The 144,179-nt window shown below is 42.0% G+C and overlaps 2 protein-coding genes across 3 annotated transcripts; one reads left to right on the top strand and one right to left on the bottom strand.

The window, feature by feature from the left end:
* Positions 1-12,177: 12,177 nt before the first annotated feature.
* Positions 12,178-12,846, bottom strand: LOC134486429 (developmental pluripotency-associated protein 3). The gene has a single exon (XM_087655163.1). It carries the CDS (start codon positions 12,745-12,747, stop codon positions 12,271-12,273), a length of 477 nt encoding a protein of 158 aa, XP_087511289.1. The 5' UTR covers positions 12,748-12,846; the 3' UTR covers positions 12,178-12,270.
* A 20,435-nt stretch (positions 12,847-33,281) lies between these two features.
* On the top strand, positions 33,282-129,072 carry Ino80 (INO80 complex ATPase subunit). Of its 2 annotated transcripts, NM_001261404.2 has the most exon segments (36): positions 33,453-33,589; positions 50,792-50,977; positions 51,486-51,655; positions 51,789-51,856; positions 53,882-54,043; positions 56,613-56,733; positions 57,841-58,055; positions 59,795-59,848; positions 61,170-61,373; positions 62,466-62,661; positions 63,864-63,931; positions 65,707-65,916; positions 66,609-66,689; positions 67,516-67,611; positions 71,875-71,934; positions 73,051-73,193; positions 74,436-74,520; positions 75,369-75,486; positions 78,042-78,127; positions 79,182-79,349; positions 79,529-79,662; positions 80,548-80,615; positions 80,918-81,011; positions 82,078-82,249; positions 87,052-87,192; positions 92,746-92,971; positions 98,356-98,483; positions 102,593-102,687; positions 111,233-111,305; positions 118,738-118,896; positions 119,309-119,411; positions 120,013-120,101; positions 122,242-122,397; positions 122,665-122,824; positions 124,708-124,923; positions 127,518-129,072. In NM_001261404.2, coding segments are annotated over 35 exon segments (4,680 nt in total). In that variant the 5' UTR covers positions 33,453-33,589; positions 50,792-50,834; the 3' UTR covers positions 127,736-129,072.
* Positions 129,073-144,179: the final 15,107 nt, after the last annotated feature.

The following is a 144,179-nucleotide window of genomic DNA, read 5'->3' as shown; positions in this document are numbered from 1 at the left end:
CACCCCCTTCTCACCCTCCGCCACAATGTTTCTTCTTCACAGATCTTATTCTGCCATTTCTTCTCAGAAGCTCTATTATTTCTGTCTGTTCCTCTGTCCCAACTGTTGTTCATCACTGAAGGAAGCCAGGATAGGAACTCAAACAGGGGAGGAACCTGAAGTCCGGAGCTGATGCAGAGGCCACGGAGGAGTGGTGCTTACTGGTTTACTCTTTGTGTTTTCTTAATAAGATTATGTTAACTCTAGGCAGGCATGCTGGTGCCACCTGGAGTCCCAGTACTTTGGAGAATAAGACAGAAGGATCAGGATTTGAGGCCAGCCTCTGCTACTTAGCAAGTTTGACTCCAGTGTGGTCTACACAAGATGTCCTAATAAAACAAAAATCCATGGACAGGAAAAAACCAAATGAAAATGATTATAATAGCTTTATAAAGTATACGGTAGAAACTTGTGAGCCAGGATTTAAGAGAGTGGAGGATCAAGATTTCAACACAACCTGGGTTAGAGAGTAAACCTTGTATGGAAAAAGCTATGGGGTAGGACCAGGGAGATGTGCAGTGAGGGCCTGAGTTTAGGATCCCAGAACTCACATAAAAGCCATGTGTGGGGACACATGTCTGACACCTTAGCATTAGAGGGACAGAGAGAGGAGGAGCCCAGGGCTCATTGGTCACCCTGGTTAGCCAAAAGGGTGAGCTTCGTCTCAGTGAGAGTCTATCTCAAAATAAAGGGGCGAGCAATCGTCACACCTGGCCTGACGTGCAACGTGTAATGTTATATGAATTCAAAGGACATTGAATCTTAAAATGTATATATTGCTTTTTTTAAACTATGTTAAATGCAAATGAGAGGGTAGGACTGTAGTTTTGCTAACAGTATGCTTGCCTAGTATTCTGAAGCCTGAACTGGGATTCCTAACACCACATAAATTTAGGTGTGGTGGCAACGTGCAAGGGTCTCAGAAGTTTAAGGTCATCCTCAGCCACATAGGAAGTTCAAGGCCAGGGTGAATGTGGTGTGGCATGATTGGAACCCTAGTGCTTTACAGACAGGATATTGAGTTTGAGGTCAATTAGCGTTTCACTTGAGACCCTTTGTTAATAACAAACAAACAAAAGGGAAAGAGAAAGAGTTGGTGTTAACAGCATCATAGAAAAATGTGGTCAGGACTCTGTAAGGAGCCATACTTTCACTGAGGCAGAGTGCAATCTTAAAAGAAGACAAGAATGAATCCAGGAACCCGGGCTGACTGACCCATGCACACTGTAAGGATAAACAGGAAGACAGTGTGGTGTGTATTCAGACTGTCAAGAGAGTCACATGGCTAAGGCAAAATAGTATAGCCACGTTAGAGGAAAAGGTGTAGAAATGGTGCCAGGTGGGGTCCTCATCGGTATGAAATCCTGTGGGCACCAGGCAACTGGTGCTTACAACTGTGGGGCCACAGAGCAAACAGGAAGCATTTCATAACAGAATGTAACTTTTGCAAAGGAAAGATGCAGGACCAGATGGCTCAACTTAGCAAGAGAAGGGAGTCAGGCCAGAGTCCAGAGTGGGAATTGGAAAAGAGTTTTCACAATCAGTGCTGCAAAAGGAAAACGAAACTGACTTGTCTGACTTATCAAGGTCACTTCTGGAAATATTCTTGTGATTAGAAATTACTTAAGAATTTCTCAAAATGTTGTTGCCCAGTGGCAGAATTAAGCATTTTCATATCTATATGTAGTCAAAACTTTAAAAAATCTTGAGGGGTTGGGGATTTAGCTCAGTGGTAGAGCACTTGCCTAGCAAGCGCAAGGCCCTGGGTTCAGTCCCCAGCTCCGAAAAAAAGAACCAAAAAAAAAAAAAAAAATCTTGAATACATGCCATTAATTTCAATAAAATTTCCAATTTCTTTTTCTTTAATTAACAGATTCATTTTAAGAGGGGGGGGGGTCTCATGCTGTAGATTTTAGCCTAGAACTTGATATGTAAACCAGCCTAGCCTCTAACTCACAGAGATCTACTTCCTGCTGATCTAAGTGCTTCCAGAGATCTAAGTGCTGCTATTAATGGTGAGAGCTACCACACCTGGACCTTTTTTTTTTTTAATTATTATTATTATTGTTTAAGAAAATGTCTCACTATGTTTCATGTGACCCACAATTGTGATCCCAGCACTCAGAACGTAGAGGCAGGAGAATCACAAGTTCCAGGCCAGCAAGATCCTCTCAGAGGAAAGGGGCTAGAGAGATGGCTCTGTGGTTAAGAGCACTTGCTATTTTTGCAGAAGGATTGAGTTTGTTTCCCAGCACCCACATGGCAATCCACAATAGGCTGTAACTTAGCCCAGCTTTAAACAACATAGAAAGCAAGTACTGACTCCTAAAAGTTGTCCTCTGATCTCCATGTGCATGTTATAGCTCATGTGACAACACACACACACACACACACACACACACACACACACACAATCCCTAATGGCTTATAATGATCAACTGTAGCTTATAGAAGTTTCTAGAGGGCATCCCAGGCACATAACCAGACATAGAAGTCATTCATAAAGTAAATCAATATAATGGGAAGTACCGTGTAACAACAGAGATGTCTGATAAGCTCTTGCAATGTGCATAGGTAATGAAAGCTGAGAACACAGCACCTTTATATGGGAGAGCAAACAATGTAAATTTGTGAGACTATTTAAATACTTCAAAGATAGCAGCTTCAATGCTATCTTCCCAGATTCATTAGGCAAATTATGACTTTAATTCTGTCATGTGTAGATCATATAACAACAAGTGATAAAATAGGAAGAGAAAGAAACAATGAATAGAAGTTAGAAAAGATGGCTCAGGCAGTAAAGCCAGGCAAAGATGGGGAACTGAGTTTGTATCATCGGCTCCCAGGTAAAAAGCAGATATGGTCACAAACATCGATAACCCCAGCACTGAGGATGGATAGACTACATTAGTTAGGTTCTCAAGAGGGATGGAATTTATAAAGTGAACATATATTAAGAGGGGATTTATTAGATTGTTTTACACAATATGGATTAGCTAGTCCGACAACGGCCATCCTGTACACTGCAGAGGCTAAGACCTGTAACTGCTCAGTCCATGAGGTCGGATGCCTTAGTCTCAGGCTGGGGCAGAAGAATCAGACAATTCCTGGAAAGCCTTTGGTACACGCTGAAAGGTTGAAGAAACAGATGCCAGTGAAGGATGCCAGTAGCAGCAACAGGCTAGATAAAACCCGTGAGCAAGGAAGATGCGCTAGCCAGCGAGGTGAGCAGGAGTGAGCGAGCAAAGGCTTCTCCTTTGGTCCTCTCCGGGAGCTGCCAGAAGGTGTTACATGCATTCCGGGTAGACAGAAGGTGTTAAATGCATTCCGGGTAGACCTTCCCACTTCGGTTAATGTAATCGGGAACATTCTGGGCTGGTGAGGCGGGTCAGTGGGTAGTTGCATTTCAGAAACAAACCCCTCCACCTGAGTTCCATCTGACCCCACAAGAAGGCAGAAGGAAAGAACTGACTCCACCAAGTTGTCCTCTGACCTCCTCAGGTTCACCATGGCTCATGTGCCCCTGCCCCACCCCAACTGTGCACACACACACACCCAGTAATCAGCAAGAAAAACCTTAGCCAGGCAGCAGCAGCACACGCCTTTCATCCCAGCGCTAAGGACACAGAGGCAGATGGATCTCTGAGTTTAAGACCAGCCTGGTCTACACAGCAAGTTCCAGAGCAGCCAAGGCTGGCTACACAGAGAAACCTTGTCTCAACAACGACAACACAAAACAAACAAAATAAAAGGAAGAAAATAAAATCAAACTTATAGGCATGTTCAAATTAGCCTAATCTATCCAACCCCAGAGGCTTGTCTCGTGGGTAATCCCAGATCCTGTCAAGTTGACAAGCAATATTGCCCGTCACATGGGCAGTTCCTTGAAGTTCAATGGCTAGCTAGTCTAGAAAATTGTCCAGCTCTGGGTTCACTAGAGACCCTGTCTTAAGGGGGAACCGGTGGTGTGGGTGAACACTCTGACCCCCAGCCCTTGGGAGACTCTCTGTGAGTTTGAGGCCATCCTGATCTCCATGGTGATAAGGGTTTCATAAGAGACCCTGTCTTCAAAACAAGACATAAAAGATAAGATGGGAAGTGAGAGTGGAAAATGCTGTGTCAACCTCTGGCTTCTACATGCATATGCACACATGTGCATATGCTCACACATATAAAACTACTTACACTGTGCACACATAAAAATAAAACCAAATAGAAGAATTTAGAAACAAGAGTTGGACAGTTAGCAAGGGAAAACCAACAGGAACAGAAAGACAACGCCACTCGTAAATGTTGTAGGGTGTTAAACATTCATAAGATGGCAGGCAGGACCGTGACAGACAGAATTATGGCAATAGGGACACCTGCACTGAAACACAAAGCACAAAGACTAATGGGGCAATCTGAGTATTGGAGACAACACATACCACATTTAAACATCACACTAAGGTCTGTATGTACGGTTTCAGGGCCACAGGACTTCATATGAGCAGAGCAGGAGCAGGCACCACAGATGATAAAAGATTATGTCGGGGACTGGAGTGATGGCTCAGTGGTTAAGAGCACTGGCTGCTCTTCCAGAGGTCCTGAGTTCAAATCCCAGCAACCACATGGTGGCTCACAACCATCTGTAATGAAACCTGATGCCCTCTTCTGGTGTGTCTGAAGCTACAGTGTACTCACATACATAAAATAAATAAATATATTTAAAAAAAAATTATGTCTATACTGGTTAAAAGCACGTAACTGCTCTTTCAGAGGACCCAGTTTCATGGTCTAGCACCCACAGAACAGCTCACAACTGTCTATAACTCCAGCTCTGCAGAGCTGGCTCAGTGGTTAAGATCATTGACTGCTCTTCCAGAGGTCCTGAGTTCGAATCTTAGCAACCAAGTCTATAGAATTTGATGTCTTCTTTTTAGCGTTCTTGGGCACCAGCATGCACACAGTGCACACTCAAAAGCAAGCATAAACGTTCACAGACTATGTATATACCTTCCAAAATCTGTCATCCAATACCTAATCCATGGTTAAAACTGGAAACTGATGGCTCAGGATCATTGGTCACTGTGAACTGAGGCTCATACAACACAATTTCGTTCCAACAGGACTATGGATAACTTAATTCTCATATGCATCCAATAAATACTTTTGGAAAAGCATACTTGGCTAACTTATGAAGTCTGAATGGGCCTCTGGTAGCCCAAGAAAGAAGATAAATAATTGACCAATGGGATCTCTTAAAACCAAAAAGCTGGGGCTAGAGAAATAGCTCAGTGGTTAAGAACACTGATTGTTCTTCCAGAGGTCCTGAGTTCAATTCCTAGCAACCACATGGTGGCTCATAACCATCTGCAATGTGATCCGATGCCCTCTTCTGGTGTGTCCGAAGACAGGGACAGTGTACTCAAATACATAAAATAAATAAATCTTTTTAAAAAACCTGAAAAGCTTCTTTTCTTAAAAAATATTATTCATCTATTATATATAAGTACACTGTAGCTGTCTTCAGACACACCAGAAGAGGCCATCAGACCTCATTATAGATGGTTGTGAGCCACCATGTGGTTGCTAAGATTCAAACTCAGGACCTCTGGAAGAGCAGTCAATGATCTTAACCACTGAGCCATCTCTGCAGAGCTTCTTTTTTTTTTTTTTTTCTTTTTCTTTTTTTTTTTCCGGAGCTGGGGACCGAACCCAGGGCCTTGCGCTTGCTAGGCAAGCGCTCTACCACTGAGCTAAATCCCCAACCCCACTGCAGAGCTTCTTTTTTTTTTTTTTTTTTTTTTGGTTCTTTTTTTTTCGGAGCTGGGGATCGAACCCAGGGCCTTGCGCTTCCTAGGTAAGCGCTCTACCACTGAGCTAAATCCCCAGCCCCTCCACTGCAGAGCTTCTTAATAACAAAGGGAACTGTCATACAAGTGGAAAAGAAGGGTCATACACATCAGAAAAATGATTTGGAAACAACTAAATATAATAACATTAGATGCACTAATAAAAATTATAGAAAAGGTCAGAAAGTCCAAATTGCTACATGTGCTGGTAGCCTTGGGGGTTTGCAGGAAGCTAATGTGTGGTTGGATATGATGCTGCCTGCATATCACATAGGCATGCACATAATCCCAGCACTTGGCATACAGATCTTTTTGAGTTCCAGGTCATCTCAGACTACATGCAAGACCTTGTCCCAAAAACAAAACAAAACAAAACAAAACAAAACAAAACAACAACAAAAAACAAAGCAATTGCTCTTCGGAATCTAGAGGTGGTCATCAGGTTGTGTTCTACATTACTCCATAGTGTGTAGAACAGTGGTTTTTCAGACTCTGCCTTGTCCTGAGACACTCCATTTTACAAACAGCTTTGAACCCTATTTTGAATACAAACACAGAGACAGATGACTGTACCTTGTTGGTCATGTAAACACCAGCTTTTGTTTGCTATCATCCACAAGGCAGATACATAAGTTGTCCCTAAAACTGAGACAAATGCAACCCGACGAATTTATCCGAATCAATCAGGAGTGTATCAGTACACTGGTGTATTAAAATCATATAAGGGGCTGGAGAGATGGCTCAGCGGTTAAGAGCACCCGACTGCTCTTCCAGAGGTCATGAGTTCAAATCCCAGCAACCACATGGTGGCTCACAACCATCTGTAAAGAGATCTGATGCCTTCTTCTGGTGTATCTGAAGACAGCTACAGTGTACTTATATATAATAAATGAATAAATAAATAAATAAAAACATTTAAAAAAAATAAAATCATATAAGAACAGCTAGAAGGGGGTTGGGGATTTAGCTCAGTGGTAGAGCACTTACCTAGGAAGCGCAAGGCCCTGGGTTCGGTCCCCAGCTCCGAAAAAAAAGAACCAAAAAAAAAAAAAACAAAACAAAAAAAAAAACAAAAAAAAAAAACAGCTAGAAGTGGGGCTGGAAAGAAAGGTCAGTCAGCAAAGTACTTGCAAAGCAAGCAGGAGGAGGACCTGAATCCTCCTAGAATCCAAGTGACAGGAGCTGGGTATGGGTACGGCCCAGGAGCTTGTCATCCCAGAAGAGAGCAGGGACAGGCAGATCCCCGGTGCTTACTGGGAAGTCAGTGTAGACTGCTTGGTGAATTTCAAGCCCACAAGAGATCCTGCCTTAAATATAAAGGTAGTAGATGTCTGCAGTTGTCCTCCACCCATGCAAGCACATGTACCTGCATACATATGTACCTTGCACCCACAAACATGCAAAAACAGGTCTGAGGGTTTACTGAAAACACTTGACTGAGAAAAGCATGGCACACCCTCACCTGGACCCTACAAAGAGGAAGGCACCTAATCCTGCAATCTGTCATCTGATCACTCGTGTGTCAGGAGGATTGACAGGCAGAGAACTCCTGACTTTCTTAGGGATCTCAGCTTGGCTCTGTCTCCCCAATGCTGACCCAGCCTACTCAGTCACCAAATATCTTCACCTGATAGTCTAGCTGGGATTGCTGTCTATTCATTCTTCTGGCCCAGCCCTATCTTTTGCCTCTTCAGCCTCTATAGTCCCACACCTTGCTTGTGTGACTAACTTGACCCTGAGGCTAACCTCAAATCTGACCTCCCAGGCTTGAGTCTGGGGTGGGACCTCCAGAAGATATCCAACTTTCATTATCAAACCCCCCATGGAGATTCCTTTACAGTCCATCAGCCTTCTGCTGGCCTTCAATTGGTTCTCTTTGAAACATCCTATTGCAGCCTCCTTAACCATTGTGGTGTGTGTGTGTGTGTGTGTGTGTGTGTGTGTGTGTGTGTGTGTGTGTGTGTGTGTGATATGTGTAATGTGTGGTCTGAAATACTTAAGATTGAGGTAAAAGAAAACATGTTGACCATGGCCAGAGTTTAAGATATATTTAAAAATGTGAAAGTCACCCTGGGCAGTGGTGGTGTACGCCTTTATCTCAGCATTAGAGACGCAAAGGCAAGGGGATCTCTGTTGTCACTTCAAGGCCAGACTGGTCTACAGCGTTCCAGGTCAGCTAGATTCACATAGAGAAACACTGTCCCAAAAAACCAAACAAACAACAAAAATGTCAAAGTCTTAGCTCAGTGCTTGTTGACTCATTAAGCTCCCTCACCACCCTCTCCCTCAACCCCCTCATCCCTTTGACTGAGCTTAGGACCTCTCGGTTTAGGTTGTTTTGTTTTAAATGGAGTCTCACTACTTATCCCTTTCTCACCTCAGATTCACAGGTATCTGACTAGCCGTGCTTCCTGAGGGCTGAGAGTAGAAGGATGAGCCACCATACGCCTTCTGTCCTAGAAGGCCACTTCACAGACTGTACACAAAAACTGAAACCACAGCTGGGAAGTGGAGGTACACACTTGATCTCGGCACTCCAGAGGCAGAGGCAGGCAGATCTCGGAGTTTGAGACTAACCTGTCCACAGAGCTGGTTCCAGGACAGCCAAAGCTACACAGAGAAACCCTATCTTAATAAGTAAATAAACACAATAATAAAGCATAATTAATGTAATTTCATTGTCAAGCATGGTGGCATGTTGAGGTGAAGTATATGGTAGCAACCTGGGACTCCATTTCTCTTAGACTAGGGGTCTCTTTTGTTAATACATTTCACAGACTGAAACTCTGACCTGTACGTATGTAATATGCACACACATACCCTTCTGGTTTTGAGCGAATGTGCAGCATAGCAAACTGTTCTCTGAATGAGCTTTTAGGGAGAACCTCCTACTTATCTACTTCTGCCTATGTATAACTGAGTAATCATGCAGTCAAGCATGAGCAGCAGAAAAGTGGTTACATAACTAAATTTGTCAATCAAAATAAAGAACCACTCAAACAATACCCTTTAGTGACCATCCCTCCCTTCCTTTTGACTCCAAAAGTAGTCTCAGAGCATGTGGTCTGTATGGGACCTATGCTTACAGCTTCCCTTTGAATAAAGTTACTTGGTTGTGTTTACAAACTGCACATTTACTCTTTCCTGACTAGACACTAAGAACCTGGAAACTCAATGCGGGACAATGTGACTGTCCTCTCAGCTACCCGGGGACTAGAGCCTACAGGTCTGAGCAATACTATTAGACACTTTCTCAAGACAAATAAGACCAAATCACATCATGGACACAAGAAGTCAGACCTGTAAAATATTTTCAAACTTTTGTACATTCGCTCTTCACTCACGACAAATTCATTACATGCTTTGTCTTGCCTCCTTTCCGACTCTAATGTCATCCTAAAACTGTGTGTTGCTTTTACTGATAAAGGTATCTAATTTATTTCTTGTGATTTGACTACTTATTTTTTCCTCTTTCACAATCCACTGTTCTCAAACTCTAGTGTGTCTTAAGGAGTTTAAAATCCTCTTCCAGATGTGGAATCAGAACAGGAGCCACCTTGTTAAGGGGCTACATGTTATACATTGATATTAAGTCTCCATGCCTTTCAATTATAGCCTAATTATCCTGCAAACACCTGTTTTTCACCCTATGCTGAACTTGTAACTGATGATGTATACTCACCCCTTTGCCTTGCTAACTCCCTGAACATCTGTGGTAGGTGACTCCCCTTGCACATGATGTATTCTTTTTTTTTTTTTTTTTTTTTTTGGTTCTTTTTTTCGGAGCTGGGGACCGAACCCAGGGCCTTGCGCTTCCTAGGTAAGCGCTCTACCACTGAGCTAAATCCCCAGCCCCGCACATGATGTATTCTTATGCTTATCTACTCCACAGACGGCCTTGAGCCCGAGTCCCCCATTCCTCTGTCCAGGCGCTACTATCACGCTTATGTACCCTACAGATGGCCTTGAGCCTGCGTCCCTACTCTATCTGTCCAGGTGCTAACAGCCAATTATCTCAGCAGTTGTTTTCTATCAACCCTAACCCGTCTCCTTAAAAGGGCCCTCAAAAGACATCGAGGGTCTGGCTGCTCTTTGAAACCTCGACTTCGGGATAGGAATTCCTCTCGTCAGTCCCTTCTACACTTCTAAATACAGCTTGCTTTAATAAGACTTTCTTGGAAATGTTCCCCCAACCCACCCCACCCCTGACCCAGGTCTAACACAGCCTCCTTGGGCACCACACACACACATGGTGCATTAACATACATGTAAGTTAAACATCCATACACATAAAATGAAAATTAGAAATCCACCAAGCAAATCAGTAAACAGCAGCAACAACAACAAAAAAACCAACAAAACCCACCATTTTTCAGAGACCTTCCCCAGGATTCTCTAATATTTTTTTGTTTTGTTTTTCAGGTATTATGATAGACTGCACATTCTGGAATACCCTAAATTTGATTATAAGTTCTGAAGAATGGAGAGGAAGAAATAATGAAGAATTTAATAGAAGACTTTGGATACTCCTGATTGTTTATTCAAACTGACTTAAAGTCACAGGCAGTTGAATCAGGAGCCATTTGATTCTAGGAGTGAACTTCCACTATTTAATCAGCCCTACTAACAAGGAAGAAACATTTTTTTTTCTAGAAGGAATGAACTTTTACTACTATTAGCCATCTGAATAAGGAAGAGACCACTACAATATAAACACACGCACACGCACGTGCACACACACACACACGCACACGCACATGCACAAGTATCTATATAATATTTTTTTCTAGAAAGAGTGAACTTTCATTACTGTCAGCTCTACAGACAAGGAAGAGACTGAATATATATATTTCTTGTTGTTGTTTTTGCTGTTTTCTGAGGCAGGGTTTCTCTGTGTAGCCCTGATTGTCCTGAAACTCACTCTGTACACCAGACTATCCTCGAACTCACAGAGATCTGCCCACCTCTGTTGGAATTAAAGCATGCACTATCGGGCTGGGGATTTAGCTCAGTGGTAGAGCGCTTACCTAGGAAGCGCAAGGCCCTGGGTTCGGTCCCCAGCTCCGAAAAAAAGAACCAAAAAAAAAAAAGACTACAGCAGTCAAAGTCCCTAAAGCATGCACTATCATCACCGGCTGAGACCAGTACATCTTAGACTGTTGTCTGAGCCCCACAGTTCACCTATCAAGTTTCAGGCAGTGAACTAGGAGGTTACCAAGGGATTAAAAATTTTAGTTACACAAGAGGGAGTAAGTTCAAGGCAATTGGGTGCGTGTAAAATCCCTGATTTTTTTGTCTTTTTTTTTTTTTTTTTTTTTTTTTTTTTTTTTTTGGAGCTGGGGACCGAACCCAGGGCCTTGCGTTTGCTAGGCAAGCGGTCTACCACTGAGCTAAATCCCCAACCCTTTTTTTTTTTCTTTTTGAGACAAGGTCTCACAGTGTAGCCCTAGCTGAACTAGAACTTTGGAGACCAAGGTGGCCTCAGACCCACAGAGGTCCACCTGCCTCTACCTCCTGTGTATTAAATGTGTGCACTACCACCCCCCTTTTTTTTCTTTTTCTTTTTTTCGGAGCTGGGGACCGAACCCAGGGCCTTGCGTTTGCTAGGCAAGCGCTCTACCACTGAGCTAAATCCCCAACCCCCCTCCCCCCTTTTTAAAAGTACTGGAGATTGAACGTAGGGTTCTACATATGCTAGGTTCTGCCACTGAGGTGTAGCCTCAACCCCCTGTGTTTTTTCATGTCATTTCAAACAGAGTGCCATCCATGCTAGCCTATATAATATACTAATGCATTTAAGAAATGCTTCATTTTGGCTGAGTGTGGTGGCCCATCCCTTTAATCCCAGCAATCAGCAGGTATAGTTGGGTGGATCTCCAGGATAGTGAAGGTGAAGGCTACAGAAAGACCCTGTCCAAAAGAAGAAAAAGGAGGAGGAGGAGGAGGAAGAGGAGGAGGAGAAGAAGAAGAGGGAGAGGAAGAGGAAGAAGAAAGAAAGAGAGAGAAAGAGAGGGAGGGAGGAAGGAAGGAAGGAAGGAAGGAAGAAAGAAACAAAGAAGATTTAACTTTTTTTTCATTCTAATCTGTTCTGTATTTATTAAAGATAACAAATTTGCCTTTATTACAAATTTCTCTGCAAACTAGAAAATCTAAAATAAAAAGATTTATTCCAATTACCTTCTAAATCAAACTACCAGGCTTTGACTCATGCTCAATTCTTGGGTAAATCTGTCATTCCCATGAATCCAAATGTCACACATCCTATATAATTTAAAGGTTAGCAATTAGAAGAGATTTCCCCAGCACCAAGAAAAGTTTAATCTTAAACAAAAAAACAGCTTTCACATCTGCTGCATGACACCGTTAACGGCAAGGACGGTGTACAATTCAAACTGCCCTAATTCTTCTGGTTCTGCCCGATTTTAGCATTCTCAGAAGGATCCCATCTCTGATAATGGCAGAAAGTGCAGAGACATCTGAATGGCTCATCTCGTCTCTCATTTCCTTCAAGCTGTCTTTGTCTCTGCTCAATCCGAACAAATCTTCTCATCCTTGCTATGGGGTCTTTCAGCACGGACAACAGTGTGCGGACCCTTCTCCTGGGAAAGGCGCTTTGAACTTCCCTCATGATTCTTTCACTTCTGTTCTCCACAGGCTGGCTCTTAACCTGGAGACGAACCCTTTGACGACGATGATATTTTGTCGGCTTGGCACTGGGGTTCAGGGTTAGCTTTTTCATGACCTTTACTAGTGTTTCTGGTTGTAGGATTTCTGAATCATCCGGTGAGTCCCCTTCATCTTCCCTCTGAGATCCATCATACATCTGAGTTTCTGGGTTCACAACTGGGTCGACTTTCTCGGATGGCTCGTCCATGGCGGTGGGCAGAAACCTCCAAAGCTAGCTCCGAACAAAATTGCTAGCTAATCTTTAGAAAGACCTAAACTCTGGCCCAACACAGCAGAAACTGAAGCCAAGAAGATTTAACTTTAAAGCCAGACAAACCTGGTGGTGTACGCCGTCATCCTAGTGTGGGAGGCAGAGGCAAGCTGGTGGTTAGTTCCAGACCAGTGTATGCTGAGTACAGAGACAGCTGTATAGAGCTGTGAGTGTAACTCAGTGGTGGAATGCATGTTGACTATGCTTGAGCCTTTGGGTTCAATTCCCAGCTCCTCAAAGCCATAAAAAACACAGTCCAGTGAATTTAAAACAAGAAGTCTATGGATCACCTTGAGCAAGTGCTTTTCTGCTACAGTGCTGAAGGCTGCACTGTAAGGGAGGAAAGAACATCTGTAACTTCAGGGAGGTCTAACCCTCTTCTACCCTGCCCCCTCTGTACTATGCTGAGTAAGTGACCACTGAGCTGCTTTTTCTTTCTTTCTTTCTTTTTTCTTTTCTTTTCTTTCTTTTTTTTTTTTTTTTTTTTGGTTCTTTTTTTTTTCGGAGCTGGGGATCGAACCCAGGGCCTTGCGCTTCCTAGGCAAGCGCTCTACTGCTGAGCTAAATCCCCAACCCCTGTAGGGCAGTTTCTTAATTAGTGATTGATGTGGGAGGGGCCCAGCCCACTGTGGGTGATGTCACCTCTGGGCTGATAGTCCTGGTTCTCTAAGGAAGCAAGCTAAGTAAGCCATGAGGAGCAAGCCAGTAAGTAGCATTTCTCCATAGTTTCTGTGGCAGCTCCTGTCCTGTTTGAGTTTCTGTCCTGACTTCCTTCAGGATGAACAGTGATGTAGAATTGTAAGCCAAATAAACCCTTTCCTCCCCAAGTGGCTTTGGTCATGGTGTAACCCTGATTAAGATAGCCACCTATCAAGTGAATTATACCTTTCAGTAACTCACTGTGCTGGTGTGAACAAGGTTCCATTTCGTAGAACCCTGCGATGCTAAAGCCCACACACAGCCTTCTTAGCTAGCTATGCCGCCTCACATAACCTGTGGTGTTCTGGTTTCTTGAGACTAATGGGGAGCCCTAGACTAATTATTATGTGGGAGTAACATTATACAGTGGGTATTTTCTTAACAATGTATAACCTGCCTACAGGTTATACTATCCATACACACAGGTACTTGCTATCCATAATTAAAGGAATTTGGATGGGGAAGTGTAGTCAAGGTGTGGCTAGTTTGAACACAGGAAGAACGAGTTTTGTTTGGGATGTTAACTTTTCTTGGTAGGAGATTGCTTACCTAAAACATTAGCATTAGGTAGGCCAAGTTCCATTCCCAGAACTAAAAATAAAAACGGAAACGAGAATCAACTTTAGAGTGGAAAAGATTCAAAACTCTTAGAAAACAGCTTTATTAATATATATATATATATACATAATTTATATAATATTCAGTGTTTGGTTTGGGACCCCTGGACAAGGGACTGAGGTACATACTTCACATATTCCTACCTGAATCAGGTCATTCTGATGACCTCTTGAGTACTAGGATTAAAGACATTCTCCAGAACGCCCTGACTGCTTGATTCCGTTTCCTCTCTGTCAAGCTCGGTGTGCTCACAGCTCACCCAGCACCAAATCTGATTTAGGAGTTTGGTAAAAATAAGATTACAAGAAAAGAAGAATGGTTCTGAACCAATATTCCATCTTCTACCATGGGCTCCCTAAGGATAACATGCCAAACAAAACACATTCTTCCATATTCACAGGTACATTTATTGTCGGCGCCAGCACCGACCTGGTACCGAGAATCGGGCGAAAGCCTACGGGATGAAAGAAACACACATACACACACACAGGTTATCGTGTCAAGCCAGGAGAGGAAGAGAGGGAGAGAGAGAGAGAGGAAGAGCGGAAGGAAGAGTGAGAGTGAGAGGAATAGTGAGAGTGAGAGGAATAGTGAGAGTCTCCTGTAGCTTTATTCACCACTTATATACCCAAGTCTCCAGGTAGAAAATAACTGGGAAGCACAGTGGGAAACCCTGGCTCATGACTACCTGGCTCGTGACTTCGGTAACAAAAGACCAACTACGAGACCTGAATTAATTAGGGAGAAATCCCAGAAGACCAGCCTAAATCTCAAGGATAAAGGCTGAGGAAGTAAAAGGCAGAAGTAAATTGACCACCACCCAGGTGTGGTCCAGGTGTGTCAGTTCCACATGCATCAGCTGGGCTCAGCAGAGGTCATGCAGTGAAGATATCGGGTGTTTACTACTTGGTCTTTTCTTCCTGTGCCGTAAATACATGGGAGAGGCCTCTGTCCAACAATCCCATGACTTCTTAACTGTGGCCATGCAGTTACAAAGCAGCCAGGCCCAAATCCAATATGGCACTACATCTCCCCCGTTATTCTTTTATAAAAAACCATTAGGTGGAAGTAGTGGTCTGAGAGAGATCAGACATGCCTCACAGAGTGCCCAGCTCGGCCATGGCGAGCCACTCTTGCAGTTAGGACTGCACCCCAATGGCCAGAAATGAACTTATGCTGTAACACACTGTTCTGGGCTATACGTGTGTGTTTATTGGGGGAGAAACTGGGCAGAGGAGCATTTGACCGACCCGTACGTTTAAACGGGGTGTAGCCACCTCTGTCTTAGGATCGACCTCTCAAACCCCAGCCTTATCTGTCATAGGATCACCTTGTCGCCCCCAAGGTTCCTGCCTTAGATTGGTCAAGGGTCAGAGGAAGTTGCCCGTCCCTGAGGATAGCTACATTGGATCATCTTGTCATTCCTCTTACTTGAGCCCAGGGGCGAAGGAGCAGAGGCCAGATGGTGTTAATTTAAGAGATTGTGGAAGTTGAGCCTCTCCCGATAAGTAGTGGGCACCTCATCTGGTTCTCCTCAGCTGTTACCACCAAGGGCCGTAGTCAAGCCGCTCCTATAATAAAATTTAGAATTCCCAATTGTTAGCAACTACTCCAGAAAGTTCACCCACTGTGCTTGCCTAACAATAGATTGGGGGAGGGTAACTCCAGACACTGCAGACACAATGGCTGCAGCAGTAATGGCTGCCACAATAGCAGCGAAAATGCCTAGGTCTTTCCCAGGACAGTTCAGGATAGGTCATTCTTCTCTGGAGCAACCAGCAGGCAATGGAACCTTGTCTGAGATCTGCAGAACCAGGGCAGAGTTCCCCAGTCCACAGCAGCTTCCAGCAAGCAGCAGTGCACAGAGGGTCGGAGGGCAGGCTGAGATGGGACAGGACACAATTACTGCAGCAACGCCAGAATTTCTGTGATGACAAAAGATGAGGGGGAATCCTCCGTCTTCCTCTAAGGGCACAGGAATGACTCCAGGAACCAGAACCACAAGAGCTGAATCTTCATGCTCGCAGGATCAGCATGTCTCACCAGACACTCAGGCAGTTGGCACACTCCTGCAGCATCCTGTAGAAAAAACACAAAGATTCCCTCTTCCCCATATAAAATACCTGGACAGGATCATGCCAATATGTGGGTCTTTCTATTTCACCTAGGCAGAAGTATGCCTAGTTGTAGGGTGCCATAAACCTTGGCATCCAAATTTTAAAATTGAAATAAAAGGAGCATTATTAGCATTCAGGGATAGTTCCCCCTTTTATTTATTAAAATTGTTAAAATATTATTTATTAAGATAAGTCCTCGAGGATTAAATTGAGGACACTGAGCACTTGTATTTATAAATTGACTTGTATACCAAATTATTGTTTCCAGCATTATTGTTTTGATGATATAAAGAATGAGACTTTTTGACTAATTGTTTCTATGTAAGGCCTATAATCTGCCTGGTATTATTGTCCTCCCTTGCTAAGGGGTCCAGGCAATACAGTTTGAGTTTTTAAATGGCCTATAAAGGAACAGTACTTAGTGCTCTTAACCACTAAGCCATCTCTCCAGCCCCTCACCAGCTTTATTTACCTAAACATAAGCATTAATTAGAAATGTCAAATCCTGTAAACAAGGTCCAGATTTAGCCTTATTTAGAAATCCCTGAGTTGGCAGGGTGAGGCTGGGCGTTGAAAGTAAGCAAATGGAGTCTTCCTCTTTTTGTGAGGGTGTGTTATCAACTCCATTACCATTTTCAAAGAGCTGGGTCTATGGTTTTGTTTAGTTGTCTGAGCCAGAGCACTGAAAGGACAGTGAGTTGTCAGACAATTTACACTGAAATCATCACTCACTGATTTTATGTAGAAAACCTGCCTCTAATAAAGCATTAAGTAATTGTAAAATTTGAGGGCTAGTAGTATCTAAAAAAAAAGGAAAACCTTTTAATCAATTGTAAAACCACAAGCCACACATTGGCTATCAGTATATGAATTGAAAGCTTGATTTTTAACATTTAAAAACAGTGGCTACAGCACGTAATTTAATAGTCTGTATTGAAGCAGGGGAAACTCAAGAGAATAAACAAGTGATCCAATCATACATGTAGCCTTTTCATTAGATGAACCACCTATAAATACACTAAGCGCATTTTCTATGGGTTGCATGCACAAATTTACAGGAAATACAAAAGCATGTAAAGAGTAAAATTATCAATTTTGCCTGAAATTTGTATATGTAATAGGCCAAATATCAGTATTTTGTAATAACCAATTAACTGTTGTTTGGAATAAGATATGTTTTACCAGGTTTCTATTTAAAATACTTTTATGACTCCAGTCCACAACTCTGTACTAACACAGCTGAAGCTTTATCTCCAATGTGCATAACAAAGACCTAAGTCCTCTGGTAGGGTGAGGTACTTAGCCAATTAACATATCCTTAGAAGCTTAAAATTAGCTTCAAATATTCTTTTCTGGAGTAGTGTAACAGCTACTCCCCAAATATTAAAGCTCATTTTGAGAGCAAAGGTTTGTAGTAAAAATTTCCATATACATTGAAAGATTTAAGGTTCTAACTTCTTACATCGAAGAAGCAACAAAATTACATAATACAAGGCTGTTAGCAATCCTCTAAATCTATCTTGAATGGCGGTTGAAGTAAGCAAACAGGCTATAATGCTCTCACAAGTTCTAAAACCTCATCAATCCTTCGTAAATCTTGTAACAATCTCTACCTGTTTGATTTTTTTTTTCTCAATTATAAATAAGTTTGAGTTACTCAATGTAACACTGGCAATCCTTAATCACAATCCTTACGTTCTCCTTGTAACACCAGAGCACAACCACAAGGTCACCTGAGTTCTGAGTAGTGACTAGGCAGCTGTCCTTGGGGCAGTGGAATTAGCATTAAAATACAGATAACTTCAGGGCAAACCAGAACTATGGAAAGCAAAACTTAACCTCTAACAATCTAGTCTCCAAAATCCAGTCTCCAAAACACCGAGTCTATCCTTCATGCTACAAAGTTTGACTGCCAATTCCTACATATGAATGCACGATGGTGCGGTCTCCAATACCTCAACAAAGAGACATTGCCCTAAATTCTTTTAGAAGCCTGGTTTCTAGAATAAGAGTTCCATAAAAATATTATCTCAATTTAGACCTGTTTCCCTAGGTTGGCTCATGCCACATGTTGTCTAGAATGACTCCATCTAAATTACCAGCTTTATGTCAACTTTCTGTTACCAATATTATACTTTTTTAACCATATCCAATAACCTAAAAGCCAATAGTCCATAACCAAGGCATGTAGAGCATATTTATACATTTAAAACCAATCAGAAACAAAATTGAAGTGGCTACACCTATCTTTAATATTTAGACCAAGCACCATTTTTACTTTTCTAGCTATGATTTTAAAAGCACCTTGTCACCTGTTGAGTCAAATAATAAGTCAGGGATTTTTCTAAGAGAAACAGCCATCCGCTCCCTTAACATAGAAGCTGAGGAGCTGCTGGCTCCTTTAAGATTGGCTAGTGTAAACATTTAGCCAGCCCCCTGGGGAGCTTGCCCAGCAGATTTAGGCTTCTAGCTACAGATGTAGGCTCCAAAAGCCAATTGAAACTTTTTATTTATTTGTACCTTTTTTGAAAGGAGTTAAAACTACATCAATGGGTGAATCAACCAGCATTTAAAATTTTAACCTTTTCTTTTAAACATGAAACACAAAACATTTAAACAACGAGAAACAAAAACCACAGACATAAACTGACAGACATGGACAGCTTGGTGCACCAAGGACAAACAATAGACATAGAAGGAAAAAACTAGATGGTGTCCCACCGAGGGGACCCACATATCCTACCTATGGAACCCAGAACCAGAAATAAGCATTTCTCCAATAGGAGCCAGCAGAGAGGCAGGACGTCTCCTGCTTTCCCTCTGTTCCTAGGAGAGCTCTGAAAAGGTTTTTCTTTCTCCAAAGCAACCGCGGAGAGTCCGGGAGGACTGTTTTTCCCCAACCCGTTCTCTCTCATGTCTAGGGTGTAAACTATCTCTAGCCAGGGTCCAAAGACTAAAATATAACTCTAACAGAACGCATATGCAAAAACACTTTACCGTTACCTTGTCCCTTTTTTATGACAAGTTTTACTCAGGCTAGCCCAAATCATCCAGGCCTTTCCTGACCCATCTTACGTCCAATCCGTCCCTTCTCCTCCTATGCCGGCCGGGCTCCAGGGACGTCCCGTAGGTGGTACCCCCTTTCTTCAACGATCTCGGTGGGACCTCCATTTGTCGGCGCCAGCACCGACCTGGTACCGAGAATCGGGCGAAAGCCTACGGGATGAAAGAAACACACATACACACACACAGGTTATCGTGTCAAGCCAGGAGAGGAAGAGAGGGAGAGAGAGAGAGAGGAAGAGCGGAAGGAAGAGTGAGAGTGAGAGGAATAGTGAGAGTGAGAGGAATAGTGAGAGTCTCCTGTAGCTTTATTCACCACTTATATACCCAAGTCTCCAGGTAGAAAATAACTGGGAAGCACAGTGGGAAACCCTGGCTCATGACTACCTGGCTCGTGACTTCGGTAACAAAAGACCAACTACGAGACCTGAATTAATTAGGGAGAAATCCCAGAAGACCAGCCTAAATCTCAAGGATAAAGGCTGAGGAAGTAAAAGGCAGAAGTAAATTGACCACCACCCAGGTGTGGTCCAGGTGTGTCAGTTCCACATGCATCAGCTGGGCTCAGCAGAGGTCATGCAGTGAAGATATCGGGTGTTTACTACTTGGTCTTTTCTTCCTGTGCCGTAAATACATGGGAGAGGCCTCTGTCCAACAATCCCATGACTTCTTAACTGTGGCCATGCAGTTACAAAGCAGCCAGGCCCAAATCCAATATGGCACTACAATTTATGAGGTGCACATCTTACATATCCCTCCCAGAATCAGAAGGGGGTTTCACAGAGCTCAGGCTAAGCTTCAACCTGCTATCTAGCTGAAGATGCTCTTGCTTTGAGAGTCAAAGTTGTTTTAAGTTTTAATTATTGTGCCTGAGAAACTCGTGGAAGAGAAGTGCCTCTAACCTGTAAGCCCCCTGCCCAATGACAGACACTTCCCGAAATGCTGGTGGCAATTCTTTATGAGAGAGAGCAACCAACACACTTTTGCTCCTCCAAACAAAATTGTTTGACTCAGCTGCACTCAATGTGCTTGGTCACATATAGGCAGGAAATATGTCAGGATGTTGTTCACTTGCCTGATTGAATGTAGACAGAGGAACATAGGCAGTAAGTATGTTAGAATGTAAGCTTGCCCCTGCCAGGGTTGCTTTTTATGCCTCTAGAAAATGTGACTCTTCAACATTTTTGGGAACCCAGGAATGGACCTGGCCAGAGTCCATCTTCCTGGCAGATATTTAATAAAGTTTGCTTTAAATCTGGCTTAACCTTGTGGTAGCGGTCTTGTTCTCTCCAGTGGGGTTAACAGTTCCTGCATCTCTCAAGTGCTGGGTTACGAGGATCTGCCGCCAGGTCTTAGTGTTTAGTTCATTATGGAGCCCAGTTACAAACCCCAATCCATTTCCAATTCTTCAGTCTTGAAGGATGAGGGACAACGACCGATAGGCCGCCTTCTTCTGGGATGGTGCAATGGTTTGGATGAGAATGTCACCCATAGGCTCAGACATAATATTCAGTCTCCAGTTGGTGGTGCTGTTAGTCTGGGTTTAGGGAGTGTGTCCTTTCTGGAAGAAAATTGTTCCTGGAGGCAACTTTTGAGACTTAAAAGTCACACACCATTACCAGTTCACTCTCCAATTCCTGCTTTTGGTTCAAAATGTGAGTTCTAAGCTTGCTACTCCAGCCACAATGTTTACCACTTCACCACCATGAAGGACTCATCTCCCTCAGGAACCGTAAGCCTACACAAAACCCTCTCTTTCTTTTAAGTTGCTTTGGTCATGATATTTTAATCACAGCAACAGAAGTAGCTGATAAATGTGAGGTGGTTGTGCACTTGTAGTGGAGGAATGAAACTATTTCACATGAATTTGATGTGCTCAATATTTCTTGCAGAAAAATTAAAGGTTTTGTGGAATCACTGCTTAGTTTCTTTAGTCATTGTTTTCCTGAACATTTTGAAGCACATTTAATTATAACGGAAGTCACAAATAAGGTCAGTAAAATTAACATTTCAACTTAAGTAGCCAAGAATAGATAGACTCAGTGCCCTGAAAATTCCAGAAAACAACCGTGAGGAAGTCATTTTTGCCTAGGTCTTTTTTTTTTTTTTTCTTTTTTCTTTTTTTCGGAGCTGGGGACCGAACACAGGGCCTTGCACTTGCTAGGCAAGTGCTCTACCACTGAGCTAAATCCTCAATCCCTGTTGCCTAGTTCTTATAGTCGCTCAGGCTAGCCTTAAACTTGATTTGTAGGTGGGCATGACCTTGAGCTCTCCATTCCTCTATCTCCCAAGTTTTGGAATTACTGGTGTTTGTCATCATGCCTAGTCCTCCTGGGGGATGTTTGATAAAGCCAGGAAACATGTTTTCAGATATTCCCCAGGTTAGTTTGAACCTTAAAACACGATTATTGTGATATTAGCCCAAATGCTTGAATTACCCTAGATGAACAGAACACATGAAACTCAAGAAGGATGACCAAAATGCGAATGCTTCACTCCTTCTTTAAAAGGGGAACAAGAATACCCTTGGGAGGGAATAGGGAGGCAAAGTTTAGAACAGAGGTAGAAGGAACACCCATTCAGAGCCTGCCCCACATGTGGCCCATACATATACAGCCACCCAATTAGACAAGATGGATGAAGCAAAGAAGTGCAGGCTGACAGGAACCGGATGTAGATCTCTCCCGAGAGACACAGCCAGAATAAGCAAATACATAGGCGAATGCCATCAGCAAACCACTGAACTGAGAACGGGACCCCCGTTGAAGGAAACTTAGAAAGGACTGAAAGAGCTTGAAGGGGCTCGAGACCCCATATGAACAATAATGCCAACCAACCAGAGCTTCCAGGGACTAAGTTACTACCCAAAGACTATATACATGGACTGACCCTGGGCTCCAACCTCATAGGTAGCAATAAATAGCCTAGTAAGAACACCAGTGGAAGGGGAAGCCCTTGGTCCTGCCAAGACTGAACCCCCAGTGAATGTGATTGTTGGGGGGAGGGCAGTAATGGGAGGCGGGGAGAGGATGGGGAGGGGAACACCCATAGAAAAGGGAAGGGGCAGGGGTTAGGGGGATGTTGGCCCAGAAACCGGGAAGGGGAATAACAATCGAAATGTAAATAAGAAATATTCAAGTTAATAAAGATGAAAAAAAACCATGAATATTGTAATTACAACAAGAACTATTTGCTATAGCACAACTCTCTATTTAAAAAAAAGTTGGGGTTGGGGCTTTAGCTCAGTGGTAGAGCACTTGCCTAGCAAGCGCAAGGCCCTGGGTTCGGTTCCCAGCTCCGAAAAAAAGAAAAAAGAAAAAAAAAATAAAAATAAAAAAAAGTTTTTAAGTATGTGTTTGTGTGTATGTGTTTGTGTACATACTAGAAAGTACCTGTGGAGGCCAGAAGAGGCTGTCAGATCCCCTGCAGCTGGAATTACAGGTGGTTGTGAGCCACCTGATGTGGACTCAAGGGCCTCTGGAAGAGTAGGAAATGCTTCTAACCACTGAGCCATTTCTCGTCCTCAAAGCCTTCCTGGAGTATTTGGAAGACTGAGGCAAGAGTATCAAAAGTTTGAGGCTAGCCTAGGCGAGAAAACAGCTGTCTCAAAAAAGAAAACAAAACAAAACAAAACAAAACAAAAAAACAAACAAAAAAAAAGCCTTCCTGGCTTGGCCAAGCTATGGTCTAGACCTTAGCAATCTGGCTGTTGAAGGTTTCTTTAGCTAAACATTCTATTCTCTGCCTGCCCTGCACCCCACCTGAGTTGTCTCAGGCAGTTTCACTAGCCATAATTTCAAAGGTGACAGATTTGAAACTCTTTGTGTTTCTACTACTCCTTAAGGCAAGGTTCTACAGGAGAGTAGGTGGAAGAGTACACCTAGATCTACCTTCCTGGTGTATAAGTACCTAGGTTTGGTTTTGGGATTTTGGTGCTGGTGTTCAGACACAGAGGATTATACATGTTAGATAAGACCTCTACCTCTGGACTACATCTTCAGCCTCAGTTCTTGAGAAGCTTTGGTGTTGGCGGAGTACTTATGTCTTAGAGAGGACAGATTGACAGCAGCTGGCCGGAGAGCCCATTGGCATGCCCTCCTTCTTCTGCAGCTATTCACAGACACTTACATATACACAGACACTCACACAGATACTCAGAGACTCACACAGATACTCACAAGGTTCTTCAACACCTTTCCAGCTTATCAGATAACTTGTTAGAACACAGAGATAAAGCCAAGAGGTCAGTGCGATCATGAATCAACAAGTTTTGAAAGATACTATCACTTACATATCTTGTTTTAGGCAGGGTTTGGGAGATAACCCTTGGAGTTATCTATGTATACACAGGCTCAAGCAACAAGGTAAATGTAAACAGAAACCATTAAGGTTAGTTTTCAAGGGAAAGAGAAACATGTAGCTAAACACAATTATGCTACTCCCAAAGGGTCAAGTCAGCTGTTTTTTGCCTTTTAAAGATTTTAAGTTTATTTTTATTTATGTATATATAAGTTTATGCCATGTGTTGGTGCCCTTGGAGGCCACTGGAGTTACAGACAGTGGTGGGCTTCCTGGACATGGGTGATAATAACCCAACTCCAGTTCTCTGGAAGCTCTTCTCACCTCTGAACTATCTCTCCAGCATTTATATGTTAACATGTATATGAGACAAGTTCTCTCTATGCTATGTTCCTCTAGCTATCCTAGATCTCAATAAATAGACAAGGCAGGTCTCAAACTTCCAGAGATCCTCCTGCCGCTAAGATCTGGGGTTAAAGACATGTATCACCACACCTACCTGGCTATTGACTTTGAAAAAATTTTTTTTTTTAAAGATAGATTCTCATATAAAACTCACAATGGTGCTGAATTTAAGATTCTCCTGTCTCAGTCCTGAGTGGTGGGATGACCTTTTTTTCTTTTTGTGAGTGTGTGCGGGGGTTGGGTATTATGTAGCCAAGGCTAACCTTGAGTTGATTATGTAGCTGAAGACGATTTTGCATTTCCTATCCTCCTGCCTTTACCTCTCCAGTAATGGAATTGCAAGTGTGTACTGCCATGCCTAGTTTTGAGAGGTGTTAAGATATTAAAGTTGCAGGGTATGGTGGTGCACACCTTTAATCCCAGTACTCGGGAGGCAAAGGCAGGTAGATCTCTGAGACTGAGGTCAGTCTGGTTTACAAATTTAGTTCCAGGACAGCCAGGGCTATACAGAGAAACCCTGCCTAGAAAAACCAAAACAAACAAACAAACAAACAAACAAACAAACAACAAAAACTCAGGGACTAGTGCATGCAGGAATGGTACCTACTGGGCTATATCCTCAGCTCTATTGCCTTTTTTTTTTCTTTTCTTTTCTTTTTTTCGGAGCTGGGGACCGAACCCAGGGCCTTGCGCTTGCTAGGCAAGCGCTCTACCACTGAGCTAAATCCCCAACCCCTCTATTGCCTTTTTAAAGAGAAAATTTCAATCTCTATTTGGGTCACACATCTTCTAGTCTTTGGTTACTTCAGAGACTTGTGAGGTGTATTTGTTCTAGAATTAATATTAATATGCCTTCCCAGTGAGAAATCACTATGAACACTTAAGAGATTAGTAAAGGAAAAGGGGCTGCTTTATATAGAATGTGATGGGTTCCTACTAGGGCTTAGAAAGGAGCCAGCCACGGCCAGAAGAGTTTACTAACTTTATCCACACACCGTACTTAGGCTTGTACACGCCATAGATGCTCTCTTCCCTTTCAGGTCCTGGCTCCACTTTGAAAAATTTAAACAGACAGGAATCTGCAAGTCTGGCCACATGGGCAGATGGGAGATTTACACAGTAAAAATACTGCCAGAATCTCTCTCTCTGTTTTTTTCCCAAGCTTGGCTAAAGTGTTTAAGTACACCACTGTTGGGTTTTTCTTTACTTTTGTTTGCTTGTTTGAATAATTGTTACCCAAGTTCATTTTTTCCCATGAGGCAGAATTATGTTCCTCCTGATAAAAGCACAGGGGATTTAGCAGTAGACCAGGACTTAACAATTGCTGACCCTCTGTGCTGCCTCTTTTGGGCGGCATCCTTTGGGAGTGAGCCTAATGGCCAGCTGTTAAGCAGGGTAGTATCCCTTTGTTGTGGGAATGGAGCCCAATTGGAAGTCAGTCTTGCTGAACAGACATTAGCATCCATCCATCCTAGTGCTCTCAATTTCACTAATCTCTAACAGGCCTAGTTGGCGTGTTACTATCTACTCTATGCAGCTTCCTTAACTGGATTCTAACTTTGTGCAGCAAATTTATTAACAAATTATTTATAGTACCAACCCTGTCACTTTGAGTTCCTTCTATATCATGTCCATTAAAGTTTTTTTTTGTTTGTTTTGTTTTGTTTTGTTTTGAGACAGGGTCTTACTATATTGCTCTGTCTGCCTGGAACTGTAGACTAGGCTGATCTTGAACTTGCTGAGATCTGCCTGCCACCCGGAGGGTTGTGTTAAAGGCCTTGGCCATCACATCACATCCAGCTGTATTTAAGTTGTAATTATTGCAAGGGTAAAGGATGAGTGGAAGTCAGCAGAATGTCACTGGGTCCGTTCATCTGTTGCTCTATATGTCCTTGTTCTTTCTAGTATTTGAGAAGGATTCAGTCCAAGTCAGATTAAACCACAGAGAACGACATCCGTGCAATTCAACCATGTGTTGGGTACAGTCTGAGAAGTGAGGGCTCCCATGCTCATCAGGAATACATGGAGGTGGTCCAGATGTAGAGATGATCTTTTAATGTCAACGTAGGTATTTCAGGATTTTAAAAGGATATTTTATTTAATATATGTGAGCATACTGTTTTTGTCCTCAGACACACCAAAAGAGAGCATCTGGTACTCTTACGCATAAAATAAATAAATCTTTAAAAAAAAAAAAAAAAAGAGAGAGCATCTGATCCCATTACAGATGGTTGTGAGCCACCATGTAGCTGCTGGGAATTGAACTCAGAATCTCTGGAAAAGCAGTCAGTGCTCTTAACCACTGAGCCATCTCTCCAGCCATAGGATTTTTTTTTTTTTTAAAGTGAAGTGTCCACATCCAGTAAAGCTAAATAAAAAACTCACATATCTTAAGCCTTAAGGAGTGTAATGGGAATGATACTGAAATAACTTGCAAAGTTAAAAAAGAGACTCAGGGGTTATGGTTCCCAGGCAGGCAGCCTGGTCAGCCATTTTATTTCTTTTTGTTGTTTTCCTTTGGTGTCCTAGGCAATGAACTACAGCTTTCTTATTGTCAATGTCTTCTCAAATGCCCATAGCAACCGGAAATTGTTGGAGTTCTTGGAGTTGGAGCGAGAGGAGTTGTGAGCTGTCTGAGTGGAAACCTGACTCTAGTCATCTGCAAGAACAGCAAGTGCTGTGGCCTGTTGAGCCACCTCTCCAGCCCTACAGTTTCTTTGTTTCATCAATGTCTTGTAAATCAGACAAAATTTCAGGAGTATATTTAATATTCATATTCCCTGAGGCGAGTAGCTTCTTGTTAAAGCCATTGAGTGTGAACACTGGGAATTCACACCCGCAGTCAGTCTTATCTACTCAACTGCTTTGTTTTTAATCAACTTCAAGAGCTCTAGAGGAGACCACAAATTCAGCATTCTGTGCTTAGGTGCTTGCAGGATGGGCAAAAGGGAGGGGGAGTCCTTCAAATGGTATCTTACAAACTTGACAGCAGCTTGTCTGGCACCACATTGTCCTTGATCCATTAAACTGATAGTGAACAGTTCCATGTCTTGTTTCCTCAATGGTTGTGGGGTCAGTCCCAGTCTACTGGAACACTTAATCAGGTATTAATTCAAAGTGCTTTACTGAAATTAATGGGCATTGCATAGAGTTATATAGAGCTTTTGCAGGAAGAAAGCATGTGCAATAATAAAAAGGGAGGAGGGAATACTAAAGAGCTGCCAGCATTTAAAAACATTGGCTGTTCTTTCAGAGGACCAGGGTTCGATTCCCAGCACCTATGCTGTGTCTCACAACTGTAACTCCAATCCCAAGGGATCTTGACTCCTATTCTGACCTCTGAAGATACTGCATGTGCATTGTGCACAAACATATAGGCAAACATCCAGACACATTAAAGTCAGTTGGGCGGTGATGCCTTACATCTTTAATCCTAGTACCCTGGAGACAGATCTCTGTGATAGTGGGGCCAGCCTGGTCTATAGAGAAAGTTCCAGGGCAGCCAGAGCTACACAGAGAAACCCTGTTCTGAAAAATCAAAAAGAAAAAGAAAGCCTAATAGGATAGAGGGATGGTCTGGTATCCTCTCAATTCCCTTGAAGTCAGACAAGAACCTGTTTCACTGTTTCATTTCTTCTTCTCCTTCTTCTCTCCCCCCTACTCCTCCTCGTCCTCCTCCTTTGGAGATAGGGTTTCTCTATGTAGCTCTGAATGTCCTGGAACTCCCTATGTAGACCAGGCTGGCCTTGAACTCAGAGATTCTCCTGAATCTGCCTCTGCAGGGATTAAAGGCATGCACCACCACATGACATTCTTTTTCCTCATTTTTGGACACTGTGTATGCACTGTCCCATAGTGAGCTTTTCTGCTTTCTGGAGAACATTATATAGATCTGTGAGGCAAGGTATTGCTATCCCTTTTTTGTTTGACTTAAATGTGTTGAGAAACCACACAATAACAAAAGTGGTGGATAATACTAAAAAAAGTACTTCCCTCTTTCCATGTACAAAAGGACCAAAACTTATTAGAAATTTGTTTTTAAAATTAAAGAGAAAAAAAAAAGCCAGATAGTGGTGGCCTGTGGCAAAGGTAGGCAGATCTCTTGAGTTAGTGGCTTTTCCTTTGACTGACAGCAGGCATTTCTTAGTCCATTGTAGGTCTCTGCCCTTTACATGTTCAGAAAAAAAAATTCCATGGCAACCTCTGGCTAGCCCCAGAACGTCACCCAACTGTTGTCATAGGGGTGACACATAGTGAACTTCTCAAGTGAACTTGTGTGCCCCTGGAGAATCCGAATCCTAAGTGCTTACCAGACTTTTTGACAGATTTGCACTTGTTTCTCACAGCAATTATGTTCCCTAAAGCCAAGAAATTTAAACTCTGAAGAGTATTTTCACTGGCAGCGTCCTTGGTCCTTTAACACATACACACTCTGTAGGAGACCTTTGGTTAATAGTCCCTTAGGTCTCCCTTAGGCCCTCCCAAAGACTGTAGTTGGATGGCTAGACTCTTATGCATGCATAGTCCAAGAAAAGCCTTTGGCTTGAGTTTTGGGGTTCTGCCACTCAAGAGCAATAATCCCTCCCCAAGAGGCTTTTTTTTTTTCTTTTAAAGGGATGCGTTATATCTCATGTAATATACTAACGTGTTCTGAAAGGGTGGTTAAGGGAATGTAAGGCACAAGAACAATGGGCAGGAATCCTTCAGTATTTTCCTAGAGTCCTGATGCAAACCATTTTAGATAATTTAGTATTTGCAGTAGAAAGAAGAGGATGGTATCTCAAGAACTGCTTGATCTTCTAACTTTTAAATTAAGAGATCTGCCGGAAATGATTACATTCTTTTACCAGTATCCTGAGGTTAGGTATTTCACAGCCTTCCTTTAGAATTACCCAAGCAGTCACTGTAGTGTGTGTACTGCCTTGTGGCTGCTTTATGACCTCTCTTACCTGGTCTAGGTTTTCTCCTAGTCCTCTAAAAGACTGGAGCTTTTCTGTAGCAGGGAACATCTGTAGGGCACAGGCAGGTTCAGGTCAAACTCCTACCCCTAGTCAGCCTGGTAAAAAAGTTACCTACTACTGTCTTATGAGCATGTCAAGTAGAGGAACTGGGTATTCAGGCATATAAAAACAGCTATGCTTAAAGTGTGTATCACCAAGGCTGCATCTCAAACACTAGAGAAGGCCAGGGTAAGGTGTTTTCCAAATCCCTTATAGTTTTATTACTAACATGTTTGAATGCATATGTGTACATGTCACAGTACATATGGGGAGGTCAGAGGACAACTTCCAGGAGTTTGTTCTCTTCTTCCACCACACATCCTGGGGATTCACCTTAGGTTGTCAGGCTTGCATGACAAGAATTTTTTCCACTGAAACATCTCTCACTTTTTGTTTTTTTAACATCAGTAGATGGGTGTTTAGGAAAGTTCACATATTCATGAGAAAAGTAATTTGTTCCTTACTGTTATTTGTACCATAAACCAATGTGGGGGATATGGAGGTCATTTAAAAGATATATACTTTTTTTTTTTTTAATCCAGGCTCTCACTATATAGCCCTAACTGGTCTGGAACACTGAAAGTCTGCTTCTGCCTTCTGAGTGCTAGAATTAAATGCATGCTACATGTATTTGCATGTATACGAATGTCTAAAACGGTGTTAAATACCCTGGAGCTGGTTTGTTTTGAGTTGCCCAATACTGGTGCTAAGAACCAATACTGGTGCTAGGAACCAAGTTCCAGTCCTAAAAGCAACAAGCAGTCCTGACCACTGAGTCATCTTACTAGCCCCAACTTAACAATTTCAAATTGTTGTTTTATAGAAGGAGGAGCTTGTGAATTTCCAGCATAAAAGAAAACCAGATAGCCCATACTTTTATTTGGAGGTAGAGGCAAGAGGATTGTGTGACCATATGTGATCTGTCCATTGTGAGGGTGTGCCTCAGTGGGAGAGCACATGCTCAGGGCCTTGGATTTGATCCCTAGCATTACCCTGCCAAAATATAATAATAATATGGCAAAATAACATAGGCTTCTTGGAGGTCTTCTTTCTTCTTGTCTTCTCTCTTGATGGGCACGTGAGATCTAAGAGAACTGTTGGGTTTTTTCATTCTTCATTAGAAATTCCACCTTGTGAGTCTGATTCGAACAGTAGAGTTTTAACCTTGTTTTTCCAATTCTTTTATTAGATCCTTCAGCTTGACGTTTTGTTTGTATAGTGTGTGTTGTGTACACACAGACATGCTAGCCGGTGTGAATCATGTGGAGTCTATCAGCCTGCACTTTATCAGAATGAGATAGGGCTTCTTACTGAATGAATGGGAAGCTTTTGGCTCACTGGCTGACCAGTGAGCTCCTGGGATGTGCCTGTCTGTCCCCCAGTGCTAGGATTATAGACATGTACAGCTGACCAGTGAGCTCCTGAGGTGTGCCTGTGTCCCCAGTGCTAGGATTACAGACATGTACAGCTGTATGGGGCTTTATTTTTTCATGTGGGTGCTAGGGATTTGAATGTATGGCCTCCTGTGTGCAGAGCAAGTGCTCTTACCCATGGAGCAGTCTCCCCTACCCTTGGCAATCTAACTCAGTAACCTTCTCCCTTACAGTACTGCACTGACTTCTTAAAGGGGGCTGATCACTGCCTCCATCCTTTGGGTTCTTCTAATCCTTTGTTTCCACTCTAGGCTTTTAGGAATGCTCTTGTAAGCTGGGCCCATCACTTTATTTACCTCAGCTGTTTGGAATCCTGTGCTTGATTTCCGTCACAGTAAACTTGTTTTGTTAAAAGTCATTTCTACTAAGCACCATGAAAACAATGTTTAAAAATTGTATCACTGTTTGCATGTATATGTACATACATGTATGCCTAATCTCGGGATGCCAGAAAATTCCCCAGAACAGGAATTATTAGAGGACTGTGACCCACCACGTGGGTGCTATGAACCAAAGCCAGGTCCTCTTCAAGACCAGCAAATGCTCTTTTACTGATGAGCCATCTCCTTATCCCATAAAATATTCTTAAAATACCAACCACCATTTGTAGTTTTCTGTTTACAATTAGGAACACATTGACTGATAAAACTTGTTTATTGTCTTATGTGTGTGTAAGATTCTCACCATTGGGATCTAGATACCACCAGTACATCTGATAATTTGCCAAAATATTTTGAAGGGTCAACTAGAGATTTTTTTTTTTTTTTTTTTTTTGGTTTTTTTTTTTTTTTTTTTTTTTTTTCGGAGCTGGGGACCGAACCCAGGGCCTTGCGCTTGCTAGGCAAGCGCTCTACCGCTGAGCTAAATCCCCAACCCCTCAACTAGAGATTTTTGATTAGCCTACAATGTTTTGTCAAGAGTGTGCAGTTTAGCACCTCCCACCCCTTCCTTTAAGTCCCATGAGGAAGTTATCTTCTGTACTTTTCAAGGATCAATCCATAGCCAGCCATACAGGATGTACTGTAGGGGCAGATCCATTTGCCTCTAGCAGGAATCACTCTGGACACACTAGATGGAGCCCTTGGGTTTCAGCTCTCAGCACAGTGTTCAGGAGTGTCAGAATATCAGCCCAAATGAGGTGCTAGGAGCCAAAATGGAGGCAAACACATTTTTCATCTGGGATGAATTATCTTGATACAGCTGGTACTGTTACAATTAAATTGATCAGAAGTAGAAAAGAGAGAACACATCCATGTAACTCGGTTTTGTTTTTTCCCTTCATGAGCATTGGTGGCACCTTGCCCAACTAGGCACCTGATATGTGGGGAAGAACATCCGAACAATTCTCTAACCCGTTCTCCCTGCAGCTGAGCTTGTGATGAGGGGGCCACTTTTGAGCATCTGCAGTTCTTTCCCAGTAGGACATGCGGCTTTTCTACCTCTCAAAATAAAAATTTCTGTATCAGTAACGAGCAGGCTATTTTGGCAAAATAACGTAAGACTTCTTGGAGGTCTTCTCTTTTTTAAAAACGGGCTTGCTTTGACTTGCAGAATTATTTTTGTAATAAAAAAACATATATATATATATATATATATATATCACAGAGGACATATATGGTAGTCAGAGGACAATAAGCAGGGGTCAGCTCTCTACTTGTACCATGTGGGTATTCAGGTCAGGTTGTCAGAATTGGTAACAAGCGCCTCTATCTGCTGAGCTGTCTCGCCAGACCTTCCTATTAAATAAGTGTTACTGTTAAACTTTGTAAAAATTTAATGTCTTGTTTATGGACTTTTTTTCCTTCCTGTACTTAAGGCATATCGAGGCCAAGAGACATTAAAAGAAAATTAAAAAGCATTTTTTTCTATTGTCTAGTCTTTAAGTAGTTCAGTTCCAAAAGGTGCAACTTGGACCCAAGTGGGAGTTGCTCAAGGCACAATACAGACAAAACAGGTATTGAGCCAACAGGTGATTTTTGCAGAAAACGAAAAGGGTGAAGTCTAACAATTCCTTACAGTCTTGGAAACCAGTGGATTAAGTACAGAAGATGGCATGATGGTGCACACGTAACCTCAGTACTCGGGAAGCTGAGGCAGGAGACTTTCCCTGAGCTAGACGCTTGCATGAGCTAGAAAGACTGGGTCCACAAACAAACTCAGATAAAATAACAAAACCACCCCGCCCCGCCCCCCGCCCCGCCCAATCCTGCGGTTGCTCAAGTGTAGGCAGGGCAACTCACCCCACTGGCTAAAAGGAAAGTGCATGGAAAGTAAAATCTTGCGCCGAAGGTGGACAGCGTCGTCAGGGAAGACGACTAGGAGACGTCTCCAAGTTGGCATGTACAAGAACTTGCCCCTGCCCAAACTGGTTTCAGGGTAGGCCCCACTACCTGGAGAAAACTTCCAGAGGGAATGCCAGGTAGCCCCTCCCACCGGCAAGATCAAAATTATTCCCAGGACCTTGGGCGGTTTCCATTGACGTTACTTCCGGAAAAAGTAACCTTTCTTAGGCGGTTGCAGGGCCGCTGAGCTCTCGCGACATTTCCTCCCGCGAGATCTGCTTGCTCACTCCAGCGATGACATCCTCCTCCTCCCCGTCGCCTTTCGGCAATCTTCGCCAGTCCCAGCCCCGACCAATCTGCACTCAGATAGTATAGATGAGGGTCTCCCCCAGAACCCCGGTCCGCGCGGGGCGTCAGGCGGCTGCGGCGGGGTACAAGCTGCACGGGGCCGACCGTAGCGGCACTGTCGGTGGACACGGGCTAGCGACTAGCAGTGAGCGTGGGCGGGGCGGGGGTAAGCCAGCCGAGTACCTGCTCGATTGTTCTGGCCTGGCTATGGCGCCTCTCCTCCCCCCCGCCATGGCTCCCCGTGTCCCTGCTCCGCTCCTCTCAGTGAGTGAAAGTGGCCGCCGCCGCCGCCGGCCCAGCGCCCGCAGCCGCCTCAGCGCCGCCGCCATCTTGGGGTCCCAGGAGCCGCCGAGGGAGCGAGCTAGGAGCGTTCCCGTCCAACGCAGTCACCGTCCCTCGGCCTCAGAGAGCGAACCGCGGCTCCACAGTCGGCGGGGCGACCCCCCCCTCCGGACCCCGCCCGCACCCCGCCCCCCCTCCGCCGCCGCCGCGGCGGCGGGGCCCCTCGGCCCGAGGTGAGGTTGAGTAGAGGTGGGCGGGTGGACGGAGGGGGTGTAGTGTAGGCCCCTATGCGCCCCTCTCTGTGGGCGACGACTGGGCCGCTTCTTAAAGGGGCCGTCGCCCCCGGCCCTTGGATTTGTTGGGGTTAGTAGAGAGGATGGGTGTGGACACTCCCCATAGGGTTGGGACCTCAGAGACCTGGGCCTCGGCTTTTCTGTCGTACCTCTGGAGCTCTGGGGTTATGGGTGACCTCAGTTACCCGAGGAAGCCCGTGGAGCACCCACACGTGGGGAGTGTTAGACTAGGTGCACGTGGGACCCGGTGGGGCGGTGTCGGTCTAACACGTGTGTGGGTTTGGAAGTGGGGAGGGGCAGGGCGGAGGCTTGTTGGGCTGGACCAGGAACCGGGTGAGGGTTCTGCCTGTCAATTTAAACGAACGAGATCTATGGACTTGATAGAGTATCAGTTTATGGAGAGCGAGCCACGATACGGGTGAAATGATGCAAGTTGCTAGTTGGTGTTAGATGGGGACAGGCTGACACGTGCACAGACTTAGGAATGAGTCTGTGACACCCCTTCGCAGTGCATCTAAGCGAGTGTCATCTTACTTTGACAATTCCTTCTTGAGCTTACTGATGAAAAGTACTACTTCCGTAATCACGGGAGGATGGAAGCCCCCTACAGTTTAGAAGTTGGATATTGCCGAAGAAGGCATTTAACTATTTTAGTTAAGAATCGACTGTGCTCAGGACTCTTTGATTTACATTCTTGTACTTCTTAGGAAGCGGGAAGGAATTTGGAGGTTCAACTCCTTAAAACATCGCTGGTGATCAGCTTAGTTTTCCCAGTTACTGATACATGATTTACATTCCTCATTTTCACTGTGGTTTATTGATGCTTCCTTCCGGTCTTGTCTTTTCTTTCTTTCTTTTTTTTTCCTTTCCTCTTTTTCCTGTTTGTTTTTTGTTTTTGGCCTGGAAGGCCAAGAACTTGATATCCTCCTGCCTCAGCCTCCGTGGTGCTGAGATTCTAAGTGTGCACTTCCATCCCTGGCTTTTTCTCCAAAGGAGTAACACCTTTATCAGATATGATTGCAGCTCAGGTGAATCAGGCACAATTCAGAACATTTCAGTATATGCAGAGTTGCACAACTATCACCACCATTTAACAGTGACTTTAAAAGAAGGTATCACTGCTTTCCCTCTTTCCACAGCACTTGGTAACAATCTATTTTAGATTTTTTTTTTTTAAATGAGACAGGGTCTCATGATGCAGCTCTAGCTGTCCTGCAACTCACTAAGTATGTAGATCAGGCTGTCCTAAGCTGCCTAAGCCCCCTGAGTGCTGGGGCTAAAGGTGTGCAACAGTATGCCCAGCAGACGCGTTGTGCTTGAAGTTTCCATCTTTTAAAGGTTTATTTTATGTACATGAGCACACTGTTGCTATCTTCAGACACACCAGAAGAGGGCATCATGTGGTTGTGAGCAACCAAGTGGTTGCTGGGAATTGAACTCAGGACCTCTGGAAGAGCAGTCAGTGCTCTTAACAATGAGCCATCTCTCCAGCCCCCTTGACATTTCTATTTTACATAAAGGGATGCTAAAATATGTACCCACGTTTCACTAGCTGCTTAAATGTAACATGTTCAAGGTTCACATATGGTACAGCATGTAAACTTTGCTGCTTTTCTTTTATTGCTGTTACCTTTTTGTTTTTTTTAAGATATATTTTATTCATATGTGTGTGAGTCTGAGTGTATGATGTACCCATGTGTATATGGGAGCCAGTGCAGGCCAGTTAGGAGAAAGCATCAGTTTTCCTCAAACTGGAGTTAAAGGTGGTTGTGAGCCACCATGTCGGTGCTGGGAATCAAACCTTGCTCTTATGTGAGAGCAACAAGCACTCTTAATGCTGAAATGTCTCAGCCCCCATTCTGGTGCTTTATGAGTCAGGGTCTCACTACATAGCCCAGGGTAGTTTTGAACTCAAAATCCTCTTGCCTCTGCCTCCTAATAAAGGTATGGGCTACCTGGTTTTATTTTATGCTGGAAATTCAGAAGCTCACTCTTCCTATAAAATAACAATTTGAGATTGTTAAATTGGTGTTTCTTGGCATTGGCTTCTGCATCTTTTTTTTTTTTTTGGCTTCTGCATCTTTGTACTTAACCAGGTTTGGGCTAAAACCTTCAAAATTTTTCAAAAAGCAGAACTTGAATTTGCTTCGGACCTAGCACTCTGATGAACAGGCTTATGAAGTGGTTCGTAGCCATACTTTGTTGTGGGCTACCTCACCCGCTCACAAATCCTATTTTCCCTCAGACTTGTCTGAGCACTGTTCACTTTGTATTGACTCTTCTGTGCTCTGTCCTTGGCTTTGTGGTGGTTATGATTGTTCTGAGCAGAAACAGTTTTTTTCCGTTACTATTCCCTAAACAACTATTTATATCATGCTTATCTAAGTGTCACACTTAAACATAACCTAACGGTGACTTAAAGTATGTGGCTATGTCAGACAGTACATCATTTGGGTTCTCTCAGTTGTGGTGTAGGAGAGCAGCACTGGAACCAGCTTCCAGGGTACTGAATAATCACTATGTACTCATGAGTTGCATTTTGGAATTACGAACAGGACCATGTCTTTGCCACATCGCCCAGGAGTGTAATAGTTTCTATACCTTATGTATTCATATAAGCCCACTGTATAATGTTTACATGACAACAGAAATAGCTCAAGGTCACATTTCTCAGAGTGTGTCTTTGTCAGTAAATGTGTGCCTGGTAAAATCTGCATACATATCTTTTTTGAGGGGGACAGGGGTAGAGCAAGGTCACATAATGTAGCCCAAGGTGTCTTGGAAGTTACTGTGTGAACCATGGCATCCTCAGATTTTCAGCAGTCCCAGCTGTGAGCCACTTTGCCTGGTATCTGTCTATATTCTAAAATGAATTTTGTTTTTAAGGGATTAAACTTCATTGTTTTAGTTTACTGTTCTCTTTCCTCTGTAGCAGTGCTTCTCAAACTTGCTAATGCTTCAACCGGTTAATAGGGTTCTTTATGTAGAAGTGACTCCAATCATAAAAGTTAGTTTCATTGCTACTTCATAACTGTAGTTTTGCTACTATTATGAATTGTAATTTAGTTGCCCCCCCCCCCCAGCTGGGGACTGAACACAGGGCTTTGCACTTGCTAGGCAAGTGCGCTACCACTGAACTAAATCCCCAACCCCATGAATTGTAATTTAAATATCTGTGTTTTCTGATGGTTTTAGGCAATCCCTATGAAAGGATCTTTTGTCCCAAAGAACTATTGCTCTACATCTGGAGAAGAATTCAAATCAAGTTTTTTATATTTTTTCATACACACACACACACACACACACACATGTGTGCATACCTACACACCAACACACATACATATTTACTTCTATTTAGTATGTGTATTTATGTGTACATGTTATATCACTCGTGTGGAAGTCAAGGACAGTTTGTACAACTTATGGGAGTCATTTTTTTTCCTACCATGTGGGTTTCTGAGGTCAAACTCAGGTCATCCAATTTGGAGGCAAGTGTCTTTGCTTCTTTAACAACATCTTTCCAGTTCTCAAAAAAGTTTTGAACATAGGTGTGGGTTTTTTTTTTTGTTTTGTTTTGTTTTTTTTTGTTTTTTTTTTTTTGGTTCTTTTTTTCGGAGCTGGGGACCGAACCCAGGGCCTTCTACCACTGAGCTAAATCCCCAGCCCCGGGTTTTTTTTTTTTTTTTTTTTTTAAGATTTATTCATTTATTATATATGAGTACACTGTAGCTGTCTTCAGATACACCAGAAGAGGGCATTGGATCTCTTTACAGATGGTTGTGAGCCCCCATGTGGTTGCTGGGAATTGAACTCAGGACCTCTGGAAGAGCAGTCGGTGTTCTTAACCGCTGAGCCATCTCTCCAGCCCCCCCGCCCCCTTTTTTTTTTCTTTTTTTTGATAGGGAATGTGACTAAAAAAAATTCTCTGACTAGACTGGGGTGTGCCTCAGTGGTAGAGTACACTGGTAGTACATGCCTATAATTTGAATACATAGTACACTGTCACTATCTTCAGACACACCAGAAGAAGGCATTAGATCTCATTACAGACGGTTGTAAGCCACCATATGGTTGCTGAGAGTTGAACTCAGAACCTCTGGAAGAGCAGTCAGTGCTCTTCACCCCCGAGCCATCTCTCCCACCCCTGAAGAGATGCTAGCATTCAGAAGATGAGATGAAGCATCACTATGAAGATCCTATTAAGAGCCAGTTAGTGTTGGGGATGTAGTTTGAAAAGGTGCTTGCCTGTTATGCTGAGTTTGATCCCCCAGCAAATAATACTAGGCATGGAACCATTCACGTAAGGATCCTAAGTTCAAAGCTAGCTTGGGTTACTTCAGACATCTCTAGTTAGATTAAGTAAATGAGCTGGGCTCAGATCTCTTGAGTTTGAGGCCAACCTGGTCTATAGAGTAAGTTCCAGGACAGCCAGGGCTTTGAAGAGAAACTGTCTTGAAAAAAATTTAAATAAATAAATATATTTAGTGATATTTAAATATTAATAGATGTATATATAATTTTATTTAACAAGTAAATAAGGGCTGGGGATTTAGCTCAGTGGTAGAGCACTTACCTAGGAAGCGCAAGGCCCTGGGTTCGGTCCCCAGCTCCGAAAAAAAGAACCAAAAAAAAAAAAAAATTAACAAGTAAATAAACTAGTTAGCAAGGCAAATGCCTTATCTTTTGAATTTTCACTAAATTTGGTTGGTATTTATCTCAACTTTACAGATGACAAAATAATATTCGGTAAAACCAGATGGCCAGTAAGTGGCAGTGTTCTCTCTTTTAATTTCCCAGAAATATTTTAAAGAACATATTTGTTTTTTTTTTTTTTTTTTTTTTTTTGAGTAAAATCTCTTGTAGCCCAGGCTGTTAGTGGAGACTAACTTGAATTTTTGGTTTTATGCCACCATCTCCAAAGAGCTAGGATTACAGACATACGCCACTAGACCCAGTCTATATGGTGATGGGGTTAAAACCATCAGGGCCATGAGCAGTCTACCATTGAAACTATATTGCCAAGCCCAAAGCCAGTATCATCATAACTGTACTTCCAGGTTTTCCCTAAACTGTCACCAGCTCTTTCTATAGGAATTCAGGTTCATTTTCCTTTGAACATGTCCTAATAGTCAACAGTCCTAATTTTGTTATGGAAACCACTGGTGCTTATCTAATGATACCTTCGATATTGTCCAGGACTCTGTAGCTTCTCCCTCTTTCCCTCCTTCCTTCTATCTGTCTCACTCTCCTCATTCCACCTGATCTGACAGTACTCAGGATTCAACCTGGGTGCCATGTATGGGAGGCAAGGGCTCAAATCACTAAGTTACGGTTTCAATTCTAGGGGAGGGCAAGGGTTATTAAGGTTCTGAATTTGGGTGGGAACAATTTATATCTTAACATGTAAGCATTTTCTTCAATTTTTAATGTAGGCAGCACACTGTAGGGTTTATTGGCTGTATTACCTCTACTTGTTTGTTAATAAACTCAGTGATAAAAAGCTAATTTTTTAAATCATAAGAATTTTAAGTATATGTTATATTTTATACATTTAAAAGTCTTTTTCTGAGCCAGATGTGGTGGTGTAAGCCTTTGGTCCTAGCACCTGAAAGGCAGAGGCAGGCAGATCTCTGAGTCTGAGGCCAACTTGGTCTATAAAGTGAATTCTAGGACAGCCAGGGATACACAGAGAAACCCTGCTTTGAAAAATCAAAACAAACAAAAAAATATATTCTATGTTCAGTCATATAGTTCTTGCCTATTGTGCACAAGGAACTGAATTTGATCTGCAGCATTGAGAACTGACGTCTGTTATTCTGAGAAGTGGTTAACACAACAGGTTTTATTAGACTGCAAAGGGTGTCAGGACACATAAACACATAAATGTAAGAACTGTGCTCTGAAACCCATCTGCAGATCCCAGTCCTTGTTAGTTATGTATGTATAAAAGCATGCCATACAGTTCACTCTTTTTCCTCTAGTTTATTAAAATATGGATCACATTCAGTGTTTTCATATTAGACTTCTCAATTTATTTTCTATTATTTTTATCTTTTGGCTGACCTTATACAGGAGGCAGTCTTTATCTATATCATGGTTCTTCATGGTTGATTTTTTTACCCCCCTAAGAAAATCTGTATCATGGTTCTATCTACATCATGGTTCTTCATGGTTGATTTTTTCCCCCCCTAAGAAAATCTGTATCATGATGAGCAATTGAATCTTGAGTTTATACAGCTGAATTTTTAACTTGATGGGTGTTACCAAAAGGGTCACATTGAATGGCTCCTCCTTAACATGTTGATTAGCATATTTGCCTGGAAGGCTGGACACTGGTATTCAGTACCCCAACAGTGAGGTTGTATGGTTTTGCAGGGTATTGTGGTGTACACCTACAACCTTAAGTTGGAGGTAGAAGCAGGAGGATCACTGTAATTTTGAAGCCAGTTTAATCTAATAGGGTCCATGTTAGCCAAAGGATACACTGAAAAAACAGCCACCATCCTCAAAGCAAACTAAAAAGCAATAAAAGTCTTACGGAAAATTTTAGGTTTCTTTATAAAATACATTTCTGTAAACTGGATATGGTGGCATACAGCTATAATCCCAGCTCTGGCAAGTGGAGACAGGAGAACCAGGAATTCAAGGTCATCTTCTACTGAGAGCCAGTAATAGTTTAGAGAGAATGTGGTAGGATAGTATTTAGGGTCCAGTGATACACCTCAGTTGGTAGAGTGCTTATCTACCAAATATAAAGTCTTGGATTTGACCCATATTAACACACAAAATGGAAGAGGTGGCACACGCCTTTAATCCCAGCAGTCAGGAGATAGCAGCGGGTAGACCAAAAGTTCAAGGTCACTGAGTTCAATGCCCCAAATTAGAAGACTTGGGTTTAATAGCTGGGTGTGGCAGTGAGTGCCTGTAATTTCCAGCTCCTGGGAAGCTGAGGCTGGAAGATGGCTTAGAGTTGGAGGCCAGCTTGGATTAGAAATGAGTTCAAGGTTAGGTAAGGATGCCAAGTGAAGCCTGTTTTAAGAACCATTGTTTGGGACTGGTGAGGTGCCTCTGCGATTAAGAGCGCTTGCTGTACTAGTAAAGCAAAAGATAATCTCAGGTTCAGATCTCTGCATCCACATGGCAGCTCACAACTGTCCCTAATGCTAGTTTCAGGGGATCTGATGCCCTCTTCTGGTCTCCACAGACACTAGGCATTCACACATAAGATTACACAGAACAAAACAATCCCAGAAAACTGCAAGATTGATCCCAGTACTTGGGTGGTGTAGGAGGCTCCTCAGTTTATGGTTACCATTTTAGCTACATGTTTTCATTTTGATGGCTTGCTTGGATTCAGATTGCTGAGGCCTTTTAAATAAAGGTATTAAGAGTCAGCTTGGTGCTAGAGAGATGACTCAGTGGTTAAGAGCATTGGCTCCTCTTCCAGAGGTCCCAAGGTCCAATTTCTAGCAACCACACAGCAGCTCACAACTGTATAAGTCTAAGATCTGACACCCTCATCTAGACATGCATGCAGGCAAAAACACCAATGTATTAAAAAACCACAAAAACAAACCATAAACAGCTCTTAAAAAAAAGTCAGCCTGACTCTTCAGTGTGCAAGTTTTACATAAGGGTTATCCTGAAAGGGGCCTGTGGCAGCTGTGGAGATGCACCAATGCACCTTACTGCTTAAAAGGCAGCTGGAAGGGGCTGGGGATTTAGCTCAGTGGTAGACCGCTTGCCTAGCAAACGCAAGGCCCTGGGTTCGGTCCCCAGCTCCGAAAAATAGAAAAAAGAAAAAAAGGCAGCTGGAAGATTACATATAAGATTGATGTTTTGTTGTCATAGAATTAAAATCACTTTGTAGCCTGTGACTTGGAGTCTGAGCTTCCTATATTTGCCTCATGAGTTCTACTTGGGATTATAAATTAAGCAGCCATTATTAAAATTTGAGTTTAGATCTAATCTGTAAAATAGAAGTTAAAATTTCTACAACTGAAATTAAATCATGTGTTGAGTACTGAGCACATCAGTGAATATTAGTCGTCTTCATTTAGGAGCTAAGCACAGCAATGGCTGTAACACTCAATTTGCTCCACATGAGGGAGCTATTGCTTATGTGGTGATGTATAGAACATGGATTTTCTGTATGCAGTTTGTATGCATCTTTACAAGTCATGCTGCAAAAGCTCTGCACTTGTGATAGTGCAGCCTGATCGCAGCACAGGGGAAGCAGAGGCAGGTGGATCTCTGAGTTCAAGGCCAGCCTGGTGTACAGAGAGAATGCAGCAGTTACATCATGAGACCCTGTCCCAAACAAACCAACCATCAGAAATGCTGCTAGGAATATTCTTTTTTTTTTTTTTTTCTTTTTCTTTTTCTTTTTTTTTTTTTTTTTGGAGCTGGGGTCCGAACCCAGGGCCTTGCGCTTGCTAGGCAAGCGCTCTACCACTGAGCTAAATCCCCAACCCCGCAGAATATTCTTTTATCCTGTGAAGAAACAAGTGATGGAGCTGGAGAGATGGCTCCGCAGTTGAGGACTCTGGTTCAAATCCCAGCCTTCACACGACAGATCACAACTCCTGTTCTAGGGGATCCAATACCCTTATACAGACATACATCCAGGTAAAACACCAATGTACGTTAACAAGTGAGTTACTCCAGTTTTGCATGTGGTGGCTTTTCTTTTCTGAAGTTAGTTGCTGAGTAGAATAAAATGTGGAAATAGAAAAACAAAGAGTAAACATCTATAGGATCAAACAGTATACGAGTGGTGACCACTGTATCCTATCCCACGAATGTCGTTCAGATATGTTGTCAGAAAGGCTGATGGAAAGTGGAAAGTCATTCCAAAGATCATGAAAAGCATAGTTCGGCCCGACCAGACATCTTGCAAGTCCAAGCTTACAAGAGTGTGTGCTGTGTGTTCTATCAGCATGACTTAGATCCCCAAACCTGCAGTGGAAGGAGAGAACCAATTCCTATGTGCATACTCAGTAAATAAAGTTTAAGGGGAAAAAATTAAAATTGTAAGATGTATGTGTAGGTCTGGAAGTGCAGCTCAGTAACTCTTGCTTCAGTCTGTAGTATGCCCGAACCAAAACACACTCACAGCAAAAACCTTTTTTTTGAGACACGGTTTCTATATAACCCTGGTTGTCCTGGAACTTGCTTTGTAGACCAGGCTGGCCTTGAACTTGGAGATCCTCTGCCTCTGCCTCTGCCTCTGCCTCTGCCTCTGCCTCTGCCTCTGCCTCTGCCTCTGCCTCTGCCTCTGCCTCTCTGCCTCTCTGCCTCTGCCTCTGCCTCTGCCTCTGCCTCCTGAGTGCTAGAATTAGAGCCATGAACCACCACCGCCCAGCTAACTGTGTGACTTTGACAAGGCACCTTTCTTTGGGCATCTCGAATGTTAACTGAAAAGCTGGACCAAAACTAATTCTACCACCTCCTGGTTTCCTATCATTTTTTTTTAGACAAGGTCCTTTGTAGCCTAGGCTGGCCTTGAATTTGTTATGTAGCAGAGGATGACCTTGAATTTTATATACTTCTACCTCTAATGCAGTGATTACAGATATGAGCCACTATTCCTGGTTTTACCCCTAAACTTTTCTATGGTTTCCTGTGTTTATATTTCAAACAACAACCAAAAACCCCGAACAGATTGAGCATAAAGGGAGGTTTTAGGAAATGATGAAGGCAACAGTAGGATTTTCATATAAAGATGAAGAAATGTGACTCCTATGGTGTGGTAGAATATTTAGCTACTATGTGTGAGGCTTTGAATTCTATCTTCAAATTGAAATAGGATATTAATTGTAAATTTGGTAAAAACAAATCTTGGAGAATAAAATTGCTTAAAAGATGAACGCTTGATAGCCTTCAGTGGTAGCTGTGGCTGGAGAGTTGGGGTAGTGGGTGAAGGCTTGAATCCAAATTGATCCTCTCCCTACATCCACATGGTGGAAGGAGAAAATCAATACTGTTAGTTACCCCCTGGCCTTCATACTCATGCCATGAGCGTATGAGCATGTTTACACACATACACTCTAACGAAATAGTCGCATATAAAATAAAGAGCAGGTAGTTCTTTACATTTACTAGAACAGAAGGTAGTTTAGGCTTAAGAATAGGTCTGATATAATTTAAGGATTATAAAATCACAGATGTGTGATCTAATCCTAGTTCAGATCTGGCCAGTAAACTATGGCATTTTATATTTAATGGTTTGTGAACACATATTCAATTTACCCAGCATTTACTGTCTGCTCATTAGTGCCTTTGGCTCTTCCCAGCAGCAGTTTCTTGAGCACTGCCATACTGAAGGGACATTGGTAATCTGTGGCTGTTAGTCTAGTTGTATACCTAAGCTTCTAGAGGCTGGGGTGACAAGCATGAGCCACTGTGCTCTGTAAATATGTGCAAATTAAGTAAAAAATCACTTTATAAACTCTAAGGTTCCCAGGAAAGATTGTAGACTGATGAGAGCCTAAATATATGGACATATCTTAGTAAAAGAAGAGAGAGATGGAAAGATGGCTCCATGGGTAAAGTCTTTGGTCGTGATGACCCAAGTTTGGACCTCTACTACTTTAGTTTAAAAGTTAAAAAAAAAAAAAATGGGTCTAGAGGAGTCCACTTGAGTCCCAGTGCTGGAGGTTGATGCAGCCCAATTCCTGAGACTTGCTGGTCCACTAGTATTGTAGAAAATATTTAATCAGGGGTTTCTACCCTGCCTAAGAACCTTTAGTTTCGGGGTTGGGGATTTAGCTCAGTGGTAGAGTGCTTGCCTAGGAAGCGCAAGGCCCTGGGTTCGGTCCCCAGCTCCGAAAAAAAGAACCAAAAAAAAAAAAAAAAAAAAAAGAACCTTTAGTTTCGAGATAAATGACACAAAGCCTTTATATACACCTTTAGAGCTGCTATCTACCCTCTAAGCTGTTAGTATCTACTTCCCTATCAATAACCCCGTTATAATTGTCCATGTTCTGCCTGGGCTGCTCCTACTCCATTTGGCCAGCCTTCAAAGCCGTGTTTTTTCTCTTGTGCTCTTGGTTTCCTGACCCTGATCTCCAGCCTAGGAACCAAAACTCTACTTATCTCTCTTCTGTCCAGTGTAGGCATCTTTATTCACCAATCAGCGATAACTTGGGGGACAAGGATACATGACATCTCTTCAGCTAAGTGTCCCCAGTCAACCAAGGCCAGTATTTAGCATTATAATGCATGCAACCAACCAAATCTCAAAACAGTTTTAAATTCAGGAGCAAGGTTTGCATCACAAAGGTTGGTAAACATGAGATTCGGCTCATGGGCCTATCCCTTCTGGTACTGCATTCAGCATTACAATACACAGCTACAGACCAAGCTCCACACTCTTAAGCTACTAAATGGCAAATTCCAGGTTTAGTGAGAACTCCATCTCAACAGTAAGATGGAGAGGCTTTTGAGATGGCTCCGTTGACAGAAACACTTGCCAAACAAACTGTCAATGTAACTTTGATCCCTAAACCAGTAAAGCACTGATGTTCACATGCCCCTCGCAGACACATCTCACACTCACATTATGCACAAACTTAGCTGTACAAAGGAATAAAGATAAACCCGATACTCACAAACATGTTTTACTATGCCCTGGTTTATTTTTGTATTTGTGTGTGTGTGTGTGTGTGTGTGTGTGTGTGTGTGTGTGTGTGTGTGTCAGGGGGGACATTAGAGGACAACTTCAGGAGTTCTTTCCTTTCACTCTGGATCCTTAACATTGAACTAAGGCTGTCAGATTTGACAGCAGATGCCTTTACCCACTAAGCCACCTGGCTGGCTCCCAGGGCACTCACAGTTGATAAGGTTGTATTTCTTAGGGCTGCAGGTTGCATGCATACTACAGTTGGACAATTAACTGAATGAGTGATTGGACACAGGCTGTACACTGTTGAAATGGAGATCATTTTCCCCACAAGACATGGTTTTTCTGTGTAGCTCTGGATGTTCTGGAACTCAGTCTGTAGGTCAGGCTCACCTTGAACTCAGAGATCCATTTATCCCTGTCTCCCAAGTGCTGGGATTAAAGGTGTGTGTGCTATCATGCCCAGCTTTGCAGTAGGAATATATAGGCAAGCAAGGAAAGAGGGTTATTTTAGCATGAACTTGCTTAGCTTAATACAGATTACTATACTTAGAGTGTTGAGATACATGCCCTGTTTAATATGGACATATATAACACATCCATGCTGTATTAGTAAGTTACATAATGACATACCTAGTGCCTAGATCTTTTTTGTTTCGTTTTCTTTTAAAAATTTTTTTAAGATTTTAAAATTTGTTTATGTATATGAGTGCTCAATTTGCATGTATGCCTACATGACAGAAAAGGGCATCTGATCCCATTACAGATGGTCGTGAGCCACTGTGGAGTTGCTGGGAATTGAACTCAAGACCTTTGGAAAAACAGTCATTGCTCTTAACCACTGAGCCATCTCTCCAGCTTTCTTTGGTTTTTTTAAGATAGCATTTTTCTGTGTAGCCCTGAATGCCCTGGAACTCACTTTGTAGACCAGGCTGGCCTCTAACTGAAGAGATGCAACTGCCTGACTCCCAAGTGCTGGAATTAAAGTTGTACACTATTACTACCCAGCTAGTGCCTAGATGTTTTATCTTCAATAAAAGGAAAAAGAGCTGTGTTGTGGTTCTAAGGAGAATGTGAGAATGGCCCCTATAGCTTCGTATATTTGAATGTTTGGTTCCCAGCTGGAGGATTGTAAAGAAAGGATTAAGAGGTGTGACCTTGTTTTTGGTGGATTTGTATCACTGGTTGGGTGCTTGAGGCCTCAAAACCCCCACGAGGTCCAGTTTCAATCTCTTTCTGCTTCTGCCTCTGTATCAGGATACAGGCTCTCAGCTGCTGGTCTAGCATTATGCCCTCCTGTTTTCCTCCGTGCTCTTTGCCATGATGATCATGAACTAACTCTCTGCAATTGTAAGCAAGTCACCATTTAAATGCTTTTCTTTATATGTCGCCTCGATCATTTGTGGTTGTTTGTTTGCAATAGAACAGTAACTAAAGCTGCTTGAAGAAATAACTGGGCTGGAGAGATGGCTCAGTGGTTACTGCTCTTCCAGAGATCCTGAGTTCAAATTCCGGCAACCACGTGGTGGCTCACAACCATCTATAATGAGATCTGATGCCTTCTTCTGGTGTGTCTGAAAACAGCTACAGTGTGCTTATATATAATAAATAAATCTTTTTTTTTTTTTTTAAAGAAATGACCAATTATAGAATTGATGCAGGAAATATATATGATACAGAATGGAGATCCATAGATAAGGAATGGTAGCTGTTAACAGCACCAAGTTCTGGCTTTGCTATTGGGATTCCCGTTGCCCATTGGTGTGCTCCTTTGATGTGCCTGTCCATTTGGATTTGTTGCTGCTGTCCTGGTTTGGTTTGGTTTTCTTTCTTTTCTTTTTCTTTCTTTTTTTTTTTTTTTTTGGTTCTTTTTTTCGGAGCTGGGGACCGAGCCCAGGGCCTTGCGCTTCCTAGGCAAGCGCTCTACCACTGAGCTAAATCCCCAACCCCCCCCCCCTTTTTTTTTTTTTTATTCTTTTTTTTTTTTTTCGGAGCTGGGGACCGAACCCAGGGCCTTGTGCTTCCTAGACAAGCGCTCTACCACTGAGCTAAATCCCCAACCCCTCTTTTTTTTTTTTATGTATGTAAGTACACTGTACCCTGGAACTTGTTCTGTAGATCAGGCTGGCCTCAAAATCTCAGAGATCTATGTGCCTCTAGAAGTGCTGGATTAAAGGTGTGTGCCATCACGCCCTGGTTTTTTTATAGTGACATTCTTTAAATTCTTTTTTTTTTTAAGATTTATTTATTATATATGAGTACACTGTAGCTGTCTTCAGACACACCAAAAGATGGCATCAGATCCCATTACAGATGGTTGTGAGTCACCATGTGGTTGCTGGGATTTGAACTCAGGATCTCCGGAAGAGCAGTTGGTGCTCTTAACCGCTGAGCCATCTCTCCAGCCCTCTTTAAATTCTTTAAAAAAAAACTTTACTATCTTATGCATATGGTTGTTATGTCTGCATGTACATCTGCTCACCAGAAGAGAGCATCAGATCTTCTAGTGGATGTGTGTTACCGTTTACTTGCTGGGAATTTTATACAGGTCCTCTGGAAGAGCAGCCAGTGCTCTTAACCACTGAGCCATCTCTCCAGACCCCAAGTTTTTATAAATTAATATGTATGTATGTATGTATGTATGTATGTATGTTTGTATGTGTGTGTGTCTGTCTATTTGCAAACGTGTGTTTGTGTGCACCCACTCCATAGCACAGCTATGGAGGACAGAAGACAACTTGTGGAAATGAGTTTTTTTCTTCCACCATGTATATTCTTGGAATTGAACTCAGGTTGTCAGATTGGCGGGCACATGATTTTATCTGCTGAGCCATCTGACCAGCCCTGTTTGGTGTTTTTTGTAATATGTTCCCATGTGCCCTAGGCTGGCCTTGAACTCACTGTGTTGCTGAGTATAACCTTGGATTTCTGATCCTTCTTGCTGTACTTTGCTGGTTCTGGGATTACAGGCTTATGGTACAGTCTGTGTAGTTAGTGCTAGGGCTTGAACAGGGTTGTGCATGTGTGACAACTAGGGATTGAACAGGACTATGCATACATGACAACTAGGGATTGAACAGGACTGTGCATGCATGACAACTAGGGATTGAACAGGACTGTGCATGCATGACAACTAGGGATTGAACAGGACTGTGCATGTGTGACAACTAGGGATTGAACAGGACTGTGCATGTGTGACAACTAGGGATTGAACAGGACTGTGCATGTGTGACAACTAGGGATTGAACAGGACTATGCATGCATGACAAGCACTGTTGCACCTGAGCTGCATCTCCAGCTGAGATGCTGCAGTTTTCAGTGCTTTTCCTTTTAGGCATGCCTGATTTTCAAGCCTGTTTTGGAGATTATCTCCATTCAAAAGTACTTGGAAAAGTTAGACCATGTATAGACTTTTTTCTTGTTACCTACATCCTAATACAGTGCAAATATTTGTGTAGCATTTACAGTGTATTAAATAAAAGAAACTGAGAGGTCCACAGTAAATTGGATATATGAGGGTTATAAGCAGATCATGTGCCATTTTAATGTGAATGCATCTATTGCTATGGGTCTTGCCATGATTCTAAAATCAATGTCCTGTGTAAACTTAGGAATGACTGTATATTTCATTTGAGAAATAGTATGCAGGTTTCATTAAGGGAGAAAGGAAAGATTAAGAAAATATATGATCATATATACTGATAGAGTGACAGTATATTTTTTCTTTGTCACTGTGGAAAGGACAACCTTTTTTAGCTAGGAGTTCTGCACTTTTAAAATGTAGGCATTACATTTTTATCTTAGGAACATTGTGTAAGCTGGAGTACACTGGAGTAAGCTGGAGGCTTATGGCTTATTAAATTGCTAAACTGTTTCCCTATTACAGAGAACCCTTAGGGCAAGATGCTCAACCTTTGAGGAGGTTAGGAAGTTGCCAGCTCAGTGCAGCTGCCACTCTTTCATAGTGGTTGCCTAAGACCATCAGAAAACTTAGATATTATTACATTATGATTTGTAATTGTGTGACTATAGCAAAATTACAGCTATGAAGTAGCAATGAAAATAATTCTGTGATTGAGGTCACTACAACAGGTGGAAATGTATTGCAGGGTTGCACCATTGGAGGGTTGAGAAACACTGCCTTAGGATTAAGGCTTAGACTAAGCAGAATGTTTCTTACCCATGTGGTTGAGTCCTCTACCTACTTTTGCTCTTTGAAGGCAAGCCAGTTTTTCTCCTTGTATTTGCTCCTTAGTTTGGTGTTGATACATAGTTATCTCTTCCTAATCAAGAGCTTCATGATTATTTACCAGGATAAAGTGACCAAATAATTTAGAGTTCAAACCTAGATGTGAAGGGAGAAAGCATAAAATATCCTAGTGGAGACTGGTCAGCCTAATGATGGTACTTCCTGGTTTTGTCATTTGTAGCAGAGGTTGGTGGTAAAGAATTAGGACTTTAAAGTTTCTGATGCTAGGTATCCAACCTAGGGCCTCTCACAAGCTAGGAAGGCTCTGCAACTTTGAACTAGTAACAACAGACTTATAATATAAAAATTCTCACACTAGTAGACATTTTTTCTTTTTCTTTTTTCTTTTTTTTTTTCTTTTTTTGGAGCTGGGGACCGAACCCAGGGCCTTGAGCTTGCTAGGCAAGCGCTCTACCACTGAGCTAAATCCCCAACCCGTAGACATTTTTTCTAAGTGTGTGTATGTGTGCAAGAGCACCTAAGTTGACTAAACACGGACATCAGGCTATTATGAGGAGCTGACATACAGTCAGAGTATAACCAGGATTATGTAGAGCCTCTGAGCAGGCCAGTCAGTGGTGAATTGCTTTGTCAATGTAGTAATTTCCATCCTTAGAAATGGCAGTGTAAGTCAATATAAACTTTGAAGTAGTACTCTTCACTTAAAGATTGGAATGAGTCTAACAGGACTTTAAAAGGAGATATTTCTCCTTGGAGTCTTTCCACTTTGGGGAAGTTTATACTTTTCCTTAATCTATGATCCCTCTGCTTTAAAAAAACAAAACAAACAAACAAATAAACCACCAAAACTTTAATTCCAGTTCTGAGGAGAGATTTTATAGAATACTTTGATAATATATATGTTCTTCTGGTAAGTAGGATACTTTAACCATATGAATGAATATAAATATAAAATGAAGGCGATGTTGAAAACAAGTACTGCTCTGCTCAGGGCATACGGTCAGCACGTCACTTTGCTAATTGTAATTCATTCTTGGAATTAGTGGAGGAGAAACAGGAAGTGAGTATAAAATCTCAGGGTTGTTTGAGACAGTGCTTCATAAATTGTGTTGCTGTTGATGATAGTGTTTCCAAAATTTGCCCTTGCATTAGAAGGCAGTGTCTAATGAATTTTCTGTGGTCTGTTGTCTCAGTGTCTTGAGTTTGAGAGAGCCTGATTCCCGTTTGTACTGAAGGCAAGTATGCAGGAGAAGGGGAACAGGAATAATCTTGGATTTTTTTTTTTTTTTGACTTATCTCCTTTCTGCAGCTGTGCAGTTGGAGGTCCTCGTGCATGAAGACAGATTTGTTCTATGGCCTCGGAGTTGGGTGCCGGGGACGATGGCAGCTGCACTGAGCTGGCAAAGCCCCTTTATCTTCAGTACCTGGAGAGGGCCTTGCGGTTGGACCATTTTCTGCGACAGACATCAGCCATCTTCAACAGGAATATTTCTAGGTGTGTTATTTTACCTCTTAAAATATTTTATTACATTTCTGATTCCTGTCTTTAGGATTTAAGGTTAAACTTTGTCCCTTCCTCTCCTCTTCTTTTCTTTTTTCTTTCTTTTCCTTTCCTTTTCTTTGCTTTCTTTCTTTCTTTCTCCCTTTCTTCCTTCCTTTCTTTCTTTCTTCTTCTTCTTTTTTTTTTTAGTCATGGTCTCATTATGTAGCCCAGAGACTGGCCTAGAACTCACAGATCTCCTGCCTCTACCCCTGGAGCACTGGCTTTAAAGGTTTAAAGGTATGTGTGCCATCTTGCTGACTACTTAGATTATGTACACACATATATGTATATATATTTGAGAAGGAGTCTCATGTAGCCCATAATGATCTCAACTGATCCTGAACTCCTGATCCTCCTGTCTTCACCAAGTACTAGGTCTATAGGCATCACATTTGGCTCAAAATATGTTTTGTTGTCTAGCCTTTAATTACATAGGGACTTACTATTCTTCCATTTATAGTGATGACAGTGAAGATGGACTGGATGACAATAATCCCTTATTGCCCGAGTCTGGGGATCCCTTAATACAAGTAAAAGAAGAACCACCAAATTCATTGCTTGGCGAAACTTCTGGAGCAAGCAGTTCTGGGTTGTTGAACCCATATTCACTGAACGGAGTTCTGCAGTCAGGTCAGTGTGGAGTGGGAGCCCTCTGCAGCTGCATTTCTCTTGGGGGCAGTCAGCGTTTCATTTTTTTTTTTGTTTGTTTGTTTTGTTTTTTGTTTTTGTTTTTTTTTTTTACTCTTTATGTTTCTTTATCCAGAATCAAAATCTGACAAGGGGAATTTATATAACTTCTCTAAGTTGAAGAAAAGCAGAAAGTGGCTAAAGGTAAGAGATAAGACAGAACATTTCCAGTCCAAATAACCTACTAAGATTATAATTAGAAGGAAAGTTATCGGACTATTCTGAATATTAACAGTTTTCTAGAGATAGTTATTTTATACTGGAATTTGTTTTTTGAAGAGTATTCAACAAAGTAATTTTTAGTAGACTTTTCACTAATATGAGACACTGAGAAAAGAGGAGAAATTGATTGGATAAGATTCTCTCTTCATTGGCTTACCTTGTAATCAGGAATGTTGATTTAGTCTTCATGAATTTTTGAGTACTTCATTGAACAAATGCTTAGAATGCATCCATGTGCCGTGTACTATTATCGTAGGGAGATAAGGTTGCGCTGTATCATATTCTAAATGAGGGAGGTAATAAGTAAGAGTGTAAACAAGTAAATACAATTTCAAGATAGCATTTCTACAGATTTCTAAATGATTAGAGCGAACCATGTAAATGTCAAAGGTAAGAGCCTTTAAGCATATGAAACATATACAGGAATTATTAAAAAGGCAAATTGGTGTGTTTGGAGAGAAGAAGCTAGTGTGGCTGGTGTACAGTGACTTGGTGGCAGAGGTAAGATTAGAACCTGATCTGTAGGCCTGCATGCTGTTGTGTGTCCCATTGTTAGGGACACAGTTACTCAGGTCACAGTTATATGCAGGTAGAGTGGTGTAGCATTTATATTTACACTGTTAACTGTGAATGGCCAAATTAAATAGAGAGTGGTTTTTCTTCTATTAAAAAGGTTTTTCTACTTAGTATGTACAAACATTTAATTAAAAAAACAAAACAAAACAATTGATTTACAACTTACTTTTGCTATAAGCTCAAAATGCCTTAGATCCTTTACTATTTCTACCATGTTCTTTAGAACTCATGGGTTTAAAGTCTAACTTGCCTTCTTTCCAAAAGATTTTAGGAAGTTAGACCTACAGAAACCTTTATATTTAGTTTCACATTTTAAAATACTGAGATATGGCTCTGGAAGGTGGTTCAGAATGCTAGTTGATTTTGCTGAGGACCTGGGTTCTGTTCTCAGCACATACATGGTGTCTCACAACCATCCATAACTAAAGTCTGATATCTTCTGACACCTGCAGGTACTGAACACGCACAGAGTTCATATAGCTGCATGCCGGCAGACCAGATACATATAAAACAAGTAAATAAAAATTGAGATATAGTCAGGTGGCAGTGGCACATGCCTTTACTCCCAGCAGTTGGGAGGCAGAGGCAGGAGGCTCTCTGTGAGTTGAAGGCCAGCCTGGTCTACAGAGTGAGTGAGTTCCAGAACAGCCAGGCTACACAGGAGAAAACTGTTTCAGAGGGAAAAAAAATGAGATATAAGTCACTGACTGTAACATGTAAGCTTTAAAACTGTGTAACTTCGTAGCTTTTAATATGCTCACAGCCTTCTGGGAATTACCGTTGTCTAATTTCAGCACATTTCATCATTTCATACAGAAGCCCTGTGCTCATTAGCGGCCACTCCCATCCTGAGAGTCCTTCAGTCCCTGCTGACTGCTAATCTATTTTATCTCTGTTGATTTGCCCATTCTGGACATTTCATATAAATTAAATCATAGTAGTGGGCTTTTGTGGCTGGCTTTCTCACTTGGTATAATGCTTTGAGGTTTATTATGTGTGGTAATTATTAGTACTTCTTTTTTCTTAGGGCCTAGTCATCTGAATGCACTGCATTTTATTTATCCATTCATGAACTACTGGATATTTGAGTTTTTTCCCTCCCCCTTTAGCCATCACACCTTGCTTTGTCCTTATTCCTTTATATGCTATATTCTTTTTCCTTATTGATATATTCTAATTTTTTTGTTTGCCTTCATATCCTTAACATTTAGGGTTTTTTTTAATTAAATTAATAAAGATTAGTGTAAGAATCAGAAATGACTATACTCTGGCTGTTTTGGCCATTTTTCTAGCATCTGGGAAAAAATAATTAGATTGTAAAAGAAATTGCTTCACAGCAAAAGTTATATTCCATTTTCACCCCTTTTCTAGAGCATTCTTTTAAGTGATGAGTCCAGTGAGGCAGATTCTCAGAGTGAAGACAATGATGATGAAGAAGAAGAACTCAGTCTCAGCAGAGAAGAACTTCACAACATGCTTCGATTACACAAATATAAGAAACTTCACCAAAATAAATATAGTAAAGATAAGGAGGTGAGAGTTTCAAGAGAACACTCACAACCACACTATTTAAACTTCTATCCAATAACTCTTGAGAGCTTTGTTGTGATAGGATTCACATACCCTAAATCCAGCTTTTGGAAGTAGGTGATTGAATGTTTTCTGAGTATATTCGTAGTGTGTGTTTTCGTCATCACTGTCTCAGTTCTAGAACACTTTCCTCACTTTCCTCAGAAAGAAACCTTTATACCTTGGCTTCTGCCTCTCATCCTGTTCTTCTTCATGCCAGACACCCACTAGTCTCCCTTGTTTTTTGATACTAATTTTTATTTTATGTATCTATTGAACCTTGGTCTTATATAGTAGGGTGACCTTGAACTCCTTGTTCTCCCATCTCCACCTTCCAAGTGCTGCTGCGCAGCTGCATTCAGCTCTGGTTGTTGGCTTTTGGATGGTGTTAGAGACGGAATGCAGAGCCTCATGCATGTGTGTTCTTGTAAATGTATTCATTCTAGATATTTCATACAGATGAGATCAGATAACATGGTACTTTTTGTCCGACTTCTCTCATTTAGTAACATGTACACTACATGTTTGTTCATGTTGTGCCCCATATTACTACTTCATTCATTTTTATTGCCAAATACCTTTTATTTATAAACATTGTGTTTTTGTTTTTCAGTTGATGAACTGATTTCTCCCACTTTGGGTGCTTTTCTATGTTATTATTAAGATCAGTATAGGTTTCTGTGTGGGTGGATGTTTACATTTCTCCTGGTTGGTATACTTGGCTGGGAAGTTGCTGGGTCATGTGACACTATGCTTACCTTTGTGAGGCTTCCAGTATATATATCTTTACCAATACAATTACTTGTTCAAGTTTTCAGTCCAGTGATGATAGGTTTAATGATAACCATTTGACCACTTGTTACTAAAACATTCTTATTCTTGCCAGAAATATAGCCTTTTGTACAAATGAGCTAACAATTTTCCAACAGTATTAAGGTTGAAAGTTCAGAGAACCTTGAGTAATACACATAAATGTACAGATCAGTGGAGTATCTTAACAATTTTGATTCTCACAATGTTCTTGAAACCTGATGCCAAGGCATTCTGTATGTTCACTCATTTTTCTTTTTTTGAGACATGTCTCACTCTGTAGCCCAGGTGGGCCTTGAATTCATGGCAGTCAGTCTGTCTTAGCCTTAATGTATTGGGATCACAGGCATGATCAGCTTTGATTTTTTTTTTAATTGAAATAAAACATATATGCATGAGACTTTTAAGTGTACAGCTTGATGCCTGCTCACTTAATTTTAATGCTAACCAGAGAGCTTTATATTAGTCTTCCATGTTACTCCATGTAATAATCTCAGAAAACAGTCCAACAGATTTTTAATTTACGTGGGAAATAAAATTAATGTGGATTAGAGAGTCAGGTGAAATGAAATGTTTTGACAGATTTACTACCAGTTGGATGAAAAAAATGAGATTTTTTTTAATGTTAATTGCAAAATAATAGGTGCTATCCTTAATAATAAACTGTTGTTGAGAGAACTGTTGATGGGTGAAAATACTGAGATGACTGTTAGAAACTGTCTGAAGGCCTAAGATATGATGGCATCTGCATGTGTGAGACCAGCAAGTCTTCATAGTGAGTTTCAGGCCAGCCAAGGCTACATAATGGGACTTGTAAACTGAAACAGTTCAAACAGAACAAGAAAAACATTTGAAGCAAATAAAAGAATAAAAGCCAAAGTAGCTAACATCAGGGACCTAATAAATCTGAAAACCTATTAGTGGTAGAAGTATGGCTTATTTCTTAATGATAAGCTCCTGTTGTGTTTGTTTCACACTTGGTTGTTTAGTTTGTGTTTGGGCATGTGTCTGCCACAGCACATGCGTGGGTGCAGTGGATATCAGGACAGCAGCTCTCAAGCATCTTTCATCCTGTGATTCCAGGGATTGAACTTGGGCTTTCAGGGTTGGTGTCAAATAGCTTTATCTGCTGGTGTCTTTCTAGGCTTTGATGAACTCCTAAAGAGAAACAACTCTTTACCTCTTGGTGGTGGTGGTGTCGTTACTGTGTTTTTGCTTAGGTTTCTGTTGTATTTAAGAGGTCTTATTTAGCTCAGGCTGACTTAGAATTCCTTGCCTCCACTTTCTGAATGTTGAAATTACAATTTACAGGGAAGTCCTTTTGTAAGTAACTCATTTCACCCCAAAAGTGTATCTGCTGTGTAGTGGGACATATTTGCATTTCTAGTATTTGGAGTGTGGAGGCAGAAGTATCAGGAGTTCAAGTCAGCCTGGGCTACATGAATGTCTGTTGAAGAAGGTAGAAAAGAAAAGATGTGATAGGAATTCAGATTCCCGAAGGCCCTTACGGAGTTCTTTCCAACAGTCTGTCTTGTCCATAGCAGTTGAGTCTGTCTGGCTTCTGAGTTAAAGAAACTCTCTTTGATGTACTGATTTCTTACTGGTCTCTGTGGGAAACTGTGTAGGAGCTATGATTCCCTCTGTCTTAGCTTCTTTTAACTAAGATGACTTCAAGGCTGCGCTGTGGCGCAGGCAGACCCATCACAGTGTTTGCCTGCTTCAGTTGCAGCAGTACCAGTACTACAGTGCAGGCCTGCTCTCCACATGCGACCCTTTCTATGAGCAACAGCGCCACTTGCTTGGACCCAAAAAAAAGAAATTCAAGGAAGACAAGAAGCTTAAAGGTAAGTATATTTATTCTCTCTTAATTTCAGAATTGTGCGTGGTACTTTTTTGACTTTAAGTGTATTAGAAAATTTTATCTATAAAACTATAGTCACTTTTTTCTAATTACTGACATTATTGACCTTGTTTTACATTTATTGTGTGGGCTTTTACAGACGTAGAAAGACTTATGAACTGTAGACTGCAAGCTTATGGACTATAATGAGCACTTGGTAGGTGGAAGCAGGAGTCTGCTGAGCAAGTTCTCGTTAGCTACATAGAGGTTAAGTCCACCTTGGGCTCCCTGAGACCTTGTCTTACAGCCTCCTCCTTCCCTTCCAACTCAAGAAACAAAACTATAGCTATAGGTTGCTGCACAAAGGTTTAGACAAAAATAGTCTCCTTCCTTTTATCTTGTACACTCTGCCATTGTTAAGAGTATTCTGGGATGAGAAGCAGTTGGTTATGCCTGGGGAAGTGTGAAGACTGACAGGAGAGCGGGATGAGTTATAGCGGTGTTGTCGGGGTTCGGTGAGTCACTCCTGATGCACCTCTGTAGTTTCTGCATGTTTGCCAGGAAATGTCTTCTTTTCCTTCTGACCTCTAAGCAGTTGGAAAAGCAGGAAGGGTATGGGACCAGAGTTTTAAGGTATCTGTGCAAGGCAGATTCTGTTTCCCTGAAGATAAGAATTCTGCTCAAAAATCATCTTTTTTAGTCTTCCCTTCTTTTCCATACCCTCCTTATCTTCCACTCTCCCTCTCAATGTAAAGTGTTGCTATTTGTTTTTTCCTGTTATTTTCTTTAGTTGTCTTGCATTTCCATGAATTGGAAGTAGGTTTCGATTCTGTGAGTGTCAGTTGAGGCCAGTGATTTAGCTTTATAACAGTTCTACAGTGTGGAGTCCAGCTCACTTGGTTTTTTGAGTTTTAACCTCAGTTTTCATGTTGACAAAGGTAATGTCAATGTCCAGTGTTCTTTTTAAGTTAGTGAGATGCTCCTCTTCGACTATTGACTGGCCTGATAGCAGGAAGGAAGAACACTGCCTGCCTCTGGTAGAGTGAGCAGAGCTCCTGAATGTTTACTCACTGGTTCTGTCCAGCCTTGTGAGCATCTCTTTCCTTTGCAGCCAAGTTGAAAAAAGTGAAGAAAAAAAGACGGCGCGATGAGGAGTTTTCCTCTGAAGAATCTCCACGGCACCACCATCACCAGACCAAAGTCTTTGCTAAGTTTTCTCATGATGCACCTCCCCCTGGAACCAAGAAGAAACACTTATCCATTGAACAGCTCAATGCTCGCCGCAGGAAAGTGTGGCTGAGCATTGTGAAAAAGGAACTACCAAAGGTGAGTGCATGGGGGAGTGAGTGAGGGGGTGAAAGGGAGGGATGGGAACAAGGTAACAGGAATGGGGACTGCATCCACTTGTGATGTCTCTTACAACCCCCAGAAGTAAGCAAAGTAAATAAAACTGACCAGCATGTGGGTGGATGGGGATATGAGAGATAAGAAGAGAAGGGCCAGATGTAACAGAAACAAGTCAAACATGTATTTACCTATGTTATGTAATAGAGTCAGTTTTTAGAGGTAGAGGCTAAGTGTGTGTCTCCATGATTTTTATTTTCAGAGAGTATGTACTGAAAGAAAACAATGTAGTATGTAAAACTAAAGACCAAATGAACTCTGCAGGACGTAGAGTGGGCGGAGTTGCTCACCCGCAAGCATGCCATCCGCAGTTTGATCTATGTGTGATCTGTTCGTAGTTGAAAAAAATCTGCCTTAGTGCCCTTTGATGATAGATGATTTTTCAGGAAGAATAGTTGAAATTGTTGTTGAAGAGAAAAATGTAACATATGAACTAGTAAGAGGAAGTTACTGAGAGAAGGCTGAAAAAAATCCCCTGAGGTGTGATCACTTTAGAATTGCTTTCAAGACATTCTTATTATCCTGAGACTTCAAACCCCTTATTAGCATGGTAGGGAGATTCAATAGGCAGAACGCTGCCTCTTTTGTCTTGTCCAGAATTAAATGGGCATGATCGGCAGTCAGGCTGACCATTTACTTTTGAGGCATGGTTTCACACACAGTCTTGCTGGCCTGGAACTTATGAAGTCAGAGACCCCTTTGCCTTTGCCTCCTGAGTAATGAGATGAAAAGCAGGCGCCACCACCCTCAGCGCTGGTTGGGAGTTCTTTACCGAAGGATTGTTACTTTTAAATGGGAGAGGAAGACTCAGAGCCCAGGGGAGGAACTGCTAGGTCACCTTATGTTGGGTTTCCTTGGGATTTTTTCTTGAAGACAAGGCTTGGGTGGTGGTCAGAATCTGAGGAATAGTAGCAGTAGTTTGCTCTTGTTGGAGGTAGAGCTAGTACACCAAACTGAAAAGCGAGTTTATGTTTCTTATAATGATTCTCATATCTGGGTGCCCTGCTGCCTTCAGCTTTGCACATTGGCCCAAGAAGGCAACATGCTTGAATCAGGTTATAGTATCCTACTCCATTTAAACCTTATAAATTCTTTCTAGAAGTGTACAGATTATTTAAAGGGCTGGAAACATGGTTCAGTTTGTAAACTGCTTCCTGCAATAGTGTAAGGACGTCAGGTCTAGTCCCCAGCACTCATGTAAAAAGCCAAGCATTGTGGTTGGTATGTGCCTATAATCCTCGTACATGGGAGGTGAGACAGGAAGATCTCTGTAGCTTGTTGGCCACTCAGTCTCGCTGAATCTGAGCTCCAGGTTTATTGAGACCTGTCAAAAAATAAGTAGCAAAGTGATAGAGCAAAGTACCCAATGTCTAATGCTAGCCCCAACACACATGTGCAGATATGTGCTCATTTAAACACATACACATGCATATACCACATGTACACAAGTAGAACTAAAATAAGATTAAAGGCAGCTTCTACAGGAGCTTCTTGTTCCAGTATTTAGTAGTTTTATGGTATGCCAGACAGCGCCTCTGAGTGACTTTCAAAAGGAATTTGTCTTGTATGTACTTGACATTTTTCATTTCTTCAGGAATTAAATAAAGGCTATGCAGTCTTACTTAGAATTGAACATTAAATATTACTTTCAAATGTTTTAGGCTAACAAGCAGAAGTCTTCAGCTCGAAACTTATTTCTTACAAATAGCCGAAAGGTAACATTTTTCCATTTTCTATTTTGTCTATTGTGTGTTCTCCTTTGGGCTTATTCTCACTACTCTCACATGTTGTGATCTATTGATCATGAACTGGATAGTATATAAAGAAACATCTAGGTAGTCTATTCTGTTTAATAAGTAAAATTGTTCTTATATTTCTGATATTTTGAACTTTTTGTGTCAAATTAATCTCTGGCTCTTTAAGATCTGGGCTCAGATTTTTCATTTAAGAAATGATGGGGCTCACAGGGATGGCTTGGTGGGTAATGGCCCTTTGTGGACAACTTGACAGCCTGAATTCAGTCCCTGGAACCACTTAAGGAAGGAAAGAGCTGACTCCCCACAGTTGCCCTTGCATATCCGTACGTGTACCATGTACATGTGCACCTGTACTCTCATCTGCCACACACACAGTAATAGGAACTACAAAGAGAAAGGTGGGCGTGAGGAAAATAATAGCTTGTGGTAAGTATTGGATGGGGTAACAGTTTTAGTCTGATTTGCCAGACTAGTCTCTCAGCCCCTCTATTTCCTCACCTGTAAAGTAGAGATTGTGATGACACTGCTTCTGTAGAGTTTTTGTGAATAAAGGATACATTAAAACATGTTACAATATGCCTCACATGTCAAAAAAGAGCAGTGATGGCTATTTTTACTATCAATGTGGTAATAGTGCTTTGCAACTTCCCAGTAAATTTCAGGTCTTTTTGTTGCATGACTTTTTCTGGGGAAATATGAAGAAATATGCTTATCCCAGTTAGGGTACCGAGGACTGGTCAACCATTTAGTTTAGTTGGAGTTACTTAAAGGTACATGGGCAACTTAAAGATAGACTACCACCAAAGAAAAGCCACGCCCTCCCCTACCCCACCCCCAGTTGTTAACTATATATCCTTCACAGCAACGGGGTCTCCTGCACACTGCTTAGGTAGCCACAGCAGTAGCTGCCTCTTCCCTCACTCATGTGCTTGCTGCCTTATAATTTCTTCCTACCTTTCACAAAGGAACAAGTCACAATGGTTTAGTCTTGTGACAGTCTCAAGCTAATAAATACAGTAAGGGAATTTCATGCATAGAGTACAGAGTTCCACAATAGTAAGTGTACTTTGTTTCACCCAAAGTGGTAGATGTGGATAGGTATCTTAATTAGAATATTAACCTCAGGGGTCTGAGTCATATTCACGGGCATTAATCAAAGCAGGGGAGAAGGAGATATAGTTAGCTCTTTTGCAGCATTGTGGGACAGTGATTTAAAGTCCAGGCAGAACTGTTCTTGGAATCAGGTTCTTCCCTGGTACAATAACGATGCTGTTTGCAGCTTGCCCATCAGTGCATGAAGGAGGTGCGCCGCGCTGCTTTGCAAGCACAGAAAAATTGTAAGGAGACCCTGCCTCGTGCCCGGCGCTTAACCAAGGAGATGCTTCTGTACTGGAAGAAGTATGAGAAGGTGGAGAAGGAGCACCGCAAACGAGCGGAGAAGGAAGCTTTGGAGCAGCGGAAGTTGGATGAGGAAATGCGGGAGGTGGGGCAAAAGCTTACATATTTTTGTTGTTGTTGTTGTTTGTTTTGGTTTTGGGGTTTTTTTTGTTTGTTTGTTTTTCTTGGTCTGGTGTGGTTTTGCTTTTTGAAACAGGGTTTCTATATGTAGTCTGGCTATCCTAGAACTTACTCTGTAAACCAGGAAAGCCTTGAACTCACAAAGATCCGCCTGCCTTTGCCTCCTGAGTGCTGTGACTAAAGCATGTGCCACCACTGCCAGGCAGAAGCATACAAATTCTAAAATCTGTAGTACCAAAGCACTAAAGTTTGTTGCTTTGCGTCTTTGAGGTAGTAGCTCTGGCTTTCCTGGAACTGGCAATATAAACCAGGTTATCCTCAAACTCCCAGGTGCGCTTGCCTCTGCCTCCTGAGTTTCTAGCCCTTTTCTGTATTCTTTCTTTGTTTTAATTTTTTTCTCATTTTATTTTATGTGGGTGGATGTTTTTCCTCTATGTATATGTGCACCACACACATGCATGCATGCATGCATGCAAAGGCCAGAAAAGGACAATGGATTCCCTGGAACTGGAGTTCCAGGCTGTGTTACATAGGGACAGTGAGCAATTCAGTTTTCTGAGACCTATCTACTTTTCCATCTACCATTTTAAACTGTAGCCATTACTATTGATGAATGGGATGTCTCTCAACTGAGCTAGGCTTTGTATGTCTAATAGTAGAGAATAAGTAATTGTCTGACATAGGTAAAGCAGGTGGAATGAATGAAGGAAAGGTAGGTCAAGAAAAGGAGAGAGTTGGGATCAGAGGATGTGGTTTCAGATATAACCTGAGTCTTTTTCAGAGTAGAGTTTTGGAGCCTTTTCTGGTCACTTAGTCATCCTTTTCTCTTTTTACTCCCTTTCTTCTTTTTATCCTTCCTCCTTTCTGTTCCCTTTTCTTTCTTTTGAATTTATGTTTTTGTGTATTTATGTGTTATTTATTAGCAATAGTTGCCTTTTTAAAAGTAAAAATGTCTTGAATTATATGGAGGCTTTTATTAAGATTTGCTAAATTCTGTTGACTACATATAATTTATAACTTGGATGTTCTTACCGTCTTCAATTTCCCCCTACTTTAGGCCAAGAGGCAACAGCGAAAACTCAACTTCTTAATCACTCAGACAGAGTTGTATGCTCATTTCATGAGTCGAAAACGTGATATGGGCCATGATGGAATCCAGGAAGAAATTTTAAGGAAACTAGAAGATAGTTCTACCCAGAGACAAATCGACATTGGTGGAGGAGTGGTGGTTAACATCACCCAGGAAGACTATGGTAAGTCTTGGGTCAGGAAGTAGAGGAAGCAGTTAGCCTTCATTTTTCCAGTCAGAGTTGTGTATGTTAAAATTCTTGGACTGGAGAGATGGTTTAGTGGTTAAAAGGACTGACTGCTCTTCCACAGGTCCCAAGTTCAGTTTACAGCAACCACATAGTGGGTCACAACCATCAGTAATGGGATCTGGTGCCCTCTTCCAGTGTGTCTGAAGACAGCTATAGTGTATTCATATACATACATACATACATACATACATACATACATACATACACACACACACACCTACATACATACATACATATATATATATATATATATATATGAATGTTTTTTTAAAAAAAGAAAGAAAACAAAACAAAATCCTAAAAAAGAAATCCTAAATAAAAAGAATTTAGAACTGTTTAGTTTTAGTGACTGTATACACAGTATCTCCTAAAATGGGGAGATAGAGTATTTGCTTAGCTGCATGAAGTCCTGGGCTTGATACTTATCATCACATAAACCAGGTGGTAGTGATCTCACACTTCAGAGGGTTAGGCAAAAGGATCAGAAGTCGGAAGTCATCTTCAGTTACATGCTAAGAGTATTTTTACAAGGTAGTAATTAAGATCGTGTTGACCTAGAAGTGCAGGAGAATGGAAATATTTCAGAGTATTTTGAGTGTTAGCACATGTATAGATTTCATTTGCTTTCTCTTCACATACATAAAATTTTGATCTGCATGTTGGTCTTGCCTATCCTGATAGTTGGTCTCAATTTATTAAGAAACCCTAGGCCTGAGAGATTATAAATCTTAATTCCCAGATGGGTTTTGTGTGCTGGCTTTCACTCTTGGAGTTAAGAGACATCCACAACTACTTCTAGGTTCTTCTACTTGTTTATTTTTGTTGTAGTTTTTTTGTTTTTTGTTTTTTTTTTAATTATTTTGAGATAGAGTCTCAGTCTGGCTGTCCTGGAGCTCACTGCATTAGACCAGTGGCCTGGAACCTACAGAAATCTGCTTGCCTCTTCCTCCCAAGTGCTGGGATTGAAGTTGTATGTCACCACGCCTTACTTTTTTCTAGATTCATGCCCATTCCTCGTCCTTTGTTAGCCTTAGGATAAATACAGTGGGAAACTGGGGATCCACTTATGTGTGGGATAAATCTTTGAAGACGGTAATAATACCAAGTGCAATAATCTACATGTTTTCTCTTTTCAGATAGTAACCATTTTAAAGCCCAGGCCCTGAAGAATGCTGAAAATGCTTACCATATTCACCAAGCTCGAGTAAGTCTTTAAGTGAAGAGGCAGGCTGGGCATGGTGGCCATATCTTTGATCTCAGCACTCACAAGCAGTCAGGAAGGCAGAGTCAGGTAGAGCTCTATGAGTTTCAGGCTAGCTTGGTGTATAAGATCAGTTCTACACCAGCTGAGGATACATAGTGAGATGCAGCTCAAAAAAAAAAAAAAAAAAAAAAAAAAAAAAAGGCAGGGGAAAGAAAGGAAAGGCATATTGTAGTTGTCTTGGGAAATGTGCTAGCTTCTTTCTTGTATGTTCTTTCTTTATTCTTACTTTATTTTAGTCTCTGTTCATTGTTTTCAGTTGAATTCACTGGCTAGTGTGTGTGACACTCTATGTGTAGGGTGAAGGCTTTCTGTGTACACATGGGTGAGTGTGTGTGAGAGACTCCGACTATATATAGGGTAAAAGCTTTCCTTACTTCAGTCACAGATGGTTATTGCCACCATGTGGATGCTGGGAATTGAACTAGGTGCTCTGGAAGAACAGCCAGTGCTGTTACCCACTGAGCCCCGTCTTGCTTCAGAATAGTTCTAAGAGCTTGGGATGGCAGAATTGCAAGCGTTCACTTGTATAGAATTTCTATTATTATTAATGTTGAGAGGTTTAGAGTTGAGCCTCAAACTGGTTTTTGTTGTTTTGTATCCTCTTGACTAATCATGGGTTGTTTAATGAAAAAGATTGTCAAGAGTCTTATGCCTTGAGAAAACTAAGTAACTGCTTTTGTTCACTCAAGCAGTAATTTGTCCTGTTATTTCTGAGCTAGTCAATTTTTTTAAATTATTTTTATCCTGTGTGCATGAGTGTTTTGCTTGCAAGTATATGTTTGCAAAATGTGTGTGATTGGTGTCTACAGAGGCCAGAAGAATGTGCCAGGTCCCCTGGAACTGGAGTAAGGTAGTTTGTGAGCTATCGTGTATGTGCTGGGAACTGAATCCAGGTCCTCTACAAAATAGCCAGTGCTCTTCTTAATCATTTCTCTAGCTCTTGAGCCAGTGATCTTTAATAAAATTAATTAGAAACTGCAGTTGGGTTGAAATGAGTGAAGCCAATGCAGTTCAGTGTACAGCAGAGGAGCCCTCTGTTACTTTCTCAGGCTTAGGAGTAGACACTGCCAGGTGTGGTGGTATGCACCTTTAATCCAAGCACTTGTACTATAGAGGAATTCTCAGGCCAGTCTGGTCTATTTACCGAGTTCCAGGACAGCCAGAGCTAAGTGGAAAGACCCTGTCTCAAAATACCAAACAAACAAACAAACAAACAAACAGAATAGACCCAAATTTCACCTTGACACAATTTCTTCAATTAACTTAAGCCAGTTTTGCTTTTAGTATTTACTAGGCATGTTTATATTTTACAAAGCATCGACTTTGATAATGACAGTTTCTATTCAAGTAGATCATGTACTTTAATTATGGTCAGCATAATCTCTTATATACTCAAACTCTTGTTATCAAAACTTGTAACAAAAATTTCTAATTAGTGAGTAATGTAGCTTAGTATGTTAATAAAAACATTTTAATATAATTGTTACATTAACTCAATAAGATAGTAGAAACTTCTTTTTTTTTTTTTTTTTTTTTTTTGGTTCTTTTTTTCGGAGCTGGGGACCGAACCCAGGGCCTTGCGCTTCCTAGGCAAGCGCTCTACCACTGAGCTAAATCCCCAACCCCGAAACTTCTATTTTTTATTATAGTGTAAAATATGTTAATGAATTTTGCCTTTTTTATTATTAAGTTTCTTGACATATTTTATTTTTCAGACAAGGTCATTTGATGAAGATGCAAAGGAAAGTCGGGCAGCTGCTCTTAGGGCAGCAGACAAGTCTGGCTCTGGGTTTGGAGAGAGTTATAGCTTAGCGAATCCATCTATCCGGGCCGGTGAGGATATTCCACAACCCACTATTTTCAATGGCAAGTTGAAAGGTTACCAGCTGAAAGGCATGAACTGGTTAGCAAATCTATATGAACAGGTAAATTTTAGAACTATGCCAAGCCTATTCTTTTTATTATCTGTTTTTCTTTTGATTAATGTAATTGTGAAGCGAGTTTATCTTTAGCTTTTTTTTTTTTTTTTTAAGATTTACTTCTTATTTTTATTTTGTCTGTATAAATGTTTGCCTGTATTGTATGTAACTACACTACAGGCATGCAGTCTGCATGGTGGTCAAAGAAGGCATCAGATCCCTAGAACCAAAGTTAGAGCTGGGTGTGAGCCATGTGGGCCTGGGAACTGAACTTGCATCCTCTGCAAGAGCAGTGAGTGCCTTTAACCGCTGAGCCACCTCTCCATTTCAGACTTCATTGTCATGGTGGAGTCAGAAAGGTAACCATATGTCTAACTGCGATTCTGTGTGTAGCCAGTGTAAGGTATGCTTTCGGTTGTCTTGGTAAACTGCATTATTTGCTTGATATGTGCTACGTTAGGTGAAGAACTGGCCTTAGTCTTGCTCTAATATATCATGAATCACACATATAACTGTAGTGTTGGCAAAAGAAACCATTGCAGTAGTGATTAATGAGTAGTCTTGGTACTGAGTATCTCTCCAATCAATCTTGGTTGATTTGGTCTACCATCTTTGTTAGCTCCTTTGGCATGAAGTGAAATGAATTCTGTGTGTGCAGTCAGGTGCTGACCATACATCCCTCACTTCCTGTATTTCAGGGTATTAATGGAATTCTTGCTGATGAAATGGGTCTTGGTAAAACTGTACAGAGCATTGCCCTCCTGGCCCATCTGGCTGAGGTGAGTAGATAGATTTGTCATCTGAATTTAGGCTTCTCCTCTTCAATTCTCTTTCAAGATAGGGTTTCTCTGTGTAGCTTTGGCTATCTCAGACCTCACTGTATAGATGTGGCTGGGCTCCAACCCAGAGATCTGCCTGCCTTTTTCTCTCAAGTACTGGAATTCAAGGCCTATATCACCACTGACAATGAACCACTTAAAAGCAGTGTTACTTGTGGTAGTGTATCAAAGTAGCAGAACTCCTCCTCCTCCTCTTCTTCCTCTTCTTCCTCTTCTTCCTCTCCTTCTCTTCCTCCTTTTTTTTCTTTTTAATTGAGACAGGTTTTAGTTAGGTATAACTGTAGCTGTCCTGGAACTCATTCTGTAGAGCAGGGTGGCCTGAACTTAGAGACTCACCTGCCTCTGCCTCCTAAGTGCTGGGATTAAAGGACTGAACTGCTGCCACCGCCATTGCCTGGCAGATTTTATGAAAATTAAATGAATTAAATGTGAAAATGTGTAATATACACTGAAAAATTAACATTCTTCTAATTTAATAGCAGTGAAATTGTAGAATAGTAGAAAATAATAAAGTGAATCAGTATGCTGTACACATTTTAGGAATGAAGTCACGAGAGTTATTGCTTAGTACTTACCTCCCTGGTGTGTCTTTATTATACTTACATTGCTTTTCGTTGAATCCATATGTGTAGACACTTGGGAGATAGGTACAGTTTCTCTTATTAAAGTGATTCCTATTTTTAAACTTCTCTTGTCATTAATTTATTATTTAGGATTAAATAGCTTCAGTTTTCCTACAGCTGGCTGACCTCATTTTCTGTTGCAGAGAGAAAACATTTGGGGACCTTTCTTAATAATCTCACCTGCTTCTACACTTAATAATTGGCACCAGGAGTTTACAAGATTTGTTCCTAAATTTAAGGTAAAGTTGCTCTTGTTCTTTAAGATAAGCTTTCTGTCGCTTCTTTTGCCACCTTACTGATTGACTCCTGATGCTGTAATAAACACTGTGACTGAAAGCACGGGCAGAAAGGGCTCATTTCAGCTCACAGATTTATATCCCATCATTTAAAGAATTCTGATCAGGAATCTGAAGGCAGGAAATGTGCCTTGTTCTCATGTTTTGCTCAGCCTGCTTTACTCACTCAGGTGAAGGAAGGTGTGTCACTGCCCCCTGCAGGATGGGGCCTCCCACATCAATCAACACAATAATGTACAGACTTGCTTAGAAAAGACTAATCTCACTTTTTTTTTTTTTTTTAAGATTTATTTATTTATTTTAGGTCTATGAGTACACTGTAGCTGTCAGACACACCAGAAGAGAGTATGTGGTTGCTGGGTTGATCTCAGAACCTCTGGAAGAGCAGTGTTCCTAACCGCTGTGCCATCTCTCCAACCCAATCTTGTTAATTTTGAGATAGGGTCTCTGTATGTAACCTTGGCTATCTTAGAGCTCTCTATGTAGACTGGGCTAGCCTTGAACTCAGAGAGATCCACTGGTCCCTGCCTCTGGAAGGCTGTGATTAGAAGCATGTGCTACTACAACTTGGTATATAGCCCAATATTATGGAGGCATTTTCTCATTTTCTCATTCTCCTCTTCTCTGTCTCCAGATTGCTGGGGTGAAAAATGTATATCTCACTTTTTATTTTTATTTTTAAATGTGCAGTGTACACAGTTATGTGTGGGTAGTTGGATCTTTGGAACTGGAGTTACAGGTGCTTGTGCTCCACAAGAGCGGTAGGTACTCTGAACTACTGAGTCATCGCTTCAGCCTCCATGTTTTTTTTTCCTTTGATACAGTCTTATGTGTCATAGGTTGTCCTCAAACTTGTTATATAGCCAGTGTTTCTAAGTATGCCACCACACAAGGTTTATGTGGTTTTAGGAATCGATCACAGAGCTTCGTGCATGCTAGACTATCACTCTACAAAGTGAACTACTTACCCAGTCCCTTTTATCTGTATTTGATTTATTTTCTTCTCTTTTAGAGACAGAATTATACTCTACCCCGAGTACTCCAGGAGGCTGTCTTAGAATCTTCTATGTAGTCCAGGCTGACTCTGAACTTGTGTAGGCAGTCAGCCTCCTTCAATTTCTAACTGATAGGATTCTAGGTGAAACATGACATCTAGCTGTTTTGTTTTGTTGAGACATAGTCTGGTGTAACTTGGGCTGGCTTTGAACTTGCTGAATGACTGGGGATGACTTTGAACTCCTGATCTTCTTGCCTCAACCTGCCAAGTGCTGAAAGTATGAGTCATCATTCCCAGCTGCCTTACAATCCTTTCTTAGAAAAATTACTTATGACAGTAATAAGGGGGCCTATACATCTTTATTCAGTTTAAGTTATTTGTAGTGTTTTCCATATGAATTGATGATCAAGGTGAGATGATAGAAATAGCTATCTTGTTTCAAAGTAGATTTTGCTAAATTTTATATTGTATTTTAGTCTATTCATAATAATTCATTTTTCTTAATACTCTAAAGTTAGTCTTAGCTCAGCTTATAATGGCTACATAGATAGTGCAAAAATTGATTTAACTAATTCAGAGAGGAGAAAATGAGATTGACTGGACTAGAGATACTGTCCAGTTGATAGACTGCTTGGTTGCTATAAATGAAACCACAGATTTGATCCCTAACACCTAGCACTTCATAAAACTGGTGCTGGCCCATTTCCTGGCACGTGGAAGGTGGAAGCAGAAGGACCTAAGGCTGGGGGCATCCTCAGCTATAGAGTAGGTCTCAGGCCAGCATGAAGCCCTGCTTCAAAAGATCAGGAAGTGTTGTATCAGCTTAGGTATGATGTAGACTAGACACTTGTAAATAGTTTTTGTGTTGAACACGTTGGCCCATAGCTATAATGTTGTTACATGTGATGCAGACTTAATTTCAGGTCTATAAGGATATGAGATTGGTTCAATTGAAATTTTCTCATGAAATTTTAGGCATATGAAAAATGGAAATAATTCTTTGGTCTTTCTTTTCAAATAATGGCTAGATACATGTTGAATACAATGTCAAAAAATAGTTCTTAATTTCTGTACAGCCACTGAAGCTTTGAGCTGCTCCTCCACTGGCCAATAGATGGCAGCATGGTGTTACTTTAAGGCAGCAGTTTCTCAATCTGTGTCAACCAGCCCTTTCAGAGTTCACATATCAGATATCCTGCATATCAGATATTTACATTATGATTCATAACAGCAGCAAAATACATTAAGAAGTGGCAATGAAAATACCTGTATTTTTGGTGGTCCCCACAATATGAAGAACTGTATTGAAGAGTTGTAGCATTAGGGAGGTTGAGAACCACTGCTCTCAGACTTCATCCAGATCTCTCCTTTCATTAATGCCTAGGGCTGAACGTTCATGCGCAATTTCAGTTTTCATCTTGTATATTTCTCTCTTGAATTTCATTTTAATGTTAGTATATGGGGTATAAAATAGAATCTGGTATCCTAGTCTTATGTGTGTCTGCTCTTGGATTTTCTATTTAACTTATATTATAAAAATACTCATACCATAAAAATGTATCATTTTCCCAAGAGAGTGTATATACCTGTCATCTCAGCACTCAGGATGTTGAAGCAGAGGATTGCCACAAGTTTGAGGCCATCCTGATTTATGTAGCAAATTTCCTGGCCAATCAGGACTACTTAGCAAAATTTTGTCTCAAAAACCCAGTCAAACCAAAAACATACCATTGTTCAGGGTTGGCAGGCTAGACCAAGAAGTGGAGGCACTGCCACCAAGTCTAGAGACTTGAATCAGTCCCTCGCACTCAGACGGCAGAAGGAGAGAGGTGAATTCTGCATGTTGTCCTTTGACTTGCCCCCTGTGCTGTGGCACATGAGTGTTCACACATGGATATATGCACATTCACATACATATGAAATAAGTTATTAAAATTCTGCTCTCGTAAAAATTTCAGTGTTTGGTTTAGTAGCTTTAAGTATTCATTGTGTTTTACAACTCTCACTGTTCTCATCCCTACTGTCTTGCCCTACCCTTAAACCTATGTCCACTAAGCAATAATTTATTTCCCTTTGCCTCTATCCTCTGGAAAATACAAATATTTATTTGCCAAATGCATCACATAATTGGACACCATGCAGTATATGACCTTACTTGCTTGGCTTCTTTCATTCAGCATAAAAATTCCAGGTTTCCACAATGTAACATATCAATGCTTCATTTTTTTTAATAGGTAAAAAACTCACTGTATATTTTATTTTGGTTCTTGCTCATCTGTTGATGGATTTTAGGGTGTTTTTCACCTTTTAGCTGCTCTCAGCCACAGAGTCATAAAGCATTCATGTATATTTTTGTTTGAATAACATGTCTTGTTTTCATTATTTTAAGGCATATGCCCAAACTGATTTACTGGGTCATACTGTATTTCTGGTCATTTAGAAACCTGTTTTTATGTGGTCTGTAAACTAAGATTAGATTGTACAGTTTGTTTTAAGTTACTGAATAAAACATACCTCATAGTACGCAACATGGGATTCAAATATGTGTCTTTTAGATATATATATATATATATTTATATCACTGTTCTCTAATCACACTATTCTGTTGATGTGTCATTAATTGATTTATAGTCTTAAAACAACTGAGTCGATTCCTCAGGGACCACATGTACTGCAAAGCTTAGAATCTACAAAGGGTTTGCTGAGCCCAGTACAGTTACTTCATTGTTTTTATTGCCATTTCTCTTAGGTTGTTGAAAATGTATTTACTTTCGTGTTAGATGAAGGTTCTACTCAGGGTTATGACTGAATCATATCAGACACAGATCTCTGATGCTGAGGTCTGGGAATTGAGTGAATTTGGTGTTGGTGTCTGAAAAATGTATATGGCTATGACTAGGACTTCTTCTCGTTACAACTTCTTTATTTTTTTTCATAAAATGTGATTTGCAGAGGTGTTTTTGTTTTCGTTTTTGTTTGAGACAGGGTTGCTCTGTAGCCCTGGCTGTTTTGGAACTCACTCTGTAGACCAGACGGCCCTGAAATCACAGAGATTTGCCTGCCTCTGCATCCCAAGTGCTGGGGTTAAAATTGTGGGCAACTACTGCCTGGCTCTTACTAGTTTCTTATTAAGTCATTCAGAATAACATTATTAATAATGCTTACAGTTTCTTCTCATGAACAAAATAATGTATTGATCTGTTTTCCAGGTGCTACCATATTGGGGAAATCCTCATGATAGAAAAGTTATCCGGAGATTCTGGAGTCAGGTAATTTCAGTCTCCTTCTCCCCTTCCTCTCCCTCCCCCTCCCCTTCCTCTCCCTTCCCCTCCCCCTCCTCCCCACGCTCTCGCTCTCTTGCTCTTCTCTCGGTCTACTGTTCTCTTTGGCTTGAGTAAATTCCTCATGCATACAAAATCTACAATACATTTTTGGATATGGGGCAAATAAAAGTGACCTATTTTCTTTAAAAAAAAATTAATGTGTATTTGCGTGGGCATATGTATAACAAATATATGCAGGATCCTTAAGAGGCTGGAGGGAAGGGTATTAGATCCCCTTTAACTGGAGTTACAAGTGATTTCTGCATCACTATGCAAGCTCTAAGTGAGCTATCTCTTCAGTCCTGCCTTCCCTTTTCTTTCATGACTGTAGATTATTTGATTGAAAATGCTTCAGGGGCTGGGGATTTAGCTCAGTGGTAGAGCGCTTACCTAGGAAGTGCAAGGCCCTGGGTTCGGTCCCCAGCTCCGGAAAAAAAAAAAAAAAAAAAAAAAAAACCAAAAAAAAAAAAAAAAGAAAATGCTTCAGAAACATTGGACATTTGCATTTTACCTCACTGCATCTTTCAGTCACATAGACGGAAGAACATCTATTCTTCTTCTTTTTAAAGGAGTGTTCATACTTTATTACCTTTTTTTTTTTTTTTTCATTCATTTATTATATATAAGTACACTGTAGCTGTCTTCAGACGCACCAGAAGAGGGCATCAGATCTCTTTACGGATGGTTGTGAACCACCATGTGGTTGCTGGGAATTGAACTCAGGACCTCTGGAAGAGCAGTTGGGTGCTCTTAACCGCTGAGCCATCTCTCCAGCCCACTTTATTACCTTTTTAAAGACAAGATCTCACTCTGTAGACCAGCCTGACCTCAAACCCAGAGATCCTTCTGCCTTTGTCTCTCCAGTGCGGGGATTAAAGATGGGTACCACAACTCCAGGCCTCCTTTATTACCTACTGGAGAGATGGCTCAGTGGGTTCTGAGCAAGCATGATAATGTACATTCAATCCCTGGAACTTACTCATACTTACATATGTACATAAAAAAATGGTTCTTGAAAACTTTGACGTACTATTTTTCCCTATTTTCTTCTTACGTTTGTAGAAGACCTTATATACTCAGGATGCTCCCTTCCATGTGGTCATCACTAGCTACCAGCTGGTGGTCCAGGATGTCAAGTATTTCCAGCGGGTCAAGTGGCAGTACATGGTACTGGATGAAGCTCAGGCACTGAAGAGTAGCTCCAGGTGATATGCACAACAGAAACCAGCCTCATGGGTGGCAGTCTTCATAAATCAGCAAGGGCCAGAATTTCAGAATGTGACATAGCATGGTCTATGCCTGAGCTATTTGCCTAGCCAGAATGGAGAAATTCTTTGTATTTTTTCTTTGAAACTCAAATATCATGCTTAGAATATTTTGATTTTTCCTCAATATTAATTTCCTCAGATAATGGTTATAACTTTTGTTGTTAACGAAAATTCTGTATAAGAAAGGATCTTGGCCTTTTCTTTGAGGGATGATTTTTATACAAGAACTCTGAGCAGCAAGTAGACTATTAACTCCATGAGTATTAGAGGTCATCTCTTTTTGGTCACTTTTCCTCCAGTCCTTGAATGGTTATTAGCCCTCAAGGAGTCTTTTTATTATAATAGTGCTTATGTATATAATGTGACTCGGTGCTGTTCTACATTGCATATGCTGTGTTTCTCATGTGAACCTGCAGGACTTTCTCTTAGAGGTTTGTGTAATGGGTAAATGAAATGTCCAATCCTAATGAGGACATTCATTCATGTTGTACTCTTTGAGAGACCACCTGCCTGTGGTTAAGAAAAGACTTCCTTTCACATCCACCCTTCCACATGTGATTTGCAGAAGCATAGAGTAAGACTTTTGACACTTTGTTTTTTTAGATATGTGCTTTCCAAATAGATGACTTTTTGATTTTGTTTTTGTTTTGTCTTTTTGAGACAGGATTTCACTGTGTAGGCATGTAGACATAGCTGTCCTAAACTCATTCTGTAGACCAGGCTGTCCTCAGACTCAGAGAAATTCACCTGCCTCTGAGTGTTGGGATTAAAGGCATATGCCACCACAACCTGACTGAGTTTAGGGTTTTTTGTTTGTTTGTTTGTTTTGATTATTTTGTTGTTGATGTTTTTCTTCCTTCTCTTCTTCCTCCTTCTCCCTTCCCTTTTCCTTTTCCATTTCCTTTCCCAAGATAAGAACAGTTGGAAACTGTAAAGGTCCCATCTTACCTATTTTTGGATTTTTTTCCCCTCTAAGCTATAATTCCAATGGTATTGATGAGTCTCACAATTCTGGGATTTTTATCTTCATTTTTGTTAAAGAATTTTTGATTGTGTGCATGATACAGTACGTAATTCTTAAATATATTTGGAGAGCATTTTTTAGAAATGTTGGGCCTTAGTATAATTACAGAAAGACATATTGCCAACATATAATTTATAACTTGTTTTCTTGAACAGTGTTCGTTGGAAGATTCTCTTACAATTCCAGTGTCGGAATCGGCTTTTGTTGACTGGAACCCCCATTCAGAATACCATGGCAGAGGTAGGTACTATTCAAGGTAATAGTGTATATCTTCGTAAGACACCTGTACCCACACTGGACTCCTACCATTTTAGACAAATAATATTCACCACGTAGCCGTATTAGACTGTAGCTTCCTAAGTGTCTTGTAGGCAGCATTCTTATTTCCTTACTGTTTATCAATTGTGTTTCTTTTTGTTTCCTTAATAAATATTGAGTACATTAGGAAATGTTTCCCATCTAATACAGATAACTTTTTACTCTAGAATTGGAAAATAATAGTCTCTAACCCCAAGGGCCTCAATTTTTTTCATTAGAATTCATCATAATAGGATTCAGAAAACTTTCTCTAAAAGAGAAAATAGTATTTTACATTTCATAGACAGTACATTTCACTGTTAACAACTGCTTGTTTTTGTTTATGCAGTATGGAAGCAGTCATAAGTAGAGTGTAATTGCATGGCTATGTTATGTTCCCATAAAACTTTATTCATGAAAACATAGGACCAACAAGAGAGCCTCATAAATGGTAATTGTCTAGCCCGTGCTCAAGGGCTCTTAGCGGCTATTCATACTACTGCAGACTGTGGTCAGCTGGGGAGTCAGCTGTGTGACTGTCATCTTTAGAACTATACTACAGAATCTCAGCAGTGCATGTACTTCTAAATTTACAGTTTGCAAATAATTGAGAAATCATTTTTTTGTTACATATTTGGGTTCATTGAGCAAGCATGTGTTTGGATTCATTTATCCTTTCTGTCTCATAAACACACATTCATTTGTTAATTCACTCCCCAAACCTTAATATGTAGTCATACAGTATCATTTTATGGCACCATATCTGTTTGATATTTTTCTTTTGTTTTAAGCTCTGGGCTCTGCTACATTTCATTATGCCAACACTATTTGATTCCCATGAAGAATTTAATGAATGGTTTTCCAAAGACATTGAAAGTCATGCTGAAAACAAATCTGCTATTGATGAGAGTAAGTATTGCTGTGCCTTTCCTCTTTTTGTGTGGAGTTTTAAGACTCTGTAACCCAGGTCTCACACTACAGCCCAGAATGGCTTGGGATTCACTATGTAGTGTGGCCTCAAACAGATATTTCCTGGTTCAGTTTTCCAAGAGCTGGAATTACTGGTAGGAGCCACCACACCTGGCTCTGAATTTTATTTTCCATCTATTAGTATGGGCAACTATGTACATTTTTTTCTGTGTGAAGAATTTCTCTTTCAGGATTCCTACAAGAGTTGAGGATAAAACTGTTATAAAGTAGTTAATATACTGTTAATGAAAAAGCTAGGGCTGGAGAGATGGCTCACTGGTTAAGAGCACTGACTGCTCTTCCAGAGGTCCTGAGTTCAATTCCCAGCAACCACATGGTGGCTCACAACCATCTGTAATGAGATCTGATGCCCTCTTCTGGTGTGTCTGAAGACAGCAACACAGTACTCATATACATAAAATAAATCTTTAAAAAAAAAAGTATCTAAATGCTCTTGTGTTAAAAAGAATAGAGCAGGGGTTGAGGATTTAGCTTAGTGGTAGAGCGCTTGCCTAGCAAGTGCAAGGCCCTGGGTTCGGTCCTCAGCTCTGGAAAAAAAAAAGAATAGAACACCACTCTAGACAGTCTAATCTAAGTGAGATATATAAAGCTTAATAAAAATACTTCATTTTGGTTTGTAGGCATTCTGTCTTAGGGTTTCCATTGCTGTGAGCAGACACCATGACCAAGGCAACTCTTACAAAGGACAACCTTTAATCGGGGCTGGCTTACAGTTTCAGAAATTTAGTTCATTATCATCATGGCGGGAGTGTGGCAGCGTGCAAGCAGACATGGTGCTAGAAGAGCTGAGAGTTCTACATCTTTCTCCTTAGGCAACAGAAGGAGAATGTCTTACTGGGTATAGCTTGAGTTTAGGAAACCTCAAAGCCCACCTACACAGTGCCTTACTTCTCCTACAAAACCATACCTACTCCAATAAGAGCATACCTCCAAGCATTGGAACACATGAAGTCTATGGGGCCAAACCTATTCAAACCACCACATTACCATGGAAACATCCCATGAAAATTATATTCATAGGGAAATTATATATAACAGGTCATAGTTTTTTATTTTTGTTTTTCTTATTAAAAAAAGTCAAATATCAGAGAGGTTATCTCTTATTTTCATTTATATTAGGATTTAAATTTTTTTCTTTTAATTTTTCTAATTGTTGGATGGGAAGGTATATACTACAGTGAGCTTGTGGAGGCTATAGGGCAATTATGGAGTTGTTCTCTTCTTTGTTTTTACCCCTATGTGGGTTTTGGGGAACTTAGACTTAGGTCACTAGGCTTGTTTGGTAAGGATCTTCATCTATTGAACCATTTCATCTGCCCTAGGATTTGTTTCTTTTGCAAACATTTTTAACCTTGTTTGTCAATAGCTTTGTATAGACATAACTTGACATCTACTAGTTATAAGAAAAATTAAGTAGGGTCTGGAAAGATGGCTCATTGGTTAAGAGCCCCAGCTGCTCCTCAAGAGGATTTGTGTTCAATTCCCAGAATGCACTTGTAGCCACTAGTTGTCTTTAACTCCACTTGAGATATGACACTCTTTCCTGACCACATTAAACACTACATATATACATGGTGCTCAGACATGCATACAGCCAAACACCTATACACAGTAAAATAAATAAATTCTATATGTATAATTTTGGGGAAACAGTGTCCCAGTTAGCTTTCTGTTGCTGTGGAAAAACTTCGTGATCAAAAGTAGTTGGGGGAGGACAGGGGTTTACATGGGTTATACGTCCCAGTTGTAGGCCATCATAGATCTCAGAAGAGGAGCAGAAGCAGAAAGTTTGAAGCAGAAACTGAAATATAGACCTGGAGAAACACTGCTTTCTGACTTGCTTTCATGGGTTGTTTAGCCGCCTTCTTGTTTTACCCAGGACTACTACCCAGGGTGGCACTGTCCACAGTGGGCTGGGGATTCCTTAATCAATTAGTAATCCAGAAAAAGCAGCCATGTGTAGTGGTGTATGTCTTTAATCTCAGAACTCAGGAGGCAGAGGAGGCAGGTGGATCTCTAAATTTAAGGCCAAGCTGATCCATAGAGGGAGTTCCAGCATACCCAGAGCTACACAGTGAGGCCCTGTTTCAAAAGAAAAGAAAAGAAAAAAGAAAAGAAAAGAAAAGAAAATGTCCTCACATTCCAGTCTTGATGGGAAAGAATTCCTTAGTTGGAGTTCTCTCTCCCCAGGAGATGCTACTTTATTTCAGGTTGATAAAAACTACATAGTACACACTGGAAGTTCCTTTTAGCTTTGAGTTGATCTTGATGCAATCTCCCAAATTTCTAAAAATGTGTTTTAATGTAAACAGTCTATGTAAGATGCTTGTTTTTCTACTTTGGACCTAGTTTATTCTTTTAGCAAATCATCGAGCTCAGTGGCATTTGGAGGGTGTTGGAGAGAGGAAGCTAATGTTTGTTTTGACTGTCTTCAATCAGTATATAGTGCATTATTTGTGGACTTCCTGTTTCAGATCAACTCTCTCGATTGCACATGATCTTGAAGCCATTTATGCTGAGAAGAATCAAAAAAGATGTAGAAAATGAATTGTCTGACAAGGTAAGAAATAAAATCTTACTGAGTTTGAACCTTAGTAGATACTAACTTAAACTTTGTAGGATATTTCCTTGATACATATTTAGTTGAAGGATAATTAGTTTGATAAAGAAGATCTTTGAGGGCTGGAGAGTTGGCTCAGCAGTTAAGAGCTCTGGCTGCACTCTTCCAGAGGTCCTGAGTTCAATTTCCAGCAACCACATGGTGGCTCACAATCATCTCTAATGGGATGTGATGCCCTCTTTGGTGTGTCTGATGACAGGTACAGTGTACTCATATACACTAAATAAGTAATATTTTTTAAAAAAGATCTTCGAATTTGAACAGTCATAGGGGACCTAACCAAGGCAAAGTAACATTTTTTTCCTTTTGTTAACAACTCTCCTCCTGCTGGTTTTGTTTTATATTTATACAGGGTCTTAACACTGTAAGCTAGGCTAGCCTGGAACTCATGTAGTATAGGATGACCAAACTCTGAATGATCTTCCTGCCTGTTGAGATTATAGGTGTGAGCCATCATGCCTGGCCATACAAATGGAGAGTTTGAAACATTGCAAAAATAGAATAATACAATAACTCCACTTGTGCACATATTACAGCATAAGTCATTATTAGCTCGTGCCCATCCCTAATTCATGTATTCTGAAACAAATAGTTTCACGCAGATCTCTCTATGGTTTTATTTTCATTTGAAACAAGATCTCACTGTGTAGACCAGGCTGAAGCTGGGCCCAAAGCATGGAGCATTTCTTGCTTTTGCAGAACTCCACATACTGGGATTAAATCATGCACTATCATGCCCTATAGATTTGGTCTTTTTAAAAGTCAGGTATCATCTTTGAGCAAATGAATAATACTGTTAACCAATTTAGTGCATTGTAGAAAAAAAATCCCTCTTTCTTTCTCCTTGATATACCACATGGTGCTTGTTGTACACTAAGAGTCCTTTCACAGTTGGCATGTAAGATGTAGGTGTGAGTATGTTTGGAGAGTACTGTGAAGAATGATGGTTTCACCTAAAATGTTTTGTTTAAAAAAAATTTTTTTTTTTTTTTAGATTGAGATTCTAATGTACTGCCAATTGACCAGCCGACAAAAGCTCTTATATCAGGCACTAAAGAATAAAATTTCCATTGAGGACTTATTGCAGTCTTCGATGGGCTCTACACAACAAGCACAGAACACCACCAGCAGCCTCATGAATTTAGTCATGCAATTCAGGAAGGTAAGACTTAGTCACTTGCTTTGATGATGTTTTTATTGACCTGTTTCGTGGAAAGGACCCTAGGCTTGATTCCAAATAGACCACTGGAGATGAAAATGGGAAGGTAAATATTCAGGAAGTTAAGCATTCAGCAATGGTGTCCGCAAATGACAATGTTGTCTTACCATTTCTCTTCATAGGTGTGTAATCACCCAGAGTTATTCGAACGGCAAGAAACGTGGTCTCCATTTCATATTTCCCTAAAGCCATATGAAATTTCAAAGTTTATCTATCGTCATGGACAGATCAGGGTCTTCAACCATTCACGAGATAGGTGAGCAAATAATTAACATCTGGTGATGATGAGTGTTTTTGTAATTTGGCTGAGTGGGCACATTTATTTTTAGTAGCCCTAGAGATTGAACTCAAGGTCTCATGCTTATAAAGTGAATGGTCTACTACAGAGCTTTATCCCTAGTGCAGTAGGTAAATTTATGATTCATATGATGAATATATGAGTGTCCAATAAAGAGATATTTAATAAATGGTGAACAACTATTCAGGGTGCTTATGGGGGGAGTTGGAATGCTACTAATGCTCCCATTAGATGGCCTTAAGCACCTTAGCCATTTCCATTACCTACCTGTATAGGTGTGTATTTGCACCAAAAGTCAACAGGTAAAATACTAAAATGCCTTTGTATACTAAAGTGACTTAGAGTCACACTTACTGCAGAACTGAGTCTATTACTTTTTATAAATTTACTCTCTCTGCTTAAAAATGTTGAAATAATCACTTAGCTAATGTGCTTCTGGAATCTAGACTTTCTGTTGTGCTCTTAAATGAATATCTGTATGCCAGCTTTTCAGAGCTATGGACTTTGAAAGTTCAAAGCTTTGTTACAAAATTATTCATCAATGTGACTCAATGAAGCTAAAATTGAAGATTATTTAACAGATTTGAACACGAGAAAATAACCAGAGTTGTGCTTTTGTTTAGTTTAGGATTGATAATGTGTGGAATAATGAGAGATTTACATTATTGTAACGATTCTGAACTTTCTGACAATTGTTTCATGATTTGCATGGTTACATGACAAAGAACTTTTTATGTGTAGAAATAGTCTTAAAAGATTTTTCTTATTTTGGAGCCTCCAGCTTAGCTAACTTTCCAATATTTTTATTTCCCTTGAGAGTTACTTTAATTACTTGTTTTACAGGTGGTTGAAGGTTCTTCTTTCTCCATTTGCACCAGACTATATCCAGCAGTCTCTCTTCCATAGAAAAGGTAGGTGTTTTGATCTTTGTTAGGAAGGTGTATCTGGGATTTACCAGGGTTTTGCCTGTAGACAGATTTTGTTTTGAACTAGTAATGGTTTGGAGTTTTATTTTGATTAAAATAAGGTTGATAAATTAGTGACTAGGGAGGTGGCTTAGAATGGAACATTAGCATTTGCTACACTAATGTGAGGACTGGAGTTCAAATCTCTGCAACCCAGGTAAGTGCTGCCTGTGGTAGCCCTCTGTAAACCTGCACATGGTGGCAGAAACAGGATCCCTAAGGGTCAGTATTGTTCTTTGATTTTCCAGGTATTAATGAAGGAAGCTGTTTTTCTTTCCTTCGATTTATTGATGTCTCGCCAGCAGAAATGGCAAACCTCATGCTTCAGGGACTTTTGGCCAGGTGAGAAGTTTGCTTACTGTTTGATAGAAGAGCATTGGGAATAGACAGGGACAAAATGTGATAAATGTGAAGTTAGATATTTAGTATTACATCATTTGGGCCTTTTTCCCCCATTAGTAATTTTTTATGAACTAGGAATGATGGTGATACATACCTGTAATCTAAGCACTGGGGAGGCTGAGGCGAGAGTATTGGGTGTTGGAAGCAGGTTACGCTGCATGAGACCTTGTCCCACCCACCAATAAAAAAGAATTATGGGCTGCAGAGATGGCTCAGCGGTTAAGAGCACTGACTGCTCTAAAGAGGTCCTGATTCCAATTCCCAGCAACCACATGGTGGCTCACAACCATCTGTAATGGGATCTGATGCCCACTTCTGGTGTGTCTGAAGACAGTGACAGTGTACTTATATAGAATAGATAAATAAAAAGAATTACTTTTATTTTTCTATTTGTGTTTGTATATAGGTATTTGTAGATATGTTTGCTATTACATCAAGCATTCTGGGAAATTTAGTTCTGTACTTTTGTTTTCAAAATGGCTTTCACTGATTTTATTATATTTGTAAATTTATTTTTAACTCTTTAAAAAATGTTAACTGGTGTTTTGCCTGCATGTATGTCTGTGTGAGGGTTTTATAGACAGGCGTGAATTGCCAAGAAATGAGGATGCTGGGAATGGAACTTGAGTCCTCTGAGTGAGCAGTCAGTGCTCTTACCTGCTGAGCCATCTCTCCAGCCCTCATTATGGTGCTTTTAATGTAATAGATAACTCATTAGGAATTATTGTCTCCCCGATAAGATGGTTTGTATGCTAAGAGTTATTGAAATAGAGATGTGTTTTGAATATTTTTGTATTTGCTTACTTTTTGTTGTAACTTCATAAAGCATTTTATTTTAAAAACAAATGTCAAGAAATATATAGAGTGAAAGTATGAAATGGCCTTTTCTGAATGTTGGAAGGAATTGTTCCAAAATGCTTAATATCTATGATAATGAGATAGATCCTTGTTGTGAGCTACCAAAGTTCCCAGGAGCACTGAGAATGCACATTTCTGTTTGTTTCAGGTGGTTAGCTCTTTTCCTATCTCTGAAAGCCTCCTACAGGCTCCATCAGCTGCGCTCTTGGGGAGAGCCAGATGGGGAGAGTCATCAGAGATATCTGAGAAATAAGGATTTTCTTCTTGGAGTTGATTTTCCACTTTCCTTCCCCAACCTTTGCAGCTGCCCTTTGTTAAAGGTAAGCCACTCTCTGTGCATAGATGTCCTCAAGTACCCCTGAGGAGCCTGTGCTGTGTACTGAGTTACAGTCTACCATGTGTATGCTTTCCAGTTTAAATGCTCTGTATATAACTCTGCTGTGGTGAACAACCGCTTGGCTTGCTTTCTTTATATTATTCCTTTATTTTTATCTTATATGTTGGGAGTTTTGCCTGCATGTGTCTGAAGTGTAGAAGGCTGGAGCAAGAGGACTACAAGTTCAGAGGCAGCTTGGACAATTTAGTGAGACCCAGTCTTCAAATAAAAAATAAAAATAGGCCTGTAGCTGTTGTAGTAGCTTGCCGTTTGCCCATTTTTTATTTTGGTTAGGATTTATTTGCTTGAGTTCCATGTGTAAATTCACAAAAATGTATGTAGCATATTATGTCTGAGGGCTTTGAAATTTGCCCATGGCTTTCAGGCAAGAATGTGCTAGCTGTTCATAATGGCACATACCAAATCCCAGTATTGTGCAGGTGGAGACAAGAGTTCAAGTCCAGGGGTTGGGGATTTGGCTCAGCGGTAGAGCGCTTGCCTAGCAAGCACAAGGCCCTGGGTTCGGTCCCCAGCTCCGAAAAAAAGAGTAGGGGAAAAAAAAAATGAGTTCAAGTCCATCCTTTGATGCATAATGCTTGAGGCCAGCCTATGCTACCCTGTCTCAATAAAGAAAATAAAAGTTAAATCAGTGTTTGATAAGTATGTACATGTATAGCAAAAATTGCATGTACAGACTTATAGAAGAAAATGTTCACCATCCCTTTATATGTAGTCTTCCTTTATTTTCTTCTTGTCCTCTTCCCCACCCTCTCCTTGTCATTCCTCTTCCTTCTGGTAGGTGTATGTGTAAGGCAGATCCAGATTAAGTGGGAGAGGTTGTTTGTAATGTGCTTATGACAAGTGGGTTCAGTGGAAAGGGGGCTTGCTCCTAAGCCTGAGAAACTGAGTTGAATCTCAAGAATCTGAGTATAATCCTCAGATGATGGGAGGAAACAACTAGACTCACCAAGTTGTGCAACACTCACACACATTGCAGAAAAGAAAGCTGGAGGACAGTTGAATGTCAACTTCTGGTCTACACCTACCCACATATATATATAAAACAAAAATGCATGCATTCACGTAGATAAGAATAATAAAAACAGTTTCTTATGTAATACAGATTTCAGATATATATTCAGTATAGGGTAAAACCAATTTTACTCTTAGGCTTTGTGGGGAGAGTCAGAGGAAGAAACTCCATATGGTCAATATTTATTTATGCCCACGGGGAAAAAGTAAAAGGTAACTGTGTGTTCAGCTATGAATGTAAGCTCTGTTGGTGTGTGTCCTCAGAGCTGTTTGGTAGGCGGTAATGTGTACTGGAGAATTTTTAAAAGTCTTTATTTAAAGCTGAAAACTATAAGAAATACCCTATTTTGAGATGGAATCATTTTTAAGCTATATCCAATTAAAGACCTGGTCAGAAATGATGATTGTCAAAAATTAAGTATCCTTATTAATTGCCATTTAACACTGTCTTTAGCAACAAATGTCATGGTATTAGCTATATTAGCTATAGCATGTTCATCTGTCTGTCTGTCTGTCTGTCTAGGATTTTTTTTTTTTTTTTTTTTTTTTTTTTTTTTTTGCGTAGTAGTGCTGGCTGTCTTAGAACTCACCTTTTAGACCAGGCTAGCCTCAAACTCAATGCTTGACCCTGTCTCCCGAGTGCTGGAATTAAAGGAGTGTGCCACCATGTCTGGCTTTATTTGGTAAATTTTTTAAATTGCAAAATCTAAAACTGCCCCGGTTTCTCTGAACCACTTAGCTTAAAAGAATTGAGTATGTAAGGCTTTTAACAGGGCTACAGAGACTGTACAGGCACTCGCTGGGAAACCTGAGGACCTGAGTTCTAGCTCCAGAACCAACAACTGCAGATTCCTGCAAGACATCTACTCATACATGGTGGCCCATGTTGCCTACACATATGTTTACACTAAATACAAACACTTGCGCATACACACACACACACACACACACAGAGAGACATTGTAAAAGACAAGATATAACTTTTGCCAGGTTTAGTAGCATATGCTTCTTTTTTTTTTTTTTTGGTTCGGAGCTGGGGACCGAACCCAGGGCCTTGCGCTTCCTAGGCAAGCGCTCTACCACTGAGCTAAATCCCCGACCCCGTGGCATATGCTTTTAATCTCAGTATTTGGGGGGCAGAGGCAGGTGGATCTCTGAGTTGAGACTAACCAGGTCTACAGAGAGAGTTATAGGATAGGGCTATACAGAGAAACCATATCTTGAAAAACAAAAACAATATAGATAGATAGATATAGATAGATAGATGTGTGCATTTATTATTTCCACTGCTAGGTAGATTTTTTTTTTCTGGAAAGGGACTGATGATGTTTCCGTTCATTTTGTTGTTTTGGTTTTTTTTGGTGGGGGGCTTATTTGTGTGTTTCTTTGTTTGCTTGTTTTTCGATTCATGGTTTCTCTGTGTACCCCTGGCACTTTTGGAACTCAGTCTGTAGACCAGAGTGGCCTTAAACTCCGAGATTCACCTGCCTCTGCCTCCCAAGTGCTGGCCGATATATATATATATATATATATATATTTTTTTTTTTTTTTTGGTTCTTTTTTTCGGAGCTGGGGACCGAACCCAGGGCCTTGCGCTTCCTAGGCAAGCGCTCTACCACTGAGCTAAATCCCCAACCCCACCAGCCCGATATTTTATTGATTCCTTTTGATGTGTTTTGACATCCTGTTATTTAAAAGGTTTTATTTTATTTTGTGTGTGTTCTTGCCTGCATGTGCCACATGGAGGCGAGAAGAGGGCAAAACTCACATACACAAATGCAGGCAAAAGCAAGTACACACGCAGGCAGGCAGGCAGGCAGGCCTGAACCCATGTCCTCTGGAAGACTGGAGTAGCTGGTGCGATCTCTCCAGCTCCTTTTATCACCTTCTTAATAATAACTACATTGTTGGAAGGAAGAAGTTCGAGAAAATGTTCATTCTCTTATGTATTTATAGTCTGTAAATATAATCAATTTCTGCTGAGCTTTACTGTATGAGAATACTGAAAATAAAGATAGCTTAAAGATAGTGTAACTGTTGTTAAGATGCCCTAAGTATTCAAACGCCATTAGCTTAGTTGTTGAGTTACTTCAGTTACCTATGCAGAGATGGTCTTCATGCCAGTGCTATCCCAACTACCAGTCCTGAACTACTCCTGAAATGAGCAGGATAGGCCCCTGGTCTCCTCCAATCCCAGGAGCGTAAGAGGACTTACTACTATTGTCAGCAGTACACTTCTGAGAAATCAGGAAAACAGCAAACAATACAAATCAACCATGGCTTCATTTTTAGTCCTTGTCTCTACAGTAGTTAAACTTCTGAGGTAGTGTACCTAACTTGTCAGTGTTCATTAGTAAAGGGTGACAGCTGTATAATCTTCATATCAATCATTCAGGTGATAGTAGATACAAATGTAAAGGGACAAAACTTTAGTGCAGAGACCAGCTTGCAAAAGAACAGTTGATATTAAAAGATTAGAAGTACTTGGTGGGTGTTGCAAAGACCTCAACATCTATAGAAAAGACAAAGCACGTCAGAACTGCATGGGACTAGGCTTGTCAAAGCCCCATGGGTACCTTTGTGACTAGAAACCACTGAAGATGGGGTTGGGGATTTAGCTCAGTGGTAGAGCGCTTGCTAGGCCCTGGGTTCGGTCCCCAGCTCCGAAAAAAAGAACCAAAAAAAAAAAAAAAAAAAAAAAAAAAAGAAAGAAACCACTGAAGATGCTGGTGAATGTGGTGGTGTCCACCTCCAATCCTGTTCTTAGGGGCCTCAATTGTGAGTACTATAGATGGAACCCATCCTAGAACATGAGTGAGACTTGTGCACACACAGGCCAACCTGTGCAGGCAGTCAACCTCCACTTAAAAATAGCTACGTCTTTTCATGGCTGTATTCAGAACATGATGAGTGAGTGGCTCATGAAAGCAGATAATGATGTGTATGTTCTATTGCACAGGAAGGGAATTTCTTACAATGATGATCCTGATAACTCAGAAGCTTTAGTCTATAAAATAGGCTCCCGTGCATGAATGAGCAAAGACCGCCTGAAGTGTTTAACCATTGTGATCCTGCTCCTTGTTTTTATGATGTTAAATCAGTGCACGAGTTGTCTTGTAGATGATCTTCATCCAAATTGCTATTTAGATTACCAGCCGGTACTGAAAAATTAGTACAAGTAAACGACAGAATCAAGAATGAAGATCCAGGGTTGGGGATTTAGCTCAGTGGAAGAGTGCTTGCCTAGGAAGCGCAAGGCCCTGGGTTCGGTCCCCAGCTCCAAAAAAAAGAACCAAAAAAAAAAACAAAAAAAAAAAAAAAAAAAAAAAAAAGAAATGACACTTGCAGGTTGGAGAGATGACTCAGAAGTTAAGAGCACTGACTGCTTTTCCAAAGGTCCTGAGTTCAATTCCCAGCAACCACGTGGTGACTCACAACCATCTATAATGGAATCTGATGCCCTCTTCTGGTGTGTCTGAAGATAGCTACAGTGTACTTATTACAAATAAAGTAAAATAAAATAAAAAAGAAATGACACTTGTTTCTGTATTCTAATAAAACCACGTTTTGAAATCAGTGGGGCCTCAACTACATATTGCTTGCTTGGTTCTAATAAATGGTTGTTTAGATAAAGTTCTTCAAGTTGAATAGTATGTGACTTATTAACAATAATTGTCCTTTCACTATTTTTTTGTTTGTTTTTTTGTTTTTTAGTCTCTTGTTTTCAGCAGCCACTGTAAAGCAGTGAGTGGCTACTCAGACCAGGTTGTCCATCAACGGAGATCAGCTACCTCCTCACTTCGTTGCTGCCTCCTCACTGAGCTGCCATCCTTTTTGTGTGTGGCCAGTCCACGAGTAAGTGCCACAGGAGGGAAGAAATGAAATAGACTATACTGTAAAAAATTAGCTAGTACCCAGGGGACGATTTCTCTGCTGTTCAGATTTTGAAAAACAAGTCAGTCTTAGTTTGAAAGAAGAAAAGAGCTGGGTATGGTTATTCACTTTTGATCCCAAGATGTGGGAATCTTGTGAGTTCCATAGAAAGTAAGACCCTATGTCAAAGAATATTAAAAATAGGAGAGCATCCATGATCAAGTAAGACAATACTTCTCACCTTGAAATGTGTAGATTTGCAGATTATTACATGGTGCGTGGTTAGAGACTGTAAACTGTAATGGAATAAGCTATCTGTCAGGTACATCAGTCCTTAGCAGGATCAGGGAAAAGGAAGCCATTGTCACCTGCTTTGAAGTTTTATTAAGGATCTCATCGAATTGTGGCTCAATTAGTTGAAGATTCTATTTGGCCTTATCTTTGTACAGTCCAGGATCAGGCAGTTTCCTAGTGTGGTGGTTCCCACCTCCTCAACAGCCTTGCTCAGACTATGGTTCCCAGGTGGGCTCCACCTGAACAGCAGCTAGTGCTTGTCCTAACCGTTCAGTGGTTTAAACTTCTGGGGGGTGGCGGGAGCTGGTGGTATTTCTGTTGTTTTCAGCTTTGAGCGTTTCTGTCTTCCCATACCCTAATTATCACAATACTCCCAAGATTGCTGACAAAAGGCCCTGAAAAGTTTACTTTGATTTACTGGATTGAGTACTTTGTCTATGTCTTCAACTTCCTTCCTTTCCTCATTGATTATAGCCAGACAAAAATTCTCCCATATTCCAGAAGAGGTATGTGAAGGAAGAAAGGCAGAATAGTGATGTGACCAAGCTCAGTGTTCAGAGAAAAGACACTGAAAACATTTCTGTTTTCCCACCTTGCTGTTTTCTTTTCTCCAGGAAGAATAGTTAGCCAAAGAGCTCCTTCCCTTTTGTGCTTTGATCTTGTTGCTTAACCCATCCCAAGTTTTCACAGTTCCATCCAAAGAAGTTGTTTTAGGTCTTCCTTGGAAACATTTACCTTCCATTATTTTTATCAGCTTGCATACTTTGTTAAATGTACCAAACAGGGGTTGGGGATTTAGCTCAGTGGTAGAGCGCTTGCCTAGGAAGCACAAGGCCCTGGGTTCGGTCCCCAGCTCCGAAAAAAAAAAAAAAAAGAACCAAAAAAAAAAAAAAAAAAAAGTACCAAACAGAGAGTCTGACAAGGGGTGTAAAGGAAGATGAATAGCAGTGATGTGAATCGTGTGGGCTGCTGCCTGCTTAGATTTCTGTCTGAGGTCCTGTGCTGTGTGAACCTAATTATTATGCCACACTCAGCCCTGTTTGCTGGGTATTTATGGAGAAAGTATTCAGGTTTCTCTGGAGAAATCTTAGAATTATAGTTGATTAGTGAGACGTATTTTTTTATAGAAAGTACCTAAAGCCAAGTTCTTGTATAGAGAGCAGCCTCAGGCTTCATTGCTACCTGGCTGCTTTCATTCTCTTTTAACCTGATCTCTGCACCAAGATCCTAAGAGAGGAAGCTTAGTTTTCTGAAAGAGGAATGCTAAAACTATTATTCCTGTATGTCATAAAGCCAATTAAAACTACTAAAAATTGATTTATGCACATAAAAAATTCTGTTATATTTCAAGAGTTTCCAAATCTCTATGACCAACATTACTCAAAAACAGTCTTCCCAAGATCAGAAATTTAAACCAACAAAAAAATAGTAAAGTCCAGTCCTGGCCAGAAGTGTGAAGACTTACATCCTCATCACCCTTCCATTTGGGTGGTTAAAGCAAGAGGCTGTGAGTTCAAGTCAAGCATTGTCTCATAAGGAGTGAAGGAGAGAAGAACAGAGAAAACAGTGTTTTTACAGGGGCTAGCCAGAAGTCTGAACTACCATGTCTGATGGCATTCTTTCTCTAAAGAATAATAAATGTGGTTTAGCAGTGATGGTGCACACATTTTGAGGCCAGCCTGGTCTACAGAGCTAGTTCTAGGGCGGTAAGGGCTTCACAGAGAAACTCTTAACTCCAACCTTACCCCTAACACCAGAAAAAAAGTTAAGCTTGAAGGAAGTTGTAGTCACGGTAAATGTGCTGTCTTTACCACCCTCTTTTCCATACATTCACTTGCCTCACGCTTGTAGTTTTATCATGTAGCATGTGCTGAACTTGAAATAGGAATTATTATACCATCTTTTTGAGGACATAAATTCTAAACATGTCTGAATATTTTATACAAATATAACGAGGCTTCATCTTCTGTATCAGCCCTAGGGCCAAGTTAAGTGACATTTCATAAGATGCCGTTCATTCTATTGAGCTTAAACATTTGGTGAGGAGAGAGAAATTGGTATCCTTGGATCCTTGACTGACCTACCAATGCTAGAAGTCATTTCTCTGGTTCATGCTCTTGGATAACTGCCATTAAGGAAGGAGCTATTTATCAATAGCTGAGAAATAGTTGTACATGGTTAGTTGAATAAGGAAGAGCCTGAGTATTCATCTTACCAAAGCCCAGAAATGTTTGGAGCAGTCACTCTCCCACAGCTAGAACAGAAGCACGCATGTCAGGAAGGACACCCTGAATGCTTGATGAAGCGTCTCCTCAAACTCCAGGAACTTAGGAGGTTAGTGAAGCAAGGCGTGGGGTTTGTGTGGGCAAGTTGCAAGAGGCACAACCTTTAGACATTGTGATATGATGTTGTCATGTACAAAAAGAGTTGTGTTTTATTTGTAGCTGTCCATGAATGCATCTGGCCTGCAGGCACAGGTTAGACATGCCTGAACTAGACACGGCGCATATTTCCACTGGGTGAAGGGAGGAATGTCTTTCATGCCTCATCGCCCTGTACCTACACCATCAGTTTGCAAAGTCAGCACAAGGTGTCTAAGCTGGAGTGAATGTAGGAGTAGGATTTATTCTAAGTAGAAATGTACTTTTTTTGCTCTTTTAGACTTCTAAAATATACCATTCACATATTTAGACCATTGTTTTCTACAAGTCCACATGTATATTGAACCAGGGCTTAGCACCAAAGCTTTTCAAAAACTTTAAATAAATGGTTAAGAATTGGGCCTTTAGTTAGACTCGCTGCGCCTACATGATGACTTACTACTGATCACTCCAGTTCTAAGGACTCTGTTAGCCTCTTTTGACTTCATGGACACTAGGCACGCATATAGTGCATATACATACATGTTAGGAAAACATAAACATTAAAAAAGAAGATGTGTGCCTTGTATTCAGCCTTGGACTTGGATGTCAGCAAAAAATGAAATCTTGGTGAAAGTTTATAACTGGAAAGTTTTGCTTTTTAAACTGCTAAGAGCGCCTAGATCTGAGTCGTTAGCAAGGAGAGAAATGTGCCTGCGTCACTCGCCTTCCATTGCTCTTCATCCGGAGCATCTAGCGTCTGGTTTTCCATCTTGAGATTATGGCCCAAAGTCTGAGTTATGTTTCATTTCAGAAAGTCAGGAGAAGGTAGAGGATTTGTGTTTTAGTGTAAAATATACCAATGTTAGTTTCCACTCTCCAGTATCCCAGAACTGGGAAAGCTAAGACAGAAGGAGTATGAGTTTCAGGCTAGCTGGGCTACATGTGAGATCTGCTTCCCAAAACCATAGAGTCTAGGAATGTAGCTCAGTGGAAGAAAGTTTATCTAACATGAGTAAGTCCGTGAGTTGAGTCTCCATTTGGAGAGGGTGATGCAGTCAGGAAGAAAAAATTTAGAATTTTACTCATTCTGGAGCCCATGGTGTTTGAATATATGCAGAACCTTCCCCTAAGGTCAAACATTTAGTCATTTTATAGAAGTACAGCTGTTAGATATTTTGAGGTGATGTGACTAACATCCTACGTGGTAGATGTCTGTTCGTGCCCAGAGTCTGCTGGATTGCTGCTGAGTAGAGAAACCATTTCATAGAGATGCAGTTCTTGTAAACCTGCTTTGTGTTTCCATCTGTGTAATAGCTATTGAAAGATAAAGTGAGTGTGAAGGAAAACAACAACAAAAATACTCTGAAGGAAAGAAAAGCAGTAAGGTCTCCTAGACTTGTCTGCAGGAACATTTCAACCCTGACCAAGCTTGGCCCTTTGCTCTGACCTTAGGTAATTTTGCAGCTGAGCCATAGATGGCACTGTTTCATAACAGACTCAGTTCCTCTCTGGCTGCCAGCCAGTGCTGTTTATTTTGTTTTTCTGTCTTGGTACCTTGTGACTCTTAGAAGCATCTGCAACTGGTTCCACATGCAGCCGTATTGTGTAGCTCCGATTCCTCAGCCAGGGTATTTATTGGCTCCCCCTCCTAGCATCATCTCTGTGATCTGCTCCCATCACGGAGCATATCCAAGCTTGAGGTTCACTCCTCGAACAGTTCATACCAGAGCAGATTTCCTAGCAACCTGTCTTCTGAGAAATAATAGAGCTGCCTAGTTTGGTACAACCAATGGCCTTGCTCTGATCCCTCCCACACCCCGGCCTGAGCTCTTCATACCTCCTGCCTCCCCATCTCTTTGTCTGCTTTTAAATTTTGTCTTATTTACTGCTTACCATGAATGGGCTTTTAGTTTTTTCATCATGTTGGGCTGGTGGATTACTCTAGCCTTTATTTGTTAACAAGAGGTTATGTTTAACAGTCTTCTACCACGTGACATCACAGATAAACAAACCTGTGTTTCTAAATTGGCAAAGCACTCTTTTTCCATTGGGAAGGCCACATTTTAGTTTCATAAGGATGTACTACATGATGACATAAGAGTTTTACGCAGTCTCTGCTCTAGCCAGGAAATGAATATGTTGCTTATTGATGTTTGCTTCCTTCTGTCCCCTATGTTCCTTTTTCTTTCCTCCAGCATGGTTTGAAAAAAGGTTTCCCCTTTTTTCCATTAGGTTTATCCATGAAAAGTATTGAGAAACAAAGAAGTTTTGCCATGAAAGCATTGAATAGAGCTTCAGATGTGTCAAACACTGTAGTCCTTTCATGATGGCTGTCTGTCTCCAGCTCCCTTTCTGCCATCTGTCATGAGTGGCCATAGTACTTGCAAACCACATCTAGTAATGAGTGGGTGGTAAATATATATTGAGAGTAGATATTGCCAGACTAGACTCCTACTTTATCTACACATGCCAGTTTCTTTTTGTATCTTATGATTGCAGGCTCATGCTATTAGAGATTAGCATTTTACCCAGAGACCCTCTCAGAGTTAGTTTTTGCCATCATATTACTTGGTTAGATGAGGAACTTTAAAGCCAGCAGTCTGAGATTATTCACCTTGATCTGATTTCAGAGTTCTGGGCATAGGGATAAAGCTCAGCATTCACAAGCCTGAAACTTGCCTGTCATCCCACACTGGGTAGGTGAAAGTAGTAGGATCAGGTATTCAAGGTCATCCCTGGCTTCCTGAGAATTTGGAGGCCAGCCTGAGTTACATGAGATCCTGGCTCAGAAGAAAAAAAGTTGATTTCCCTCGAAGGCTTGATGTGTGTAAAAAATGGCAGAAGAACCATTTTATTGTCGGCGAATTTTTCCCTGCAGGTCACCGCAGTGCCGTTGGATTCTTACTGTAATGACAGAAGTGCAGAGTATGAGAGAGGAGTTCTGAAGGAAGGAGGGAGTCTGGCTGCCAAGCAGTGTTTGTTGAATGGGGCTCCTGAGCTGGCTACGGATTGGCTGAATCGCAGATCCCAGTTCTTCCCAGAGCCAGCTGGAGGGCTGTTGAGCATTAGGCCCCAGAACGGCTGGTCTTTCATCAGAATCCCAGGTGAGTTTTCTGTTCTTTGGAACATGTTTTCAGCTTTGACAAGAGGAGAATGGGAGAGCAAGCTCATGTGATAGTTTTTATTATTTGGAATTCAGAGTTCCTGAGATTTCTGTCTCTCCTCACTTGTAATTTATAGGTTAAAAGTGTGAGTACTTTGTGTCTTGAGTGCAAAGATGGTAATTGAAATGTTTCTAGGGGGTTGGGGATTTAGCTCAGTGGTAGAGCGCAAGGCCCTGAGTTCGGTCCCCAGCTCTGAAAAAAAGAAAAAAAAATGTTTCTAGATTTGTTCTTGAGTACTCTCCTTTGATAAGAAGAGTATACGGCCACTTTTTAAAAGGGTTGGGGTGAGTACTTATCTGGTATGCACAAAGCTGGGATTCCATTCCCACCAGAGACCTCCCCACCCCCAAAGAAAACCCCCCACACAGTTTAGGAACAGCTTCAGGTCGAGTGAGTGCAGTTGTCTTGTGCCGTTGCCAGTGGAATGAATGAGAATGTCGTCACTCCCAGAGCGCCTAGTTAAGTAGCATAAACAGTGTCCTGCACAAGGTCTAGAGATGTAAATGATATCAAGAGGAAAAACAGTGTGTTTTGTGCCAGAACACTAGCAGATTCCCAGACCCCCTTGGGTCAAGGTCCAGGGTGGAAAGGAAACTAGGTTCTCATCTTTGCTTTAGTGAGGCTGCACTTAAGGAAGTTGAACACAGAGGGTTCACAGACCGATGCACTTTACACCTGCTGGCAGCGTGCAGCGTGCTGCTACAGTGTTAGTTTGGTGGTCCAAATTCTCTGCGATTTTGATTGTATTATTATTGAAATTTAATGGATGTATACTAGGGACTATACTCTCAAAAGGGAGCATCTAGTATAAGTGACAGCTGGATTCCATTATGGAGGGCCCATTTGTCTTTTTTCTTGTTGAAGGCTTTGTCATCCTGTTGGTAGCCTTTGGAGTGCTTTGACTGTAAGATGTCTGACTGGGTATATGAAAGCTACATTGCATATGGTCTTGGAAATGACTTTAGAATACAGGAAAGCAGTAGGTGACCGTGTTTAGAAGTTAAGGGAAAGCCCAAGCATGAAGTAAGACAGGGTGGACATTGCAGACACACAGATGGAGTGAAGAATAGGTACCAAAAGAAGCAAGATGCACTGCGTTTCTTCTTCCTTCACTCTGGCTCTTTGGTTCCCAGTATAGGAGTAGAAGGCCTATTGCTGGCGCTGTGGGAATCTCTTGTGGCTTTTCCTGTTCTTTGAAAGAAAAATGGACCTTGTTTAAATAGCAGGAAGTGTCTGAGTTCTTTTCGCATCGATAAAAAGCACCAGCCTCACTGGCTGTTTACTGTGAGAACCAACAAGCTCCTCACCGACCCCATTGTACTCTGTAGGCTAGCTGGGGTGGGGTGGGGGCAGGGAGGGTATCATTTGAACCTGTGTTTTATCTCTTCTATACTTTTACATTTTTTGTTTCCCTGGGAAAGGTGGAGTCTTTTGCATTCTTTGGAAGACTGAACAAAAATTGATGAATTTCATACTTCGATTACTTTTGCAGGTTTTAGCTGTTCAGAGGGCTTCTTTCCTTGGAAGAGATATTTAATCTTTTGTCTTGTGATTGAATAGGGTCCTAGGCTGTAGACAGTAAGAACCCATTTTTAAATGTGAATATCATAGGATTGCAGGAAAGATTTTGAGAGAATGGATAGTTCTGATTGTTTCAAGATCATTTGAGGTCTTATTTTTTTTTTTTGAAGATTTATTTATTCATGTATGGGAGTACACTGTAACTGTCCTCAGACACACCAGAAGAGGGCATGAGATCCCCATTACAGATGGCTGTGAGCCACCATGTGGTTGCTGGGAATTGAACTCAGGACCTCTGGAAGAGCAGTCAGTACTCTTAACCGCTGAGCCACCTCTCCAGCCTGAGGTCTTATTTTAAAGGAAGGGCTGAGGCTGGGTTTAACTGAATGGAATCTTCTTGATTTCTAGGTAATTATGTTTCTGGCCTTTGCCTTGCTTTGCCCCAGGGAGTGCTTTTGTTCATCATACCTTGGTAGCTCTTAAAAATTAAATGATGTATACCAGACTCCAAAGATACCAGTGTGGGGGTTGGGGATTTAGCTCAGTGGTAGAGCGCTTGCCTAGGAAGTGCAAGGCCCTGGGTTTGGTCCCCAGCTCTGAAAAAAAGAACCAAAAAAAAAAAAAGATACCAGTGTGGACAGCAAAAAAAGCCTTGTTTTTCTACATATCTCACTGAGGACAAATTCTGGACACTGATTTGCTCTGTGTATGTAGCACACTTACTGAAGAACTCAGATATTTTTGGTTGTTTTTAGTGTTTCAATCTCTTGGTTCAAGTCTGTTTCTTTGGGACCTTTTCTTTCAGTCCTTAGACAAATGAGTCTAAGGATGTAGCTCACCGGTATAGCACTCACCTTGTATGTATGAACCCTGTGTTTGACCCCAGCATCACAGAAGCAAAACAACCCAGATTTTGTCCAACTCCCTTCACGTCCCTCAGTGACAATCAGGCAATACTTGATGTTTCAGTATGTGCATGTGTGCTTGTGTATATGTGTGCATGTGTGTCCTTACCTCTTCACCTTTCTAATATTAGCATCAGTTCATCCTAGTTACCAAACTAAAGAAATTCTGGGAAGCAGGAAGTGTGAAGACTGTTTCAGCATAGTTTTAAAGTCAATAAGGGGTTGGAGAGGCGGCTGCCAAGTTAAGAGAATTTGCAGCTCCTACAGAGGACCCAGGTTTACTTCCCAACACCCATATTACAAAAGTCCAAATCACTAGTTCCAGGATTTCCAATGCCCTCCTAACCTCCATAGGTACCATGCACATATATGGTATGTATACATACATACATACATACATACATACATACATACATACATACATACATACATACATACATACGGGCAAATAGTCATGCTTTCTTAGGGTTAGAATTGCTGTGATGAAACGCCATGACCAAAGCAACCTAGGAGGACAGGGTTTGCTGGTTTATGCTTCCACATTGCTGTTCATCAGTGGAAGAGGTCAGTCAGAAGCTCAAGCAGGGCAGGAACCTAGAGGGCATAGAGGAGTACTGCTTACTGGCTTGCTCATAATAGTTTACTCAGGCTAATTTCTTATAAAATCCAGGACCACCAGCTCAGGGGTGTTACTACCCACAATATGCTTGGCCCTCTCCCATCAATCATTAGTTAAGAAAGTGCATTACAGCTGGATTTTATTGGAGGCATTTTCTCAACTTGAGGTTCTGTGATTTCTGATAACTCTAGCTTGTGCCAAGTTGACATAAAACTAGCCAGTACACATACACATAAGATAAATAAATCTTTTATTACAAAGTCACTTGATGCCTCACAGATTCTAGACACCGTACAGATTTGTGTGTACTCTACTGTTTGTTCTGAAGGGGTGTGTCTGAGTGGAGAGAGGACATAAGCAGGCTATAAGAATGTAGAGAGCTTAGCTTGCCCACTCCCTTTTAGTGACTGAAAAATGTATGGTTTTAAAAAAGGGAAAACTGGGAAATACTAAAAGCTATCAAAATCGAGACTCCTGACATGCCCTAGAGAAGGAATTGTGAGGAGAAGGGAACTTCTGAGTTGTTCGGAAAGCATGGCTGCCGAATCAGACTAGGAATTTCCACTGGCCTCCTTGTCTGGTGCCAGGGCGAAAGCTCGGCACTTACTCCTGTCCCGCTGCAGTCACTTGATTGTGCTGGTGAGGAGACAGCAAAGAGAAGAGCATTTCAGTAATCTAAACAGGAGCAAACAAAGAGGCTGAACAAAGGTGTGGGCCACAGCAGCAGGGAGGGAGGGCGGGCAGTGTGTCCTGGCAGCATTCCGAAGGTGGGAAAAGGCGGGCTGCAGTGCAGAGGAGTAAACATCCAGGACCCATAGCTTTGTAGCAAAACAGAGCAGCTGGTGATTTGTTATGGTGCTGTCAGCACATCCGTTCTTGTTCAGTGTAGACAATAATTGTGTACTTGGCAAATAGTGGCAAGAATGACAGTTGAGAACTCTTGGACTCCTCTCAATACTTGGCCTTTGCAGTTCTGAAGAAAGAGCATGCTTTAACTGGGGAACTAAGGATAGTCAGTTTGACTTCATATTGTCTCTTTTACTTTTTGTAGGCAGTTGCCAGTGTAACATTCTCTGTATTGTTTCTTTTCTTTTTCTGTGTTCCCTAGCCACTTCCATACATGCTCTAATCAACCCCTCAAGCCTCCTTTCTTCCTCTTCTGTTGTAGCAATTGTTCAGGGCATGTTTATGAACAGTCTGCAAACAGGAAACTCTCCTTCCTGGATATGATAGTGAATGGTACTGAATGGATAAGATGAAAACTTGTGAGTTAAATGTTCTTAAAAGATCTCTGGCTGAAATGTGTTTTATATGGGAAGAGGAAGGAGAAAACACAAGTTAGTGAGTGAAAGCAGTTTTCATTTCACAGAAACTCAAAGTCTGTTCCTTCTGAAATCCTGGGAGTGGGGCCTATTGAAAGAGCACATACTGGGCACATGGCCCTGGGATTGATAGCTGGGTATTGAAGAGTTTCAGAGGTGAACACATTTATTTGCCTTTCTTGGTGTTTACCTTGTCTCCAGACTTCTGTCCGTATCTCTATACATTCTCATGCTTTCAGGATAGAACCACTGTTCTAGCCACTATTCTGTTGCTCTGAAGAGACACCATGACAAATACAGCTTATAAAAGAAAGCATTTAATTAGGTGCTTACAGTGTTACAATCTAAGTCCATGATCAGCCTGGCATAGCCTAGCAGCAGGCAGGCAGACATGGTGTTGGCACAGTAGCTGAGAGCTCACCTCTTTCCTACAAGTTGGAAGCAGAGAGGGAAAGAGACTGGGTCTGACGTGGCCTTTAGAAACCTCAAACCCCACTCCCAGTGACATTTCCTCTAACAAAGCCACACCTGCTAATCTTTCCCAAAAGAGTTCACTAACAGGATCAAGCATTCATGAGTCTCATTGAAACAAACAAGCACTGAATTGGAAGAAACAAGTTTCTAGAGATAAGTAAACAAAGGAGTAGAGATTCCAGGTTACTGACAACACAGGACTTATTTGTCATTGGCAATAACTTTGTATCCTTGGTGTCCACTCAGTAAGACTGTGCATCAAACATCTAATAGTCCTGTCAGCTGAAAGGCTGTCTCCCCCTGGGAGACAGGATTTAACAGTGCTTTCCATTCTGCTTCTAGAGCACGTCCCTGTTCCCATGAGACAAGCAATCCTGATAATAGAAATTCTGGCTGCATACAACTTTGTAGTGAGTGATTTGTCGCTTCAATTAAATAGTTTCCTCCCTCCATCTCCCCCCCCCCCTTTTTTTTTCTCACCAGGCAAGGAGAGCCTCATCACTGACAGTGGAAAGCTGTATGCCCTTGATATCCTGTTGACTCGGCTCAAGTCTCAAGGACATAGGGTCCTTATCTACTCTCAGATGACCAGAATGATAGACCTGCTGGAGGTAGGAGAAGGAACCTTGGGGACCTAGGAGTCTTTGACATTTAATTTTGATAGGAATCTGGTGTCCCTACTAATATCAGCTTTTTGTGGTTTTATATTCTATAGAAGGAGCAGAGGTGCCCCACCCCCTAATAATGCAGAGGACTTCTATTTCTCCCCTAGCTGGGAAGTAGAATACTTTTTTTTTTTTTTTTTTCGGAGCTGGGGACCGAACCCAGGGCCTTGGGCTTGCTAGGCAAGTGCTCTACCACTGAGCTAAATCCCCAACCCCAGAATACTTTTTACTAGAAAAGAAATTCCACAATTTTAAAGCAGCTCCCAGGCTTGGTAGTTTCTTGAATTCTATATAGAAGTCAGGATTGAGGATTCGGTTTTTTATATAAAAACCTAGGGAGCAGCTCTTCAAGCAGACTTAAATGTAATGGTTCTCATCTTGACTATATATTGCAGACATTGGAATAAGGTCTGAGAATTAACTAGTATATTTAAAATTTAAAGTTAACTGAAGTAATGTTAATGTATAGCAATGGTTCACCACTGTTAGCCATCAAAGACAACTTTGTGGTATATTTTTGTTTGTTTGTTTAGTTAGTTACATGTTTGGGTTCTCTCTATTTTCTTGTCTGAATAATGACTTATTTGTGGAAGGGGGAGAGATCATAGACGTAGAATAGAATAGGAACAAATAATCACAAGCCAACAGAGAGAAGTCTCTTATAGGAAAGCTGCAGGAGGCTAAGGTATCTGGTAATCAGAACTATGTAAACAGCTCATATTTTTTACTTGGGTTTAATATGTGAAAGGTTCTATGTTGCAGCCTGCTGCTTCAAGGAGTAATTAAGTAGCGATTACCGTGACCATTTCTATCTAAGAATAAGGGGATAAGAACCCTGGTAATAACAGAAGGAATGAATACAATAAAAGGTTAGGTTGGGCCATTGAGATGACTCAGCAGATAAGGACACTTGCCTCCAAGTCTAAAGATGTTCGTTGAGTCCCCAGAACCCACATGGTTGAAAATGCACAAATTGTCTTCTGACCTTCACATGGTACATCTATGCATGCACGCGTATACACACCCACAAACACAAATTATAAACATTATTTTAAAAAGTGGTGGGAAGCTTAGAGGGTTTTTTGGGGTTTTTTTTTTTGTTTTGTTTGTTTTGTTTTTTTGTTTTTGGGGGTTTTGTTTGTTTGTTTTTTGGAAGGTGGATTTTGTAGTGAGTTTATCTATTGGAGGCAGGTTCCTTTTAATAATTTGACAACTTATTTTAGCAAGAAAGATATATATATATATATATATATATATATATATATATATATATATATATATATATAAAATAAGCAACAACTGAAGTATTTTTATCTCTTTAAGTCCTAGATTTTATATAGTGCTTGGATTTTAATTTTTTTTTTTTTTTTTTTTTTTTGGTTCTTTTTTTCGGAGCTGGGGACCGAACCTAGGGCCTTGCGTTTCCTAGGCAAGCGCTCTGCCACTGAGCCAAATCCCCAACCCCTGGATTTTAATTTTTAACTTGACAAACTTTCTGATTTGTTTTATGACATCACATATTTATAAATGATAGGAAACTCCTAACAAGTTCTAGCATAAGAGAGGTGATTAAGCCGCTGGTGTATATGTTTTGATTGATTGGTGTTCATGCCAGTCTCACATTTCCCAACATAGAGTTCAGAAAGTGGAACCTAGGGCTTTATTTATGTATGTTAAGTAAGTGATATCCTCAGCCATGTCTGATGGTGTAAATCTTACATACAGTAAGGTTCTAATAGCAGTCCAACTAAATGGACTGGTGTACCTCCCACCCTCCTCTCAGACCAAGTGATGTCAACAGCTAAGACAAGGGAAGTACGATCTACAGTAAGGCTCCTCTTAGTTCCTGTGAGCTACTTGCTTCATCCTGAGGACTTGGGGAGGTCACGGTGAAGTAGTGACTGCCAGCTGTTATGAATTACAAAGAGGAAATGGCTCAGCTGTTAATGTCACTGGCAGCTCTTCTGCAGGTTCAATTCCCAGCACCTACATGGCAGCTCACAACTCTCTCAGATCCAACCACTACACTGCCATCCCACAAATGTAGTTCACAGACATATATGCAAGGAAAACACCACACATACAGTTTTTCCTTTTTCTTTTTTTTTTTTTTTAAAAGAGCAATACACAATGAGCTTACTAAAGGTGGCAAAAGTCTTTCTTTTGGGGGACTATGCATGTATGTATATGCCAGGTGCCCAAGGAGGTAACAAGAGGGCTTTGGATCCCCCTGGATCTGGAGTTGAGGATGGTTGTGGGTCCTAAGATACATCTCTCTGAGAGAACTCTGATTTCTTAATGTAGGCACTTAAAGCTACATAAACTTTCCTCTTAGGACTACTTGCATTAAGTTTTTGTTTTGGTGGATCCTTTATTTCCATTTGATTCAGAGAATTTTATGTCCTTTGTAAGAGGAAGTAACTGACTTTCCAGGGTCAAATTGTTCTAAATATTTTCATTTTTATGTATACGTGGAGGAAAGGGGTCTGTACATATGAATAAAGTTGCCAAGGGGCCAGAGGATAGTGTGCGATCCCTTAGGGCAGGAATTATAGGCCATCATTGTGAGCCTCTCTATGTGGGTACAGAGGACCAAACTTAAATCCTTACGAGAGCAGTGTGTTCTCTTCACTGGAGGCACTCTGCAGTCATCTTGTTGTCATCTTGATTTCCTGAAAGAACCTGTTTATTCTTCATTAATGTTTGTTTAATCTCCTGATATTGTACATTCACTGGGATTTTATTTGCTGCTGACTTGTGTTCTTACTCCATTGTGATCACACACTATACACAAAATTATTTCAGTTTTTCTCTATTTGTTGAGCCTTACTTTTTGTCCTACTATATAGTCTATTTTGGAGAAAGTTACACTATGGCAAAGGTCATTAGTGCCACAGGAAACCAATATAAATATTTCCAAAATGTAGAACTTACTACTGGCCTCTTGATTTTGGTTAGTTTTTGTAGTAATGAGGATTGAAATAGTCACTTAACTACAACCCTGGTTATCTTTTCAATTTCTTACTGTAAAATACCATGTCATTGAGCAGCCTAGACTGGTCTTAGTCACTCAGTATCCCAAGCAGGCCTTGGACCTACCCTCCTACTTTAGCCTTCCAAGTAGCTGGAATTACAGAGCTGTGCCACAAGGCCTGGCTTTTTCAGTAGAGAAAAGTAGATTTGAACCTCCAGTTTACCTTTGCTGCGGTTATTAATAGATATATTCTAAGACTCCCCAGTACCTGAGACATACATACTACTTTTTTCTGTACGTACCTAAGATAGTTATATCAAGAGAATACTGGTAGCTAATAATAAAATAAAATATGAATAACTATACCAAAGTTATCTAAAAAGTATAAATTGTCCTGGTATGGTACATACAAGCCTTCAATCCTACCATTGCACAGGTAGGTAGATCTCTTTAAGTTCAGGGGCATTCTGGTCTGCACAAGAGTTTCAGGGATACATAGTAAGGCCCGATCTCATAAGTAGAACCCTTATTAGTTTCTTGTTTCCCATTTCATATTTTCAACATCTGCTTGACTGTACACAGACTGGTAACATGGAGTGTGAAACCAGAGGATGAGGGGCTCTTGGTACTGTTGGTTGAGAAGAGGACACTGAGACTACCTGCTTCTTCTGTTGCACAGGCTGCCATTGAGTTTGCTCTGTAGCTGAGGTGGTTCTTAAAACTCCTGATCCTCCTCCTACCACCACCTTCCAAATACTGAAAAGAAACTCATTGTGTTCATACCTATGAAAAATTGTTTAGTGACTGAAAAGCCATTTTAGTTTGGGGATTGTTTTATTTGGGGGAGATCGTTTTTATAAAGCCCTTAGAAATCTGGACTGGATTAGTTGAAATTGAGATGCTAGGTTGATCTTGAATTTCAGGAACAATAAACTCATTTAATTGTACTTGTATCACCATTTCCTCCCCATTCTGTGTATAGTGACTTGAGTCTGGTATGGATGAGGTGGCCCAAAAGCTTGAGAATTAGAACGTAATGATTGGCATCAGGTTTATTGTGTCCTTTTATCCTGGTTGGCAGGAATATATGGTATACAGGAAACATACCTACATGAGGCTGGATGGCTCATCTAAGATCTCAGAGAGACGGGACATGGTTGCTGACTTTCAGACCAGGTAATATCAATTTGTATGACAAAAACTCTTTCAGTTTTCCTCTAGGGTTTTAAATGATGAGTTGGTTTTTTTAAGCCAATAATCTTAACTATTAATGAATCGCTACTCTGTGTGTGTGTGTGTGTGTGTGTGTGTGTGTGTGTGTGTGTGTGTGTGTGTGTGTGTGTTTACTATATGTGTTCCTATGTCCTTGCGGAAGTCAGATAGCGACACTACATGTTTTCTTCACCAAATTGCTCTCTACTGACTGACTAAACCTGGAGGGTCACTGATTGAACAAAAGTAGTGTCTTAGGATTTCTATTGCTGTGGCAAGACACCATGACCAAGGCAACTCTTATAAAGGAATTGGGACTGGCTTACAGTTTCAGAGGTTTAGTACATATTGTCATGGTAAGAAATGTAGTGACCTGCAGGCAGATATGATGTTGGAGGAAGAGCTGAGCATTCTACATCATGATCTGCAGGGAGTAGAAAGACACTGTCACACTAGGCTTAACTTGAATATAGGAGACCTCAAACTCAGCCCCAAAGTGACACACATCTTCCAACAAGGCCACACGGCCTAGTACCACTCCCCATGGGCCAAGCATTCAAATACGTGAGTCTATGCGGCCATTTCTATTCAAACTACCACAAGTAGCTAAATAGCAAGACATCTAGCTAGTGCCTGCAATTCAAAGAGTTGACTAAATCTGTATACAGTGATTCAGACCAAAGAAAGAATAGCGATATAAAACAAGATATGGCTATGTAGCTCTGGCTGCCCTAGAAGTAGTTCTGCAGACCAGGCTAGCTTTGAGTTTGCAGTTATTCTTTAGTTCTTCCTGAGTGCTAGACTTATAGGCATGCGGGACCACACATACACACACACACACACACATGCACACACACACATGCACACACACGCACGCACGCACGCACGCACGCTCAACTCATCAGGGCCTATTGTTTTAGAAAGTAAAGGTGTTTTATTTTTTAGGGTGAGGACAGAGATGGGGTCACAGGTAGTTTATGTTGATCTTATACTCTTGATATGCCCTGCCTTGATATCTACCACCTTTGTAGTGCTGGGATTACAGGCACTGCTGCTACAACAATAAGAGAATTATCTGAGAGTTTGCTTAGGGTTGATTTTTAGTTTGTTTCTATAGTTTATTTCCTATGAGATTTCTAGTATTGTAGATACAGAACATTATGACAATTGCAGTAGCTTTCAATCTATTCTGTTCATAGCTCTCAGTAGTACTTTCTCTCCCAGCTGCTATGAGCCTATGAAATTCCAAATACAACATGATTAAGTGTTAGGAGTTCACAAGAACCATTACTTTTCTGTGTGCTGCTTCTCATTGTGCTGAGCAGATTCCAATGACTGCTCTCCTCAAAGAGAAAGCCAAATTCCTCTGCAGACAGGTCTGTTAAACCCCATTCTTAGTGTTCCTACTTACATTTGGAGAATTGAAAAAAAAATCGATAAAAGGCTTGAGACATAGCACAGAATTTAAGCACTTCCTGCTCTTCCAGAGGACCTGGGTTGGGTTCTTGGCACCCAGACAGTGGCCTTCTAAGTCCTGTCCCACTAAATCCAGTCCCAAGGTATCTGAGACCCTTTTCTGGATTCTGCATACACTGGTACACAGACTTACATGTAGGGTAACCACATTCATTTTGTTGCATTTTGTTCTGTAAATAACAGTCCTGGCTGTCCTGGAACTCACTCTGTAGACTAGGCCGACCTCGAACTCATAGAGATCCACCTGCCTCTGCCTCCTGAGTGCTGGGAATAAAAATGTGTGTCACCATGCCCATTTTAAGGCTAGCCTCATTTTTAAAAATTGAGAAAAGATTTTAAGGGAAATAATCTTGATTTTACAGTGTGAAAAAGAACTACTCTGGACTTTAGTTATATGTCTGGTTAGTATTTATCTTTTTAATACTTGAGAAGAGAATGAAATATCTAGCTATTTGTATTTATTACTTTCTTTTATTTTGTTTATTTATTGTTTTACTTGTTTGTTTGCTTTCTTGAGTCAAGTTCTCATATAACCCAGGCTCTTTGAGTGGCAGATCCTCTTGTTAAAGCAGGATCTCTCACTCTATCCTAAATTACCCCCAGATCTCTAAAATTTTGAAATCTGGTGACTGAGTTTATAGCTTTCTAGCTGACCTGGTTGGGGGAATAGGGAGATTGGGAAGGAGGAAGAGAGAGGTGTGGAGGCCACAGGTCAATGTTAGGTGTCTTCCCAGGAACCAGGAGTTTGCTCTTAGGTACTCAGTTGGCCAGCAAGCCCTGGGACCTACCTGTGTAAGGATACTGGGATTACAGAGGTGTGTCACTGTCCCCTGATCTTCAGGTGGATGGTAGGGACTTCCTTCTCCTCAGGCTACCCAGCCATCTCTTCAGCCATTTTTTTTTCAGTGTTAGTTTTTGTTGTTGTTGTTGTTGTTGTTGTTGTTGTTGTTGTTGTTGTTGTTAGCAGCATCTTGATATGCAGCTCAAGTCCAGTAATTGTCCTGCCTCAGCCTCTCGAGTATTGGAATTACAGGCATGAACCATCATTCTCAGCTAATCTCCTAATGAACTTAGAAGAGTTAATTGAGCAAGCCCAGTAGTGCCAGTAGTTTTGAAAACATTCCTGTTGGGGCTGAAGCCTGTTAAAGCACATACTGTTCTTACAGAGGATCTGGGTTCAGTTTCCAGCACTGACATGTGACCTTAACTGACCTTAACTCCAGTTCCAGGGGTTCCAGTACCCTCCTGTGGCTTCAAAGGGAACTATCACATAAGATAGTTCTCAACCTGTAAGTCTGAATGACATCTTAAAATAGAGAAAAAGACAGGTGGTTTTCAAAACAAAAGGCATGGGGTTGGGGATTTAGCTCAGTGGTAGAGCGCTTACCTAGCAAGCGCAAGGCCCTGGGTTTGGTCCCCAGCTCCGAAGAAAAGGAAAAAAAAAAACAACAACAAAAAACAAAAGGCATGCCTCACCAAATATTTTCATTATTATTAGTGAAAGACATCAAAAGAAAAAAATGTAGTTTCAACTCAAAAGCCCTGTGGCTCAAAGGTCAGCCAGAGTAAACAAGAGTGCCTATAAAAAGCCATTTACATTCCCTTCATACAAGACTTATTTATGAGGGATCCTTCCAGGAAAAAGTCTCACTGAGACTAAAGACTATTTGGCCAGGATGTCCTGGCAGTGCTCAGAACATGTGACCAGTATGTTATCCTAGGAGCCATTCACAAGGTCTTTGCTCTATGATGAGTTGCCCTATGCCTGCCTTCCTTCTGCCCCTTGACCTTTAACAGATGGCTCCCCACTCATCTCCTTCTACCCTAGTTATCTGAGCTGTTAGGGTAGCCCTAACGGGGCTGTGGGGGTGGGGTGGGGGTAATTGTAGGTGAGTTTTGTGTTGTTTGTTTTCTACATATTGACACTGTGCCTTTTCCTTTATTGGAGAAGTCTTTGCTCCCATCCACTCATGTCTCACACTGGTTGAGTATTTTGGTGCAAAGGGGACTTAGAATGAGTGCACATTTAAAGAGAGTGAGAATGAGGCCAAGGCGTGTCCCTGCAACGTTGGTTCATAGATCCATAGACACTCCAGCAGCCAGCAAACAGGGAGTGTGAGTTCTCTCCAGCCCCTAGAGGGCATTCAAACTACACTGTTGCCTTCTAGAATTTTGTTTTGTCTAATCAGAACTTTTAAAACATTGACTTGTATCTCTAACTGTATTAAGTCCAAGTACGGTTGTAGGTAAATAGACAATATAGTCTAGAGTGAAACTAACTTCTTTGATGATTACAACTCAAGATTTGTATAATCCTTATTTTCTGTGGTTAAATTACATTAATTGTACCCAGATTTTCCGTACATAATTGATATCAAAAGAAGCATCTTCACTCGAGCTGTTCATGATGCTTACAATTCTTGCATTTGGAAGCAGCGGCTCCCAAGGCAATCTTGAGACCAGTCTGGGCGCCAGAGTAAGATATAGTCAAGGAAATTTTATCCTACACTTGTATTGCTAAGTTTTTGTGTTAATTTATTTTACTTATATTACTTAAGGGTATGTGTGAATTTTTCTGTGTGTGTGGGGGGGTCCTGTTTACAAATGTTTATTGCATATAGGTCTCACATCTTCAGACCTCCATGAGCAGTGTGTAGTCTTTCCACTGCTCTTTTTTTCTTAGCCTTCCCAGCTTCCTTCCGCTGGACTTCCTGTCACATACTCAGTTACTTTCCCTTGGGATTCAGATACTAGACTTGTTAGGGCATTACCAGCTAAAAGCCCAAAGCATTTGGCAGATATCACATAGGCATCAGGACAGGGGAGGAAGTTATATGGAACCAAGGCAGCCTCAGTGCTCAAGTGAAACGGTAAGGCATTCTTTCCACATCAGCTGGGCCCTAAAAACCCATCTTTTTGTTTTGTTTGTTGTTTTTCAAGACAGGGTGTCTCTGTAATGACTGTCCTGGAACTCATTCTGTAGACCAGTTGTCCTCAAGCTCTTGCCTCTGCCTCCTGAGTGCTTGGATTTAAGGTATTCACCAGCACCACTCAGCTCCTTAGTCAATTTTTATTTGAAAACTTTATTATTGTTGTTGTTGTTGTTGTTATTGTTATTATTGTTGTCTCAAGATCTGTAAGATCACAGGTTTCCATTTACATTTCTGTATCCTTGGGAAATATGCTTATAAACTAGAAAGTGCCTCAGTTTTTACTGTTGTTATTTCTTTTGTATTTTAGTCATAAAAATGATGCTAAAAGTTAAGTAAAATTCTGCAATACTGAAACAGATGATGAATCACAGTAAATAGGAAAATAGAAAGACTGGCACAGTGGCCACAACTGTAATCCCAGTGCTCAGAAGACTGAGGCAAGAGTATTAATCAGAGTCTAAGGCCACCCTGGGCTACATAGTAAGAACCTACGTCAAATAAGGAAAATGAGCTATTGAGCTTCTAACGGTCCTTCCATCTCTGAAATACATGTCTTAGAAGTGTAATTCTTTCTTTTCCTTTTTTTTTTTTTTAAAGACAGGGTCTTATTATGTAGCCTTAACTGGCTTAGAACTCATTATGTAGACCAGGCTGGCCCTAACTCCCAAAACCCTACCTCCTTCTGCTTCCTTAGTGCTAGGATTAAAGGCCTGCACTACCACAACTGCAAGTATATTTTCTCTCTCTATTCCCTTGGTTTACAGGGTTTTGTAGTTCTGGCTGTTCTGTAACTCACTGTGTAGACCAGGCTGTCCCCAAACTCTCAGAGATTCATCTGCCTCTGAGCCCACCCCCCCCACCCCACCCCCAGTGCTGGGATTAAAGGCATGACCCATGCCCCACCCAGCAAGTGCATTCTTTCTTTATAAATATACCAAGACAGGGCTGGGGATTTAGCTCAGTGGTAGAGCGCTTGCCTAGGAAGCGCAAGGCCCTGGGTTCGGTCCCCAGCTCCGAAAAAAAAAAAAAAAACCAAAAAAATAAATAAATAAATAAATATACCAAGACACTGTCCCTCCCAAAATTAATTAATTAATTATGAAAAAGGTAATAAAGTAAAATTCAAGGATAAACTGGTAAAACTTTTTTGGGAATGCAGAGCTTTTGAACCTTGACAAACTAGGGCCCCCTAGATATACTTTGATGTCTGTGGTGTACCTCTAGGAAAGTCAGGTTTTCTAAGTGCACATAATGGGCCTATCTAACTTAGTGGTTAACCCAGTGCTTATTTCAAGTTTCTTCACTTAGAGTCATGTCTGTGAATATGTTATCAGTTACTCGTTTTAACAATGTAGTCTAGGAAACAGTTTCAGAAGTCAGATTAGTTTATCAAAGAAGAACAGCCTAAAGGGGTAAGAGCTCTCATGTCAGTGGGCTGTTCTTATTTGTTTTCTTTTAGGGGTTTGGGGTACCAGGGTGGTGATAGAGACTGTCTTGACTGTGTTGCTCTAGCTGGCCTGGAACTTGCTTTGTAGACCAGGCTAGCATTAAACTCACAGAGATCCTTCTGTTTCAGGTATGTGTCACCACACCTTTTTACTGAAACCCATGGATTAAAGCTCATTTTAATTGTGATTCAGTGCTTTTGTATCTGAAATTTCACATTTATGCTCTCCTTTATGTCAGTGAACTAGACTGGTCTGTAGCTGTTCGTTCTTTCTCTCGCTCACTTTCTTAAATGCAGTCCAGGTGAGTCTACTAACCTCATAACCAAAGATAGTTATTGGAGCTAGAAAGATGGTTCCATTGTTAATAGCACTGGCTATTCTTTCAGAGGTCCAGGGTCTGTCCTAGCACCCACTTAGCTAACTGCCATCTATAACCATGGTCCCATGTGACCAGATGCCCTCTTTTTGTGTGCAAACATATATGCAAACAAACCACCAATACACATAAAATAAAATTTTTCTTTAGAAAAATATGAGTGTAGATTGCAGTTTGAAGAAAGCCATATCTACTGGATCTCTATTCGTGCTTTTCACTACTATGTATAGGAAGAAATTAGCAACTTGACTTATGGGATCTTCATGTTTTTCTAATATATAACCTGTTTTATAGATTGTTGCAATTGTTCTGGAATGTAACCTGAGGTGGGTTTGCAAGCACTAGGCTACAGTTGACACCTCTTAGTTTATAAACTTTCAATGAAAAGACCTTTTTTATTTGTCAAATACTTTGTTGCCTAGTGAATGATATAGCATGTGCTGCTTTATAATTCTTTAAAAGGACTTAGAATGTAAGAGGAATCAAAATACCGAATTGTTTCTATATTAGGGCCCAGTGGCCTTATCCAAAATTAAGTCCAGTCTCAAGATCTTTCATGGATTAGTCCTAAATTAGTTTAGGGTACTGAAGTCATCACAGGTTGAATTCCCAATAGATGCTTATTTTTCTGAGTTGTGTCATCTTAAAGTGAATGCTTTGGTGGCTACTAGATAGCTCAGAAGATAAAAGCTTTTGTTTTGCCAAGACTAACAACCAGAACTTCAACCCCTGAAAACTGTCCTCTGACCCTTATTCATTGACATGGTACACATGATCCTGTACGCTCATGTGTATGCAACCCTGCACCAGAGAGAGAGAGAGAGAGAGAGAGAGAATGAATGAATAATATTTCTCTTCTGATTTATTTACCTCTGCATAATTTAGTAATGCTTTGACTAGTTAAAAATTGAAGGCTGGTGAAGTGGCCCCTGCCAAGTGTGTCTGATCACCCGAGCTCATTCTCTGAAACCTAGGGCAAAGTGAGCAAAAGTCATCCTCTGACCTTTACACACACATGCATGTGATACATGTATACATCATATATATACATTTATATACACACACACACTTTCTCACTCTCACTCTTTTTTTTTGTCCCCATCCCCATTCTCTCACTCTTAATAATAATTTTTAAATAGGACTATCTTAAAGGTGTGCATCTTCAGTCCCAGCACTCAGAGGAGTCAGAGGCAAACAGAACTTTGAGTTTGAGGATAGCCTGCTCTACATAAAGAGATCTTGTCCTAAGAAAATATTAAAAATGGGGCTACTGGGAGGCTGGGAGCTTGTTCAGTTAGTAATATGAGAGCCTGAGTTCATATCCTGGTATGAAAGCACTTGCCTATAATCCCAGTGCTGGGAAACCAGGGATAAGAGCATCCCTGCTGCTTATTAGCCAGTCCATGCACTTCAAGTTCACTGAGGAAGCCTGCTTCACAAAATACGGAGAAAAGGGATAGAAGAACACAGTGCATAATGTGGTGCCTACATGCGGGCACATGTACATACACACATACACAAATACATAAACAGAAACAACCAAAACCAGGCTGGGCACATTGGTGCTTACCTCCTTTAATTCCCAGCATTCAGAGGCAGGCAGGGAAATCTCTATGAATACAAAGCCAACCTGGTCTTACATAGCAAATTCCAGGCTAGCCATTGTTACAAAGTTACAAAGTCTCCTAATGAGGCAGAGGAGGAGGAAGAACAGCTAATGTGGGTATACTAGGCTTAGCAGTATGTCCCTATAATCTGAGCACTTGGATGATGGAAATTAGAGGACCAAAAATCCAGTGTCATCCTCAGCTTCGTACTAAGTTCTAGACTAGCCAAAGATACAAGAAAGTGTCTCAAGAGAGGAGAGAAAGGTATTGAGCTGAAATTGTAGCTCAGAGGTAGACTGCTTGCCAAACATGTACAGTTTCCTGGGTTTGGTGCTCAGGAGTACCACAAGAAAGACAAAACAAACAATATGCATATAATATTGTATAGCTCAAGGTCTGTTTCTATAATGACATTTTTCTATAATATCTGCTCCATGTTTCTACTTTTATTGGTTATCAGCGAGATATTAGTGTGGCAGCAAAAGCATCTACAGATTTCAAGATGACTGCCATCCTTTTGAGTTTTAAAGACAGAATACCTTTGCACAGTAGTATCTCAAGAATGCACCAGCACTCTCTCTAGCCCTAGATTGTAATTTTAGAGATTTCTCTGTTTCCTCATTCTGTCTTTCTTTTCCCTCCTAACATGTCTTTCCCCCTTCTCTTTAGGAACGACATCTTTGTGTTTCTGTTAAGCACGAGGGCTGGAGGACTGGGCATCAATCTCACAGCTGCTGACACAGTAAGTGAGGAGAGACCATGGAGGGTCTCTACTGTAAATATGCCATTCATCACTCATGTTACCTGTCCTTTTGGTTTTTCCTATTCGTACACATTGATTTGATTAATTGCTGACTATGTGTCAAGCACTTTTCCTGACAATTGAGATATATCATGAAAATAAGTGAACAGGAAATGGCTGCTGACCAGGCAGTCCAGTTGGATTTGTCCAAGGAGCTACAACTGAACATAAGAAAGGGCTTTTTATTACTGAAGTGCCTGATTTCATTGCTTGAGAAGGTAATGGTAGAAATTGTGATCCAAGCTTCCCAGAGCTGTTTGGATAACAGTGATCTTGATAATAAATAAAATAAAGTAAATTAATTATATTCTTGCAAATTTTCATCCTTTCATGCCCAGTCTCCTGATAAGAATACTTAAGCCTCTAAAAGGGAACAGAATAGAAATTGTCTTTTGAATCTTAGCATTATTCCGTGGATTCCAATAAATTTAGTAGCAGTCATAGTAACATTTAGATTGAAATGTGAAGTGAGAAATGTTTCATAAAAGACATGACTCTGAAAATGGCACTCAGTGTGGCCAGTTTTTGCCACTAGGTCAGATCTCTTTCCCACCTTTTAACTCTGTCACCACCCCTACCCCACTACCAATTCACCACCTGTCACTAGATAGAAGAGAAAGAAAGACAGAGATGTAACGATATCTCGATTTAAATTAATTATTGCTTATAGATGGTCTTTGCTATTTTGTGGCTTTCCTACCTTTATCTCAGTGGTTTCATCCCCTATCACTAGATAGGCAAGAAAGGAGAGAGGGGAGAGAGATCCCTTAATCTAATTTCTTCTTGTTTCTTCTTTGAGCACTAACAGACCGCTTTGACTACTTATAGACCACAGCCAACCCTCCTGAGCAGTCACCTACCATACCTATGGTGGCCCTAGCATTTATACCCCCTCTGTAAAGTTCCCCAGAATTCCAAATGTCACACAGTCGCAGAAACTATCTGCAGATCTGCAGCTGGCAAACCCACACCTCTGCTAAAGCAGGAGGCAAATCTGCCGTGGACAGTCTGAAGCAGCCTAATATTTCTGAGTTTTTAAAGAATCCAAAGTCTGAGAGTTCTCACTGTAACTCAGTGTGGCTACTGTGGTCTGTCTCTGAAATCTGAGCATTGAAATTCTCACAAGCACAAGGAACAGGTTCATGAAATTGTAGAGAAATGAGGCACAGGATGAAGAGGCCTGAAGATGTTCATAGCGCCAGGTCTGCAGTTAGATCCTGGACCTTAGTGTCCACTCCTAAGTTAGACCCACTTTGTCCTCTTACAGCCTTAGCATCCTCAAAAAAGTTGTTGAAGGGAGTTGGCTGCACTGTGTTAGTACCTGTGCTCAAAGAAGAATTCAGATTCTAAGAGAATGCTAATTGTCACCCAAAAATTCAACCTTGTCGTGCTTACTACCAAGTGGGACAGGGCATGAAGGCCTATGGACTGTTGGCATAAGTGTGGAAGGCAGACTATGGTGATGTGTGTTAGTGATGTGGTTATAGTGATGTGGTTACTCTGATGTGGCTGCTGACATCTGTCCTATGACATGACGGAAATTTGCCCTTGTCCCCCCCCCCCCCTTTTTTTTTTATCTTTTTTTCTTTTTCTTTTATTTCTGTCCGATAGTACTAACAGTTACACACACATCAATTTTTCATAACTAACCTTTTGATCTCATTCCACTCCCTAGCCATATACCTTCTGATCCAAATCCATTCTTGGCTCTACTGACACTCTAATACAGTTTGTAACCTTCCTAACTAATATGCTACTTGAAGGTCCTATCCACAGCTTACAAGCCCCATCCCTTATAACCCATTTCTGCTATGCCAGCCTGATTGCCAAATCTCTTTGCTGCCTAGAAGAGCTGGCGTGTAATTTTTAGAGTACACCATTACTCTATTACACTGTGTTTGTTACCTGAGACTAGGTCTTCACGTCCTGAGCTTCCCTTTTTACCTAGTAAACTTACATTTGTATTTCAAAATCCCAGTCCAATGTCAACAGTCCTTCCTAGGCCTCCCTTCCTTTACTTGTCAGTCATGTTGCATCTAACACCCGGGCCAATTCCTGCATATGTCCATTCACTCATTTAACAAGTGGTTACTGCATATCAGGCAAGAACCTGGTACTGTTGTAGGCACTAAGAATTCAATGTTCAATAACATGAAGTTTTATTTTCTCCTAGTAATTACATTGCTAGGTGTGGTAATTGATATAGTGTAAATTGTTCCAAGAACTAATTTAAGTGTTATGTTGAAAAATACAACAAACAGTAAGAGAGGTAGATGACCCATGTTTCATATGGTATATTAAGGCTTCTCTGATGGGTGAAATTTGAGCTGAGATCTGAAGTTAGTAAGGAAGCAAGCCAAGAGTGAGTCTGGCAAAAGCACTTCAAGCAGAGGAGATAAGTATAGGGCTCTGATTGAGAACCTGGTTAGCACGGGGAGTGGTGGCACGTGTTTTTAATCCCAGCACTCAGGAGCAGAGGTAGGCAGATCTCTGTGAGTTGGAGGCCAGCCCTGTCTACAGAGTGAGTTCCATGACATTCTGGGGTTCATAGAGAACCCGTCTTGCTAGAGGTGCTGGATGGGGACCTGGTTGGCAAAATGAAGCAACAGCAAGGAGTAGAGAGTAGATAGGACAGAATTAGTGAAAGAGGAAGGTAGAATATATGTACCACACAGGCAGATCATGCAGGGCTTGATAGGCCATGGTAAGACTGAGATTGGGGAGTACAAGAATTTGAACAAAGGATTAACATGGGCTAGCATTTTATTTTGGAAGGGATTTCAGCCTAGAGCCACACTGATTCCCCTCTGCCTCAGCTTCCCAAATCCTGGGACTAATTACATGCCTGGCTCAAGTGCCTAGCTTCTAGGATAGGACTGGACAGAATGTAGAGAACACCGTAATTGGAAAGGTAGAAGTGGTATAAACAAGAGTCTTAGTCTTAACGTGGCAGTGCTCAAAAGAAAGGCTACAGCTGGAGACAGGTTTTGATATCATCACATTATAAATAATTAAGACTGTGAGGCTCGATAAGATCTCTACAGAAGTTGAGCATATTAACTTTTTATAATTATTCCTGGGCTAGAGAGATGGCTCAGCAGTTAAGAGCACTGGTTGCCCTTTAGAGGACCAGGGTTTGATTCCCAGCACCCACATAGCAGCTCATATCTGTCTAAAAGTCCAGTTCCAGGGGACCTGATGCTCTATTCTGACCTCAGGTACCAGGCATGCTTGTGGTACACAGATAAACATGCATACAAAATAATCATACACAAATCCTTTAAACAATAATTTTTAAAGAAAAAAATGTATTTTCTTTCTTAGCTTGCTTGTCTTTAGTTTGGTCTATGATAGGACCTGTTGGCTTCTCTAGGCCACATTGGACAAGAAATTGGCTTTAAAAACACATTAAATATGCAAACAAAACAAAATCTATTGGTAATGTTCGTTGTATCAGCCACCACAAAGCAGCAAAATGTCAACATAGGACTCTTTTAAATTATTAAATTTGTACCAAGTTTGCAGTCATTATAAGTATAAAAATTTTTTTTAGAAAAGAATGTACCGGGGTTGGGGATTTAGCTCAGTGGTAGAGCGCTTGCCTAGGAAGCGCAAGGCCCTGGGTTCGGTCCCCAGCTCCGAAAAAAAGAACCAAAAAAAAAAAAAAAAAAAAAAAAGAATGTACCTACATAATAAGCTTTATTAATTTTTTAATAAAGTAAAAGAAAGGAAAGCAACATAAACTAGCAGGCCATAGGACACTGTCTGAGAAACCAGTGTATCTCTATTAACCAATAGAGGAAGGTGGTTGGAGGAAGGTGATGGAGGAAGCTGGTTGAGTTGGGTGCTTAACAGGTATTTTGTTTTTGATGTATTTATACTTTGTGCTTCATTCAGGAAAGACTTGATGTCTTACTGATCAAGGAAGTGTTTGTAAGCATGTATTTGTAAAATTGGGAGCTCTCTAGTCTACTTGGTTAGTAAACATGATTTTAACAGTAATGAATGACAGGTGATTTATGTTGTTCTTTGTATTTCTTCCTGGAGTAAAGGTATATGTGACTGTTTAGGGAGGGGTTGTTACAATAAAACTGCCCAGGTTTATTTTTCTTTCTGTCTGACTTGTTTCAGATGCTTTTGTGTGGAGAGAGAATTCACTTTTGTCTTTTAGTAGCAACCTGTGCCCAATGGAATTAGCTTGTAGCTTCCCCAAGGGACTAGAGTAACGTGTATTTTCTTGGTCCAACTTCTCCCAATATTCCTGTTTTCCATTTCATTCCCTCATCCCTTGTCCTGTATAGTCCAACCCCTCAACACCAGGTTGACTCTTCGTAGCCTCCCCACATGCTTGCCTGGCTTGGTGTTTATAGGCTCCTGAAGGTACTGTTCATAGATTTCACCTTAGTCATCACTGGGCTGTACATTCTGCGTGATATACTTCCGTCATCCCTGGCTAGATCAGCTCTGGTACTATAATTGTAACTTGTTTGTGTTTAGAATGTCTCACCAGAAGCCTGAAATATGGGTGCCCTCTGTCTCAGTTGAGTATCATTGCACACCCCTCCCCCACCAACTCACATAATGGTGACTCCAATATTGCTTTGTATTTCTGTCTTTTCATTCTTAGTCTGTCTTTAACCTATTCTCTATATATTTCAGTATTTTTCCTGTGATTTTTTTTTTCTAAGCAATATCCTGGGGTTTTTTTGTGTGTGTGTCCTTGTCCTACTTACATCTTTTAAGTTTAGCTTAAAGTAAGCTTTAGTCTTCTGTTTATGAGCCTAGAGGAGCCAAAATTAAATCATGGTTTGGTTGCCACTCAGATGTCTAGGAACAATGCAGATGTTAAAGAAATCTTTGATTCATGGCGTAGGCATCTCTACTGTAAAGTTGGCACTTGAGGATACTGTGATTGCATCCCGTGTGAGTGTCATTTTTGCATATGTTAGATATTACTGATATTGAGATAGTTTATTTTGTGTATGGGTGTTTTGCTTGTCTGTGTCTGTGCACTACTGGCATGCCTGGTATCAGAAAAGGCCAGAAGAGAAGAACTAGAGTCACAGAAGGTTGTGAGCTGTGGCTTACCGTGGGCTGTGTGAATTGAACCAGGACCTCTGGAAGAACAGGAACATCTTGTTGATATTAGCCACCTCCAGTTCCCTGTATGTCTCCTTTTTCTTAAGTTTGTATTTCCTTACTTTGCTCTTCTGAAAATGTTAAACGGAAACGGATTTTCTGAATAGCCATGATAGGGGCATGAAATAAGGGATCATTTTTAATTCAAAGCCAGCCTTGTCGATATTGCAAATTCTAGGCCTACCAGTCTGTATAGGAAGACTCTGTCTCACAGAAATAAAGGATGTAGCTCACTGGTAGTGTATTCTCCTGGCTTTCAGCATATAACAGGGTTTGATCCCTCGTGCCATGATAGGTAGGTAGGTAAGTAGGTAGGTGGGTAGGAAAGTAGGTAGGTAGGTAGGTAGGTAGGTAGATGGGTAGATTTGTCTGAAATCTTTAGGTTCAATTTAAAATTCTAATGTGTCTTCTGGTAAAATTTGTAGTGTTCCTCTACAAGTGGCAGACATTGTGTATTTCCACATCAGGTCTGTAGATCTGATTGCTTTTGCCAGCACTTTATAGCCTCACCCCCAGCATCTAACCTATGCCACAATTGAACAATCGTACCTCATTTAAGGCAAGACTAGACATGTGTTGTGAAATACACTTCTTAGAAGGCAGAAACAGGAGGATCACAACACTATTTAGTGAATTCAAGTCTAACCTAGCCTACATAGAAAAATAGCACGAAAAAGCAAGACAAAAAGGACATCATACAAAAGAACCAGTGGGGTGCTTAAGTAATAGACCCTATCACCAGTGCGCCTATAACCAAGCACTCATGAGGAGGATGCAAAAGGATCACTGTAAGCTCAGGTTAACCTGGTCCATATAGCAATATCCTGTATCAATAAATGAAAACAAGGGCTAGAGAGATGGCTCAGTGGTTAAGAGCATTGACTGCTCTTCCAGAGGTCCCAGGTTTGATTATTAGCACCTACATGGCAGTTCACAGACAAATATGGAATGATTTATTTTAAATGTTGATGCTTTTTATGTATCTTTACGCAGAATCCAAATTCTGCACAGAATAAGAGAATTGTTCCAACCTAAAATAAGTGCACAGATAAACTGCCTATGAATAATATTTAATGCTTGGCAAGTAGAGGCTAAAGAAAGAATCCGTATTCAAGAAAGCTCAAGAAAGAATCCTTGAGCTACATATGGTTTGGTTTTTTTTTTTTTTTTTTTTGGGTTCTTTTTTTCGGAGCTGGGGATCGAACCCAGGGCCTTGCGCTTCCTAGGCAAGCGCTCTACCACTGAGCTAAATCCCCAACCCCTTGAGCTACATATGAAGCTCAAGGCTAGCTTGGGTACATGAGATCCATCTCACTATAGAAAAGTAGTATTCACCAGGAAAGACAGCATAAAAAAGGTTTTGGAGATGAGTTTTCTCTGCTCCTCGCTCAGTGCAGACACACAACCAGCCAGGAACAAAAGCAGATCAACTATTCACCGCTACATACTTAGACAAATTCTATTTAACTCTTCTATGCCTTAATCTCTTCAACTAAAAATAAGGGTTTTTTCCCCCAGTGCCAAGAATCAAACCAAGGTCTGTTCATACTGAACACCCGCTGTGTGTGCTCTGCCATCAGGCTGCATACCCAGTGCTAAAATAGAGGTACAGGCCATAGAGATACTGTCGGAGAGGTTACTGACTTAGAATGTTGGCTGCACTTCCAGTCTACTATTAATGATATATTAGCTTACTAATACTAGATGTAGCTGTTAGCTATTGATATTATCGTTTATATTAGTTTAAGAGACTATTGCTGTTTTGTCCAACCTGGTCTTGATAGTGATCCTTCCATGTGAGCTTCCTGAGTTTCAGGGACTTTAGGCACATACAAGCACTCTTGTCTAATTGCTATCACCACTGCCTTTTAAATTTTCTTTATTTTTTAACCGTGTGTGTGCACATGCCATAAAGGCTCGATAATGTCATGTCCCCTTAACCGAAGGTACAGGAGATTACTGTCCTAGGTCCGCATCCTCAGAGCCATCTCTCTAGTTCATAGTTTCACCTTTTCAATGAAATCTGTGGAAAGATCAAGGGCATGCCTATTTTTTCAGAGCAACAAACATATAGCTTGGTCTTCTAAGAACTCATTTTCTCATCATTACATCATAGAAAGAAATTGGACATGGATAACATCAGTTTTGTAGAAGAGTGGCGCTACTGCTCAGAATTTCTGTCCTGCACTCAGAGTACATCCGTTTTTGTTGCATCCTTTTCTTGTCTATGTAGGTGATTTTCTACGATAGTGACTGGAACCCCACTGTAGACCAGCAGGCCATGGATAGAGCCCACCGCTTGGGGCAGACAAAGCAGGTCACTGTGTACCGGCTTATCTGTAAAGGCACAATTGAGGAGCGTATTCTGCAGAGAGCCAAGGAAAAGAGTGAGGTAAGCACTGGGAAGGAAGGGTGAGCATGCTGAAGGGACAGAAAGTAGTCACAGTAACTGTACCAAAACTATTTAAGACTTATATTTCATTAGGCATGGCAAAACTAGTGTTCTTAGTAAGCATGGGAGCCTGTACTACTCCTGTGCACACTGACACCAGGAAAGGCCTGTGTTTGGCATATTCAGCTTTGGAGGAGGAAGGGTGACATTTCAGAGTCCACCTTGGTTTGTCCCAAAAAAATCTCAAATTGTCCTTTCTTTGGGACAAATAATGTGGAGGAGCCAGTTCAGTGAACAAGAACTAGTGTGCCAAAGCCTCCCTTTGGAGCTGATTCACAGGGATGATTCTGATGCTGATGCTGCTGTGTGGGAAAGGACACATGGAGATGACATTTTAATCCCCTTCGTGTAGATTCAGCGCATGGTGATTTCTGGTGGGAACTTCAAACCAGATACCTTGAAACCCAAAGAGGTGGTTAGCCTCCTTCTAGATGATGAAGAACTGGAGAAGAAACGTACGTACTCTGGCAGCCAAAGTTCTGCCCTCCCCAGATTTACAGAATGAGTGAGCGCTGTGTACATCAAGGTGAGAGAGAGGGAGAGAGAGACAGAGACACAGACAGACAGACAGACAGACAGACAGACAGACCGACCGACCGACCGACTGACCGACCGACCGACTCTCACTTCCACATCTCAAAATAATCTCTTTTCATTAGAGAAGACATGGAAGCCACATAATTAAGTAGAATCCAAGTTTGAACCTAAAAGCTGTTGAGACACCAATAACTATTGTTGCTTATTTAGGAAAACAATTGTTTGGCGTTTGTTTGTTTGTTTGTTTGTTTGTTTGTTTGGGTTTTGCTTTGTTTTGGTTTTTTTCTGAGACAGAATTTCTTTATGTATCTTTCCTTGACTGTCTTGGAACTAGCTCTGTACACCAGACTGGCCTTGAACTCACGAAATCTGCCTAACTTTGTCTCTTGATCCTTGGGATTTAAAGTGTGCACCCAGATCAATATCTTTCTTAAATAAACGTTTTTCTTAAAAATTATACCTTGGGAACCACCAGAGTTTCAGAGGATAAAGATTATGATTGCTACATTTTCTTGATAGTGAGACTGCGGCAGGAAGAGAAACGGCAGCAGGAGGAAAGTAACCGAGTGAAAGAACGCAAACGCAAGCGGGAGAAGTACGCAGAAAAGGTATCTCCAGACAGGTTGCATGGCGACTGTCAGGGCCTGGAATAAGTTTTAGAAGCACAAAAACCCTTTGGGTGACATATATATGTGGACACACACACATGTATGCATGCATACATATACATATTTTAAGTAAACCACAGCTTGCATGTGGAGATCCGAGAATGACTCGTGAAAGTTGGTTTTCTCCCTCTATCTTATAAGTTCTGGAGATTAAACTCAGGTCCTCCAGATTGGCAGGCAAGCACTTTATCTGTTATCTGCTGAGCTGTCTTGTTATCTGTGTTATTTGAAGTAGTTCTGTGCTAGTAGACATTTGATGGGGTAGAAATGTCAAATGTAGAGCTGTATTCCCTTCTCACACGCCCTAGTGTTGGACTGGACAATCAGTGATAACTGTGATGACTAATGTGATAATGTTACATAGAACTTTATAGAACTGTGTTTATGTGTTTGGGGTCAAGGTCTCTAAGTATCCCTGGCTGTTCTGGAGCTCACTGTGTAGACCAGACTGGCCTGGAACTCAAAATATCCTCCTGCTTCTGCCTCAGGAGTGCCTGACTTCTTTCATAGGCTCTTTTAAAAGAACCTGGGCAAGCATGGTGACTCCTAGCATTGGGGAGACAGAGTCAGGCAGTTCTCTGAGTTCCAGACCAATCATGGCTGCATAATGAGACAGTTCCCAAAAACAAACAGGATGGGGTTAGATCCCTTGGATGATAGACCTTTGATGGCTGGCATCCTGAGGCTGGTTGGCTGGTCTATTAGAGCCCCTTTTTGTGAAGAGCTAGTTTTAGCCTGGGGATACATTTAGTCACTTCTTTTATAGTCTTGGAAATTCTAAAAATGAAGGAACGTCCTCCTGTTTGGGCTGACACCTCTGCCCCTTCCCTGTCAGGCTGCTTTCCCCACTCTGTTCTCACACCCAACCCATTACTTAACACTACTTAAGATGAAATAGTTTAACATTCAGAAACAATATCTAGGTCTGAGGGTCTGTCTAGCTTCGTGTTAAAGGATTTGAGTATCATCCCTGTGCCTTTAAAAATGCATTGGTGAGGGAGGGAAGAAGGGAGAACAGGCAGAGAACCTGTCAAAGAACAAAAAGTGGCTTTCTCACATAGACTGATGCAGAAATTAAGAGTTCTTCTGTGTGTGAGTGTTAGTGTACACATGCCACAGTGGGTGTGGGAGGCTCAGGGGACAGCAGTGTGGAGTTGGCTCTCCTACATTTCTATGGACTCTGCGATGGAACTTGGCACTGTCCAGCTTATGTAGCAAACAGCATTCCCCATTGAGCCACCTCTCCTATTCAAGATGAACATTTTAAAATGGAAAGTGCACAATGACAACAGGAGCTACATAGTATTGTACACCTTTAACCCTGTAATAGCTGTCAAAACGGGCTGTCTCAAAAGCCCAGTGAGAGGGCTCAGAGGTTAAAGGCCTTTGATGCCTAGCCCGATGACCTGCGTTTGACCTCAGGGATTTATATAATTGGTGGAAAGTTAAGAACCAATCCCCAGGTTGGGGATTTAGCTCAGTGGTAGAGCGCTTGCCTAGGAAGCGCAAGGCCCTGGGTTCGGTCCCCAGCTCCAGAAAAAAAGAACCAAAAAAAAAAAAAAAGAAGAAGAACCAATCCCCACAAGTTGTCTTCACCTTGCACGGGAATGCAGTGCATGCATGTGCACACATATGGTTGGTCGGTTAGTCAATGAATGAGCCAGCCTAGAAATGGGCTGTCTAGAGGGATGGTATACCTTCCTCCTCCTCTGTAAGTTTTCACTTCAAGATTCAGGGCTTGAGCAGTGGCGGTGGTGGAGTACTTTCCTCGAGAGTGAGAGCCCTTTGTTCAGTCCTCAGTTACACACACACAAAATTAATTGAGCCAGCATAGTGATGCTGTCAGGATGATGGAGAAAATTTGAGGACAACTTAAACTATAACTGTCTCAAGTCAGCTGTGAGGTGTGTGTTTATGGCTTGGGCAGGATGATGAGGCCACTCCAGGAACCGTAACAAGTACCAGGCTAGTCACAGCCATGTAGCAAGACTCTGCCTATAATTTTTGAGTTTTAGTCTCACTTTTCTCTTTGGAGCAAATGCTCATGTTTCTATGCATTTTCTGACCTTTGTATTCCCAGAAAAAAAAGGAAGATGAGTTGGATGGGAAGAGGAGAAAAGAGGGTGTGAACCTTGTGATCCCGTTTGTTCCTGCTGCTGACAATTCCAACCTCTCTGCTGATGGAGACGATTCCTTCATAAGTGTAGACTCAGCCATGCCCAGCCCATTCAGTGAGGTGAGCCTCCTCCTGCATTTCTACATCACAGCAGTGGGGCTGCGTTCTGATCTTGTAGCAGGGGCACAGTGCTGGGCGCTGTTCACTTCCAGCCTTGTGGAAAAGGGTTGCATAAGGACAGGCTGACTCTCAGAACCCACCGCAGGATCAACACTGAAAGCAGACAGGAGAGAGAAGTACAGACATGTCCCCCAAAGCATGTTCTCACTCGAGCCTAAGGACACAGCCAGTTGAAGTTATTAGTAATCTCAGCCCTTCTGCTTCCAGATCTCAATCAGCAGCGAACTTCACACTGGCTCCATTCCCCCTGATGAGAGCAGCAGTGACATGTTAGTCATCGTGGATGACCCAGCCTCCTCAGCGCCTCAGTCTAGAGCCACCAACTCTCCTGCTTCCATAACAGGCTCTGTGTCAGACACTGTGAATGGTAAGTGGTGCTACTCTCTCACATAGCTTCAGCCTGCTCCACTACTTAATAGGAAGCATTCCTTTGGTGGTTAGTGAGCTCCACTTCCTTTTAAGATAAGGGATATTTCTTTATTACTTTTTTCTCCTGATTTGGGTGGTGTTGTTGTTGTTGTTGTTGTTGTTGTTGTTGTTGTTGTTGTTGTTGTTTTAAAGACAGGGTCTCTCACATAGTGCTGGCATTTGCTATGTAGACTAGGCTGTATTTAAACTCATAAGGGATCCATCTGCCTCTGATTCCCACATCCTGGGATTAAAGGCATGTACTACCACGTCTGGCACATTTTTATTTATTGTGTGTGTGCATAAAGCATGGAGGTCAAAGGACAGGATACAAGAATTGATTCTCCATTGTGATCCCAGGGATTGAATCAGCCTATCAGACTTGGTCTCAACAGTCTTTACCTGTCTAACCATCTCATGAACCCAGATACAGGAATTTTATTCTTTTTTCCAAGAGTAGAATATACAAAAAGATTTTAATTTTCTAATAGTCTTTCCATGCAAAGGGAATAGATAACATTCAGGAAAAGCAAAATAAGAACTTTGTAAAGTTTTTGTATTTGTTTTCTACTTATTCTGTCTTTAGTATTTCACTGTTATTTTTACTAGTTTTTTTAACCCTTTACATATTGAGTATGAATATTGAGTATGAATATGTGTATGTGTGTATTCAAGTGTGTAATTTTGTGTAGGTACATGCATATGCATGTAGAGGGCAAAGGTTGACAGTGGGTGTCTTTCTTGATTGGTATGTGTGCACATTTGGGGGTGTATATATTTGTATTGGAGGCCAAAGGTTAACATCAGGTGTCTTCCTCTGTCATTGTCCAGTTCTTTTGGTGTTAGAACACTGACCCTGAAGCTCACTGTTTGAGCTAAACTGGCTGGCCAGCGAGCCCCAGGATCCACCTGTCTGCCCTCCCCATCCCTGCACACTCGCGAGCGCACACACACACACACACACACACACACGCACATGCACACGCACACGCATGTTGCAGTGCCCTGGAGACACAAACTCAGGTCTCTGTGCTCCCATGGCAGGTACTTCACCAGCAGAGCCATCTCCCCAAACCCTCTATTTTGCTAGTTTTTCATTAAAGTTAGTTTTGGGGACATTCCTTTTTTGTTGTTACATGAGATCCAATGTTACTCCTGCTTCTTGATGAACCTTAATTTTTTAAAGCCTGAAAATAGGACTGAGCACAAGGCTGTGAAGAGGGCGGATTAAAAAGATCATGAAGTCAAGACCAACCGTGGCTACATAATGAGACCCCATCTCAAAATATATATTTAAAATCAAAAACAGAAAAACCAACCTTCTACATAAGATTAGATGTGGGGTTCAGTGGTAGAGTGCTTGTCTAACATGCCCAAGCCTGGAATCAGTGCCCAGAGCTTTGATTTGTTCCTTTTCTTTTTCTCTCTTTAAATAGAGATAGAGGTTGGTTGTTTAAGGCAGAAACGCTTTAATTCCTGCAGCAAGTCCTTGGAGTTCATTTAGTAAGGGGCTAGAATAAAAAATAATAACCATGGTGGAAGCACTCCTGAGAAGGAAAGACAATTGGAAGAGCATAGGTATGTTAAAAGACAGCCCCAAATGTCCTCAGGTCTCGGTGAGCCAGGCACCAGATCCTGTGCCTGTGGTCCCAGAACTCAGGATCTCAGATTGAGATTGGAGGATTACTTGAGATCAGGAGTTTTAAAAAGTCCAGCCTGAACATTAGGAAACCTTGTCTCAAACAAAAAAGGACCCCTTGAGAGCCAGTATCCCCTATCGGGGGATATTTGCTAGCATTTTAAAGATTTATTTTTTTCCCTATTGGTTATTTGTTCCCACAGGAATTTCCATTCAGGAAGTGCCAGCTGCAGGACGTGGTCACTCAGCTCGAAGCCGAGGCCGCCCCAAGGGTTCAGGAAGCACAGCCAAAGGAGCGGGGAAAGGCCGAAGCCGCAAGTCCACTGCAGGCAGCGCTGCTGCAATGGCAGGAGCCAAAGCAGGGGCTGCAGCGGCTTCTGCAGCTGCTTATGCCGCCTACGGGTACAATGTGTCTAAAGGTTGGTGCAGATTGTGGTCAAGGACCTAGAATCGGTTTAGCATCCTACAAGGTAGAGTGTGCAGGATACTCTATGCCAAAGCCCAGAGACCAGCTTAGGACCAAGCAGCTCTGACTCAGCCTGGGGCTCTTGAGAAATTGCTGTCTATGAAGTTGTAGCTCTGGCCAGAGTGAACTGAAGGAGGGGCTGCACTTGAAACCCAGTTTTCCTAGCCCCCCTCCCCTTTTAATTCTAGTTGGATATTGTTTTTTTCTGAGACATTTGTTTTTCAGTAATCTAAACAAGGATAGTTAACATTCATCCAGCTACCTGAGCCACTGCCTTAGGTGGTGCACACCTAAGTGTACATAGGAGTAGAGGAGTAGAGCTGGTAGATCACGCATGCCCTTGGATGTAACAAGCCAGAAGAGAAGTGTGTCATAGAGTGGTTTATAAGCACTTTACAGATAAGTGGAAAGAGGCAGACTTACTGGTGATTACAGATCAAAAGCAGGGGGAACCATGGACCTGCTGTAAGAATTGTGGAGCATCGTTCAGAATGGAGATTGGGATTGTATGTGAGAAAGGATTCAGACAAATGCAAGTGTTGACAACCACCACAGCATATTGAGGTTCACTGAGCAGATTACCCAGTGACACTGAGAAGGAGCGATGAAAGTCAATGTTGGGAAGACATGGCAAACCTGGTGGCTAAGGGCTGAATGCACGTGTGAGGAAGGACTCGTCACAGTTGTAGAGAAGTAGCACAACTGTGATGGAGACATAGAAAGGATGGTTAAGGGTAGAATGCAAGCCATCCAAGTGTAGGAAGAAAGAACCCACTACAGAGCTGCCTCCCTCCTCTGTGCCAAGTCTGGCCTCAGGTAGATATGGTAACTCACAGTCATAATCCCAGCACCCAAAAGGCAGGTTCTAGGCCAGCCAGAGTTGCCCCGCTACAAACAAAAATCTCAGGTGGGCTTAGCAAAGCTCATAGGTTTTGGGAGGGGAGCTTGTTTGTTTTCTTTTTTTTTTTTTTTTTTTTTTTTTGGTTCTTTTTTTCGGAGCTGGGGACTTGTTTTCATTTTTATTTCATGTGCATTGATGTTTTCCCTGCATATGTGTGTGTGTGAGAGTGTAGGGGCATCTGGAACTAGAGTTATAAACAGCCATGAGCTGCCATGTGGATGCTGGGAATTGAACCCCGGTCTCCTGGAAGAGCAACCGGTGGCTCTTAAAAAATCGAGCTATCTCTCCAGCCCTTGTTTGTTAAGTTTTATGATAGAGTTTAATGTATCTGAAGCTGGCTCTGTTGTCATAATGCAGACAGTGGTGAGTGACCTTGAGCTTCTGATGGCTAAAGGAAAGGCATACTTCTACAGAAGGTGCTTGGCCAGATGTGAGCGCTTAGTAAAGCGTATTCACCTCTCCTTTCTCCCATTGCAGCGTCTCTGCTTTCATTTATTGGCTCACTAAGGAAATAAGTGCAGTGTCCTACCCAGATGTTCCTTAGCCCTTTAGCTCTTTTTTTTCCCTGAAAGATAGTAGTTACTCCAGTAATCCAAGCAGCTATGCCGGGGCTTATCCATGAGGGAGGCAATGGGATGCACATCAGAGAAGCAGGCAGAGGAACACTGGAAGCAAGGAGGTAGACTGGCCTAAGGAAAACCCACAGAAACTGAGAGCTGGGAATGAAAAATGAGGACTCATCCTGAAGTGACCTGTATGTGAGCACAGAGGTCTTCCTGACATGGAACACAGAAGAAACATACCAGCCATGGTGGAGAACACCTCAGAACTTGCTGGATGCAGGCAGCTTCAGGTTATTCTCTGCTACATAGTAAGTTTGACAAAACCAGCTTGGGCTACTGAAAAAGAGGAGAAGCAAACAGACAGAACAAACATACTAGACAGTGTATTATAAGAAATAGGTATGTTTGTCTCACAGTAGGTAAGGAAAATTCACTGTTGTCCAGGGAACTAACACCAAAGATAAGAGGTTTGCCCAAGTCCTTGATGTGATAGAGCTTAGAAAACAGGTGGCCTTGGCCAGACTTGAAGAGTAGTGGCTTCTGTGAAATGAAGGACGCAGCAGTGGGGCCTCGGTGGTGCATGCCTTTAATCCTAGCACTCAGGAAGCAGGCATAGTCAGATCTTTGTGAATTCAGGGCCAGCCTGGTCTACGGAGTGCATTCCAAGACAGTCAGCTCTATGTAAAGATAATACTATCTCAGTAAATAAAAAGCAACTGAATCCAGGTGTTTTCCAGAAGACAAGACAGCATTAGTGGCCTAGTGAGCTAGAGCTCTCACTGTCCAACCCAGGCCTTCCACATCAGACATGTGCCCTCTCCAGAGCCTAAAGAGTGTGCTTTCCTCTCTGGATGGATAATGTAGGTGGGGCTGAGTGTATGTTGTTATCTCTTAACAATGCAGCCATCTTGCCAAAAGGCAATTAACAAGAAAAATAGGCAAATACACCTCAGAGATGTTGGCAAGGAGCAGCAGACAGAGGGTTCCCACCCCTTTCCTCCAGCCCAAATTTAGACTAAACTTGGGACTCCCAAGGCTGACAGCTGGTACTAAGGGTCATTGAGTTTTCCTCCATCCCTACAGGAATCTCTGCAAGCAGTCCTCTTCAGACATCCATTGTCCGACCTGCTGGCCTTGCAGACTTTGGACCTTCAAGCGCCTCTTCTCCCTTAAGTTCCCCTCTGAACAAAGGAAATAATATTCCTGGGACTCCTAAAAGCCTCCACATGACCAGCAGCCTAGCCTCAGACCCCTTGATCCGGAAACAGGGCAAAGGCACCAATCCCTCTGGAGGACGGTAACCATGGTAATTATCTCTGCCCTCTAGCTTCCTTCAACCAAACCAGGGACTGCAGTCCTGGGCCATAGGTGGTCTTTGGATGGCTTGCCCAGTGTGGCATCTTGCATCCTATTTGGAGAGTGGAAAGGACCAGTTGTAGCAGGAGAGGACAGGCAGGTGTTTGGTGTGAGCACTTTTATCACCTGTTTCCAAAGGAATATCCTGGGTTCGGCCCCACAGCATCCTAGATGTACTCTGCAGCCGTACTCTTAACCTCTTTCTGGGGAAGGGCCTGACACAACCCCTTTTATAGATGCTCAGGCACACTGTCTCCATCCCCATCCCTTCAGCTCTGACTATGTCCCTCATGAAGGCTCCATGGGTGCTGTGAAGAGCCTTCCCCAGTGGAGACTTCTCTAAAGGTTATGGTTTCCTTCAGGGCTAGGAAAGGAGGAATTGATTCCCTGGTACACATAGTCTGGGAGCACGCCTGGGTCTCTCAGCCCTATTTGCCACAGTGTCATCACTGTGTCATCACTGAAGAACACAAGGAATGCCAGAGAAGATGGTAGCTGTGAGTGAGGGTGACAGAGGCTGGAGCAAGCAGAGGCACAGGCATTTCCCAGCATTTCCTCCACTGTCCAGCACGGTTCACACCAGGGGAGCTTTAGGTCCCACCAGCAACAGTAGCAGCAGCTCCCACTCAAGGGACTTCCCAGAAGCCAGTAAAGAGACCAGGAACCACCTCAATCAGCAGGACATCCTCACCACCCTCTTACAGATGCCCCTTTGCCCATCCTGAATGCACAGCCTCCCTGGCTTTGCCCTTCAGCCCCTGCTTGGCTGTATGCACTGTCTGTATTGCACTGAGAAAGAAGGGACAGCAGGAGTGAAATGGGGAGGGAGCTGGCTTGGCACCACCCCTCCCTGCCCTGCCCACTCGCCTAAGCTTGCTGCCCTCTGAGAGGGGAGAGGGGCGGCTGGGAGGGCTTTCCACCTGACGTCCCTGGTGGAACAGGTGCTTCTGGGCGGGCCAGCCTCTAATTTGCACACCTGAAATCGCGGAATTGAGTTTAGATAGATTGATTTTTTTAAACACTTTTTTTTGGGGGGGGGGAGTAGGTGTAGGGGAATCATTTAATTTAAATCATAAAAATTCCCCTACCCAAACCCTGACTCCTGTGTACAGATGCTCTTTAGAGGGAATCAGAAAATGCCAAGCCTTTTTTCTCTTTGAATGTGCTGTCTATTTTTATAACTGAACTTGTACATATGTATAAAGAGAGACACATCTTTCTTTTACTAACTGGATAAAAAATCTTAAATAAAATGGAGTGAGATAATTTTATGTAAATTAAAGTGTCTGTGGTCTTTGCAGCTGCCTTTGTACTTTGCAGTACAAACAAAGTAGTGAGGTTGGAGATTTGACAGGGTCAAAACATTACAGAGTCCTACCTTCTCCTGTGACCAAAGAGGACCTCAGTGGAACAAGGAGTGTACTGAGGGTGTGATCAGGAGCAGTGTTAATTGCACTTGGGATCTGTCTCCACCCTTCAAAAGAGGATGGACCAAGTCCCTGGCCTGCAGTATCTGCCCTGGGGGTGAGGGTTCCTCATGGTTCAGTCACAGCATGCCTGGCCTGGACAAAGCAGAGTTAGAGAGTGGTAATCTGAATACCAACACTGTCCCAGAGTTTAGTACCTGTAAGAAACATGGAAGAAATCAGTAAAGTGAGTTCCTAAGGATTCCAGATGTTCTTACTTTTTACAGCTGCCTGGTCAGTTGAGAAAAGGACACTAGGTACCAGCCTAGACTGGCAGTCACTGTTCTGAGATTGAACTGACAATACTCACATGTTCTTGCATCACCTTTGAGCAGGATTCCCTAGCCTTGGTCCACCCCATATATTTTGATGTAGACAGACTGGCTATTAGACAGCTTCTGTTCCATTACTAAAGACAGACCTTCATTTTTCAGAGCTGGGGACCGAACCCAGGGCCTTGTGCTTGCTAAGCTTGTACCACTAAGCTAAATCCCCAACCCCCAGACCTTCATTTTCAAGTAACACTGTTGATACCCTGGGTCCTGTTTTCCTGCTGGTAAACATGACCAGGGCCTCAAACAGTGGCACAAGGTTCCCAATGAACGGTACCCTGCTGTGGCTTTTATAACTTCTCAAGTCAACTAGCCCATCAGACTGAGGCCTCTCTGGTTTCCATCTCAATAAAGCCACCAGTGCATTCCTCTTGGTCTTAGACCCACAGTGGCTGCCTCTCTTAGACCTGATAGCTGAGACTCCGAGTAACCTCACCCACGTGTTGATGTCAGTTCTTAGTCTGGGAACTGCAAACACATTACAGTATTACTGTTTACCAGTGTTTGGGCTGTCTCATGGCTTCAGTTCTCACACACCTGCCTCCTTTTCCTGGTTAGAGTATTGTGATCTTCCAATAAAAAGGCTTTGAACACAATAAGTGTCTCCTACCCCATCTCCTCACTTTCAAAACATGTCTTGTTTTCTATGTAAAAACAGCCCAGCTTTCCAGGAGCAGGTTTTGGGGGGTGTGGGGTTCCTTAAACAAAACCAAGATACACACCTTTAATCCCATCACTCTGGGGGCAAAGCAGATGGCTCTTTGAGTTTGAGGCCAGCCTGGTCTACAGAGTGAGTTCCAGGACAAACAGGGCTACATAGAAAGACTTTGTCTTGAAAAACTGAAATAATTAAATAAATAAGCAAACAAAACCTGGTTAGAGAGAATTCCAGGTGGGCTAAAAGGTGCATTTCTCAGCAAGCCTCAGAGCCCAATCCAGGATAAAACATGAGCTGGCTCTGTAAAGTGGGCCTGTTGGTCAGTTTCACGTGACTACAGGAGTCAGCCAGGAAGGCCACATAAATGGATTTTAAGGTCATGAATATTCAGCCTGGGAGACCAGGTCTGTGCTGCACTTGGTTTTTTTTGTTTGTTTGTTTGTTTGTTTGTTTTTTCTTTTTTCTTTTTTTTTCAGAGCTGGGGACCAAACCCAGGGCCTTGCGCTTGCTAAGCAAGCGCTCTACCACTGAGCTAAATCCCCAACCCCGCTGCACTTGTTTTGACAGGCTCTACCTGGGGTTTAAATGAAACTTTCTGGACTGGCTTGTGCCCAGGACTTTGGGCTGGGCACACTATGTGGGCCATGCAGACTGAGCAATTAGCCGGGTGTGTCTTTCACGCAAGCCTTGGTTTTTCAGGTGTGTGTCCATCACAGATCCTCACTGGTGGCTCTCACATGAGCTGCTTGCACCAGACCATCAGGCCCTAGGAAGCAGATCTCATCCGTTCTTAATTTATAATTGGAAACTCTCTGGAGAGGTTTACAGATGTTTAGATTGGCCCATCCTGGTCACATTGCATACATCCACTCTGCTTTTAATGCCAAGGAAGGATTTTGCCGGAAGAGTTCAGCCATTGAGTAGAAAAGGCGATAAAAAAAGTCATGCCTTCAGTCTTTTTTGTTGTTGTTTTGGTTTCTTCCATTTTGGTTTTGGTTTTGGTTTTGTTCTTTGAAGCAAGGCTCTGGTACCTCAAGTTCACCTCAGACTCACTAAATAGAGAAAACTGGCCTTGAACTCCTGATTTTCCTGCCTCCAGCTTCCAAGTACACCACCATACCAGCCTACCTTGGAACCTTAAGTAATAGATTCTACTGCAAAAAAAAAAAAAAAGTATAAATCTGAATTTCCAAGACCCCAAATGTTGTCGTGTGTCAGCACACCTGAATTTGTTCTTTTAGTTTTTATTTTAAATTGTTTCCTCCATCACAGTCCAATGTGGGTTCTACCGACACCATGTGTTGTTGAGTACTGTGACCTCTGCCCAGACACAACCTGTCCGATTACTGTCATTTATAGGACCACCCTGTATGCCTAGCATGGTGAAGCCATTACTGTGACCACCAAACTCCTTCAGGGTCAGTTTTCTTAGCGTTCCTGGTTTTTCCTCATAGGCATGGAGAAATCTGGCTTCTCACTGTGCTTCTCTGAGACAGCTCCTGGGTGATGCAACCCTACAGTCCAAGTAGCAGCCTGTTGTTGGCCATGTTCACAATGCATCTCACATCCCTTAGAGGGAGAGGACAGGTAAAGGAAGCAGGGCCTCTGGCTGTGCCCAGGTTTCTGCTATGAGGAAACAATAGATTCTACGGAAAGACCTTGAGAGATTGAATAGTGGGAACTTGTGCCTTTTCAGACCTTGTGGGAATGAATGGCCCACCCATTGCCACAAAGGCTGTGTCAGACAGACAGCCCCAAGAATAGCTTTAGACATAGCAACCTAAGTGGCAGCCCCAGAACCAAGTGTCAACAGAGGTGAATGGGAAAAAGAGGCTTGGTAGAGGTCCTGTGTCTCCTCGTTTCTTCCTTGCTGGCTTCTGCTCTTCAAAGCCGGCACCACAACGTGCTTCCATTTCTCTACCCTAGTGGCAAGTTGGATGTCCTCCTGGCTGCTACTGCAGTGACCATCTGGCTGCTAGATAGGGGAGGTTGTTAATGGTGATAGTTTGGTTTCATTTGGGTTTTCAGATAAGGTCATAAGGCCTTCTTAAGTAACCCAGGCTACCTCTAAACTCATGGTCCTGCTTCAGTACACAGGGATGATAAGCCTGTTCTGTAACAGTGCTAAGGGGTTTCTTGCTTGTCAAAAGGAAGACACCAGGCAAACAACAGGAATAGGCAGGTTAACCTTAGGAAGAAAAGCAGGATACACTGCCGGGTTACAGAGAGGAAGGCAAGCCAGAATGAAGGATTTGAGACAGAAGGGCCAGTAATGACTTCTTGTGCTCTCGCAGACGGAGTGGGAGAGGGCTTCTTTATAGCCTAAGAAGTGTCCACCTCAGTGAAGACATCTGAATCACCATGACACTGAGTGGCATGTGGGAAAAGTCCTGTTTCCAGATCTATTCTGAAATATGTCCTCAGGCTTGGTAGATTGGAAGGGAAACCATCCGAGAGCCCTTGCTAGACACTTAGGGGCAGATAGTACATTGGGAGGTGATGACACAGGGCCTAACATGGAGAGATAAGTCTCAGGTTAGCAGAGGCTGGTGTCCCACATAGAATGTGTAGAGAAGGAGGCCTGTTCCATAGCAGAAAGAAAAGTAAGGTGTTTACTGAGAGCATGCCAGAGGATGGCTCTCTCTTCTAGCCTTTTGTGGAGAGACAGGCAGAAATAAGACAAGGGCTTGAAAGATAGAAGATGCATCAGGCTCCAGATTGAAAATTCTGGAGAATTTCAGTTGTGTGGAGCAAAGATGTCCAGGTAAATATGACAGTCTTGACAAGAAGGGTCAAGGGAAAAGGTACAGAAAGCATTTTGAGATCTAGGACTGAGAAATGCAAGGTGGACGGAGAAACATAGAATAAAAGGGTGTTAGGACCCAGGTGAGTTTGGTTCATTGGCCATCATTCTTGGACTAGGTGTTGGACTGTTACATTAGGAGTACTGGAGCGAGAATTAGTGGGTCTTTGCTAGTAGCTGGTAGTAGGGCTGGAGGGATTGAATACTGTAGGTTCAAGTCTCTGAAGGCTGGAAGGAGGTGGCCAAGGCAATATTGATCCAGGCATTCAAAAGGAGTGGAGTCCTACGGTTTAAACACATGGGGGTGGTAGAGTCAGGCACAGCTGAAGATGAACGGTAGGAGAGAGTCATATACATGCAAGGATACCAAATGGGCTGAGTGGGTCCCATTCATATATTTATAGGTATAACAATATGGAGGGGGAGTTGGAGGAAAGGGGGGAGGGAGGCATGATGTAATTATGCTTTAATATTAAAAATATAAAGAAGCGGGGGCTGGAGAAATGGCTCAGTGGTTAAGAGTACTGACTGCTCTTCCAGAGGTCCTGAGTTCAAATCCCAGCAACCACATGGTGGTTCACAACCATCTGTAATGAGATCTGATGCCCTCTTCTGGTGTGTCTGAAGACAGCTACAGTGTACTTATTATATATAATAAATAAATCTTAAAAAAAAAATATAAAGAAGCAATGACCAGGGATTAACAAGAGGGTAGATATAAGAGCCTCCTGGGAAAAGATGGAGTATAGGAGGGGAAAACGTCCTTCCTTTATGATAAAAATTGATAGAGGCATGAAATTCTTCCACAATGTCCATCCCGAGAGGCAGGGGCTACAGGGAATGACCAGGAAGGAATGGCAAAACATCACCCAAACTTGTCGGGTCACGGCAACGGAGCAGCTTATGTTAGGTAGGAGCGTCTTCTACCATAACAGAGAACTGGGTTTGTCCAGCAAGTTCTGACAAAACTAAGGAATTCGCTCATGTGCGGACAGTTGGCCAGTGTCTAAGGGCACCGACCGCTCTTCCAGAGGACCTGGACTCGGTTCCGGCACTCACAAAGCAGTTCACAACTTTAGGTAACTCCAGTTCCAGGGCATCTGACTCCCTCTTCCATAGGCACAAGCATGCGTATGCTGCGCAAACATACATGCAGGCAAAACACCATACACATAAAGCTTTTTGAATAATAAAAAGAACTTTACCAGCTACTATAGTGTTGCCCTGGGCTCCATGAGTATAAAGTCAGTAGGGGCTTCAACTCCTGGGCCTCCTCGGCTCCCAGTAATTGTCAGTGCCAGCAAGTTCGCCAAGCCCGGGTCAGAGATTGGAACCTGGAAGAACAGATATATTCATAAGGGGAACTGACGTCTCTCTGAGTACAGCCTGATTATCAGTGTCCTTGTTCACCACACAGGAGGCAGGGTTGAGGTGGCCAAGAGGAGGCTCTTGCCCAGTGTCCTAGCAGGCTGCATTTAAACTAGGCCCTCCGTAGGCTAGACTTGAGTGTGGAGGACATCATGTCTTTAAGTTATCTGAGTGTTTGCCTCTAGTTTAGCTTAATCTCACTGGGACTCATGGTTTACTGTCCTGCTTTCTATTATTAAAGGCTTCAAACCTGTTCTTATAAGGTCTCTTTAAGAGATATGAGGCCGACCTTTGACCTTCGGGGCTGTTTTCCAGCCATCATCAGTACTGACAGTTAGATTCTTCCCTGCCAAGGGTAAATAGTCTATTTAATCATGGTTTCAGATAAGCAAGTGAAAATCAAGGCTGGAGTCTCATCAACCCTGAGTAATCTCTGATTTTTATTATAGTAGACCACAAAGGGCAGCTTTTACCATTCCTGCCAGGAGGCATGATAATACCAATTGGGATTATAGCATAGGATAACACAGCACGAATGGGGCGATGATCCCCATTCTGAGCATAAGGAATCAGAGCAGGAAGTGTTGGCACAGACATCCTGTCCTCGAGAAAAAGGTGAAGTAAATAAATACCATGCAAGGTCAGATCAACGGACTGAGTAAGATACTGAAATTCTCACTCATGGGAGTCAGGGTTAAATACAAAGAATTCCAAACATCTAGGGAATGTGGATAGGCATGGGGTGGTCAGGGGTGGTCAGGTATCAACCACTTGGAGAAGAAGAATGGAGTGGAGCTGGCTAAGAGGAGTAGATGGAGGACCAGAAGACCAGTGAGGGAGAAGCAGGAAAGGCTTGGCTTTGTCAGGAAGGTGGGTGAAATGTTGGGGACAACTTGCAGGGGCAGGTAGCGGGGACAGGAACAGACAGAAGAGGGTGTTGGGGGAGCAGTGAATGAGGAGGAGTCTCACCTGCAGATGGACATGTGAGGAAAGGAGCAGATAGGAGAATATAGACTGGAGATGTTACAGGGCAAGGAGGAGGCGCTGGCCTGTGATGGACCGTTGCTAGGGATAGCTGAGGAAATAAGATACATCATGGGTAAAGATAATCAGGTTTCAAGGAGGTCATGAACCTGGATAAGTTATTATAGCTCGGGAAGCCAAACTAGTTTTAGGAACAGTCAAAATGGAGGAGCTTCACAGAATGGCAGGATTGCAGAAATGTGCTGCAGGGCTTTTTCTGCATACATACAACCTTAAAGGGAGGGTGGGGGTGCCTTAAATCCCAGCACTTGGGAGGCAGAGGCTGGCAGATCTCTGTTCAAGGCCAGCCTAGTCTACAGAATGAGTTCCAAGACAACCAGGACTACAGATTTTATGTGTATTTTACCTGAATAAACATGAGTACATCACCATTGCCTAGTGCCTTCAGAAGCCAGAAGAGGTCCAGAAACCCTGGAAGTGGACAGCTGTGAGCTGCCACATGGGTGCTGGGAACCAAACCAGAGTCCTCTGGAAGAGCAGTCAATGCTCTTAGCCTCTACTTACAGTGTACAGTAATGACATCAACCAAGTGCCTGGGATCTGGTTCAGTTGGCAAACTGCTTGCCTATCATGCATGAAGCCCTGGAGTTTATCCCTAGTACAACATAAAACTAGGCATAGTGTAAAACAACAAGTAGGGGTTGGGGATTTAGCTCAGTGGTAGAGCGCTTGCCTAGGAAGCGCAAGGCCCTGGGTTTGGTCCCCAGCTCCGAAAAAAAGAACCAAAAAAAACAAAAACAAAAACAAGTAATTCTAAGGCTTTGGGAGTGGAGGCAGGAGGACCACCCTAGGCTACACAGTAAGATCAAGGCTAACTCGGTTTACATGAGATTCTGCCTCAAAAATAAAGTAATAGGGGACAGAGAGAGCTCAGCAGTTACGAGCACTGGCTGCTCTTATGGAGGCCCTGAACTCAGTTTCCAGCACCCACATGGTGATTCACAGCTACCTGTAACTCCTGTTCCAGGGCAGCCATCTTCTTCTGACTTCCCTGGGATGGGTGCGTGGATCCATACATGCAGTGAAACATTCATATAGTAGGTCAGGCAGTGCTGCGTGCCTTTAATCCCAGCACTCAGGAGGCAGAGGCAGGCAGGATCTCTGAGTTTGAGGCCAGCCTGGTCTACAGAGTGAGCTCCAGAATAGACAGGGCTACACAGAGAAACCCTGTCTCGACAACAACAACAACAACAAAAAACTATTCATGCACATAAATTAAAATAAATCTTTATTGGGGTTGGGGATTTAGCTCAGTGGTAGCGCGCTTGCCTAGCAAGCGCAAGGCCCTGGGTTCGGTCCCCAGCTCCGAAAAGTAGAAAAGAAAAAAAAATAAATCTTTATTTAATAAAATGATAGGTGCTGGAGAGATGGACCCAGGTTCACTTCCCAGTCCCCACATGGTGGCTCACAACTGAAACTCCAGGTCCAGGGGATGTGATGCCCTCTTCTGGCGCCCATAAGCACAGCACACACATGGTAGACAGACATACCTGCAGGCAGGACACCATATGCACAAAATAAAAAGGGATAAATAGATCTTTAAAGAATCCACATACACACATTAAATAAATAGTTGAAAAGTAAAATGTCATCTCTAGCTAATAAATATTCTTCATAAACAAACACTCAGGCAAGAGGAGATGAACCATTTTTCTCTCCCACAGCTGAACCCTTTAATCTTCTGACTCTGTCCACAATGACACTATCCATATGGGCTCAGCCCCCCACTGACGTTCAGATGGGATCTGGATTGGCTATTTGCTCCCTGGGGACAACAGGGTTCCGGGGTTAGGACAAGGTCCAGGGCCCAACCCAGTAGGATGAGCGGTGTGGTCCCTGGTGCATGTGGCCTTTAGGAGCTGGCTGTGTGGTCTGAGAGCTATATTTAGCTGCATCAGATGCTACTGGCTGTGTGGTGACCCACAACTGTGCTGTTGATAAACAAGCCAGTAGCCTCTGGCAGCCCTCCTCTTCAGCTGGGCTTGGGAGTGACGAGCAGAGGAAGGCCAGGGCCTGGGAAGCCCAGAGAACGCTCCAGTCCTGTGAGCCCTGCCACCTCTCTCCCTGCCCTTCTCCCACCACACAGGTCAAAACCGTCTGCCCTGCTAAGCAAGTTGATTCATTTATTCACGTAGCCATGTGTTCCCTTCAACTCTTACCCATTTATCCAGCACAGCCTTTGAGAGCCTGAAATAGGCCAGCCTCTGAGACACCAAGGATGCAGTAACAAGAGCACACCAGTTCTTGCCCTCATCACACTAGTGAGATGGATTATAGAGTTCATTGGCACGGAAGTAATCAGTATCTGTCTGCACAGCAGTTTGAAGGGTGCAGTGTTTTCCCCTAACGGGATATCTCAGTCCAAAACAGAAAGCAGCTGTGGTTAGCAGTTTTCTTCTGATGCTAAGGACATTGCAGCCCAGAAGAACCTGGCCAAAGACTAGATACCTGGTTGTGTGGCAGGGGTTGTTTTCATTTTGTTTGTTCTTTTGAGACATTGTTTCATGAGAGGCCTGGCTAATCTAGCCCAGACTGGCTTTGAGTTTGTAGCAATACTCCTACCTCTGTCTCCTGACTGTTGGATAAGGTGAGCATCACCATACCCAGCCAAGACCTACAGAGGCCAAATGGAGCCCTGCTTGTTTTCTTATGGGAGTTTATTGGTTGGTTGGTTTTAGAAAACTGTTTCACTTTGTAGCCCAGGCTAGTCTCAAACTCATTATCCTCCGTTATGTCTGTTAAATGCAGGGACCACATACCCAAGCCACCATCCTCTCTGCTTCTTCCTCCCCTCCCCTCTTCCCTCTTCTCCTCCTGCCTCTCTTCATTCTATTGAGACAGGGGGGGTCTTTCTATGTAGCCCAAGCTGCCTCATACTCCTTAGTAACAAGAACTAAAGGTACATCTCATTGCACACCCTGTTAGAGCCCTTATCTTTCCTGGGAGTAGGGGGAGGGGAGGAAAGAGGCCACTGAGATTTTAAAGGAACTAGTTTTGACCCTGTTTTTCAGTTCATATTTGAGATGCCCAGACAGACAGGAAACATGCCTTGTCAAACACAGCTTAGCCAAGTGGTGGTGGCTCACAGCTTTAATCCCAGCACTTGGGAGGCAGACACAGGCAGGATCTCTGAGTTTGAGGCCAACCTGATCTACAAAGCACACACCAGGACAGCCAAGGATGCACAGAGAAACCTTGTTTCGAACAAACAAAAACAAAACTCAGACACCTTAAACCAGGAATTTCTAGATTTTCAGTCCATATTCTTGCTCTGCATTTGAACAGTAATGGTCTCTGGCGTTCAGGGTGAGATCCAGGCCCACGCAGAGTGGGAATGCTCTAGGTAAACCTGCCTCTTCCCTTCCTCCTGCAACCCTACCCAGCCTACCTCTGCTGCATGGTTATCTTCTGAGTGGCAGCCTAGAATGCCCCTCCAGCCCCTCCCTACCCTAAACAGCAATGGACCCGGTACTGACTGGGGGCCTTCAAGAGATGGCGAAGTGGCCTTCCACCCACCAATGTGACAAGACATGAGCCCCTACTGTGTGCAGGCTAGACAGGACAGATCTAGTCTTCCCCCATCAATGCTTCATGGTCTGCTGAGGAGCCACCATTAACAGGAAGGACTGAGTGCTCAGGCATAGCTCAGTGGTAGAATATTTCCTGGCAGACTCGAGGTCCTATAGTTCACCCACAGTAACAACAAAACAGGGTGTGAGCGATGCACAAAGAGAAGGAACGAGTATCAGGGACACGTGACAGCCAAGACCAGACCTGGGTGGTTGCAGGAAGTTGAGATTCAAGGACAACTTCCCAGGGAAGGGGACATCTAAGCGACAAGTCACTCAAGCCCAACCTGGAAAGGAAGAGACTTTCAGGATGAGGAAACAGAGGTGCGAGAGTGAAGAGAGCCCCAGCCGCGCACTGGTGTTGTTTTATGCCTCCTAGACTCCATGCCCTGGGACTCGGTGCCCTGGTCTGCTCCTCTGAGGCGCCCTGGGCCAGGGATGAATGACACGGTATTCCATACCAGCTCAGCAGCGACTCCACCCTGACCCAGTGTCCATCCCAGACAGTGCCCTACCCCCTCTCCTGTCCTCTCAGGGCTGGGGACATGACTGCTGCTGGCTTCAGGTTCCAATTGTGATGAGGCCACCACAGGCTGGATGCATACTGACCTGAATCCTCTGCTCCCCGGACACCAGCAGGCTACATAGGACAGGGGAAAAGACAGCATGGTGCCGCAGTCAGAGAGTCAAAGCGGTAATTACTACAGAAGATCCGCTCTGGGCATGAATGGAGACTCAGCCACGGGCACAATAAAGGAACCACTCAAATTGCAGCTCCATAATTTGGGGGAAGGTTTTTTTATTGTGGATAAGAAGAGAGAGGACATCCAGAGGCATCTGGGAGAGTCCAGAGCAGAGACAAAGAGACAACATGGCCAGGGTCAGGGAAGGGGGAGGGGTAGAATAGCAGAGGAGAGGGAGGGTAGAGAATAGCAGGGGATTCTCTTACAAATGGAGGAGGGGGCCTGGAACAACCTGGGGTCTAGCAGAGGAGCAGGAGAAGGCAGGGTGAGAAGGGTGGGGAGGCTAGCTGGGCTCCTAGATGCATAACAAGTACCTACTGGAAGGAACTGAGGGAGCCTGAAGGCTATAAGGACTTTGGTAGGCAACCACAGGTTTCAGTCAATGGACAGCCTATGTGCCTTCTGCCACAGTCAAGGGAAATGACTCCTTCTGGCTGGCAGGAACCTGTTTCACAAGTTCTGAGGAGAGCTGGCTTTTATGGAACTGCCAGAAGTCCTATACAATTCGGCTTGGATTGAGCCGGTTTTAGACCTGGTCAATGAGTCTGCCCTTAGTTTGGGTTTGGGGGATGTCATGCCCTTTGGACAGTAAGTAAGGTTTGGTCTGCTTTACCGAGGGCATCAAGGTCATGGCCTCCCGCAGACTGAAGGAGATAGTTACCCATGCCTGGCTAGTCTGCCCTTGCCCCTGTGGCTTCCAACCCACATTCCTGAGCTGGGCATGACATTCAGACTGAACATCACCCTAGAGAGGCAGCCTCAGAGTCTTTGCATCTGTGTGAGCTTTCCATGCACCCCTTCCCTCCAAGGTGATAGATAAATAAATGCCTTGGGGTTCAGCCGGGTCATTTCTCACAGGTTCGCTGTGTGAGTCAGTGCTGTGCCTCAACCGAGGGCACGCAGCTCCGACTCTCAAGACTGTTCTACCTAGCGCAGACAGAACTGAGCTGATCATGTTAAATCCAAAGTGCTGGGCCCGAGGCAGAAGCAGGCAGAGGTGATGGAAGTGGCACCAGAGTGGGTGCTGAGGGGTACAGCAGTGGGTGAAGGTGCATAAGGGCATTTGAGTTGGGAAGAGCTGGATGGTCAGAGATAGTGGGAGGTGGCTCCAGGAAGCTTGAATTATGATGTAAGGATTAGGCAGGCACCAAAGGAGGCTAAGGCCACAGGGGGAGCAGAGACCAGATTCTAGGGCTTTGTCCTGAGGGACAGAAGAAGCTATCAGAGGCTGACAGTGTGAGTGGGTAGATTGTAGGTAGAACAATCAGAAAATAAATACACTGAACTTAGAACTGTCAGGTCCAAAAGAACAAATGGCTATCAGGGGTGCCTATTAGCACACTAAAGCACATGCTGGCCACCAGGTTCAGTACCCTTGGCTCTTCTGACCTGATCCCTACCCTAAACTTCTCTAGCTCATGGGCTTCCCTTCCCCCAGCTTCTCATTCCTATATAACACTGCCATTTTGGCCATGTGCTCTCTTAGTCCTTGTCTTAGTCAGGGTGTCTGTTCCTGCACAAACATCATGACCAGGAAGCAGGTTGGGGAGGAAAGGGTTTATTCAGCTTACACATTCACGTTGCTGTTCATCACCAAAGGAAGTCAGGACTGGAACTCAAGCAGGTCAGGAAATAGGAGCTGATGCAGAGGCCATGGAGGGATGTTACTGGCTTGCTCCTCCTGGCTTGCTCAGCTTGCCCTCTTTTTTTTTTTTTTTTTTTTTTTTTTGGTTCTTTTTTTCGGAGCTGGGGACCGAACCCAGGGCCTTGTGCTTCCTAGGTAAGCGCTCTACCACTGAGCTAAATCCCCAGCCCCTCAGCTTGCCCTCTTATAGAACCCAAGACCACCAGCCCAGGGATGGCACCACCCACAATGGGCTGGGTCCTCCCTCTTTGATCACTAGTTGAGAAAATACCTTACAGCTGGATCTCATGAAGGCATTTCCTCAAGGGAGGCTCCTTCCTCTGTGACAATTTCAGCTTGTGTCAAGTTGACACATAAAACCAGCCAGTGCAGTGACTTTTTTTGTCTTCCTTTATCTTGCCCTCCTCCTGTTCCCTCCCTCTCCCTTTCCCTCTCCTCTCATGCCTGGGTCCAATCTGCTGGTCATGCTCCATCTACTTCTTTCTCTCTCTGTTCTAGAATTTTCCAGATATCTCAGGCTTTACTCTCCCCCATATCTATAATAAAAACCTTCCCCCCAACAATACCTTGGAGCAGTCATGTCTTCAGTTTACACAAGAACTATGAAGGTGGATGACTTCAAAGGACTCAGCGGCAGTCTGGGGTCATGGGGTAAGTATGAGGATAGCAAGGGTAGGGCAGATATAGAGATCATGGAGATATGGAGATTGTCTGTGTAGGGCCAGAGCATCTGCAGGCAGGTGAGCAGTCAGGTCTGGAACAGGAGGTCTCCCTTGGGCTAAAAGCTCACTGGTCCAGAGAAGAGCGCTAAGTGAGCTGCACCCAGAGCAAAGCCAAGAATAAAGACTAAAGTGCAGACAGAGGAGCAGAGACAGGAAAAGTGAGAGCCAGCAGTGTGCAGTGCAGACCAGAAGAGATGTGAGAAAAGGGAGGCCCAGGTAAAAACGGTGCCACTAGGGAGGGCTGGTTGTTACAGGCCAACTACCAGAGATGACCACTCGGACATGGTTTATAGCCAACTGAAAGTCTTATTCTAGTCAGCTGAGACTACACTCAGGTGTTCAGGACCACATGTAGTGCAGCCCCAGTGTGGAGCAAAAACCACATCATGGTATCTTACTCATCAGCTGGAAGCGGTTTTCACAAGCAAGCAGGTTCACAGAAGCTAAGATAAGCAGTTAGCTGGAGGGGGGTCCTTCAGCTCAAGTAGGCAATTTAACAGAAATAAATTAGCTGGGACATCTCGACCTTAGGTTAGAATAGACTTTTGATAATTTTCCATGGGATTCTCCATCAAGGAGATCAAAATCTAGTTAAACCTGAAATGGCCTCAGCAAGAATACAAGATGGAAGCTGTATACTGCTTGAATCTGGAGGGCGTGTTGTCCTCCTTATAACCCAGGAAATGCCTGGGGTGAGGCCAGGAGTGGACCTGAGGAAGGAAGGCAAACTGTATAAGAGGAAGGAGAATAGCCTTCCCAGGCCCCACCCCCAACAGTGTCCTGAGCTGGACCCCCTCAACTGTGGGTAGGAGGGCACAGGATAACCTTGGAATGCTGGCTTTGGCCAACCTCCTTTGATAACATCTGAATCTTCTAATAAAGCTGCTCTGTTTGGATCTAGCTGTCTATAGCCACCATGTTATTAACTGTCTAAACTGGGATACTTTTGAGGACAAAGTAATAATTACTGCAGGACAATCGAGTAAACTAGGACTATGGCCACACTGGGATATGTGGTCACCAGCCATTGGCAGGAGGCTGTGCTTGGAGCTCCCACTCTGCCCCTCAGGGACTCTCTATGGCCCTGTCACCCCTAGTTCAGTCTTAGGCACTAAAGTGAGGCTTAGGCTTTGCCTACTAGGACCCTATTCAGAACCAGGCTTAGATGGGATGTATTCCCATCTATGGGCTCTCTTCACACCGTCTGCTTGTCTGAACACTCTCTGGGAAAACACAGTTCCCAAAGGAATGGGATCCTGTCAGTGGTTCAGTGTGGGTAACCCAGAGAAGTTTCCCAATAACTGTCAGTTCTGAAAAGGTGCAAAAGTCGGGGCTGGGGATTTAGCTCAGTGGTAGAGCGCTTACCTAGGAAGCGCAAGGCCCTGGGTTCGGTCCCCAGCTCCGAAAAAAAAAAATCAAAAAAAAAAAAAAAAAAAGAAAGAAAAGGTGCAAAAGTCAATGTGGTCACTACCTCCCTCCTGTCTATGACCCTCTTGGGCAGTGTCCCCCATCCATACACATCTTGAAGTCCTCAGTCTCCTCCATTCTGCTTGCCTCACATTCATAGCCAGGCTGAAAGGCAGGGGTCTTCACCACCTCTGGGCCTCAACTCTCATTTAGTTCACACCAGCCTTTGCCTGGTTTGTCAGTCACAATACATCCCTGCCAACTCCTGTCCGAAATGCATCTCTCCATACTATAAACACAACCAACAAAAAACACAAAGGAAAAAGAGAAAGCATACAAAACCAAAACACACAGAAAACACATCACCAGAAAACACAACTTCCCTGTTTAAAAAGAGAAAACATCTCTTCCTTCTTTATCACATCCCAGCTTTATCTGGCCCCTCAGGGGCTGAAGAATTCCACCTCCCTATCAGGTCCATCAAAGTCCAAGATAGCTAGCATCCTAGCCCTTCACACCTCTACCCCTACCCTAAACTTTCTCCAGCTCATCATAGGCTTCCTTCCCCACAGCTACTCATCCTTCTTATAACCCTGCTATTCTTGATATGTGCTCTCTCCCTCCCTCTCTCT

Source organism: Rattus norvegicus, chromosome 3 (genome assembly GCF_021556685.1).
Source record: "Rattus norvegicus strain SHRSP/BbbUtx chromosome 3, alternate assembly SHRSP_T2T, whole genome shotgun sequence".
Lineage (NCBI taxonomy): Eukaryota > Metazoa > Chordata > Mammalia > Rodentia > Muridae > Rattus > Rattus norvegicus.
This window is presented reverse-complemented; position numbering and strand designations above follow the sequence as displayed.

Excerpts from the sequence above, each read along its gene's own strand:
- LOC134486429 (XM_087655163.1), bottom strand. The coding sequence starts at position 12,747 with ATGGACGAGCCATCCGAGAAAGTCGACCCAGTTGTGAACCCAGAAACT.
- Ino80 (XM_087650916.1), top strand. Across the intron at positions 82,250-87,051 it reads GCAGCTGCCCTTTGTTAAAG|TCTCTTGTTTTCAGCAGCCA; the intron begins GTAAGCCACTCT and ends TTTGTTTTTTAG. Across the intron at positions 119,412-120,012 it reads TGAAGAACTGGAGAAGAAAC|TGAGACTGCGGCAGGAAGAG; the intron begins GTACGTACTCTG and ends TTTTCTTGATAG.